The 124,351-nt window shown below is 37.5% G+C and overlaps 2 protein-coding genes and 1 non-coding gene across 7 annotated transcripts; 1 reads left to right on the plus strand and 2 right to left on the minus strand.

Moving 5' to 3' along the window:
* Positions 1-5,387: 5,387 nt before the first annotated feature.
* On the minus strand, positions 5,388-59,119 carry LOC105466970 (NHL repeat containing 2). 4 transcript variants are annotated; one of them, XM_011716223.3, is made up of 11 exons: positions 58,739-59,118; positions 55,038-55,190; positions 37,015-37,470; positions 34,269-34,390; positions 29,594-29,723; positions 16,226-16,325; positions 12,529-12,760; positions 11,836-11,958; positions 10,702-10,911; positions 9,411-9,630; positions 5,388-6,543 (listed from the first exon to the last, which is right to left on the minus strand). In XM_011716223.3, the coding sequence occupies exons 1-11, from the start codon at positions 58,914-58,916 to the stop codon at positions 6,287-6,289; spliced, it is 2,181 nt and encodes a 726-aa protein (XP_011714525.1). In that variant the 5' UTR covers positions 58,917-59,118; the 3' UTR covers positions 5,388-6,286. The 4 variants fall into 4 exon arrangements, with proteins under 4 accessions (XP_011714525.1, XP_011714553.1, XP_011714532.1 ...); XM_011716251.3 differs by lacking the exon at positions 58,739-59,118 and adding an exon at positions 53,927-54,057 and having other exon boundaries at positions 55,038-55,173; XM_011716230.3 differs by lacking the exon at positions 55,038-55,190 and having other exon boundaries at positions 58,739-59,119.
* Positions 59,120-59,143: 24 nt separating this feature from the next.
* Positions 59,144-78,729, plus strand: LOC105466985 (DNA cross-link repair 1A). Of its 2 annotated transcripts, XM_011716270.2 has the most exons (10): positions 59,144-59,436; positions 59,936-61,066; positions 62,853-64,511; positions 66,143-66,276; positions 67,680-67,798; positions 69,244-69,384; positions 70,953-71,098; positions 71,879-72,033; positions 76,221-76,362; positions 78,146-78,729. In XM_011716270.2, exons 2-10 carry the CDS (start codon positions 60,607-60,609, stop codon positions 78,304-78,306), a joined length of 3,117 nt encoding a protein of 1,038 aa, XP_011714572.2. In that variant the 5' UTR covers positions 59,144-59,436; positions 59,936-60,606; the 3' UTR covers positions 78,307-78,729. The 2 variants fall into 2 exon arrangements, with proteins under 2 accessions (XP_011714572.2, XP_070925194.1); XM_071069093.1 differs by lacking the exon at positions 59,144-59,436 and having other exon boundaries at positions 59,611-61,066.
* Positions 78,730-93,484: 14,755 nt separating this feature from the next.
* Positions 93,485-93,607, minus strand: LOC112424334 (small nucleolar RNA SNORA17). Its single transcript, XR_003015071.2, has one exon. It is a non-coding gene; the product is annotated as a small nucleolar RNA SNORA17 (small nucleolar RNA).
* Positions 93,608-124,351: the final 30,744 nt, after the last annotated feature.

Here is a 124,351-nt window from a genome sequence, read left to right on the forward strand (position 1 = left end):
CTTTTAATACTATTGCTTATATTACCCTATTGCAAAGACATGGGAAAAAAGCAAACTCTTAATTATTCAGGACAAAATAGTGACATGATTATTGCTAATACTTCATTTAAATAAACTGTGCCACAGGGGGAAGAAAAGGTAATCTGGGTGATTAACAGTGGATTCTACTTTTAAAATATGACACTATTATCACTTTCTTATTATCACATTTCCTTATGGATTTCAGGAGAGGGAGTTTATAAGAAAATTAACAAATTCCTTACTGCACCATACTACTACTTAATTAGCACAGTGAGAATGAAAAGGTAAGTCTGCATTCTGTGTTTACGTGATCATGAATCATAATCATTGGTACATAGCATTTTGCTTAATTTCTTTTAATAGTACTTAGTGCGCTGGGCAAAGTGGCTCATGCCTGTAATCCCAGCACTTTGGGAGGCCAAGGCAGGCAGATCACCTGAGGTCAAGAGTTCGAGACCAGCCTGGCCAGCACGGCAAAACCCCCACATCCACTAAAAATACAAAAGATTAGCTAAGCGTGGTGGCAGGCGCCTGTAATCCCAGCCACTCAGGAGGCTGAGGCAGGAGAATTGCTTGAATACAGGAAGTGGAGGCTGCAGTTAGCTGAGATTGCACCATGGCACTCCAGCCTGGGCAACAAGAGCAAAACTCCACCTCAAAGAAAACCAAAAACAAAACAAAACAAAAAAATAGCAAGTAATGCTAGGCTGGCTATGGTGGCTCAGGCCTGTAATCCCAGCACTTTGGGAGGCCAAGGCAGGTGCATCACATAAGGTCAGGAGTTCGAGACCAGCCTGGCCAACATGGTGAAACCCTGTTTCTACTAAAAATACAAAAATTAGCCGGGCATTGTGGTGGGTACCAGCAGTGCTGAGCGCCAGCTACTTGGGAGGCTGAGGCAGGAGGATCACTTGAACCCAGGAGGCGGAGCTTGCAGTGAGCTGAGATTGCACAACTGCACTCCAGCTTGGGTGACAGAGTAAGAGTCCATTTCAAAAACAAACAAACAACAACAAAAAGTACCTAATGCTGGAATAAGTTGACCATGGTAAAAACTTTACTATAACAGAATTGCATATCTTAATATTTGAGTCATGGGGAGGGGTCTACATACCAGTGTTATTTATGAAACAAGAAAGCAGAAGACTATATTTCTAGAGCTCACTTGGACTAATATTTAATACAACAAAATTTTCTTAAATATGAATAACCTCCTTAGGGTTTGAGATAGTCCTGTGCAAAAGGCTCTTTATGATAAGGTCTTAATTACCTTTTGAGGACCAACCGTTAGAACTTTTGAAACAATTTTTGAAACAGCTAACATGGGAAAGCTATTTTTTTAATACATCTATCTGCCAAGAAAAACTCTGGATAGTATCTGAAATTAAGAAAAATTGGTACATAAAATCTTTTGACAAACAACAATTATAGACTGTTCCAAGGTCTGAATAACAGTATATAATGCATAGTTGCTTAATTAAATAGATTTAAATTGCAGAAACAATCATTGCTAGTACTTTTGGGGTTCTTTGGATTAAGTTACTATAAATATATAAAGTTATGAAAGATTTATGTTTTAAGAATACCCACTTTGAGAGGCAATATAGCAGAGAGTTGAGCAGACTCCCAACAGGCCCTGCCACTCCCTAACTGTGTGATTTTGGTTATGCTGGTGTATTTGATTATGCTTACCCTCTCTGTGTGTTTCTTCACCAATTAAATAAGGAAAAACGGTATTTCTCACGTAAGGTCACTCATCACTAATAGATGAGTGCTGGCAAATAGAACTCAATAAATATCTACTCAATAAATATCTATTATTCTGTTTATTTGAAGGCTTAAGAAAACGTCCACGGAAGAACTCTTAATTGAGCAGTTTGTTTTCCCCCTGCATCTTAAGAGTTAGGAACGAGGAGACCTGTGTCTGAATAAAGGCTCCACCACTCACTATTTCCCCTTGTTTGACAGAACTGAACATCTGCTGGCACCAGGCACCACTTTAGGCATCGAGCGCTATTCTGGGAGTTTTCTATTCTTCAGCTATGTCACCACTATCGCAAAGCTGTCTCCTCCTCTGTAAACTAACATCTACCTGACTGATTTATAAGGTTATTTGAAGCTCAAATGAGGCAATATATGTGAAAGCACTTTCAAGATTTTGTGAAGCACCACTGGAGTGAAACTTTTTGGTTAAGATATAAGTACTCTGGTGCAAGCTGTTGGGCATAAGTTGTAGGAATGTGGTTTAGGATGAGTATGTCTGGACCCTCTCAAAGCAAGTTCATTACCTATAGCTCCAGAAAGTGTTTAAAAAAATTTTAATGACACTATAGGCATGCTTCTTTATAACTACAATGTTGTTTATAAAACAGTTATATGCTTCATTATAAAACATTTCTCTTCTTGAACCCAACTCTATGAAGAATATTAACATAACCAATAGTTAGTGGGAGATTTTCCTTTACAAATTGCAGTTGCAAAGAAAATGTAGGGTGATATGTGTTTATGGTCCCAAATTAGGATTATAGTAACTAAGCCAATAATTAACAGTTTCATTAATTACTAAGCACTTTACACACAATATTTCATTGAATATGAGGCAGGTACATTAGCCCCATTTTAAAGGATCAGAATCCAAGTTACTGCAAAATCCAAGTTCTTAACCACTATGCTACGTTACACAATAAAAATACCAGAACAAAAGAAGCTATAACCATTGCTATCTTTACAAAATCACATACTTAAGAGAACCGGTAGATCAAAAGATTCCAGACAATGTTCTGAGCTTTGGTAATAAAAATGACTTTAAAAAAGTTATTATATAAGTGCTTATGATTCAGTTAACTTTAACTCTTTAAACTTTATGGGTTTCCCTCCACCGTGATTTTAAAAATAACACATTGCTCACTGAAAAGAAAAAAAAAATACAAACAGCAAAGTAGAATTAAAATAAAAACATCCATAATTCCATCATTCACAAGAACCACTGACATTTTCCCGCTGTATATATTCTTATGTAACTGTCAACTATAGAATTTAAGTAGATTTTAATGACTGTGGTTAAATGTGATGCCAAATGTAACTACTGTATTTGTAATTGGTAGACATAAATTATAGTAAACTTTGTGCAGGCAGAAAAGTATTATAGAGATATGTATTTTCAATATCTTCCTAAATTTTCCAATTACAGAAAAACAAGCAAAGAATAATTTATCTCAGTTGTATAAGCTCAAAAGTATATATTGGCCATAAAAGAATCACAAATAATTCTTAATCTTTGTGTATGTACACACACACCTATATAAATATACACATACTAAATTTTTTTTTTTCTGGCTGTGTTAGGATTTATAGCTTTCTGAAGGTTTGATAACACTATAAATATTATTAGAACAGTTAAGAAAAAAATTATTTTTCATAGTCATTGAATTTTGCTAGAGTTACACTTATGCGTGATTGAACTACAAAGTTTTCCCTTGTTAAATATTTGCTTAAGACAGAATGTTCAAGATAAGCTAAACTCTTTACAGGAATCATATCGAGAAATTCTACCATTTGTGAAATAATAAAGAGAAGAGGAAAAAAACAGTGACAAACTAGCAGAATAATTTAGGGCAAAGATTCAGGTATTATATAAAATGTATGTAATGCCACATTACTGGCATTTCAATTGAGGTGACTTACACTAAAATCTTGTTCTTTTTAAACTATCACTGGACATAATAATTTATGCAACAAGAAGAGCAAAAGATAAAAAATATGCAGAAGTCCTTACAGGATATGGATCGAGTTTCAAAAATAAACTTTCTAGTGCTTCTTCTTATGTGAGAGGTTTATCCTCGTCATAAACTCTAGGAACCTATTTATATTGCTTAAGTGTGATTTATTCAAAATCATATTAATCTATATAAATAATACTTTTAATGTCAAAAACAATGCAGACTGGCAGTGGGTAAGAATAAGAATGTTCAATAAAACTGTATTTTGAAAGTCAAGAAAAGTATAAGCTAAGGCTAACCTAAAACTGTCTAGACAAATGAAGGGGAATAGATTCTAAAAAATGCCTTTGCATTTTCACTGTACATGAACATGTGTAACAAACATTGTGTTTGTATATTATATTGAAAAATAAATTGTCAGATATTTCTAAATTAGCAAATTAAAATTGTATATACTTCTTAAGTGTGAAATGGCTTATGTCCTTAAACAGAAAATGATTGGGCCAAAATATTCTCATCCTGTCCATCTAGAAATGAGAAATATAGTAAGTCAAATGAGATTAAAAAATAACTAAGGCCGGCTGGCAGGGCACGGTGACTCACGCCTGTAATCCCAGCACTCTGGGAGATAGAGGCGGGCGGATCACCTGAGGCCAGGAATTTGGGACCAGCCTGACAAACATGGTGAAACCCTGTCTCTACTAAAAATACAAAAAAATTAGCTGGACATGGTGGCGTGTGCCTGTAATCCAAGCTACTCGGGAGGCTGAGGCAGGAGAATCTCTTGAACCCGGGATGCAGAGGTTGCAGCGAGCCTAGATCGCGCCACTGCACTCCCAGCCTGGGCCACAGAGCCAGGCTACGTCTCAAAAATAAAGTAAAATAAAATAAAATAACTAGGGACTATTCTCCATAAAAGAGAGTATGTTACACACCCTTTTATTACAGAACATTTCATTTTTTTGATTGCTTGTGGAGAGAAAAGGTTCATGAGGTAATTACATATAATTTTAAACAGGATTCCTTTTAATTTTATATCTATATTTCTCTGTAAAAGTAGTTTCAGCAGATGACTGATTAAATCAATGTCATGATTTATATACATCCTTACTTCAGAGATTCAGCTAACCTTTGAATAAAACAAACTAGTACTACATTTCAAAAAAAAAATTCAAAATAGATAATGATGCTTAAAAAAGATTACACTTCAAATTTAGCACTGTTTTTACAGGGAAGGGAAGCATATTATGCCATAATGTCTATAAATATTTATTGAATAAATAAACATGGTTTACCTGATGTGTTTAAAATCTTGTAAGCTGATTAAATCACAAACATGTTGAAAAGGTCTTAAGAAAAACAAGATGAGGCTTTTAAGTAGTTATAAACTATAACAATAGAAAAAAACCTTTTCAGTATCTTTTTTAAGGGTTAAAAACCAAAAATTTAAAAAGAGTATCATTAAATCACTGTTTCGGCCTTCATATTTTGAAGAGCAATATATTAGGATATACTGTATCTATTAACAGCATTAAAGCACCTCACACTGAAAATTTCGCTTTGAAGGCTTAAAAGTGATTTTTTAAAACATCACAATAAATGACCATAATTTAAATTCTGACTAGGGGAACAAAAAACCTCAAAACCTAAACCCAACAAATCTGCATTTAATGCTTACAAGTGAAATGTACATTTCCAAAACAAGATACATAACCATCAAATTTAGCTGTCAAAATAAATTATTTATCACAGACAATAAGTAATGTGTCCTGAAGTCCCTTTTTCCTTGAAAATCATAATACTTCTGGGATTATCTGGTAATACAGTCACTCAAAAACAGCTAAAGGAGTCGGTGCTTAGAGATTCTATGTCCAACTTTATCTGTACAGTTTTAAGGCATTCATAATGGTATGTTAAACAACGAATAATTTATAATAAAAATAGATAAAAACTCTCTTTTAAAAATATCTCAACTGAGAAAACCACAGAAGAGAATAAAGATCGTATTTACCACTGATGGACTCCTTAAGCTTCTATAGCGATGAAAAGACTTTTTTTTGGCTTACAACAGACTTTATGCCTTGAATACTTGGTGTTCTTATACAAATGTGGACCGGAGCTTAAGTTCTGCCTAAAGTTACTGTGAAATTTACACATTCAAGTGTGCTGATTGTTATTAATAAAGGTAGAAAAAGTTAGTTAAAATATCTGGTATTATTATTATCAGTATTCATTGCAAATTATCTTATAGTATTCTCTACTGTAGTGTGAACTTCAGTCTTATGCCAAATAGCAACACAGATTACAGCATCATAGTTCCCATGATGATCAATGACTCAGCTAGTATTAGCCAGAGCAAAGGAGTTTGTTTATAATAAAAAAAGTAAGTAAGAAGCATAGCTTTATTTTAATATCAGTTATTAGAACTGAGCAATGGGCACCTTGTTATCCAGAGGCAGAACTGAAGTTTTCTTTCCTTAAATTACAGAAACAGTCAGGATGGGGGACAGCAGGTGGTGGCAATGGGTTGCTAGCTAGCTGGCTGGCTAAAATACATACCTGAGCTCTACTGGAGCTATGCAACCTTGCTGTGTATCCGTTATTTGTAAAGGCTGACTGAACAAAATTGCCTTCATCATGCAAGCACTGCTGTCTGCACTACAGTAATAAAGAAACACGCTGACAGATACAATGGCTTCAAGTGATAAGCAATCATCAGGAATTTGTAGTGAAATTGTTGGTTGACTGGAAATGTTCTCTATATCTCCAGATGGCATCTGTCCTTGAAGCAGCCATTCATTGCCTAAAAATTAAAAAGGAAATTATTAAGACTGTATAAGACAAGTAGAAAACTGAGACTATCTTATGAAGACTAGATAAACTCAATCAACAAATATTTATTAAAAATCTCTAACTGCCAGGCACTGTGGTCTGTGGGAAGGACATAAATATAAATAATATACACTGACCACTCATTAGAAGTTCCCAGTCTGATGATCATTATATCTAATTATTATAGTTCTTCCTTTGTTTGGATACGATAAATTACATATTTATTCCTGTTAAAATCAAGCTGAATGTAGAAAATATGGCTATAAAGCCTTAATCTCTAAAGTTAAAAACAAATCCTATTAAATTTTAGAAATAAACATACGACACATGATAAAATGGATCATTTTTACCAAATAGATAAAAGTCTTCGGGGATATAAAAACTACAAAATAAAATTTTATCTAGGGAATACAAATGTATGTGCAACTCTATAGTGACTTTCTGCTTAATAATGAATTATTAAATATCTAAAAATAATTTAAAAGTACACACACTTATTTATTTAGAAACAGGTACCACTGCATATCTATTCTCTGTGGGCTTAAGTAATGTGAAAACCAAGGGATTTTGTATATCTCATTTTAACACGTAAAACTCTTCCTAGAAATAAACAGATTATCTGTAACAAAAATAGAATAAACCACTAACAAATTTTAAGCCCTCAAGAATTAAAATCATCTTTAAATGTCTTTATTCATCTCGACCTTCTCTTAGAAGGAATACACGTGTCACAGTGGGGAAGCACAGACACATACAGACATTCAGCCTCAGAGGGTGGCAGCGTCAAGAGTCAGCATTTGGCAAATATATGAAATGCTTTCCCACCATGTAAATGGAGAACACTGAACATTTTCTAATCACTTATCAATTACTTGGGGCATCTGTACAAAAACTGGACCATCTACTGAGTGTGATGAAATGCTGTCTACTTTTTAGCTTTTCTGTCTCTTTCTTTTGTTCTCAGGATGAGTCAGCCAACTCAGGGTACCTGCCTTTATCAGTCCTCTTGATGTCTCTTTTAATTTATTGCTTTAGTTTACTGAAAAATCAAATTCGGCCAGGCGCGGTGGCTCAAGCCTGTAATCCCAGCACTTTGGGAGGCCGAGACGGGTGGATCATGAGGTCAGGAGATCGAGACCATCCTGGCTAATATGGTGAAACCCCGTCTCTACTAAAAAATACAAAAAACTAGCCGGGCGAGGTGGCGGGTGCCTGTAGTCCCAGCTACTCGGGAGGCTGAGGCAGGAGAATGGCGTAAACCCGGGAGTCAGAGCTTGCAGTGAGCTGAGATCCGGCCTAGGCGACAGAGCGAGACTCTGTCTCAAAAAAAAAAAAAAAAAAACTTGCATATATTCTAACTTCTTTAAGATTATACAGACCAAAATTTGGCTAAAAATAAGTGTTTCTGAAAAACAAGCCAGAAGAGAAAATGTCCTTTAAATATAAGTGTACAAATGTACTCTATAATATTCAAAAACTTTAAATTATTAGGATTATTGCCTGAAAATTATCTGCTCCTATATAACAAAAATGGGGCCAATATCTTAGACAAATAATAAAGTCTCTATAGACTACTTTACTTGAATATTATCTGTATTTTATATCCCAATGACTCAATATTAATTAGTGTGTCTGACAATGCAGACAAATGTTAATTTGTCAATATCCTATTTTAAAAATTAATATACTGTTCCCACAGTGACACCATTTAATATACTACTCTTACAGTGACTGCTCTTACAGTTACACTGAGAAAAATTAAATTAATGATCTCCAACTGATGTAATACTTCCAGACTTAAACTGGCAGTCTAGGACTTGCTCCGAACCCACAGATAGCTATGGAGTGGCCAGGGTTTGAGTATTCTTCTGTCTCAAAGCAAGCTCCAAAGGTCCTACTACTACATGGTTAGCCTTCTCCCTTGTGGGGAGTGACAAGTAGTGGTTTCCCTACAGACTCAATCACCCTAGAATCAGCCTCCCAAACACTAACCAGCAGTTCCTCCCAGCTAGTCTACCAAGATATCATTATCCTCTTGGTTTAGACACTAAGTTGATATTATAATTGCGGGCCAGTAGCTGCTGCCCTGAGAAAGTCGAAGGTAAGAAGGCATGAATTACCCAGGATTTGGGTAATATACAAAAGTGTGTGAGAGGGTATGAAGGACGAGGAGTTGGGAAGGAAATGGAAAATTGAGTGAGAAAGTGTGAAAGAGCGTGGGAGACCAGGACAGAGGAACATCATTAGAGACAAGTTGTAATTTAGAAGTTCTGAACCACTAAAATTTCACTTTAAAATTTTTGTCCACCAGGTTACAGATGTTGGAAAGCACTACTGCAAGGCAAGCAGTATACTGATTCCTTACCATAGACAAATGAAGTAAGGAGTTAGCTCACACTGTGATTCACAAATAGAAGAAAAGGAGGAATGCGTAACAGTGACTGAAAGGAAGAGTTACAAAAAAAGATGTTAAATAAGGAGGCTCCACTTTATTTTTCTATTTCAGACTTTTTAAGATTCTTTTTGGAACAAGAATAGAATGAAGAATAGGATCAGAATAAGTGATGAGGTATAGGAAAGCCCATATTCCAAGCAATCATGCTAACAACTGACTCGTAACTTTTGGTGAGTTACACTATTCTTTAATAAAAGGGAGGAAAGACTCTTGAAGACTAAAGCAAATGGCCAATGTGGGGTTGGATCTGGATTCGTTTGTTCACATCATCTCCTTCAAATCTTGCCCATACAGAGTAAAAATATCTCCTAACAAATAAAAAATAACTAGATTAAACATCAAGAATGTACGATGTATTAGTATTTGCAAGCTTACACTTATACCTTCAGCTCTTAGAAACCAGCAACTGGGTACTCCTTCCGTTAGCTTTGATCCTGATGGGAGGTCCAATCTGAGTTGGAACTGAAGAGTCTGGCCAGCACACACAGTCACAGGGGAAAGCCTAATGCTTGGAGCAGATTTAGGTAGTTTGGGTAATGTCTTCTGTTTTTCTACCAGGAATGGGCCATCTACTACAGCATTTTCAGATCTGAAGATGGGGAGCTAGGAAGTAAGAAAAATCTATTAAAACATAAGAACTTTATATTAATTATAGAATGAGAAAGCATATTTTTAGACTTTAGTAGAATAATGAAGTTCTATGTCAATGAAACTAATTGCTATTCTAGTTTGAATTAGAATGTGTTAGTTAGAGGCGCTCAAGATTTTTGTAGACACAGAAGTAGTTTATCTTAGCAACAACAACAAAACCCAACACTTATGAATGAGACAGAATAAAAGTAACTGTCCACTATATATAGATGGCAGGAGATTAGCAAAAGTTTATAAATTTAAACACAGTAGATACACATTTTCTTATAATTTTCATTGTCAACTATAAGATGTTACTCATCTTATATCAGAGATCTATGTGAAGAGAAATGACACTTACATTGCAACAGTAATCTGTGTTTTTTATTTTAAAAATATACCATGTAAATTACCAGACTTTCAGAAAAAAACTGTTGCATTTTTTTCAGGTACATGTCATACAACAAGAATTAGTTTATAACAGATATTTCTCCTTGAAAATTCTATAAGAAACCATGTCCATATCTTTAAAAATTGGCTATAACTCATTTAAATAAGTTTTTTCCACATTCTTATTTTCAATGTCTTGAGAAATGTGGCTTCTAAAGCTTTTGTTAGATGATTATTTGGTAATGGATTCATCACAGGGAAACAAAGGCTACACGCTGATCTAAAGATCACTGAAAAAAACAAAAAGCTAAATAACCCAACCCACAGAGCAGGTGTATGTACTGTATGTCAGTATGTCTGTACACTTAAAAACAGATCTGAGTCCTCTCCTTTTTTTTTTTCTTGAAGGTTCATTAGATTCTCTCCAATTTCCAGTATTTTTTTCAAACTCTCAGCACAGATGGAACTTTTATTTTAAGAATAGAAGGATATCCTTAAAGCAGTCCTGCTGGTCTCTTTGTCAAAGAACACAACAGAAGTATCCACTTACTACTCTCCGGAGACAGCCTAACCGAAAATGCCTGTCAGTGCTGTGAGGATCTTAGTATCATTCTTAAAACCATATCCTTTAACTTATATTTTAAAATTACTTACCACAGATACCATTTTTGTTTCTAAATCCATTATTTTAATTTGATGATTATTGGTGTCTGCCACATACAATAATTGTCCATTCTCTCCAATACACAAGCCTCCTGGTTCATTAAAAGTTGACTCGGTAAAACTGGAACTGGTAACATTATTTGTGTCTCCAGTTCCTGCTAATGTTGTACAGTTTTTTGTTTTTGGATCCACAACTTTAATCTAAAAAACAAAGAACAAAAAAGATCAATCTCATTTTTGCAGTATTGCAGAATATAGTATCAAGCAAGCTAATTTCTGACTGCCATTAATATTCTCAATAAATCTCACAAAAGGAATAGTTATTTCCATATTTTCTTGAAAAGCCAAACATTCAAATTACAGTCTAAGGGGAGATATTCTATTCTAAGAACTAAAAACTACGTAAAATCCCTAGCTCCATCTTGTCTTCTGGAAGCAATCTTTGATGAAATCATTTCTGGAATTAAAAAAAAATTTTTTTAATTGAATTGTGTTTCTTCACAATGGGACACACTTTCACAACTGAACTGACTTTGTCTTCCTGAGCATCCAGCATTGCCTGAGGATTTGCTACCTTTGTTAAACTTAATGATTGCCAGTTATGTCTCAATTACATTAAATTTATGGTCTCACATCATGAAGTACTGTATGAATATTTATTATCCAGTGATTTTTTGTAAAAAGTAAAAGTGCAATAAAACTTAAAACAATTTAATAGACAAAAATGGAAATGCTGCTGAAAACAAAATTATTTACTAACAGGCATTGTAACTATGCAACAGCTCAAAAACGTTCATTTGTTAGTTGACATATTAATTTCCCTGCTACTTGCCTTCTCTTGATATACTGAATATGTTACTAAGCAGCTTTGATGGGTTACAATTCACAACTATTGGCTATTGCCATTGGAACTGGTTCAGTGCTTTCCCTAGTTCAGAATACCATCACAACCTCTTGGCAAAGAAAGGACCAAGAAAAGAGCAGAACAGGCTGGGTTATAGTTGTCAAATACTGTTACTCCTTTCTATATTTTAGAGTGGCAGTTGTAGGAGGCTCACAGATCTTTCAGCATTTTAAACGCCACACACAAAAAGCAAGATATTATATAATTCTGTCACGACTCACCTTGTGATTGTAGGAGTCTGCCACATAAAGTAAATTCCTTTTTTTGTCCCATGTTACTCCAAGGGGGTGCTGAAGCTTTGCATTGATTCCTACTCCATCAACATCACCAAAAGCAAATAAATTCTTCAATTTTTTTTAAAAAGAAAAGAAACAGCAGTTATTATAACTTGTACAGTGTTTTGCTAGGATATGAAGTGAAAATTCAAATAGCTATAAATGGTATTTAAGTTAAAAGGGAAAATGCTGATTTTCATATAAATAGGGTTGGATACTTCATTCAGATTAGAAAAAAATGACAGTATTTTCAACCCGTATTAATCTGTGGTGCTTAGTAGTTTTACTCACAATACTACATCTGATTAGGAATAGGTCAAATCCACTAGTCTGGTGCTGTTTCCACCCCACTGCCCAACATCTAATTTACATTTTTTTTCTTTTCTCCAATAATCAATGCTTCATCCTTTCTTTCTCCCGGAAACCTTAACATTTATACATAATAGAGTCAGTTCACTTTTCTTAGATGGAGTGTTCCTCATGTTGCTTTATAGTCACATTTCCTTTGGTTTGACTTTCATTTTGATTCGCAGATAGGCCAAGGATGATCTCTTTTAAATCTTATTAATTTTCTATAATTCACAAAATTGACAGCTTGCTCAGTGTCTGACTGCACTGTGCAAGAGTGACCGTCCTTACCATGGGGTCTCTTTCTCCTCCTACGAGGTGCTTCACTGCTCCATCTTTCAGAGAAATGGTTCTCACTGTACTGCTCTCACTATCTGCTACAAACAAGCAGCTCCAGGGATCTTCAGAGGCCAAGGAAAGGCCTGAAGGTTGGGCAAAACCTGCCTTGTGAGGATAGGCGTTGTTTCGATTCTCTTCATTTCCACTTCCAGCAAACCTAAGGCAGGTTCCTTTTGTTAACTCACTGAAAAAGACAAGTTCATAGGTGGAGTTAACATGTGGTATATTGTGTGCAATTTAGTTCTTAAATAAATGAATGTAAATAATCAAATCAATAGTGATAAGCCTCATAAAAAATAAACTAGTGATCTTGGCCTACTTAAATTGTTCAAGTCAGCTTTCACTGTCATTTTTCCAACCATTAACTTATTTACTCACTGTGTAGGGAACTTCTTACTTTACTTTGACATACACAAAACTGAAATCACTTTCAAATGTTAAACAAGTAATCCCTGATAGAGTTAGAATTATAAGATAAAAATAATGATCAGATTATTGATGAGATAGGTTGGTTTTACTACCTTAAATTCTTAACTTCTTAGTTTCATGCAATATGAGGTTCTTGAAAGGGAACTAAAAAGACTATCTAGCTCTTGATAGTTAAAAGCTTCAATTTGCATTAAAAACATTTTGTGATCTTGTATATAAATAGAGACTAGCAAAAGGAATTAAAGAATAGTTTTTGAAAGATAGCCAGGTCAGACATTACTATTATATGAAAAATGATATAATTGTACATAATTATCTTACAATTGCATGGGATAATTACTTACAATTATATCAATTGTACAAATCAATTTCTTATATACATTAGGGAAATTTCTATTTAAAGTACTATTGCAATGATTCCTTTTGTAATGCAGAGAAAGTTTTAGACCCTGGCTTTTAAGTTTATGCCAGAGAGATTGTAAGGAAGACATGGTAGTGTGTTGTGTTGAGGGAAGAGAAGCAGTTGACTCAGGACACAAAATGAGAGCCTGTGTAAATCATTTCTGAATATGCAAAAGCCTGAATTCACCATCACTTACTGGCTGATATGTTCCCGTAATAAGTTAGGTAAGGAGCAGGGGACAGAGGCAAAGGGATTTAGCATGCACAAAATATGGCCACTTATTCAAGAAATGTATAAACATAGCAAGTACCATGTATGTAATAACTAATATGCTAAACAAATTAATTGAAAGGAGTCTACAAGGAGTCTTAATACTTTAAAAAAGAGTTTTCTTAATTAAATAAAAAAAAGAGTAGGGAGAAACAATAACTCTTAAAATGCTAAGGGTCATTACTACTTGAAGATCGGTAGTAAAGATAATACATCCTTAAAACTAAAATACAGGTCAGTGTAGTCCTAGTGCCAATTTCCTATTATGAAGGAGAATGACAACTCTACTTATGAGGAAATTTAGGCAGCTCTGGACCATCTCTCTCTAAAACAGCCATCACCCAGAAGAGCATATTCTGGCAACTTCTGTTACTTCTGTTTGCTGTTTACAATTATGCCTCATGTAAAATCTTATTGGTAATCTCACTGTTCAGGCTACTATCATCTCCTGCCTCAATAACCGAAATAGGCTCCTCAGTGGTATCTCTTATCTCTGCCTCTAGTCTTGTTCCACTCTGAGTGCTGCTAGTGTTCTTTCAAAAACACAAATCTAATCGTGTCACTTCCCAGCTTAAACCTTTCTAGAAAGGCTTGTAGAATATCCAAATCCCTTAAAAGTACTCACAAGGCATGGTGTGATCTGGCTTCTACTGACATCACTAGTGCCAATTCTTGCCTGGAAAACTTCCCACTCTCCCTAACTCCTACTACTCTATCAGGTCTCTGTTTAGTTGCCTCTTCCAAGAAGCCCTCCTTGACAACCAAATCTTACTGATGTTGTGTCTTCCGCTTACTTATATAAGGAACAATTTCAATTTTTTTTTTTTTTAAACAGAGTCTCGCTCTGTCGCCCTGGCTGGAGTGCAGTGGCACAATCTCCGCTCACTGCAACCTTCCGCCTCCTGCGTTCAAGCGATTCTCCTGCCACAGCCTCCTGAGTACTGGGATTACAGGCGCGCACCACCACGCCCAGCTAACTTTTTGTATTTTTAGTAGAGACGGGGTTTCACCATGTTGGTCAATCTGGTCTCGAACAACTGACCTTGTGATCTGCCTGCCTCGGCCTCCCAAAGTGCTGGGATTGCAGGCGTGACCCACCGCGCCTGGCCGAACAATTTCAATTTGCAGTGATTCCTTTTGCACACACTAATTTTTAATTGTTTGCTGATCTGATTCTTCCTCTGTAAGTTCGCTGATGACAGCAACCACATCTTTTCATTTTATCCTTAACATAGTGAGCATATTATTTCATCCCTATTGCCTAGCATATAGTATGTTTCATAAATATTTACTAAACGATTAAATGTCGTAACACATTATATAAATGTGTCCAAAGCAACATGCACAAACATAACACACTATTTGGAATATCTGCTATTTTGAATGATCTATATAAATCATGCTTTCTATTAATGGTAACTTGAGATGATCATCTTCCATGGCTATTTGACAGCCTTTCTGGTTAATGGCTTTTACTCATTTATTCTCAAACCCTTACTGAGCTCCTCTTAGGTACCAAATACTGTGCTAGGTACAAGGGACACAAAAATGAATGGGAGAGGATTCTTTCCTTTAAGAGACAGTTTAGTAGGAGGAAATGGCTAAAAATAGGAACAGTCAAAAGAGAGAAGAGAAAGAGGAAGGGGCAGCGGGTTGGGGCAGGAAAACTTAGTGCAGTGATGTAACTACATACCAGGTACGGTGAGGTCACAGAGAAGAGTATGGCCCGTTCTGCCTGGGGTAGTGGGGGAAGAGGAAAGGCTCTATGGAAAAAATATGAGAAACTTGGCAGACACGACCCTTGCATCCTTATATCCTTGTGACAGCAAAGCCACCTATGTTTACTGTACATGTTAGGCACCACGCCAAGCTCTCCACATGTATTATTAATCCTCAAAGCAAGCCTATGAGGTAATATCAAGAAGGAAACTGAAGCTTCGGAAGTTCAAGTGGCTCTCCTAAACTCACACAGATAATAAATGGCAGAGCCAGGATTCAATCTCAGGCCTGACTACAAAAACTGAGTTATTAAGCACTCTGCTATGTGGTATTCAACTATTTGAATGAATGATTAGAAATAGTCCAACTATGTCTTAAAAGATAAGGGCCCACTGAATATTCTTAGTTCTCTTCCTAGACATTAAGGCGAATGATTCTTTGCAGGTTCCCTGAAGTGAAGTGTGGCCCTAAGACTTACTCTGGCTGATAAAATGAGAGTAGAAGTGATGTGTGTCAGAGTAGAAATTTTAAGAGTCAGTGAGTAACTTACCACCTCTTTCTCTCTCCCTGTGCCAGGATGACTGGCAAAGCTCCCCACAGCTCCAGGCTGTTTCGTCAGCCTGGGCAACAGAGTAGTGGTCCCAGTGAACCCATGCGAGTGAGCAAGAAACACACCTTGCTTTAAGCCACTGAGAATCTGCATTGTGTGCTATGGCAGTATAACCTAGCACATCCTGACTGGTACAGTGAGGATGGTGATTTTGAAAAAAGAAACTCTATGAACACCAAAATAGTACAGTCTACTCAAAGAGAGAGGCTGTCACTTACTTTTTCTTTGGCAGTTTGCCAGAGTCCAGTAGGAGTGCCCATATCTGATGAGTCCCTGCCATGGCTATCCACAAAATGTCACCTCTTTGGACCTCTGAACCTTTATAAGAATAAATCATTATAATTATATACATATCTGGTTAATACAAACACTCCAATGGTTTTAAAATGTTAAATTTATGGAGGATAACAACATGTTTATGAATCATCTGATAAATAAAAATATTTCCAATGTTTCAAGTTATCTTTGAAAATTTTGTTTTCTGGTGAAAGGTTTACTTTTTTAGACTTGTAATTTTACCCACAACAATTTCACAGGAATCCAAAGTATTCTCACTAGGAACACGTCCTCTGCATCTCTGCATCTGAACTCTGCCTCAGCAGTTTGTTAATTTTACAGTGAGCATTAACAACATTTTTAAACATTTGATTTCTTATTTTACATGACACAAACTATTAGAAGTGACACTGGCACACATATATTCTGGGGACTGTCTCTGCTTAATCACCTTAAAACTACATCAAAAGCTTTCCACAATTAATTTTTAGTATACCACAGTGTTTCAGCTATTCTAAAGCCACAACCTGGGACTACTAAAATGAACAGGAAACATAAGCTAATAAAATATTCCGTTATTTTAGATATACTGACATTCAAATAAAAGGCTCAAAGCATGTGATGCACTCAGAGTAATGCTTAGAGGCAACAACACTCAAATGTTAGCCATGATCATTTAGTGAATCTGGACCTTAATTTTACAGTATTTGTACTAGGAAAATATAAATACTTTTACAAACTGAACAGCCCTTCAATAGACACCATAGAGGGTAAAAAGTATAATACAACCTCTTCCGCTTAAGAAGTTTGTTAATTTTACAGTATTAACAATGAATGTATTACCAACAGATGATATTTGGTACCTAAGAAAGCATTCAGTTTAAAATTGCTTATTTCTGTTAAACCTACCATAAATCTAAGATAATAAATTTTTTAGTATTAAACAATGAAAATGAATGAGTTTTATGTTCATGCATAGTCATTGGTATTATCAACTATGGAAATGACCAAGTAAAACAAAAACTTTTAGGAGGTAATAGGAATAAAAACATGGAAAGCCCACGAAAATGAACAATCTTACTCATTCTAACTTAATTTGGAATGTTTTCCACTCACAATATTTCAAAGCCTTTACTGGTTCAAATATTGCTTTTTTCTTTTTTTTTGAGACAGAGTCTCACTCTGTCCCCCCAGGCTGGAGTGCAGTGGCATGATCTTGGCTCACTGCAAGCTCCGCCTCCTGGGTTTATGCCATTTTCCTGCCTCAGCCTCCAGAGTAGCTGGGACTACAGGCGTCCGACACCACGCCTGGCTAATTTTTTGTATTTTTAGTAGAGATGGAGTTTCACCATGTTAGTCAGATGGTCTCAGTCTCCTGACCTCGTGATCTGCCCTCCTCGGCCCCACAAAGTGCTGGGATTACAGGCGTGAGCCAACGTGCCTGGCTGGTTCAAATACTTTTAAAATGCTACATGAAAAAATGTAAATGATTATGTTTTCAAGTCCTCTACCCAGTTCTCTCATTTCTCTGAATGAAATGTAATTACTCTTGTGGCAATGTGACAGACCACTAAAAGAAGAGGGCTCCTGAAAGCATTCCTTCACCAATTCCTTAGCTTTGGAACCAGGTGGGTCTGGATTTGAATTGTAGTAGCTACATCACTTTCTAATGTGTGTGCCTCAATTTCCTCATCTGTAAATTGAGCACACCATCACTCTCTACATAAGATTCCTGGAAGGAATAAAACAGTGTAAGCAAAGCACCTAACATGATGCCTGGCACCATGTTAGGTGCTAAACAATTTGCTGTCTTTCAACTTCTATGCCTCCTCCTTTCCCAACCTAGAAAGCTTACATCCAGATATGAACATTCAGATCTCTGCTCAAGCTTCTTCCCTACTCCCTCGCCCCCACCCCACACACACCCATCATTCTTAGCTCCTTACCTTGCCTATTTTTCACTGTAGCGTTTATCACTATCTTACACGTTACATATTTATTAATTTACTGCCTTTCTCTTCTACTGAGCATAAGGTCTAAGAGACTAGCAGCTTTGTTTTATTCACAGTTTTATTAGCAACCCATAGAATAGTGCTTGGCACATGCCAAATACTCAGTAGGTATTTATTTGTTGAATGAGTAAACTTTCCCCTAGAAACAACAAAAACGAAAAAAAGCCTTAAAACTATCCTAATGATGGCTGGTATTTCCTAATAGTACTACTGATTCATCTCTAATCCCAGAAGTCTGCTATACATGTAAACCTGTGCTATTATCCTCTCAAACAATGATGCTGAATGGGAGTGGCGGCCCACCCTAAAAAATGCTGTGGATATTTGATGGGTAATATATTATATGATAATACAGTCATGCCAGATCATTTACATGATGACTACACTATTTTATTATAAATTACCCTTATTTCTTCTCTATTTTTTATATATATATAAAAAATACATAGCACAGGTGGATTATATTACCTATGAATTTCACTTTAGGTATGGTAAAGGAGGCTTTTCTTAAAATGTATCATAGGAAGGGGATTTGGGATCTGATAGGGCTGAGAACTCCAAAGCCACCCATAACAATAAAGCCTTTCAATATCTCTAACAAGCTTCCATTCATGATAAAAACTCTTAGCAAACTAGGATCAGAAAGCAATTTATTTAATCTTATAAAGAACATTTTTAAGAGAGTCACAGCAAACATCCTACTTAAGAATAAAATACTACAAACATCCCCCGAGAATAAAAATGAGACAAAGATACCCACTATCAACACTTCTATTTAACACCTTATGGAGGTCCTAGTTTGTGCAATAAAGAAGGAAAAAGAAGCAAAGTACAAAAAGATTAGAAATAAAACTGTAGTTATTAGCAGATTGCATAATTATGTACACAGAAAATCTTTACAATTTTATAGAGGAATTTAGCAATGTTGTTGGGTATAGGGTCAATTAGCAAGGATAAATTCTTTTATCGGTTTACAGCAGCAAACAAATATAAAAGAAAACTTGTAACGCCATTGAAAAACATCAAACACCTAAGGGTAAATCTAGCAAGATTTATAGCCTTCTACACTGAGAATCATTATTGAGGGAAATACAGACAGATATTTTTATACAACTTATCTTGATTGAAAAGTCAGCTCCAGCCAATGTTAGGACCTTTTGGGTAACATGACTGCAAGCAAGGTTGACCAAGTAAAGGAAAATAAAAACACTCCGTCCTTTCAGCTTCTCAGGTCATAAGCTTTGGAGTCACCTTTAATTCCTCCTTTCTCTCACATGTCACGCATGATCCATCAGCAAATTATGTAGGCTCCTTATTCAAAATATATCCAAAATCTGACCACTTCTCACTACCCCCACCTTGACCTAAGCCACCATTAGGGATTACTGCAAGAATTCCTTCCGAACTGGTTAGTCATCCTGTTCCCACCTTGAAAACTGCCTCTTTCTTTCTCTTTCACATCAATGTCCCACTCCAAGAAAATCTCAGAAGGGTGAGTTAGGCAAATTTAGCTCTAAGCTTTAGGAACAAAAACATTTGCTTTTCTTAGCTTGCTTTTAGAGCCTCTGTCTTGGCAAAGGAGAGCTATGTTGGTGCAGAGCTGAGTGAAAGATCAAATTTAACTCCATTATCTAGTTCTCCAAACAGGTCGGTCTAGCTCAGCTGGGGCTTACTGTAATAAGGCAAAAGCTTTCCAGTGATAGATAAAGTATGGGCATTGGTTTAGTTTTGGTCTCTGTGTATTTATTTCCTTCAGATGCCCGAGGAATGAGAAAAAGTAGAGAAGCAGTGGCAGTGTCAGGTCAGGGTTCAGGTGTTTGGAATTCTACATATCAACTTATGAGGATAATGACTATCATCACCCAGGTCACTTTCTGTGTTGATGGTACCGAGCTAATCATTTTACATGGATTATTTCCTTCAATTTAACAATCTTAAGAAGTCTTATTATCATCATCTTCATTTTATAAAAAGCCAGCTTCAAAGAGGCTAAATAATTTGCTGAAATTCACCCAGCTAAACTTGGAAAATGAATTCATTAGTGAATCTGACTCTAGATTATGAGTGTTCTGATGAGAATGAAGGAACTATGGAAGCGAGCTTGTGCTCTTTGGTTCAGTTCTCTGCTTGCCCCCTTTTCGCCCTCCCTTCTGCCTCTGACCCATGGACTTAGCTCTGGTAACAAGCACCCAAGTGCATTTCTGTCTGTGATCAGAAACAGGGATCTGATTAAATGTACCCATAGCCTTCTACTCCGGGATGCATAGTGAGGTTTACCCCTCTGCCTTTCTCTCCCTGTACCCCTGGGAATGGTCTATGGTTGGATAATGTGTTTAAAGTTTATTTTCTAGTCCCTTGCCTTCCCATTTTTGGTTTGGTTCAGACCATCAGCATCTGTTTGTGACACTTTATGACAAAATTCTTATCTTATAGAAAACAGTGACAACAGCAAACAAACACGAATATTATATTACGCTTTCTATGCACTAGACACTGTTCTAAGTGCTTTACATATATTAATTCTTATCCTCATGATAAGCCTTTCAGGTAGGTACTATTTGTATCGTCAATTTAGATAGGGAAGTTGAGGTATAAAGAGGCTATGAAACTTGTCCAAAGTCACACAACTACTAAGATGTGGACCTGCAAACCTAGCTGGTCTGGCTCCAGAGTCCCTGCTCACAGCCACCGTGCTAGAACTGAAGAGTTTGTTTTTGTAAACAAAAAAAGTTAAAAAAAAAAAAAGTGGGCTGGCATTTATGTCTATCAAAGTAACAAGAGTCATATTAACAATTTACAACTGTTCATCCTGGAGTGTGGACTCCAAAGCACATAGTTCCATCACTGAGTACGGATATTAGTTTTGTTCCCTCTAACAAGAATGTGGTAATCATGAACATTTCCATTTTAAATTAAGAGTATACTTAGACCTACACAACAAACCTGCACACATACCCCCAAATCTAAAATAGAAGGTAAAATTACAAAAAAGAAAGTTAATATTACTAACTTTCAACAGTCACAAATTAAAACTTTTTTAAAAGGACAATAACAGAGGCTGAAAAGGTTTTAAGAATATTTTTAAAGGCAAAACTCACTCATAATTATCAGTAGACATCAGAGAAATATTATTAGAAAACAGAAATAAAATCAACAAAAGAAATATGAACATGAAAATTACCTGAAATCCAGCTTTTAAAAAATTCTGTCATTTTAAGCACCTATGACTAGAATCCTCCTAAGAGCATCTGTGAAATTCTCCATCAGTGCTTCTATACAGATTTGCTTCTACAAAGTCTCTAAACCTCTTATGAATCAAAGTCTTAAGCCACTAGGGAAAGGCAGCAAAGCTGGTCATTTTACAGAGAGCACAGGAAAACACCATTTACAGCTGTGGGAAAAGGAGATGAAAAAATGCTCTACTGCCACCAAGCAGAGTTCTCATTCTGCTAGGGGAGAAGCAGGAGGCTCCCCAAACCAATCACAGACACCAGACAGAGTTTAGCTGCCAGAAAGAGGAATAGCAACAATGAAAAAGCTCCCTGCATCCTTTCCTCAAGGCCTAGGCACTCAGGGCCTTCCCAAGACTGAGGCTGAACAACAGAGAACACCCCTATCCACAACACAAGCCTGGGGCAGAATAACAACCAGTAGCAGTCTATCCCTGGGACGGCTGCAAGAATGGAGAGAGGGAACCACCACGTGGCTTCGTTGTACAGGGATGACTGAAAGCTGAGAAACACTGAGAAAACCCTCCATCTAATCTAGGCCCATGTACTGAAGCAAAATCAGAAGGCAACAGCTGCCCAACTAGAGGAATTTTTAAAATATGGTGCACTGACATAGCAATAATAAAACCAAGGCCCAGCTCAGCTCCTGACCAAATTGACTCAATCTTTCATAAGTACTATTTATCTCAGCCTCTATTGTTTTATACAAGATGACTGACATATAATAAATAATGAGAAGACACACATAAAAGCAAAAAAATTATCCACTTCCAAGTAACAAAGGAATGATCAGAAACAGACTTGAGGATAGTCCCCAAATTTGGAACTATCTAATACAGACTTTGAAATAACTATGCATAGAATGTTAAAGAACCTAGAGAAAAAGGTGGCCAACACACCTAAATAGATAAGGAATTTCAGCAGAGATGAATCTGTAAGAAATGCAAATGTTATATTAAAAAGGCATAATATTAGAGATGAAAAATTCCTTCTACAAACGATATGGTTTGGCCATGTCCCCACCCAAATCTCATCTCCAATTGTAATCTGAATCGTAATCCCCACATGTCGAGGGAGCGACCTGGTGGAAACTGATTGAATCACGGGGTTAGTTTCCCTCATGCTGTTCTCATGAGAGTGAATGAGTTCTTACGAGATCTGCTTGCTTGGTAAGTGTCTGGCACTTCCCCTTTGGTACTCTCTCGGCTGCCTGCTAAGTAAGATGTGCCTTGTTTCCTCCTCACCTTCTGCCATGATTTTAAGTTTCCTGAGGCCTCCCCAGCCATGCGGAACTGTGAGTTAATTAAACCTCCTTTCTTTATAAACTATAGTCTCTATAGCAGTATGAGAATGGACTAATACAACAGGCTCATCAGTTGACTAGACACAGCTGAAGAAAGAATTAGTGACTCTGAAGATAAATTGGTAGAAATTACCAATACAAAAAGAAAAAAAAGAAGAGTGACTAAAAAGAACGCCATATGCAAGAGTTATTGAATATAATATTAAGAGGAAATCTAAATATGAGTAACTGAAGTCCCAGAAAGAGAAAGGAAGGGGCAGAAAAAAATATCTGAAGTGAGAATTTCTTGAAAATAATGAACATCAAACCACAGATTCAAGAACTCCAAGCAGGATAATTCTTAGATATATCAAACTGCTGAAAACCAAAGATAAAATCTTAAAAGCAACCAGAGAAAAAAAATACACTTTACATATAAAGAAAAGAGATAATATTAAAACAGATGTCTTGTGGAAAACTATGTAAGTCAAAAGACAATGGAGTTTTATCTTTAAAATATTAAAAGAAAAAAATGTTAATCTAGATTCACATATGGAGTAAAAATAACTTTCAAAAATGAAAGCTAGATACTTTTTCAGACCAGAATAAAGGCAAGAGAAGTCACTGCCAGCAGACCTGTGTCATAAGAAGTTCTTCAGACAGAAGCAATGACTCCCAACAGACATTTGGGACTTTAGGAAAACAGCCACTGTGGAAAACAGTCTGGCAGTTTCTTGTACACATTCACTTACCATATGACCCAGTAAGCTCATTCCTAGGCATTTGCCCAAGAGAAGTGAATGCACATTACCACAAAACAAGAACTGTGCACATATGTTTATGGAGGTTTTTTATAGCCACTGAAAACTAGAAATACCTTCAAATGTCTATCAACTGGTGAATGAATAAACAAACTGTGGTAGAGCCATACAATGAACTACTACTCAGTGAAAAAAGAGAACAAATTACTGATACATGGAACCACAGGGATGAATCTCAAAAGCATTATGCTAAATGGAAGAAGCCAGACATGAAAGATGACAGAGAATAGGAAAGAGATCACTGCTGCCAGTTGTTGGGGTCAGTGTGGTGATGGTGGGGGGAGACTCAACAACAGGCTATGAAATAACTTTCTGGGATGAAAATATTCTGTATCTTGACTGTGGTAAAAGTTACAAGACTGCACATATTTGTCAAATTTCACAGAATTATATACCTAATAAGGGTAAATTTTACTTTATATAAATTATACCTAATTAACCTAAAAAAACTTAATACCAAGTCAATGTGATAAGGCAGTGTAAGAATCTTCTCTCAAATTTTAGACATAAAGATATAACTTCTTAACAAAACAAAAATGTATTAGTCATACCGCATCAAATTTATTCCTTCAAAACTTCCTGTGTCATCTGATTTTTTTAAAGCAAAAATATTTTTTTCTTGGTATTTTATATCATATTAATAATGGGAGTCAGAGAAGCATATTATTGAAGCACATAAATACCAACACTGTAGATTATCAGACTAGCATACTAAATAGTTGGATTTCAACCATTAAAGGTTGTAGAAGAATGGCTAAATTTCTATCTAGGGAAATTGTTGATTAAAGGGCCAAGAAAGGTTAATGGGATTCTGGCACATTATCCTTTCTATAAATGACTCAAAATCAGGTAAAGTCTTAAAGTACTTAGATACTGATAGGGGTTTTGGCTGGGCGCAGTCGCTCACACCTGTAATCCCAGCACTTTGGGAGGCCAAGGTGGGCGGATCACTCAAGGTCAGCAGTTAGAGACCAGCCTGGCCAACATGGTGAAACCCCATCTCTACTAAAAATACAAACATTAGCTAGGCATGGTGGTGCACACCTGTAATCTCAGCTACTCGGGAGGCTGAGGCAGGAGCATCGCTTGAACCCGGGAGGGAGAGGTTGCAGTGAGCTGAGATCACGCCACTGCACTCCAGCCTAGGTGATAGGGTGAGACTCAGTCTCAAAAAAAAAAAAAAAAAAAAAAAAAGAGAGATGCTGATAGAGGTTTCAACCTTAGTGTCTTTCAGGTTGCTGTCTGGTATGAATGGAGTCAACAGAGACCTGATACACATTTTAGAAACATTACAACGTACCTGCTGAAAAAAATGAACTTACTGTAGTAATTATTTTTGGTGCATGATGTTCTGACCATATTAAGAATGACAATTAAAAAATGAACACAGATAAAACGTAATTTTGTAAAAGTCACTTTATACTAATTATTTTATGACTGTACAGTATAGTTAGGTTAAATATTCAGATACTATTTAAAATACATAAACACATGCATTTACATATTACATGTAGATTTAAAATAATGAGATATTTCTAGTCTCTTTCCTACATCTCTTTTTTCAAATTTTTAATTGACCAATAATAATTGTGTACATTCGTGGGGTACGTGATGTTTTGATCTATGTGTACACTGTAGAAAGATTCACTCAAGCTAAATAACATATCTATGACCTTACCAACATTTTTTTCTCTGGTGCAAATGTTAAATATTCTTTTAGCAGCTGTGAAATAATAACTACAGGTCAGTCACCATGCAGTGCACAATTATCTCTAAAACTTATTCCTCCAACTGAAACTTTGTACCCTTTGATCAACCTCTTCTCTTTCCCCATACCTTTCCCTTATTCCTAGCGTCTAGCAACCCCTTTTCTACATTCCTTTTCTGAGATTTTCTTACAATTTTTTTAAATTTATTTTTTATTTTAAAATTTCTTTTGTAGAAATAGTGTCTCGCTATGTTGACCAAACTGATCTCAAACTCCTGGCCTTAAGAATTCCTCTCACCTTAGCTTCCCAAAGTGCTGAGATTACAGGCATGAGTCATCATGCCCAGCCTAAGACTGATGTTTTCAGATTCCACAAGTAAGATCATACAGTATCTGTCTGTGTTTGGCTTATTTTCACTTAGCATAATGTCCTCTGCTTCCATCCATGTTGCCATGAATGACAGTATTTAAAGCTGTATAGTACTCCAGTGTGTAGATACACATTTTCTTTTCGTTGTTTTAGACACGGAGTCGTCCTCTGTTGCCCAGGCTGGAGTGCAGTGGCGTGATCTCGGCTCACTGCAACCTCTGCCTCCCAGGTTCAACTGATTCTCCCACCTCAACCTCCCAAGTGGCTAGGATTACAGGCACCTACTATCATGCCCGACTAATTTTTGTATTCTTGTAGAGACGGGGCTTCACCATGTTGGCCAGGCTGGTCTTGAACTCCTGACTTCAGGTGATCTGCCCACCTCGGCCTCCCAAAGTGCTGAAATTACAGGCATGAGCCACCAGGCCCAGCCTTAGATATACATTTTCTTTATCCATTCATCCACTGATGGACACTTGGGTTGCCTCCATATCTTAGCAATTGTGAATAATGCTGAAATAAATATAGGAGTGCAAATATCTCTATGACATAGCAATTTTAATGCCTTTGTTAAGTTGGACTGCTGGATCACATAAATATTCTATTTTTAGTTTTTTGAGGCACCTCCATACTATTTTCCAAAAGGTCTGTATTAATTTACAATCCCAACAGTGTACAAAGGTTCTCTTTTTTCCACATCCTCATCAACATTTATCATTTGTCTTTTTGATAAAGTCATTCTAACAGGTGTAAGGTAATACCGCATATTGCTTTCGTTCTCATTTCCTTGATGATTAGAGATGATCAATATTTTCTCATATATCTGCTTGCCATTCATATCTCTTTTGAGAAATGTTTGTTGATACCCTTTCCCTATATTTTAGTCAGGTTGCTTTCTTGATATTGAGTTGTTTGAGTTCCTTACATATTTTGGATATTAGCCCCTTATCGGTTACATGGTTTGCAGATATTTTCTCCCAACCCATAGGTTGTCTCTTAATTCTGTTAATTGTTTTCTTTGCTGTATAGAGCGTTTTAGTTTGATGCAATCCCATTGGTCTATTTTTGCTTCTGTTGCCTGTGTTTTTGGAGTCCTATCCAAGAAATCATTCATTGCCCAGATCAATGTTGTAGAGTAGAGCTTTTCCTGTTTTCTTCTTGTGACTTTACCATTTCAGGACTTATAAGTCTTTAATCTATTTTGAATTGGTTTTTGTATATGATAGGGTCCAATTTCATTCTTCTGCATGTGGATATCCAATTTTCCCAACACCATTTGTAGGAGGAATCGTCCTTTCCACATTGTGTGTTCTTGGCACTTGTGTTGAAAATCATTTAACTGTAAATACTTGGGTTTATTTCTGGGTTTTCTATCCTGTTATATTGGTTGATATGTGTGTTTTTATAACAGTACCATGCTATTTTGATTACAACAGCTTCATAGTTTGAAATCAGGAAGTGTGATGCCTCCAGCTTTGTTCTTTCTGCTCAATAATACTTTGGCTATTCAGGATCTCTTCTAGTTCCATATACATTTTAAGATAGTTTTTTTCTATTTCTAAGAAAAACGACAACACAGTTTTGATAGAAATTACACTGAATCTGTAGAATGCTTTGGGTAGTATGAACATTTTAACAATATTAATTCTTCCAATCCATGAACATGGGATATCTCTCCATTTATTTGTCTTCTTCAAATTATTTCATCAATGTTTTATAGTTTTCTGTGTACAGATCTTTCCACCTCCTTGGTTAAATTAACTCTTAACTATTTTATTTTTTTAAATGCTACTGTCAATGAAATTGCTTTCATAATTTCCTTTTTGGATAGTCCACTCACTGTTAATATATAGAAACACTATTAATTTTTGTATGTTGATTTTTTTTTTTTTTTTTTTTTGAGACTGAGTCTGGCTCTGTCGCCCAGGCTGGAGTGCAGTGGCCGGATCTCAGCTCACTGCAAGCTCCGCCTCCCGGGTTCACGCCATTCTCCTGCCTCAGCCTCCCGAGTAGCTGGGACCACAGGCGCCCGCCACTTCGCCCGGCTAGTTTTTTGTATTTTTTAGTAGAGATGGGGTTTCACCGTGTTAGCCAGGATAGTCTCGATCTCCTGACCTCGTGATCCGCCCGTCTCGGCCTCCCAAAGTGCTGGGATTACAGGCTTGAGCCACTGCGCCCGGCTGTATGTTGATTTTCTTATCTTTAACTTTACAAAATTTATCAGCTCTAATAGTCTTTTGGTGTAGTCATAAGGATTTTCTACATATAAGATCATGTCCATCAGCAAACAGAGACAATTTCACTTTTCTTTTCCCATATGGATGCCTTTTATTTCTTTTTCTTACCTAATTGCTCCTCCTCCCATAAGGAACCACTAGTATAAAAATGTACATTTATCATTCTTCTTACTTTTTAACTTTATTATGTCTGAATGGATCTCCCAGTGCTTGTATTAAATGCTATTGTACTTGCTATAAAAGAAATCACATTGTAGATTTCTACAAATAAATTATATTGTACATATTCTGTAACTTTCTTTTATCACTCAAAATATCCCTTGTTATATTTGTCCATGCTGCTAAATGTAGCTGTAGTTTGTTTACTTGCACTATAGAACAGCTCATGTAATAAATAACATCACACTAAATACAATTTAGTAAAAATAATCATAAGTAAAGCAAATAAGGCAGGGAGGTAAAAGTGAAAAGTACTGGTGAAGATTTAGCCCTGGAATTATTTAGAATTGCTAGTGCATGGTAATAAAATGGAGACTGAGTTTTAGTTCACTGTATATTTCAAAATTCTCTACATATGAAGTATCCCTTTAGTCGGATGCACTGCTCCTACTATACCATCCCCCTTGGTGAGCTACAAAACAAATTATAAATGTTTATAACACACAATTCCACAAATAGAATTCTCAAAAATAACCTATACAAAATACTTAAGTGTTAAGTGCAGGTAGTACTAGAAGTTCACTCATTTATTTTATGAATTTTTAAGTGCTTTATAAAAGTTAATAACAAAAAAAGTAGGGTCTTTGAATCATAATTAAATTGGCATCATAAAAGAAAATTATCTCAAATGTACAGGCTTTCAACTAAGCAGGTACTTATATACTCTTCAAATATATGAAGACAACACCAACCATTTAGTCCAAAATTCCATTTTCGATGTATTCTAACTTTGTTTACTAATCAATCCAATTTTAGACATGTAAATGACCATCTCAGTATCACTGACAGCCAATAAAAAATAAGAATACTAATAAGAGTACTCCTGGATTTCTTTTAGTCAATTAATATAAATAATAAAGGTAACATTACGTTTCATTCATTATCAATGTCTACACAATTCAGTAGGGTAAAAGTTCAATTGTTCAAAAGAAGCTATCATACTTTAATATAAATTTTTTAAATCTAAAGCAAAAGCAGCTGCCTCTTTTTCTTTTCCAAACTAGAGTATATAATGACACTGTAAGTTCCTTATTTATGAATAAATAAATTTATTTTTATTATTACTGATTACTGTTTATGAATAATCTTTTGAAGTTCTGAAACTATAATCCTTTCAATATAAGAAATTCAGAACTACATTAATTGGAGGGTGCATCTAATACATAATTCTTCAGAGTAACACATAGTCTATCTTACAGATAAAATAAAATAGGTAGTATTATATATAATACATACTCTAGTATATATAATATATACCTATATTACTGCTAGCTTTGTTTTTACACAATTAACAAACTCTGAGGCATAGGTATAAAAGTATAAAATAAAGCAATTAGCAATAGAATTAATCCAAATGACCATCTCAAGAATATTTTTAGAACTTATATGAAGCAAAATTTACTTTTACATTTAATGTCAAAGTTCACATACCTGATGTTCCAAAAACTACATCCCAAGGGGAACTAATGGGTTGTTGTTCTCCTTTTGCTCCACCTTCTTTATCTGTACCTTGAATTCCAATGCCAGCTACAGTACTCACCCTCTCAGCCTCTAGGTCAATCTACAGAAATTGAAAGGATGGTTTTATGCAAGGAAAGTTACTTTTGCTTTTGTCTTTTGCTGTGTAAAGATTTTCAATAGAACATTTAGAGTATATGTGCAATATAAAGTTTTATTTTAAAAAAGGCCAATCAATTACAGCATTAACTTCTTATTCAAAAGCACATAATCAGTCCCTTTCATTTCCCCACCTGTCCATTCTTCCACTTTTCCCCTCTTATCCCCGTCTCCCATCATGCCTCCAGATCTGGCATTGACCTCATCTTAACTAAACAAAAATTTTTAAATGAAATTTTAAAACACAATGTAGCAAAATACATGTTTCTACAAATTAAATGCACATATTTCAATTGTGCTCAGTTAGTGATTGACACATACTAAAACTTGTATGTGCCAAGCACCGATCCAACAGTGAGGAAGCCAACCAGCCATCCAGCCATACTCATAACTATATGACGATTTTAATATTTTAGAGAAAACTAAAACACAGATCGTTAGGTAACTTTTTCAACATCCCACAGTTGGTAAGTCAAGAATCTGGGACCTGAACCCAGGTAGTTCCATGACACTATATCGACTTCACTTCATAAACTGAAAACTAACATATTCTACTGGGAAAATATGTTCTGCTTTCATCTCCTGATACCCTCTCCCCAACATTGTATTGGGAAAATTTTCAAACACACAGGAAAGTTAAAAGATTTTTGTAACAAACATCCATATACCTACCACTTAGATTCTATTCAATATTTCACTTAATTGCTTTATTATATATTTTATCCAGCTATCAACAGAAAGAAATTTTCCTTACTTCACAGATACCTTATTCCTCAAAGTTACACCAAATATTACACTTTTAGGTAAAATTTACATGTATTCCCTTTAAGATTATGAGCATCACAAGATACCCACCATCAATGCTAATGCTTAAAAGCAAGAGAGGTACTGGTCAGCAATATAATAAAAGGCAACAGGAAGTTTAATATCAGAAGGGAACTTGTTTTTGCAGACAATTTGTTTACATAAGAAACAAAAGATTTTGGCAGAAATGGATAAGCTGGTCTTAAAATTCTTATCAAATTGCAAGGGACCTAGGATAGCCAAAACCATCTTGAAAAAGAAGAAAGTGGGAGGACTTATACTTCCCAATTTCAAACCTTATTAAAAGCTATAGCAATCAAAACAGTAAGGTACTGGCATAAAGACAGAGAGATCAATGGAATAGACCTGTCCATACATCTATGATCAACTAATTTTTAACAAGGCTGCTACGGCTATTCAATGGAGAAAGAATAGTCTCTTGGATAAATCTTTCTGGGGTAACTGTATATCCGCATGTAAAAGAATGAAGTTGAACCCTTACTTCACACCATATACAAAAATCAACTCAAAATGGATCAAAGACCTAATTATAAGAGCCATAACTAAAAGACTTTTAGAATAAAACACAAGGGTAAATAATTGTGACCTTGGATTTAGTAATGGATTCTTACGACAACAAAAACATAAGCAACAAAAGGAAAAAATGGACAAATTAGTCATCATCAAAATTCAAAACTTCTATGCATCAAAGAACATGATTAACTAAGTATAAATGCAAGCAGAAAAATGTGAAAAATCATTTGCAAATCATATATCTGATAAAGAACTTGTACCTAGAATATATAAAGGATTCTTACAGAAAAGACAACCCAGTTAAAAATTTGGCTAAGAATCTTAACAGACACTTCTCAAAGATATAAAAATGGCCCATAAGCACAGGAAAAGGTGCTTGACATCATTAGTCATGAGGGAAATGCATATCAAAACCACAATGAGATGCCACTTCATATCTAGTAGGATGGCTAGAATTTTTTAAAACTGAAAAATAACAAGTGACAGTGAACACGTAGAAAATTGGAACCCACATATATTTCGAGTGGGAAGGTAAGATGGTGCAATTGCTATGGAAAATAATTCAGCAGCTCTCAAAAAATTAAATACAAAACATGTAACTCCTCAATACCAGTTCTAGGTATCTACCCGTGACAAATGAAAATGCATGTCCATGTAAAACTTATATATCAATGCTCACAGCAAGATTATTCATAACAGCCCAAAATAACAAAATATACAAAATAGCCAAAAAACAATCTAAATATCAATGGTGAATTGGTAGATAAAATGTCATATTCACACAACAGAATACTATCCAGCAATACAAAGGAATGAACTACTGACGTGCCACTTCACACATGAACTTTTCATTATGCGAAATGAAAGAAGCCAAATACAAGAAAACATATATAATTCTATTTAAACAAAATGTTTGGAAAAGGCAAATTTACAGAGACAGAAAGTAAATTAACAGTTGCCTAGGGATGGGAGGGGATAAGGACTATCTGTAAGTGGTCATGTGGGTTCTTACTTGGGGGATGAAATGTTTTAAAAACCACATATGGTTACAGTTGCAAAACCTGTTAAATTTACTAAAAACTAATGAATTGTAGATTTGAAATGGGTGAACTTTATGATATGTAAAATATAGCACAATAAAGTAATTAAAAATATAAACAAAACACTTTGTTTACAAGATCACGTACAAATAAAAAGTAAGCATTAAAAATATCACAATGGGTATGTTAATGTAAGGGGAGTGACAGTGGGGGGTATGGGCAAGTAGGAGAATTTATAATTTAAATAAATTATTCTAAATGAGAAGGGTCTGCATGAAACTATGTTTGTGAACCGTGAATGGAGAAGTGTAATCAACTCAATCCTCTGCAAATGAGGTCTTAAACAAAAATAAAACACAACAAATATTCTTGTATTTTTAAATGGAAAAAATTCTACTTTCCATTTCTGCAGACACCATATTAAGTCATATAATAGAGAACAATTTCAGGTAACCTAAATTTGTTGTGATTACGCTACTTAAATGCATAAATATTTGAAATGCAACACATGGTCAATACTCCAAAACCCATTAAGTTGTAAAGCAAGAGAAATGACATACAATTAGAAAAGAAGGACAAGTACTCCCTGAATGTTGCAGGCTGGCTATTTTACCAATTCAATACACCATTAGAGGTCTAGCCCCTCTGATGAATTATAAAAGCATACAACCCCAAAAAGATAATGATAAAGAAATACTAATCATTAAAAATTCAGTAATAAAAAACCCCACTTTTCCATAAAATATACACAATGGAAACATTAGTCCTATGAACAGCTCTGCCTATAAAGGGATCTCTGGTCAAATAAGTTTAGAAATGCTGCACAAATATCTCCCTATTAATGCACTCAACAACACATTAGCATATTTAAGTCTGGAAGAAGAAAGTCTCCAAGACTTTAAAAAACACGTCTGCTTTAATGTATTAACCCACAAAATCTGTTTTTCATGTAACACTTTTATATTAAGAGGAATACACACTTTCGAAAGTGCTTCATGAAACAGTATTATTTGCTCACAAATTCATCCAACAAATATCTGTTGAACACCTACCATAGGCCAGGTCTTTTCTAGATGCCAGTATTTAGTAGTAGACAAAACATATTTCTAGCCCTCAGGAGGACTTACAGTACAGTCGCTATTATTATATATGTATTTTTTTCTACTATGTGTATATAGGTGATAATATTGTCAAATAAATGAGGATAAATGTCAATACTGAAAGAAACAGTGAGAAAAACAAGGAAGTATCTGAAACAATGTATTTAGACAGGATGAGTATGACGAACTTATTTTCCAAACACATAGCAACTTAAAGACCAATGGTTTAGCCAAAACAGCCATAGGTAGGAAATACTTGAAATAACTGAGTACATCTACAATGAAATGTGATATAGTCATATCATTCAGGTGACTAATATGCAAAAAAATAAAGTTAGAAAAACCTACAAAACATTATGTATGCATAGTATCGTTACCTTTGTTTAAAAAAATTCTCTACAAATAGGCTTTTTAATATCAATTTATTTTTATAAGAGTAGAACATTTCCAAAAAGACACACACTTTAACAGTGGATAGTTACCTCTGGGAAACTGGAATTGATGGTCGGGGACTTTCTTTTTAGCTTTATGTATTAGCTGACTTTTTAGAAATAAGAACACATATTACTTTTATAATAAGATAAAACAAGTTTTAAGACGAATTGGCTAATCAGTATTTCCAGCCAAAGCATAAGAGTTGAAGAGAAGCAGGAGTGATATGATTTTTTTTCTAGTTTGAGAAAATTTAACTGAAAAAGGACAAAGGATCATTGTAAACTAGTAGTTAGGAAAATACTTCAAAATGAGGAGCTTTTGAGTGGTTAGGGACACAGCTTTGAAACAAAGGGTTAAAAAAAGAACTCAGTGGGGTTTTCTTTTGTGGTAACGACATACTGACACAAATAGCAACAGGATACTTGAGAATAAAACTAAAGTAAGTACCTCAAAAAAAGCAGAACAAGGACATTGACATACATAAGCATCACCCTTTAACTTCAAATATTTAATGTAGCAAATACAATTCACTTTTTCTGATTATAAGTATTAAAACAAATTTAAAATGAAAATTACCTTTCTTATAAGGTGGTTTTCAGTGTCTGCCACATATATGATATTATTCATTATGGCTACACCCTGTGGAGAATTGAAAGTTGATTCTGAAAATATTCCATCTTTTCTTCCAGGGTTGGGTCCTAAAATGAGATAAAATTTCCCACTTAAGAAGTGATCTCAAGGTAAAACAAAACAAAACAAACTTGTATTTAATGCTGGGATTTTAATATTTAATATAAAAACATGGTATGTCCATATAAAAACTAAAATGTTCCTCAAGGACCATTTTTCTTAAGAGTGAGTTTTGCTAATGACAGGGCTCATAGTGTAATTACTAGTGTACTTAAGCATAGTAGCATATAGTGAAGAAAATAATTTTAAAAGCATTCTAATTATCCATTACCTAGACTACAAAGATTTAAAAATAACTCCAATTATTCAACAGATGAACAATTTTTAACATTTTTGAAAGATATGCTCCTTGGATAATACAAGCCCTTTCCCTAGAAAAATACACATGGCTAAATTGTTGCAAACAATCCTAGATCCTGAGGACCACTGAAGCCTTTCCTTTAGGAGCCCAAGGACCCCAGATGAAGAATCCTTATCTACTATTTCACTTTGTCACAAAGTCCTACGATATATCGTACACACTATGAGAGAGAGTGATTCTAGTACACTTCTCAGTTTTAACAATTCATGTAGAGTTTCAAGGGTGGAGAGCATAACACAATAAAATGTAATTGTTACTCCCCTGGCCAGCAAACAAGCCATTCAAGGCCTCTAAATCAGCAGTTCAAACTGCTTTGTGGAACTCCATCGTCCGAGGCAGCCATAAAAAGGTAGTGTAATGGAGTGGCTAGAAAACAAACTCAAGGCCTGGTACAGTGGCTCACACCTGTAATCTCAGCATTTTGGGAGGCCGAAGCAGGCAGATCACTTGAGGTCAAGAGTTCGAGACCAGCCTAGCTAAAACAATGAAATCCCATCTCTACTAAAAATACAAAAAATTGGCCAGGTATAGTGGCAGGTACCTGTAATCCCAGCTACTTGGAAGGCTGGGGCAGGAGAATTGCTTGAACCTGGGAGATGGAGGTTGCAGTGAGCCGAGATCATGCCACTCCACTCCAGCTTGGGTGACAGAGTGAGACTCTGTCTCAAAAAAAAAGAAAACGAACTCAAGAGCCCAATAGACCCTGTCTAAATCCCAGGTCTGTCTCTTTCTAGCTGGTGGTTTGGGCTAGTTCTTTGTGTCTCAGTTTTTCTTCTGTAAAATGGAACTAATTACCTAACTCATAGCATTGTGCAGGCAAAAATGAGTTCATACAAGTAAAATGTTTCGAATAATGCCAGACATATAGTGTCTGCTGTAATTATAATTGTTAATAATACTATTATTATTGTTGATATTGATAAGAGTTCCCTGAAAAAAAAGGGAGAGTTCTGTGGTTATGCGAGATTGGAAAAGATTGCGTACTATACCCCCTCATGAGGAAAATTAGCAGAGTAAAAAATTCAAGAAATATTATACCATCACCAACAAAAATCTGTTAGATAACATTAAAGTAGTGTTTCCTGAGTGTATCTGACCAAATAATTCTTTTTTTAAAATTAAAGAATAACTATATCAAAAGGTAACAGTATTTCTAGAAATATGTTTGGGTAGTATAGCTTGCTTGGTTTCTCTTTTAACAAAGAAATATGTTTGGGCAGTGTAGCTTGGTTTCTCTTTTAACGAAGAATATTCACCTACACTATTTTGAAAATCACAGAATCTATTAAACACTTTAAAACCACTTAAGTTCAAGCTGCTAAAAAAGACACTTTTTGAGTAACAATTCAATTCTCATAACTGCCTGTCATAAATCAAAATACCAAGTAGCCAAAACAAAACAAACACCACAAAACACAACACCTACTGTATCTTGGCACATTAAGAATAACATCAGGGCATAGGACTACAACTAGCTTTTTTATATTAGGAACTGAGACATTCCTACTTTATGTACTAATGCTGCATATATTACTAAAACAGGACTGACTGCAAAGAGATGAATTACTTTTGTCTTTGACTAACATGTTGTCAGATGTCAGTTTGGATAAGTAAGATTAATAAGAATGTACTCCGTAGAGTTTATTAATTATGTACATGTAACCAAGAGGTAGTTTTAGATCTAAGACCAGGGAGATATAGAATAAAATGATCCATGCTTGCATGATACTTATACTCTGCTACACCTATTTCTATTCTGGAAATAGATCCAGACACATGTTCAAGTTCTTATGGAAACAAAGAGAGAAAAGTAAAATTATGCATAAATTCTAGCTTAATTATTTTATAAACTACTTCTCAAGTTCATGGGGCACTGACATGATCTTTAAAAAGATATGGCTACATTTTGTTGGAAAGTGAAACATAATACTTCTACTTAAAATGTCTGAAATCCAAAATGTATGTTTTCATCAGTAAGTACAGCAGTTAAAAAAAAAAAAAGATAGAATATACAAATGTATCTAAAAGCTGAACTATTTCCTCTTTTTCACCTGGAGCTTTTTCAGTGTTTCTGTTTGTTTTATGAGGGAGGGAGAAGAGGTTAATTCAGACATCATGCATTAACTAACAAAAAATTTTTGTTAGGAAGTTAAATCAATGTATATCACTTTTCTATAATTAGTTTTCATTTAGACATTTCAGCTTTTATATTTACCTGAGCTATTTTTTTTTACTGTAAAACATATTATATATCATAATCAGAAGCTTTACCTCCAATGCTATATTGAATTTGTCCATTCTTCCAAACGACCAAAATTCTATGATGTCCAGTGTCTGCTATTACCAATCTATTAGTAACTTGGTCTACTGTTACTTTGCCAGGAAACAGCAATGGTGAAGGTGGCAAAGAATCTTTATAGAGTTTTATTCCAATTTTATCATCTCTGATCTGCCCCCTGTCTTTGTAATACTTTAAGGCAATTGAAGTATATAAAAATAATTTATCTTTGTGTCCCTCTCCAATCAAAGAAAACAACATGTTTCCGCGAGGTCCAAGTATGACTAGAGTTGGCCAGCAGGAAACTTCTAGTTCTTGCCAAAGGCTGGCATCTGCATCATTAACCACAGGGTGGGTGATGTTGTATCGAAGAACAGCACTCTTAATGTTATCCAGGACTTTTTCATTTGGAAACTTAGCTGAGTGAACACCAATAATGAGAAGACCATCTGAAAGGAAAACATTATATGTTAAACATTATTAAATATTTATGTTTGAATATCATCATCCACACATTAGGTTTTGGGTCACTAATAAATATTAAAAGTCCATAGATCAAAAAAAACAAAAAGTAGAACTACGCTGGGATCTTCAACTGCATTTTAACACACATACAAAAAACTTACAAATTTAAATCTCGTAACAATCTTGATTATTACATAAAAACACATATCAAATTCATATGGTTATTGAAGGATTAAAACTCCTTTTTTCTTTTAGTTAGATAACGCTATAAAAATAATCTTTATTTTCTTATTAAATGTGGAAATTTTTTCCACCTATAATAAGCCCCTTTGAAATTCAGTTGCTTATGTCTGCTTTTGGGAGGTATTTATTGTTATATCACTCTCTTATATTTTTTGATCTAACTTTACATTACAGATTAACAGAATAAATATAAGCAAGATGTTTCCATAATACAAAGCTTTTGATTTATTTAAAATTCCTATTGTATGGTTCTTAGAACAAGCCTTTCTGTAGACATAACTGCTGAAAACAACATACGTCTCTTATCTAATCAACACATTATTTCAAGAAGTTAGTGACAAAAAAAAAACAGTGTTAGGCTGGATTCAGTGAAAAATTTCAATATTTACTACCAAACTAGTAGAGATAATAACAGCTAAGTACATTCAAATCTCCCAACACACCCATCAAAAACTACTCAAACCTGCAAGATGAACAAATAAAACCACACAAATCAGGAGGTATAATTTCCCAGAAGCTCATGCTTTTATTACAACTATTAATTCCAAATCAAAACACAAACATGCATGCTTGAAGACACACCCTGCTTGAAGACAGAGAAAAGTAAACAAAACCAGGTAGATTGTACAGGAGGGTCAAAACTCAGAAAAGCAAGTGACAGAAGAGTGAACTGCCAATTTTATTTTCTTTTTCCATCCTTTTCCTAGCTTTGCCCTGAGAGTGGGTTCCAGTTTTGGAGCTGTATGGGGAGCCAAAACTCCCAATAGAAACCTGGCTGCAACTCTGGCCCAAGAAACCACGTAACCTGGACAATGTGGGAGAAACCCTGAGGAGAAGAGTTGGGGAAAGCAACTCCTTATCTCTGAGTATGAACACTCACAAGTCTTAGTTTAACCTCTAAACTACAGTACATGGAACAGACTCAAAAAAGTGTAGCAAATGCTTGGGGAGCTGAGAACTGAATAACTGGGTTTACAGAAGGAGAGGGAGCTGATGGAAGATGAGACAGAAGTTATAATTTGAATTAAGAGGGTTGAATGCCTACTAAAATAAAGCTACCAATATTCCCTACAGGACTACAACAGAACCCAGAGTTCACATATCATCACATTCCAACGTCCAGGATACAATCCAAAATTACCTGACATTCAAAGAAAAGAACAAGGAAATATGGTCAACTATCAAGGGGGGAAAAAAATCAAGAGATATCGATGCCAAAATAAAGCAGATGTTCGACTTACCAAAGACTTTCAAGCAACTAGACAACTATGCTCCATGAGGTAAAGAAAAACACATATGAAGTAAGTAAAAAGACGGAAACATAAACAGAGAAATGGAAATTATAAAAAATAACTAAAAATTTTAGAACTGAAAAATACCACAAGTTCACTGGATGATCTCATGGGCAAAAAGGACATGACAAAGAAAAGGTTAATGAACCTGAAGACAGCTCAACAGAAATTATCCAATCTAAAGAACACAAAGAGAGAAAGAAGATTGAAACAAAAATAAACAGAACCTAGGGGCCTGTGGAACAGTTTCAAAATATCTAAGTAAGTATAACTGGAATCCCAGAAAAAGTGAATAGATTGGGGCAGAAAAAAATAACTGAATAATGCCCAAACTTTCAAAATTTGATTAAATATACAAATTTAGAGAATTCAAGCTCAGCACACACAAATTAAAACCATGTCTAGACACATCATAAACAAACTGCTGAAAACCAAAGGCTGAACACACACACATACACACACACACCTTGAAAGCAGCTGGGGAAAAAAGATGCAGTGAGGAATGGTTGCCTGGGGAATGTGGGTAAAGGTGGTGGGGCAGTGTGGGAAGGACTGCACACCTGTTACCTTGGGCAAGTTACTTAACTGTTCATCTGTTTTCTCATTTGCAAAATGAGGAAAATAATAGTAAATGCCTTGTAAGTCAGGTGGATTAAAAGAGATATCTGTGTAAGGCATTTAGCATAGTACCTAGTGTAAAGTAAAATTTCAACAAATTTTGCTATTATTATTTTTTAAAGTTGTAAGCACAAAGATTAACAAAAGATAAATGTAAACATTTATAAATATCAGAAGAGATTAGGAAAATAAAACAGCAAAGAAAGTGCATCATGTTGATAAACACAACAGATATAACCAAATACACATAATATTTGTACATTACCAGTCATACGAATAAATACCAATGGGCTTAACTCATTATTAAAAGAAAAAGATTTGAGGCCGGGCGCGGTGGCTCACGCCTGTAATCCCAGCACTTTGGGAGGCCGAGGCGGGCGGATCACAAGGTCAGGAGATCGAGACCACGGTGAAACCCCGTCTCTACTAAAAATACAAAAAATTAGCCGGGCGCGGTTGTGGGCGCCTGTAGTCCCAGCTACTCGGGAGGCTGAGGCAGGAGAATGGCGTGAACCCGGGAGGCGGAGCTTGCAGTGAGCCGAGATCGCGCCACTGCACTCCAGCCTGGGCTGGGCGACAGAGCGAGACTCCGTCTCAAAAAAAAAAAAAAAAAAAAAAAAAAAGAAAAAGATTTGGATAAGTTCTTTATATAAAAGATACATCTAAGAAAATGTGAATCAGAAAGGCTAAAAATAAAGGGGTAAAAAAAAGATATGAGAGGCAAATGAAAGCAGTAATATCAGGGTTGTAGATCTTCTCCTTCCGCATCTCCAATTTCTGGGCCAGATGAGTGTTTTGCTCCACTTCATTATCTAAACTGAAGTTTACATAGGTTTCAGTTTATCCTTGTGAGTTCTAGCTCATGTTTGCACGTGCTTTCTGGTTTGCCCTTGTTCTCTGCTACTTTATATCCATCTTTCCTTCTCAACCGCCTGACCTGCCATCAGGAGATATAATTTGCCAACAATTACACTTTAATTCCAAACCAAAGCACAAGAACATATACACACATATCTCTGCTTGAAGACCCTGAAAAGTTAGCAAACTCAGGTAGGTTGCAGGAGCACACAGAAGCAACAGCCTCACATATACTGGTTAGCCATGTAACTCCAGTAACATAAGGTCAACTACCTAAAATGAATCCCCTATTAGTTCTCTCATTATTATCCCCAGTTGTTGTGCTTCTCTGATCAAACTATGACTAATATACCAAAACTGTAATTCCTAGTTTTGGTGTTAGCTCTACATGTGTAAAATCTCCATCCATCCATTAGCAGTTTCCCTACTCACCTATGGTTCCCTTGATCTCCCTATAGTAGATTCACCAGAAAGGGCACATGTGCACAGTACTCTCTGAGTTTTTGGACATTCAAACTGTTTTTCTTTAACCTTGATTGATTCTTAAAGGACAAATGGTTGGATATAATCTTTTTGGTTTATTATTTATACTCATTAAGATTTCTGAAATGTCACTGTACTGTTGCCTTGCTTTGTAAGTTATTTGTGAAAAGCATGGTCAAACTTAAATGTCTTTGTAAACTACCTTTTCTGTTTTTCAATGTTTAAAATATAATAATTTTACTAGGATACTTCTTGGACTGTTCTGGGTCAATTTTCCCTGGTACCTAGTAGGCCCTTTCAATATGTAGATTCAAGGTTTCTTTTCTTTCCAGAAAGTTTTCTTGATTCTAATTTAGATATTTGCTCCAGTCAGCTGTTCTGATTTTCTTGAGGGTCTCCAAGTAGTCTTATGTTGGACCTCCTCTGCCTGTTTTCCAATTCAATCATTTTTTTCTTTAAACCTTTTAACTTTTTTGTTTAAGCTCATTTTCATTATTTAGGGATCCCCCCTGCTTTTAATGCCCCTTAATAAATTTTTATACAAATTTATTGTCCCTTGGACAAACTTAGTTTTCTTTGTAATACAATTTTGAATTTGTCTTCTCTTTTCTGGATTCAGTTAACACTCCTTTCCTTTTTTCTTTTTTGTCCATTTCTTAGTTTTCTAATTTGTGATTCAAACTGTTTTTTTCATTACTCCTAAATGCTGACTGAGGATATTTAATCCAGTATGAAGGAAGGTGTTACAGTTTTGTCAATTTTGTGATTGTTAGAGAATCTGTATCAACATTTTAACTCTGAATTGCACTTTCAGCATTTTTTGCAGTAGTTTTTATATAGGTGTGATCTGCTTTTTTCTATTCCTCTTCATTTTGTGAACAGGGTTCCTAGTTTGACAGCGCCCTCTTCTGACAGTTTCCTTTTTCTGGGCAGTTTCATTTATGAATAGCATTGGTGGAAGGAGGGGTTGGTATATCATCTTTCTCTTTTGTTTCCATTAGAACCTTAGCTTTTCCCTCGTATTTCCTTCTTTCCCTTCAGTGGTCTGTCTCTAAGGGAAACCACATCTTTCCTAGATAGCTGATTATCTCCCAGGAGCAATACTTCTCTGAGGCTTCCCTAGTCCTGCACTTTTAAGAGCTGGTGATACGGTCTAGTATATCCAAACCTGTGTTCAGTATTTTATACTTTGTATTGGAGCTTCTCTTTCTGGGGGTAAGGAGACTATTCTGTTTGTGCTTTGTCTAAGTACTCTGAACCACTCTACTTATTCTCATGGAGTCTTTTAAGTCTCTCCTATACTTGTTCTTGGCATCCACAGACTTACAGCAATAGAACCTTTATGGGAATTTAGTTTATTTCTGAACTTACATGTAATGTGAAGCCATGATATTCTCTGTCTCCTAGTATCGTGAAATGCAGGGCCAAGTGTGGTTTTACTTGCTCTCCCCTTTTTTATTGTTTGGAACAGAGGGGAGGGACAGTGGGGAGATTCAACATCAGGTGGCCACCATCCTCCTCCAAACCCAGAAGTAGCAGAGATAGATTCTTTTTAATAATCAGGTTTATTGACACATAATTATTTACATTAATCTTTCATACTTTAGATTAAATTTAATTGAGTATAAAACCAGAAACTGGTATAAAAATAGGAGTATAGTATAAAATAGAAGTATTTCCAATAGTATAAAAACAGAAGTACTTCCAATATGATAAAGAATAAGGAAAAAATGCCTACTATCTTTACTATTGTTTAACAATAAATTGGGGTGGTGTGTGGGGGATTAGCCAACATAATTAGACAAGTGAAATCAATTAGAGGCATAAGACTGAAAAATTTCTATGTGGAGATATAACAGTACATCAAGAAAAGTCCAGAGACTCAATTATAAAACTAAGTCAAATAATAAAAGATTCAGGGCTAGGTGCAGTGGCTCACGCCTGTAATCCCAACACTTTGGGAGGCTGAGGCCGGCAGATCACCTGAGGTCGGGAATTTGAGACCAGCCTGACCAACATGGATAAACTCCGTCTCTACTAAAAATACAAACTTAACCAAGCGCCATGTAATCCCAGCTACTTGGGAGGCTGAGGCAGAAGAATTGCTTGAACTTGGGAAGCGGACGTTGCAGTGAGCCGAGATTGTGCCACTGCACTCCAGCCTGGGCAATAAGAGCAAAACTCCGTCTCAAAAAAAAAGAAGATTCAGGAAGATAGAATACATAATTAACACATGGAAATCGATAGCCTTTATATACTCAAACAATAACCAGTTAGGGGATATAATGGCAGACAAAACTCCATGTACAATAAACAGCCATATAAACATAAGATTAACTCAACTCAAAAATGCATCTTAAAATTATACCAAGATACCATTTCCTACCTATTAGATTGGTAAAAATTAAAAAGTATGTCAAAACATTTTATTGAAGCAGCACCTAAGAAAGAGGTACACTCACACACTGCTAGTAGAAATACAAACTGGTACAACTTTCCTGATGGAGAATTAGGCAATACCTAACGAAACTACATATTTACTTAACTTTGACCCAGCAATGCCACATCTAGGAATTTATCCTTAGGCGATTCCACCAGCAAGACAAAAGCATACCCACAAGATTATTTATTGCTTATAATTGCTAAATATGGAATGATCTAAGAGCAAACACACAGGATAGGAGAGTGGCTGAAAGAGGTATGGCACACACACAGTGGAGTACTATGCAGTTATTTTTAAAAGTCAAGAAGTTCTCTATGAACTGTTATGAAGTGACTCCTGGGATAAATTTTTACATGAAAAAAGCGAATGTATAAAAATGTCTGCAGAATGTCATGTTTTGTTTAAAAAAAAAAGAAATTTTTAAAAATATGGGACAGAAATGGGAAGGCAGGAACAGTTAGAAGGGATGGGTGGATAGAATAAGTATCTGTTTCATCCTCACTATGAAGACCATATTGTCTTACACACTGAAAAACAAAGTCAACAAAGATAGGGAGGAGGACTTAAAATGAAATACAAATAGAAAAAAATAAATCTAACTATACTTCAAATGAATAACATAATCTAATGGGGGAAGCTGAGAAGTGGGATGGAATAGCCTAAGTAATTTCCGAATTATCTGAGAGACTAGAAGCAAAAACACCATAGTAGCAATGAGCACATCTAGTTCCCAGACCTTGGTTTCTCAACACCATTCCCTACTAAAAGGAATCAAAGCTCCTTAGAGAAATAGCTGACTCCGGGTTGGACTGGAAAAACATTAGATACATCTGGAAATATTTTGGTGTGATTAGTAAGGAAGGGCTCAAAAAAGGACAAAGAAATGCCAAAAGAACACAGAACACAGCCTGAAGGAGATCCTATTAGTCAAATCTTGGACAATTTGAACACGAAAATAAATTATCACAGTAATGATTTATAACCCAGTGTATTTTAAATAAGAATCCATGAGTTAAATCCATATACATTTTATGTACATTATATATATGTAATATTTATCATAAAATGTTATCATGTATCACACATATTTTCCTTCTGATGAATATATCCCAACATTTCCTTGAAGAAGTGATGACTGAAGTGAGATGTGAATGATGAGGTGTTAGGTGCAGAGAACACTGAAGGAGATTCCAGGGAAAGACAACAGCACCTACAAAGACGAAGCATGAAAGATAGAAGAAACTTACGAAGGTAAGCGACTAGGCACAGAGAACAAGGGAGAACGTGGGACAAAATGAGAATAAACATACAGATGGGATCAGTCTCATAAGTCATGGTAAAGATTTATATCTTTATCCTAAGAAAAATGGGAAGTCCTATGGAGAATGAAGTGCAACGTTCAAAGATATTTCAAACTAAAATCACAACCTTCCCCTCCAAATATGACCTTTTCAGTGTTTCCTGTCACTGAATGGCACCATCATCCATCCAATTATACAAGCAAAAAAACAATATAGGACATCTCTGTAATAACCAATCAGCCCTCTCTCATCATCCATACTTAATCCACAATCAAGTCCTATTGCTCTTATCAGCTATGACTGGTTTCAAGTTGTTATCTGATCTCACAGAGAGCACAATAGCCTTGTCACAGATTTCCCACATACATGCTTGTCCACCAAGGAGTTATCCACCCTGAAGTCACTGATCTTTTAAAAACACAAATCTGATCATGTCACCTTGTTGCAGAAAATCCTTCATTGGCTTTCAATTGTTTCCAGTATAACAAATCTCATCTCTCCAGCATCTTCTCCACACCCTTTTCCTCCTGCAGTATATTCTAGGACTTCCCTTGGTTCCTCAATAATATCATTACTCCTTTTGCTTTACAGGGTTGACATACAGTGTTCCCTCTGACTGGAATGTTCTCATCTGTTTTCACCTACTAAAGGCACATTGTCTTTTAGAACTAAAGTTCAATTTTTACTTTCATAAGAAAGATTTCTTCCAGATTAAACTCTATGTCATCATAGCAGCCTACAATTTTTTCTATAGATCACTAATCAGAAATTATAAAAATATGTATGTGATTATTTAATTATATGCCTTCTCGTTAGATTATAATGCCTACTAATTACATAGTGCCCATGCATGTTTTATTATTCTCCAGTACAGTGCCTAGTACATAAACGAATGATTTCACAGGACATAAATACTGAAGGAATTTATAAATCTGTATAATAAACCATATCATATTGTCTAAATAGGAGATCTATATTGATGTACATAGAAACACAATTGCCAAATATCCACTCCCATTTTTTTCTGTAAGAACCTCAATATTCAGGTTTTTCTTAAATTATTTTGCTTTTTCTGTTAATCATGCATAGTAAAAAGCGGGTGTAAAAGATTCTTCCATTAATGAATCCTTTGCCAATACAGGGATCAAAATTACTCCATTTAAGAGAAAATACAGAAGGAAAGGAAAGGAGAGGGAGACAGGAAAGAGGGAGAGAAGAGGGCAAGGAGGAATGGAATGAGGAAAGGAGAAACTATATCAGAAATTATAACTTCCTTCTTTTCAGTGAAGTAAAACAAACAACAACAAAAACCACACACACATGGTGGCTCAGGCTATTTGTAATACCAGCACTTTGGGAGGCTGAGGCGGGCAGATCACTTGAGCCCAGGAGTTTGTGGCTGCCGTGAGCTGTGACTGCACCAGTGAACTCCAGCCCGGGCAACAGAGTGAGATCTTGTCTCTGACTAACAAACAAAAAACATGATAAATATATAACTGCTTCTAAAATATTAGTAATAAAACCACTTTTTAAAATACATATTTTTAAAGCTTCAAAGGTCTTATTGAGAGATGTATACTTCTAAGTGCACTCAATTACAATTGTATATACTATAGTAGAACGTGTAGTTTAATCACAAGCAATGTAAAAACCTAGTTAAATGCAAGGACTGAGAATATTTGAGGCATTTTTGAAAGACGTTTAAAAAGAAAAAAACACCTGTAATGGTGACATTCTGAGATCCAGAAGACAACCATGGCTTCACTAGACAAAAAGGATGAGACAATGATTCCAGGCAGAGGGAACACTGTGTCAAGGTGTTAAAGCAAGAGGAATGATGATACTTAGGAATTGAAGGAAAGCCAGGGAGGCTAGAACAGCCTTGAGGAAGGATGAGAAGGGTGTGGAAAAGATGCTGGAGAGGCAAAATTTTCGTTTTTATACTAAGAACAATGGAAACAGGAAAATGAAAGGATCAAAATCGCTGAACACTAAACTGGGAAAGAAATAAGAAGCAAATTTGAAAGCAAATCAAACACTGATGTCAGGCTGTTGTCCACACTAAACATCTGAAAATGTGCCATAAATTGGTAATATTTTCATAGTACTTTAAGAACACAGAACAATACATAGACGAACTACTGAATAAAGAAAATATAATGTGTGTGCAGAAAGAGTTAACATAGTAACCCTGGCTGCTATCCTTTAAAAGGTGTGCAAACAAGATTGGCTCTTGCCTGGCTTCTGGGAGCTTAGATTTCAAGAGGGTTTTCACCATTCCTAGAACTGATAAGAGTGGCTCACTATGCCTAAAATGTTTGTACAAACAACACAGTTTATACTGAATACCTGCTTTCCTTCTGAAAGTCTGGACTTTTGAAACAAGACAGCAAGCAGAAGCTGCCTACATGACCAGCCCCCAAGAAAAGCCTTGGTTATTTCTGAGCCTCTCTGGTTGGCAACATCCCAAATGTGCTGTCACAACACATTACTGAGGAAATTAAGAGCATCTTGGGTTGACTCCACTGAAAGAAGACTCTAGAATCTTGTATCTGGTCTCCCTTCAACTAGCCCCATGCATCTTTTCCCTTTCCTGATTCTGCTTGGTATCTTTTTGCTATAATATAGCCATGAGTACAACTCTATCTTTTGAGTAGTTGATTCAGTACAACTGAATCTTGTGAGTGAGTACTCCTAATGAAAACTATCAAACCTGGTGGAGGAGCTGGGGGGGGGGTGGCGAGGTTTGAGAACCATGACACAAAGTGAAATTACAGACAGACTTATTTAAAGGCTTAGTTTTACTCTAAAATTAAAAGTGCATTCTTCTAATTTTTAATAAAGTACAAAACAGAAAAAAGCATATACTACATGACAATACTAGCATTTACTCAACAGTAATATGAAATTCAGATTTTTAGAAAGTCTGATTTAGTTATACATTAACATAATATACACCCAGCAATCACATGAAAATACACAAGGTTTTCCTAATAGATGCTTTCCTGTAAAACAAAAGTGCTTTTCCTTAGATAATAGCCATTATGTTCAATTTCAGTACCATATAATAACATACCATTAATGTACACACCATAAATAAAAAACTTAGAAGCTCTCAAGTAGAAAAGGGTTACAGTTTAACATAAATATGTACTAAGTTATTATTAATTAATAACAATCTTAGGGCATAGTTACTTCTTTTAAAATGTTTAAACATCAGAACAATTCATTACTATTAAATACGTTTTGCTTTTTGCTTTCAAACTTTTTGGCACTTGCGATTTCTCATTCACTACTGTGAAAGTGGCACTGCCCCCTATTACAAACCCGTGTTTAAAAGCTGATTTAGAGGAAGCAAGTTGATTATGAAATTGGACCTCTTTCAAGGTGTTCTGAATTAATAAACACTTCCTTATTCAGTGGAGCATTTTTGGCTTTATGGTAAAATGAGCGGAACATTTCATGGAATTTTAAATATGCTGCCAAATGTCACTTCGAGAACATAAATAGCACTGCTGCAGATACATTCAGAAGTACATCAAATAGTAATGGGAGAAGACATTTAACTACAAAAAAAGCAAATTTAATTTAGTGACTTAGTGACAGCTTACTGAGCTGTCATGTGATCATTTCTGGGTATGTCCGCTTTTATGAATATGAACTGAACTTATCTTCTAATCAATATAAAAATATTTTATTAAGTTATCAGGATTTTCATATAGCAGCATATTACAGAAGTAATGTTTCTTTGAAATACAATGTTGAGACTACTTACAAAATATTTTTAATGGTTAAAAATTTATTCCACTATGTAACAAACCTGTACGTTCAGCACATGTATCCCAGAACTTAAAGTAAAAAAAAAAAAAAAAATCCATGATATATTTAAAAAAAAGAAAGAAAAAGAAAGTCTCTGTGAACACGCATCACAATGGCATTCTCAACTATTTCTCATGCTTTTCCTTTTTTCCAATATTCTTCACAAGCCTGCGGCAAATTAAAGTTCTACGGTAATCTCAAAAAAATATATTTTCCACAAACAATATTCTAACAACCAAATATAGAAAAACACTAGTCAGTATTCTCTACCACACTAACAAGTAGTTATTGGGCCAGCAAATCATACCCAGTAATATGCTAATAAACCAGCTCTTTTATATGGTGAGAGGAATGGGGGATGAATAGCGATTTTTAAAACCTCTGATCTGTAGCATTTGTTGATTTCCATGGTCTAAATACTCCCACTATGGCTGATTTCAAGATTACCACTGGCTCATAAAATTTCTTACATACTTAACAAATGGCTCTCACCAGCCTACAGGAGCCAGCTCCAACACACCACTGACTATTCCCTTCCCAGTGGTGCACAATTCTGACCTTGTAAGGTTCATTTTTAAAATAGTTGTTAAAACTTGTTAAATCTTGGCTCACTGCAACCTCTGCCTCCTGAGTTCAAGCGATTCTCCTGCCTCAGCCTCCCTAGCAGTTGGGATAACAGGTGCACGCCACCATGCCCAGCTAATTTTTGTATTTTTAGTAGAGACGGGGTTTCACCATGTTGGCCAGGATGGTCTCCATCTCTTGACCTCATGATCCACCTGCCTTGGCCTCCCAAAGTGCTGGGATTATAGGTGTGAGCCACCGCGCCCGGCCGATTTTTGTGTTCTTATGGTTTCTTCCATAAAATTTATTATTTTAACCATTTGCAAGTGTACAGTTCAGGGTGTTTACTACATTCCTATTGCTGTGCAACCATTGCCATCCTCCATCTCCAGAACTCATTTCATGTTGCAAAACTAAAAATGTTCCCATTATACAATAGCTCCACATTCTCCCCTCTAACTAGTCACTAGCAACTACCATTTTACTTTCTGTCTCTATGATTCAGACTACTCTAAGTACCCTGTGTAAGTGAAATTACACAGTATTTGAATTTTTATGTGTGGCAAAAATTGTGAATTTTTTTCACCTAGCATAATGTCCTCAAAGTTCATCCATGTTGTTAGAATTTCCTTCCAAGGTTGAATAATATTCCATTATACGCATACACCACATTTTCCTTACCTATGATCCATCAATGGACACTTAGGCTGTTTCTAAATCTTGGCTATTGAGAATAATGCTACTAGATATAGGTCTATTCAGGTTTTCTATTTCTTCATAGTTTCGTCTTAGTAGGTGTTGTTTTCAGAAATTCATCTACTTCATCTAGGTTATCCAATTTGTTGGTGTACAATTGCTCATAGTACTCATAATCCTTTTTACTTCTGCAGAATTGGTAGTAATGTTCCCATTTTCATTCCTGATTTTAAAAATTTGAGTCTTCTTTTTTCTTAGTCTAGCTAGCTAAAGGTCTAGGAATTTTTCTGGTACTTTCAGAGAATCAACTTTTGGTTGGTTGTACCCAAATTGATCTTTTCTATTATCTATTTTGTTTCTCCCTGCTTGAATCTTTATTTTCCTTCCTTCAGTTAGCTTTGGGTTTAGTTTGTTTTTCTTTTTCTAGATACTTAAGGTGTAAAATTTGATTAAGATATTTGTTTTTTAATATAAGCATTTATAACCATAAATTCTTCCTTAGCCCTGTTTTCACCATGTGCCATAAGTTTTGTCACATTTTGTTTTCATTTTTCTCTAAGTATTTTCTAATAATTACCTATGTGTTTTCTTCTTTGGTCCACTGGTTATTTAAGAGTGTGCTCTTTGATTTCCACACTTTGTGAATTTTCCAGTTTTCCTTTGGTTATTGTTTTCTAACTTCATTTGTGATCAGAAAAGATACTTTATCTTTTAAAAAAATCTACTGAAATTAACTTGTGGCATTAACTTATGGTCTATCCTGGAAAATGTCCCATATGCAATCCTGTTGTTGGGTAGTGTTCTCTTGTTGGGGAGAGTGTCCTGTATATATTAGGTGTAATTCTCCAACTACTATTATAGAATTGTCTATTTCTCCCCTCAATTCTGTCAATTTTTGCTTCATATATTTTGTCTGTTATTAAGTGCCTAAGTGTTTATAACCATTGTATCATCTACATATTAATTTTTTTATTTTTTAATAAATGAGGTATTGCTATGTTACTCAGGCTGGTCTCCTACTCCTGGCCTCAAGTGATCTTCCTGCCTCAGCCTCCTGAGTAGCTGGGATTACAGGTGCAATCTGTGCTCGGCCTGGGCTTTTTATTAGTATATAATGCCCTTCTTTGTCTCTTGTAACCTTTTTAGATTTAAAGTCCATTTTGTCTGATACTAACATAGCCATCCTAGCTCTCTTTTAGTTACTATTTGCATAGAATATCCTTTTCCATCCTTTCTATTTTAATCTGTTTGTATCTTTGGCTCTAAAGTGAGTCTCTTGAAGAGAACATACAGTTGGAATATGTTATATATTCATTCTGCCAATTTCCACCTTTCAATTAGAGGGCGTAATCCATTTACATTTAAAGTCATTATTGACCAAGAGGGACTTATCTGTCATTTGGCTATTTGTTTTCTACATGCTTTAGAGCTTTTTTGTCCCTCATTTCCTACAGTACTCTTTTTTGTTTGGTTGACTTTTATTTTGTAGTGAAACATTTAAATTCTTTTATTTCATTTTGTGTATGCTCTTTAGTTTTTTTTTTTTTTTTTTTTTTGTAACCAGGGGAATTACATTTAACATCTTAAAGTGATTACACTCTAATTTGAATTTATGCCAGCTTCAATAACATACAAAAACTCTGCTCCTTTAACACCTCCACCCCATCCCTTTCAGTTGTTGATAGCCCCAAATTATATCTTTGTACCTTGTATCTCCAAATATATAAACTAATAATTACTTCAATGCATTAGTTTCTTAAATTACATAGAAAACAGGCCAGGCGCAGTGGCTCATGCCTTTAATTCCAGCCAGCAGTTTGAGAGGCCGAGGTGGGCGGATCACCTGGGGTCAGGAGTTCAAGACCAGCCTGGCCAACATGGCAAACCTGTCTCTACTAAAAAAAATACAAAAACTAATTGGGCATGGTGGCAGGCGTCTGTAATCCCAGCTACTTGGGAGGCTGAGGCAGAAGAATTGCTTGAGCATGGGAGGCAGAGGTTGCAGTGGGCTGAGATTGTGCCACTGTACTCCAGCCTGGGGAATAGAGCAAGACTGTCTCAAAAAAAAAAAAATTACATAGAAAACAAAATGTGATGTTACAATAACATTAGCTTTTAGAATAATTTTAAAAATCTAGTAGTCTCTTAAATCATGTAGAAAACAAAAAGTGGAGTTAAACTCCATTGTTACAGTAACACTAGTTTTTATACTTGCCCACGTATTTACTTTTACTGAGATCTTTATTTCTTCACAGGCTTCAAATTATTGTCTAGTGTCCTTTCATTTCAACCTGAAGAGCTCCTTTAGCATTTCTTTCAGGGCAGGTCTATTAGTGAACTCCCTTAGCTTTTATTTATCTGGAAATGTCTTACTTTCTCTCTCACTTTTGAAGGACAGTTTGCCAGGCATAGAATTCTTGGTTGACAGTTTTGTTCCTTTTTAGTACTTTGAATATATTGGCCCACTGCCTTCCGGCCTCCAAAGTTTCTGATGAGACATGAGCTGATTATTGAAGATTTCTTGTATGTGATGAGTTGCTTCTCTCTTGCTGCTTTCAAGATTTTCTCTTTGATTTTAGGCAGTTTGATAATAATGTGTCTTGGCGTGGTTCTCTTTGAGTTCATCCTACTTGGACTTCACTAAACTTCTTAGATGTTTGTGTTCATGTTTTTCATCAAATTTGGGATGTTTTCAACCATTATTTCTTCAAATATTCTCTGCCAAAATGCATATGCTGGTCTGATTGATGGCGTTCCAAGGTCCTTTAGGCTCTGTTTTCTCTTCTTCAATCTCTGTTCTGTTTGTTCCTCAATCATTTCCATTGCCTTATCTTCAAGTTCACTGATTCTTCTTCCTGCCTACTCAAATCTATCTTCGAATCTCTCCATGGCCTCTGACCTATGAGGGTTTGACTTATGATTTTTCAACTTTATGATGAGTTTATCTGGACATAATCCCACTGTAAGTCAAAGAGCTCCTTATGATTTAGGAAGTTATGATTTCTACTGAGTATCACCTTTCCACCATCAAGTCAAAATATTTTAAGTTGAATCATCGTAAGTCAGAGACCATCTGCTGTGCTACCAAGCATTAAACATACTTTCTCAACTTAATATTTTCAACTTACCATGGGTTTATCAAGCTTCACTATAATCAAGGAGCCTCTGTAGTGAGTTTCTCCTCTCCGTTAGTCCCCACTTTTCAATTTCAGAATTTCTTTCTAGCTTCTATTTAGGTTTTCTCTTTATTGTTATTTCCATTTTCTTCACACTTTTTTTAAACTTTTTCCACATTTTCCTTTAGTTATCTGGGTATCTTTAAGACAGTGTTTTAAAGTTTTTGTCTCATAGATAGGCTATCAAGTATTTTTCAGAGACAATTTCTATCGGTTTACTTTTTTTCCTTTGAATGGGCCACACTTCCCTGTTCTTTGTGTATGCTTTGTGATTCTTTGTTGAAACTGAGAGTGAATTCTTGCTCCACTTACAAAGTATTTTACTTTTCAGAAGTGTATTTGTATATAAAGATATTTTTAATTTTTTGTCACAATAGGCTATAAAAACAATGTTTCCAGTAAAGTGGTAGGCGATTATAAGGATCCATTCTAGGAAGTCACTGAATCTGCTTAAGGTATGGGGTTAACCATACGCTCACCAAATAGTCTTTTAGGGGTGATCTTAGGTATGGAACTGGTAAACTTTGAGATTCTTAACTTCATGTGTAATGCCATTCTAAAACACAAATGTCATCTGTCTACTAAAAAACAAATCAAAAACAAACTTCAATATCTCTGTATCCTCAACAGAAGGAAAAGTCTAAACTATTAAGAACGCTATACAATGCATTTCACAAGGTGGTCCTAACCTAACCTACCTTTGTCTCCTTTTACTTTTACCATGAACCCTTACAATCTTGCCACACTAAATTATTTACCTGTTCTTGGAGCAAGAATCCTACTCCTCTGTGCTTCCATGCTTGTTTACCTGACGCTTCCTCAGCCAGGATTGTCCCTTCTGCCCCATTTTCATTTTCAGCTGCACTCCTGCTCATTTTTCAAGTTCTAGCTCAATTGTTTCCTTCTCTGAGAAATCTTTTCCAATGTTTCTAGGCAAAGTGACTTACTCCTTTCCTCAGGTTCCATATGCTTTTTATTCAATTTTGTTACATATTTCCTCAGCAGTTAGCAGAGTACCCTGCACATAACATGTTCAATAAATGTGATGTCTTGAACAAGAAACACTGGCATCCAAAACCTAGGAGATAAGATATCCACATTTCTTAAATCCATACAGATATATTTTTAATAACAGGATTTAGCTAGTAGAAATATTTGAGTTCTTGATAAATCATTTGACTGGTAATTTTAATATACAATCTATTACAATTCAGAAGCATCTGAAGTTTAAGTTGCACTGAAGATTTCTCTATCACTTCCTCTTTAAAGTTTAGTTTCAGAATATCTTTTACTTTTGTACATATATCGTCTATTCTCATCTTTACTATCACAGGATTAGTGACCCCATCTCTTTTTTTTAATCCACTCTAAGATTAGTGCTTCAATTCATTTAAACCTAACTAAATGGTACCTTTAATTAATTTCATTTACTCCCATGCTCTTTTTTTAGAAAGTAAACAAAAAAAAATTAATTTTTCAAACTTCTAAAGCCAATAAGTGTAATCTACATCTTTAGAATCTGTAATACCATAAAAATGGATTTCCTAGTGTGCTTTGAAAAACATTAGCTGTAATAAATCATTTTTTAATGAAGCAGGGTCAATGAAAGGGTATCTGTTATATTTGGCATTCCACTGCAGTTAATGTCATTCAATATTAATGAAAGCCTAGTCACATTTCCTAATAAGAACTTTAAACCTTTATATCACAGTGAAAAGACTATAAAATTAAGGTCATATATTTTATTTTTTTAATAGAAAAAATTTAAGTAAACCTCAACATACAAAGACCTTTTAAAATACCTGATCATGAAAAAAGCAAATTATGCCCTTAGCCTCAGAGAAAAAAACCATATACTAAATGCTGGTTCTTTAGATAGGCAGACCACTATCACTAAGCTTAACCCTTTATGAAAAGGTACATGTCATAGATTAGAGATTACTTTTAGAATCACTGAAGTCTTGCCAAATGTTCATTCTCCTATGAGCTAATGAGTCAGCCACTCTTCCAGTGACTATGCCAGAACAGTCTGTTAGAAACTAATTAAAGAGCAGATACCTTTATCAGAGTATGTGTGCTCTAATGCATGGAGATCAGGCAATAGGTGAATACAGTTTATGCAGCAGTAGGTGAAGAAATCAAGGATGACTATTTTTCCACATAGATCCTTGTAGACAGAAATAGGCTCTTCTGTGTTCAGCCATTCTAATCCTGAAATTTACATAAAATAAATTACAATGATTAAAGGGAAAAGGAATTTACCTGAAACTTTCCATTAAAATGTGATCTTTTTTTTTTTTTTTTTTAAAGACTAATGTGAATAGTCAAACACTTTAAGAGAAAGTAGCACCATTTAAAGGCTGTGGCAGTTGCATGCTATTTACTATTGTTTACTATGAACCATAATTTTCTATCAACAAAAGAAATAAAAGACATATCTGTATGACTGTGACTAAACAGATTATTTGTGGTTTGGAAGAAAAGACCAAGAAGGCAAATCAATGGAGATTAAAAGCCCAAAAAGGGAAGAAAGAAAAGGAAGGGATGGGGGTACGGGTTGGGGAGCAGGAGGAATAGAGGATGGGAAAGCTGGCTATTATAATGCCGTCCGCAAATAAAGCAAGAAAAAGCTACTAAATTCTTTCAGAAAGAGTGTAATAGTCTGTGAAAAGGAGTAAGGGCAACACACTTAGGCAAAAAAAAAAAAAAAGGAAGAAATATCAAATAGTAAATCAACCTAATTATATAAACAATTAGATATAAATGGGCTACCCAGAATAAAGGTCAAGCTTAAGAATAGTAAGACATAACTAAACATCAAAAAGGAGTGAAATGTGTGTAAGGATAAACATACAAAATGCCTAAGCCAGTTTCCTAAAGGAGAAGAAACTGAAATATTCTGGATTTGAATGAGACCGTAAATACAAAATATGTTAAATGTAAAGTTAAGCAAAATACACTTATTGTTGTTATAGATTTCATTGAGGTAACATTAATATTGATGAAAAACGTGTTCCCTTTCCTCCAAAAAAAGTAAACTCTGTACTATGAAGAAAGATTTTGTTAACTAATAATAAAGTACAGCATCTCTATTTAATCAATTTAAGAAAACAAAGTTTACTGCTTATAAATAACTTAATGCAGCTGTTACAACTATTAATTATACCTTGAAGCAGGTATTTATAATAGCAGCAACTGAAAGCCAAAGTTAAGAGGAATAAGTAAACAGTAACAACTAATGACTAACAACAATAACTGTAGCTACTCAATCGTAACAAAATTCTAGAAAAAAAAAATCTGCAGATCAAACTAGTATTTGGGTCAATTAGTCCAAACTAATGAGGTTTCAGTATACAGTGACCTCAATTATCCATTTTGCTAAAGTATTAATTATATACCAGATCAAGTGATCATACAAAACTTCACACTAATTAATGTATATTTCATATCCTACTTGCAAAATATTTATGAATCTGACTTCTATGATTTTTCTGTAAACAGTCAAGAGTGGCTTAGATCTGGGGGTATAGAAAGAATTATTACATCTCAGTTACTGTGCTAGATACTTACCAGACTTAATAATAATGTATTTTATAAAAACAATAATTACAATGAATACAATAAAAAGGTGCTAACATTTAGTAAGCTTTCCTGTAAATTAAGAATTTTACATATATTACTTTCTAAACAAATAATAATCCTGAAAGGTAAATAATAGTTCAATTTTGCAAGTGAGAAATATAAGCCTTGGAGGTCAAGTAACTGGCTCAAAATCACACAACAACAAAATGGAAATAACAAGGATCTAATTCCAGGTCTGTGTGAATCTACCCATTACACTGCACTGTCACCCATAAACACGTAAGTCTTCTAAGAAATAAAGCATACAGTGTTTTAGATAAAGTTATGTGTATGACTTCTTGATTATAGTTTACCGCTAAAGAAACCAAGAAAATAGTCATTTCCAGCATTCTGTCCTCAATAATCGGGTCCAGGAGAAAATGATACTATGTTAAACACAAACCCTGAATATTTTACTGTGTTTTTTTACTTATGAGTCACAGAAGTCAAATCTCATGGGAATAAAATACACTCCCTGTAAATACAAACAAGACTAGAAAATAAAAAACATTCCCCAAATCCCAGTTGATGGCCTGCTTGTTTATAACAGTGTACTTAACTGTATAACTACCTTCTGTACCAAAATTTTTTTAAATCATCTATTTGTATAGATGTAAACAATATTTTAAAGTTTATTTGATTTGATAAGCTTTCATGTACCCAATTCTTTTGTAATAATTCCACAATATTTCAAATCCAGTATAAGATTAATAGTAGGAAAAATAAGCACTTCTCAAGGTGGGTAGTGCAAAAGGCTTGGAAAGACACCAAATACTCTAGAGGCTGGTTCCGGTATACCTCCCATGAGATAACTGAACTCTGCCACATCCAACCAATTAACTATACATGTGGTTTCAGTGTCACGCCAGGACACATGCCAGAACCACCAGGCAAAGCAAAGCTACTCCCATCCAAAGAAGGTAAAATACGTTTTCATTTATCATGGCAAGATGTGCTTCACAAACATCCCTGCTGGGAATATCTATTCCTTCATGCTCCAAAAGCTCACATAGCCAGGATTTAAACCCTGGAAATAGGCTATAATTGATTCTAATTTTTAAAAGTATTAGTTTCACGACTTTGAACGGAGAAGCACAGCACAGCTAAGAAACCAGCAAATCTAGGGTCTGTATAATCCAACTGGGGCAGTTATCAGCTGTGAGGCCCTGGGCATGTTATTTAACCTCTCTGTGCTTCCATTTCCTCAACTGTAAAAGAGAAATGATACGAGCACCTCACTGGGCTATAGAGGTGAATGAATGTTTAGGACTGTGTGTGGCAAGCAGGGCGCAGTGGCTCAAGCCTGTACTCCCAGCACTTTGGGAAACGGAGGCGGGAGGGTCACTTGAGGTCAAGAGGTCGAGACCAGCCTGGCCAACATGGTGGAACGCCGTCTCTACTAAACACACACACACACACACACACACACACACACACACACAACTAGCCAGGCGTGGTGGCGCGGACCTGTAGTCCCTCTACTAAACACACACACACACACACACACACACACACAAACTAGCCAGGCGTGGTGGCGCGGACCTGTAGTCCCTCTACTAAAAACACACACACACACACACACACACAAACTAGCCAGGCGTGGTGGCGCGGACCTGTAGTCCCAGCTACTCAGGAGGCTGAGACAGAGGTCGCAGTGAGCCAAGATCACGCCACTGTACTCCAGCCTGGGAGACACGGCGAAACACCGTATAAAAAAAAAAAAAAAAAAAAAAAGGAAGTGTGTTATACATGAAAAAGTGATCAATAAGTGTCAAGATGATGCCGAAAGATGAGACGACACTGGGGAACCACACTGAATGGATAGAATGGTGTGGACGTTGCAATCATTGCCACCGGGGACACTTAACATTCACGGAGTGTCTACTTATCAGGCGCGGGCAGGACTCAGGATACACAGGCGAGTATCCACCCCGTGCCAGGGAAACCCCCAGTCGGTGGCCGCCTGGGGACCCCTGGGAATTGCAGAGTACGCGAGCAGCGGCCCAAGTTAGGCGAAGGGCCACTCCCTGGGGCGCCAGCGACACATACCCGCTTAGCCCCCCGCTTCGGGCGAGGGCGCCGTCCCCGAGGAAGGGGAGGTGCCGGGAGGGGCCCCCACCCCGACGCCAGCCCCTCACCTTCCGGAAACTCGGGTACTGACAAGTCCTGCTCCCAGCCGTCCACCTTCTGCAGATACTGGTAGACCAGGCTGTCCTTCTCCTGCTGCGTAACGGCGTCGAGCAGGGCGTACTCTAGCGAGGTCTGCGCGGGGAGCAGGCCGGAGAGGCTGCGGCCACGGGATCCGGGCGCCGCCATGTTTCCGCCGGGCTCCCGAGGCGGCCGCCGTGCTCGCGGGAGAGTCTCGCTGGGAAAGACAAAACGTTCACTGTCCTGTGGTTTCCAAACGGCGCATTCACTTCACCCTCCACTAGTCCCACTCCACGCCAATGACACTTTTTTCTTTTTAAAGCATACGTCCAAGTGCCAAAAGTCCAAATCGGCGCAGTTCCCGGGCACGCAATTAAACTGCCGTCCCGACCCACCCCGCCCCTTCTCGGTCCCCACGCCGCAGCCGAGCCTGGACATTGAGAGCGCCAGATTCAACATGGAATGAGGCCTCAGGAACAGCTTCCCAGAGGCCCAAAGGGAACCATCCCCCACCCTTCACATTGGGAATTAGCAGGCTTCCGAACAAAAATAAAATACAATAAATCCGTAGGACTTAAAAGAGCAACCTATTTTTTTAAAGTATTTTTAAAGTCTCTCTCTTTGACCAGCATCCGCCGATTCGACACGGCAATGACAGCGGGAAGTTGTTCCCGCCAAGACGCTAAAGGTAAAGGGGGTAGGGATAACCTCCAGAGAGAAGGTTTTGTAAGCTGGGAGTGACTGGCGCGAATGGCATTCACTTACAAATACAGCGTTTTGTCATCTGGGAGTGCTGAAAGTGCGGGTGCGAACAGATTTTTAGGTGGGGGTGCGGAGGGGAGCGGATGCAGCTGGAGCGGCTCCCTTGGGGCGCCGAGTGGCAGGTGGGCGGCGGCGAGGGTCCTTGAGGGCAGACCTCAGAGTCTTCAAAAGGGGAGGACGCTGAGGGCTTTTTTGGAGCTGGCTGTGCTTCCTGGAGAGGGTTAAGGCCCCGCTTCCTGGCCTTGCAGCCTCTAATGCCAGAAGATAAGGGAGAGGCTGGCGTGTGACCCCGTTTTGAGGTGGACAGAGGGCTGGCCACCTTCGGAACCATGGGTGCAATACGGAGTCAGACGTCAATACAAGCCCACCGTTTCACATATTTGAACTTTTTTCACATATCTGAACTTTTCTTGTTCACTGTGCAGGGATTGTTCATTGCTGCTGGAGGAAGATCATGGACTGTCCCGGGAAACTGAAGTGGTTGAGTATCCACTAGTCGTGGATAATGGCAGTGACTTCGCAGTTTTTTGCTAATTACACATCTCTTTGATTATGTTGTGACTAGTTTTGTTGGTAAACTGAGATAGCCATTTAGTGTTTAGGATACCTGTTGATCCACTTGTCCAGGGAGTGTGGTTGGATTTATGAATTATTTGGACGGTTGTCCACTTGAGAGAACAACAGTAGCTTCATAACAATGTTACAAAGCTCATTCTAAGATTAAGCTGTTGAACCTATATTTCCCATTAGTGCTTAATTTTCGAAGTATTATTCTTATTTTTATGAATCAAGTCCTGGAAAAGGACAAGATATTTGAACGAAATAGCACCCATAATGGAGAACTCCACAGTTGCTGCTCCTGTGATAGGTTTATCTTAGTTTTATTGTGGTATGTATGGAACAGCAGGTGTTGTCAGATACAAGGTTTGTAGCTTGCCAATATGTGCATTACCAACATTCCAGATTCCCATTGAGTTGGTGGGGGTTTTGTTACCTTTGTTTTCCCAGCAAAATAATTCTATAACTTCTTGTGACAAGAAATGGACTCTCAATTTACTTAAGATTAATACTTCTTGAATGATAAAATCATTTTGCCATGTTAGAAGACATTTCCGAAGAAGACATTTGGGAATACAAATCTAAAAGAAAACCAAAACGAGTTGATCCAGATAATGGCTCTAAAAATATTCCAAAATCTGTTGAAAAAGGAACAGATGGAAAACACCAGTCAAAACAGAATAGAAACAGAAAAAGAGCCACAGAAGCTAAAGAGGTGAAGGACCATGAAATGCCCCTTGAAAATGCAGATTGTCAGACTTCTGTAGCTTCTAGTCAGAATTCAAGTTGTGGAGATAGTATTCAGCACACCCAAGACAAGGAGACTACTCCAGGAAAGCTCTGTAGAACTCACAGAAGCCAACGCGTGTCCCCAAAGATACGTCCAGTTTATGATGGATACTGTCCAAATTGCCAGATGCCTTTTTCCTCATTGATAGGGCAGACACCTCGATGGCATGTTTTTGAATGTTTGGATTCTCCACCACGCTCTGAAACAGGTAAGACTGCAGAAAAGCTAGCAGTTTCTAAATCATCTAAAAAGTCTTCATTAGGTCAGACATACCAATTCAGTGAAACAAGGAAGGCAAGCAGTAAACTAAAAGAGAGATGGGACACTGGGAGACACCCCCCATACTTGTCAACGGTATAATTGTAAAGAAAATGGCAGACTAGAAAACAGTTTAAATACGTTGGGTTGTTTCATAAAAGTTCCTAAGTATCTGGATTATTTTCCATAAATGTTAATTGAATCCTTACTATGCTTGGTACTTTCACACTGTTTACTTACCCGACTTTCACAACCACCTTATAAGGTAGGTAGTATTGACATTTTATAGATGAAAGTTCTTAAAAGTCAAGTAACTTGCCCAGTTGGTTATTTTTATGGAACTCCTTAGAAAACTATAAATAGGCTGGGCACAGTGGCTCATGCCAGTAATCCCAGTACTTTGGGAAGTCGAGGCAGGCGGATCACTTGAGCCTAGGAGTTCACGACCAGCCTGTGCGACATGGTGAAACCCCGTCTTTACAAAAAAAAAAAAAAAAATACCAGAAATTAGCCACGTGTGGTGGGCTACTTGGAAGGCTGAGGTGGGAGGATCACCTGAGCCCGGGAGGTGGAGGCTATGGGGCGCTGTGATCATGCCACTGCACTCCAGCCTGGCGGGGGCGACAGAGTGAGAACTTGTCTGAAAAAAAAAAAAAAAAGCATAGATATAGTATGGTTTCTAAATATGGTTATGTTTTAGTCATCATGCTAATGTATACAGGAAGAGGAACTGTGAGGGAGTCTTAGGTGATTAAGATTCTAACAATAAATGTGTCAAATGATAATAAAAGTATGCTTTTTTTAATCTTCTAAAATATGTAATAAGTATTTAACGTAGAAAATCCTACTTGGAATATATATGGACAACGGGTTGTTGTGATTATTTTTATATTTTAAAATCATTTATATTCCATATATAGATTGTTTCATCTAAAAAAGTTAAATTCAGTAAAATAAAAAAATACTCAATATGGCTTTCATGTTAGCTATGATTCAGAATAAATTTTATTGTTAACCTGTAGTTATTTTAAAGTACTGCATGAAGACACACACAAAAAAACCCTCTTCTTTAAATTTGGCATTAGCCTTTCCCATAAAAGGATAGCAAGTGAAAACCTCATAAATTTGCTAGTAATTTGCTTTCATGTAACTTGAAAATCAAGAATGGAAATTGGAGTCCGTGATTGAAGACCTTAGGATGAAATGTCTTATGGATGAAGCCACCTCAAAAAAATTTTCCTTCGGTTTTTCACTAAACTCCTGTGAATAGACTCTCAGATGGCTCTCTTGAATTAAATTCCATTCTATAACAAATGCTTTTAAGAGACATTTTTAAGTTAGGTTGTAAGCCATGACGTTTTCTAATTTAATATAAGAAATATAACATCTTTTTTGAGGGGAGGGAGGTGTCATTTTTTGATAAACCTGGAAATTAACATATACAGGGATATGCCAAGATGGCTTATAGAAAGTTTCTCAATCATGGTAGTATGACAGGGAATAGTTTCCAAATTAGTAAAGCCTTATCATTAACCAATTTCTCAAATTCTATTCTTAGAATAGAATCTAAAACTTGTTCAGCGTATCAACAATTATAACTACTCTTATTAAAATTGTTACTTTTTATTGTATACAACGTGAATGTTAAATAATGGAACCCAATTTATACTGCTAATGTTGTCAAAGCTTAGTATATTCTTTGATCCTGTAATTTTTTTTCTTTATTAAAATTTCAGAATGTCCTGATGGTCTTCTGTGTACCTCAACCATTCCTTTTCATTACAAGAGATACACTCACTTCCTGCTAGCTCAAAGCAGGGCTGGTGATCATCCTTTTAGCAGCCCATCACCTGCATCAGGTGGCAGTTTCAGTGAGACCAAGTCAGGTGTTCTTTGTAGTCTTGAGGAAAGATGGTCTTCGTATCAGAGCCAAACCGATAACTCGGTTTCAAGTGATCCCTTACTGATGACACAGTATTTAAAAAAGTCTCCATCTCCAACCAAAGCCAGTGAAAAGATTTCTGCTAATATCCAAACGTCCCAACAAGCTCTACAATTTACAGAATTTGTTGAGAATGACAAACTGGTAGGAGTTGCTTTGCGTCTTGCAAACAACTCAGAACACATAAATTTACCATTGCCAGAAAATGACTTTAGCGACTGTGGAATCTCCTATTCTCCACTTCAAAGTGATGAAGACACTCACGATAGCGATGAAAAACTGGATGATTCACAACAACAACTATTTTTTACCGAAAGCTCTAAAGATGGCAGCCTCGAAGAAGATGATGACAGCTGTGCTTTTTTTAAAAAACGACATGGTCCCTTACTGAAGGACCAGGATGAGAGCTGCCGCGAAACGAACAGCTTCTTAACTCAGGAGAAGTATGATGAAGGATTGTATAGATTCAATAGTCTAAATGATTTGTCTCAACCTATTTCCCAAAATAATGAGAGTCCTTTGCCTTATGATCTGGCATGTACTGGTGGTGATTTTGTGTTGTTTCCACCTGCATTGGCAGGAAAGCTCGCTGCTTCTGTTCATCAGGTAGCTAAAGCAAAGCAAGACGAGCCAGAATTTCACTCAGCTCAATCAAATAAACAGAAACAGGTAATTGAAGAATCAGCTGTTTACAATCAGGTTTCTCTTCCGTTAATTAAGAGTTCAATGTTGAAACCTTTTGAAAGTCAGGGAGAAGGGTATCTTTCTTCCCAACCAACCCAAAGTAAAATTAGAACGTTATCAAGTGAGAACTTGAATGCTAAGAATAATACTAACTCAGCATGTTGCTGCAGAAAGGCTTTAGATGGTGTGCCCGTTGGTAAAGCTACAATTTTAAATACAGAAAACTTTTCTAGTACACCTGCTCCTAAGCATTTGAAAATATTGCCTTCTGGTCTTGAGTGTAATGCAAGACATCCTTCTACCAAGGGAATGAAGCAAATGGATATAGGTGTGTATTTTGGACTACCTCCCAAAAGAAAAGAAGAAAAATTGCTAGGGGAAAGTGCATTAGAAGGGATAAACTTAAATCCAGTTCCAAGTCCTAACAAAAAGAGGTCCTCGCAGTGCAAGAGGAAGGCAGAAAAATCTTTAAGTGATTTAGAATTTGATGCAAGTAATTTAAATGAGAGTCAGCTTTCTGTGGAACTTTCTAGTGAGAGGTCACAGCGTCAAAAGAGACGTAAAAAAAATTCACTGCAGGAAGGAGTATATCAGAAGAGATCAGATCACCTTATTAATACTGAATCTGAAGCAGTCAATTTAAGTAAAGTCAAAGTGTTCACAAAATCAGCTCATGGTGGGCTGCAAAGGGGGAACAAGAAAATCCCAGAGTCATCTAATGTAGGAGGATCAAGAAAAAAGACATGTCCGTTCTACAAGAAAATACCTGGTAAGTTGAAATATCAATACTCAATGTATCAACAAAGACAACATTTTTGAACTTTGTGTGTGTGTGTGTGAAACAATTTTTCGTATGTGTTTCCTTTGCTTTTGTGATACTTCATGAGCCTCTAACGTAGATTTGGTTTTTGCCTATTTTATTTTTTTTTGCTCCATTCAGTTCATCAAGTTTCTATTAAACATGTCCTCTATGTAAGTGACTATACTAGTTAGGTAGATATTACAGGCTATAGAAAGATTAGTAAGAGAGGAGTAGGGATTCAGCTTAATACAAAAGGAGGAAAGGCATCTCTGTAAATAACTATAATAAAAGGCAGCCTCTAAATGCTTGTGAGAAATGCAAAGTACTAAATAGTTTCAAAGATGGGAAATGTCACAGGTTTTACCTATCATAGTAAATGCCAAAAATTTAAAAACCGTATTAGAACTTAGTTTCTCTGCCCTTTCATATACTTGGTTGCTGCCAGCATATACTTGGTTGCTGAAAGATTTTTAAAGTGCTTTATTGATGTTCTAGATCTATAATTTGTTAATATAGCATTTATATATAGAATAGCATTTATATACTTCATAACACAAGTGGTGTTTTTAATAATTATTTTGATTAATTTTCTGTACTTTATTTTATTTATTTATTTAGAGACAGAGTCTTGCTCTGTCACCCCGGCTGGAGTGCAGTGGTGTGATCTCAGCTTACTGCAAGCTCCGCCTTCCGAGTTCACGCCATTCTCCTGCCTCAGCCTCCCAGGTAACTGGGATTACAGGCACCCATCACCATGCCCAGCTAATTTTTTTTGTATTTTTAGTAGAGACAGGGTTTCACCATGCTAGTCAGGATGGTCTCGATCTCCTGACTTTGTGATCCACCTGCCTCGGCCTCCCAAAGTGCTGGGATTACGGGCGTGAGCCACTGAGCCCGGCCAATTTTCTATACTTTAAATGATCCTAAAACCGTGTGTTGATAAGCCTCAGTAGAATTGAGAAGTTATGCTTATTTATTTGCACATCGCCAGTCAGTACACTTAATTATTTCTTGCATGAGCACATTTTACAACAGTATTTCTCAACCTCTTCTTCATCACTGCTCCTCTAAGGAACCTTTTTAGACATTTTTTTTCTTGTTTCCCACCCCTCTTCTCCAGTTTGACTGTGCAGCGAAATTCAAAGATGATAGATACATTGTTTGTGTCATATGTGAGATTATGTTGGCCCTCAAGCATTTTGGCTTCCTTAGATCAATACTGTCCCCACTGAAAATTCATGTTTTAGAAGAATGTTAGCATTCTCCTTTTGCTGTTTTGCAGAAGTCCAGTGCTAAGTATTATGAAAGTATTAGTTAAAACAAAGAAGTAATTGGTTTGTAACCTAGAATTTTAAAAAATTCTTTGGTGCAGTTATTCACAAATAAAGGTCTCTATACTGAGATACTTGGTAGAAACTTTTAAGACATTCTCATATTTAGTGTTACCTTTTGCTAAATTTATGTGGTATAAGTTTTTAAATATAGTTAAATTGGAAATAAGAGGTAAAGAGGATAGAGGGTTCATTCAGTATTTATCATCAAATTGGGTATCTTTGTTAGCTCTTGCTCAGCCTACTGTGTTGGTATTTTTATTGCAGGAACTGGCTTTACAGTTGATGCCTTTCAGTATGGCATGGTTGAAGGTTGCACAGCCTATTTTCTCACACATTTTCATTCTGATCATTATGCTGGATTGTCTAAACACTTCACATTTCCAGTTTATTGTAGTGAGGTAAGTTTTAGTATTCTAACTTTTGACTTTGTAGAATGCTGTGAATTTCTAAGCAATTTCGTTAAAAAAGAATAATTAAAACAGTCAGATCTTTCATTCTACTAGAAAAAAATATGAGAAAACATATTCCACATAAAAGTTCTAAAGTTAAACGAGTTAACATCGTTTCAGTTTTTAGAAAATATATGTTTCATTACATGGAAACAAAAGATAAACTATTTCACGAAGTACTAAAAACAAGAAGTTGCATTCAGTAAACATTCACTGAAAGCCTAAATGGATTCTAGGCAAAATACAGTCAGCCTGCTGTATCTGTGAGTGCCCTATCCATAGATTCAACCAACTGCAACCGAAAAGATTCAAAAATAAAAAATAATACAACAATGAAAAATAATGCAAATTTTAAAATATAGTATAACAACTATTTACATGGAATTTACATTGTATTAGGTGTTATAATTAATCTAAAGATGATTTAAAGAGGGTATGCATAGGTTATATGCAAATACTGTGCTATTTTATGTAAGGGACTTGAGCATCCTGAGATTTTGGTGTCCTCAGGGGGTCCTGGAACCAGTCCCCTGCAGATACTGAGGGACATGACTGTGTCGAGCTTCAAGGAGCTTATAACCTCCAGAGGAAACATTCATAAATAATGCCACATTGGAATTGGTATTATAATAGAAAAATGAATGGAGTACCTAGGAGTAGGGAGAAGAGAGTGCTTTACCCTGTCCTGGGCTAAGATTAGACACAGTTTTGTGGTAAAAGATAGCTTGAACTAATTATTAAAAAGTGAACACTTTAATGCTCATTACCAAAGGCTTGAACTAGAATTTGATTTAATCCTCACAGCATTCTTGAAGCGTGCTTCAAGAATTCTTTTTATTAATGAAACACCTGAGGTTTGGAGAAGTTAAGTGACATGCCCCAGGTCACAGAGATAGTAATGGCAGAGTCTGAACTTGTATGCAAATCTGTCTGATTCCAGGACCAGGCAGAGGAAAGAGCATTCTAGGTAGAGAATAAAGTTTATGTAAAGGCACAGGCACCTGAGAAATATGCCCATTCCAGGCACTTCAGATAATTCAAAATGGCTAGAACGCAAGGTAGGGAATAATAGGAGACAAATCCACAGGAATGGGCTGGAACCAGATCAGTCAGGCTTTTGTATGTCATAGTGAGGATTGACTCTTCACAGATGAGGTGAAGTCAGTGACGATGTTCAAGCAGAGTAGTGGCACAGCCATTACAGGAAATTCTTTCTGGCGTTGTGGAGTGTTTACTTAAATATGAGCAGGAAAAGGGATGTTATTAAGATGCTATGGTTCTAAACTAGATACGAAATAAAATACTTATTTAATGTTTTACTGCATCAGCAATAAGCACGTCCTGTTTTGCAGATAACTGGCAATTTGTTGAAGAACAAACTTCATGTGCAAGAACAATATATTCATACATTGCCACTGGACACTGAATGTGTCGTGAATGGTGTCAAAGTTGTTCTGCTTGATGCCAATCAGTAAGTATTAAAGTCATCTTAATAGCACATTTTTTAAATGTTCAAAAGGACAACACATTGGCATGATTATTTAATAACTTTTTCCATTATAATTAATATGCTTGATATTTCTTAAAACTTGAGTAAGATGTTTCTCCTTTTGAAAAATAATGTGCCCAATTATAGAAGCAGAGATTAAAATTAAAGGGATCCTCTAAATGTTATCTAACCCATTTTTTTATCCGGTTTAAATTACTACACTTGACATCTGAGATTCCATCTTATTTTTTAAAATACCTTAACGTATTGTTGCTGCTGTTCTTTGCAAGATAACATTTTGCCATTTTCTTTAGTATCATATAGATAAATTAACAGCTTGTACTCCATTCGGATACTAGAGGGTCAGTTTTATCTCCTCCTACCCCTCTTTAAGAAATCATTCAGGCTTTAGATATTAGAGATTTGGAAGATTTTTGTTTCTTGGAAATAGCCTCTATTTTTCCCTCTTTTTTTCTTTTAATATGAAGTACTATCAGCATTCATGTTGTCTAAACACATTCATGTTATCAACTCTGCCGCTTTCTGCTTTCCATAGAATGTTAGCCCTCTGTACCATAGAGGTCATAGATGAAGAGAAAGAAGACTAAATACAGGTTTCCTAAAATCCAGGCCAAGCTATTACATTAGGTTGCCTTTAAGTTTTTGTCTGCTAATTTTGCTGCTGTTTTTTTTTTTTTAATTGCCAGTTTGAGTTCTGATTTTTTTTTTTTTGAGACAGAGTTTTGCTCTTTTTGCCTAGGTTGGGGTACAATGGCACAGTCTCAGCTTGCTGCAACCTCTGCCTCCCAGGTTCAAGCGATTCTCCTGCCTCAGCCTCCCAAGTAGCTGGGATTACAGGCACGCACCACCACACCCAGCTAATTTTTGTATTTTTAGTAGAGATGGGGTTTTGCTGTGTTGGCCAGGCTGTTTTTGAACTCCTAACCTCAGGTGATCTGCCCACTTCGGCCTCCCAAAATGCTGAGATTACAGGCATGAGCCACTATGGGTGGCCAAGTTCTGATTTTTAAAGTCAACTTTATGGGGTTTTCACCATAGATCACAAAGTTAGCATCAAGCTAGTATCACATAGTTCGATGTCTCAGGCGTACAAAACAGTCTTACCAGGCATAATATTCCTAGGATTCAGAGTTCATTTCCCAGGAGCCAGCCAAGGGCCAATCCTGAAGACATGCTTTTCTTGGGAATGTGTGGAGGTTGAGCAACCTGGGTCTGCCTTTCCTGCACATCAGTTCTTTTTATGATGTAAATTGCCTTGAGTTGAAGTGCTGCATTTCCTCTGTAGTGCAGTGCTATGTCATTGTGGTCAGCTAGTAAAGTGTGCTAACTTGGTGATAATTGAAATAGATACTGTTCCTTGAGGTGCTTGCCTGTGTTAAGAACACTCCTTTGAAATTTGTGTTCAGCTGTCCAGGTGCTGTCATGATCCTCTTTTATCTTCCTAATGGTACTGTCATATTACACACGGGAGACTTCAGAGCAGATCCCAGCATGGAACATTCTCTTCTTGAGGACCAGAAAGTCCATATGCTGTACCTAGATACCACGTAAGAGAGGTTTTTTTTGTGTGCTTCCTTTTCCCACTGACAGCCTTTGCTCTCTGTATTATGGTTATCAAAATGACGGCTTATTGCCAATCATTATTTTAAGGCTCTTTATCAGAGGGCTGCTGTTTGAAAAATACATATATACTTGGTTAAGGGCAAATTTGAGATTGCATGTGTTAACTGACTACAGCTCATTTTTTTTGCAATTTATTTTTGAAAACATGTTATATGAGAATCCTGTTAAACAAGGAAGAAAAACTTAGGAGCAAACTTTAGGAAGACACCCTTTTAAGAGTAACTGTGTAGCTACTAATTGTGAAGAGAAGACAGAGGCCAAAATGTGATTCTGTTTTTGGGTATCCAGAGTTACTGTTGTTCTTTTCTTAAAAGATAATTTATAAGTGACAGTTTTGAATTCCTGAGTACTATAAATATAATGGCATAAGCCATTACATTTTAACTGTGTGTGTATTTCTCCCTAGCTTTATTAAGTAAATAAAAATTGTGTATATTTCTGGTATATGACGTGATTTTATATATTAAAATATCTCACCAACTTGTTAGAAATTATCTTAACCATTTCAACCTGTTTCAAGGAGAAGTACGTTTGGGTACGATATTTTAGTAAAAGATGGTCTTTCCGCATCCAGTTTTCTCACATTGTAACTGATTTTTCCACTCTTCTATATGAGTTTTAAGCACTGGATAAATTAAGAAAATAAGTTTTTTTAAAAAAAACCCTTTTTTGTTACCTAGTTCTATTCTGATATGATTCTGAATTTCCTCATGGGTTTTTAATGAGAAAGTTTTTCTTCCTCTTCTCTAATGGTTGACTAGCAAAAACAATTCCAAAAACTGGGAAAAATGTTTGTTTTTTGTGGCTTATTACATTTTTAGTGAAAAAGTGCTTGCTTTTCATCTCAAATATAGATAGATAGATAGTAGCTTAGAGTTAATTTTTCACTGGGTTATACTGTATGGAGATAGAATCAACTGGATCTGTTGTATTTGTGTGTGTGTATGTGTGTGTGTGTACGTATACGTATATATACACATAGTATATATATTCTGTGTCTGTAAAGAATGATATTAATATCAACCATGTCAATATTAACTGATTTAAAACTGTTTCACTAAATTCATGTTTAGTTTAATTACTTTAATCATTTTTTATTAAGTCAATCTTTAGTCCAGATATAATCCTTATCAATATGATTTTTTGATAGTGTTTGGAGTTAAATAAAAGATACTGAGTTTTATAATTTATAACTAAAATAGCTGGCTTGCTAGAAATATTCTTGGGGAAAAAAGTCTTCAAAAAGACAATTTTTTGAGAGTGATAAAAGAAATATAATGAAAAAGATATATTGAAAACTTACAATTTGATCATAAGTTAGTAGTAACTGGTAAATAATTCTAACTACAGGCAGTGAGATAACTTGTGGTGTTAATATATTATACTGCTGTTGTATGTAAGTTGCTAATGCTTGTTTTCTAAAATAGCATCCAGCTTAAGGTGATGGCTTTTTTGTTGTTCTTTTAGTAAGTACCATGATTCCATGTTACAGATATTGTAGCCCAGAATACACCTTTCCATCTCAGCAAGAGGTTATCCAGTTTGCCATCAACACTGCCTTTGAGGCTCTAACTCTAAACCCACATACTCTTGTTGTCTGTGGCACTTACTCTATTGGAAAAGAGAAAGTCTTCCTAGGTAAGTGATAGGTGTATCTAATTTACATTAATATGTTATAAAGATCAGATTCTTTTTGCATAAAACCCTTTAAGTTTCTACTCTTGCATTTGATAATTATTTCCTGTAATGATTCAATATTACCTTTGAAGTTGAAGGAAAATTTGATAGTTTGAAACATTTAATCTTTGAAAGGTTTGACTTTAGGGAAACATTTGATAAGTGTGTTTAATTTAGGCTTTCTAGATATAAGAAATTTATAGAGCAACTGCCCGTGCTACATTATTATTTAGTAAACTTTGAAAGATGATTAATGCATAGTTGTATCGCTGCATTCTTTGAGGATAATAATTATGTTAGCAGTTTTAATTTTTGTTCCTAAATGATTTCTGGATGTATAACTTAGTTTGTCCAGGTAGTATTGTACTAATTTGCAAAATACTTTCTATTTCATCTTAAGTATGGCCACATTATATCAAACATTAAAGATGATAAAGCCGGGGCTTTTAACTTCTTCAAATTTAGTTCCTTCCCTTCCTCTATCCACTTTCTATACACTTTTGCAGTTTTTAAATAGTAAATAGTAAGCCTTTAAAACTAAATTATTTGGTTTTCTCACAATTTATTCCACACAGTAAACTAACAAAATGTTTCTGTCTTTTTGAGATATCATGGTAAAAGTGTGAATGTTTTGAATTTCCTTTTATTTGGTAAATTCTTACCTTAAAATTTGCTTAAGCTGTAACTATTTTTTTCACAAGCTGTAAGTTTACTATTTTTAACCTTTTCTTTTGCCCATAGCCATTGCTGATGTTTTAGGTTCAAAAGTGGGCATGTCCCAGGAAAAATATAAAACTCTACGGTGCCTCAATATACCAGAAATTAATTCACTCATCACTACCGACATGTGCAGTTCATTGGTTCACCTTCTCCCAATGATGCAAATTAATTTTAAGGTAAGCATTCAAGAGATATGTCTTTTAGGGTGAACTAAAAAAGGTAATCTTATGATTTTAAACTACATTTAACTTACAGGAATTCAATTATAATAGAGTCACCCATAGTAAAATTTGCCCTAGACGATCTTTTAAGGGGAATTTTAAATGTTCATAGTTTTTCCAGATGTGCAACTCTGTAGAGTAATTCATATACCCACCAGAAGTTTAGGAACGAGAGAACTAACATATAGGAAGGAACAAAAATGGAAAGGTATGCAGCTATCTGGTCATTAAAACCTTCAATTTTTAAGATAATTTTCCAGTTCTTTCTGGGTGAGTGCAGAAATGAGTGGAGAATCTAAGAGGTTCTTACTTTACTTCAGGTCTATTCTATTCTGTATTAATATTAAGCCTTTCTAGATTGATAAATATTGAAAATTTACTTGTTATGACAATTAAATGAAATAGTGGAAGTGTATCCTAAGAGGAAGTTTGAACATTAGTTCTAAAGTGTAAGTTAAGACATATGGTATGACCTTGCTGGGATTTGGGGGCTTATTTGTCAGATTTATTCGTATACTAACTAAAGTTTCTTCCATATACTAACATTTTGACACCTGGCAATTGAATACATCAAACCTGTATATTAAAACAAATTCAGAACATAATGCATGAAACAATGTATTTTCACATTTGTTATTGTGTTTATGAAATAAAAAGAATGAATTTTCGGTGAGGCAATGGAGGCAGGAAGACTAGAGCATGGCGTGAAGAGGGGCTGGATACTTTGATGGCCAAAGGGAGGAGGGTTGCTTGTTTGTTGGCCATCAGAGATGAGGATTTTTATGTTGTGAGGGACAGAGAGAATCTAAGATAAGAGAATAATTGATGAAGTAAGGTTTCTGAGCAAGACCTGAAAAGTAGGTAATGAGGTGCATCCACTTTGAACAGGAAGAGGGCCACCTCTTCCTCTCTGACAGTTCTCTCGCAGCCTACCACTCTACAGACTGTGCGTTCTGATGCATATGGCCTTCTTGTAGAGAGCATATATTTACAAATCCCAACTTAAACAAGATTTAGATTTTCACTACTACTCAAGCGTAATTTTTTTTTTTTTTTGAGCAGTCTCACCCTGTTGCCCAGGCTGGAGTGCAGTGGTGCAACCTTGGCTCACTGCAACCTCTGCCTCCCAAGTTCAAGCCATTGTCATGCTTCAGCCTCCTAAGTGGCCGGAATTACAGGCATGTGCCACCATGCCCAGTTAATTTTTGTATTTTTAGTAGAGATGGGGTTTTGCCATGTTGGCCAGGCTGATCTCAAACTCTTGAGCTCAAGTGATCCGCCTGCCTCAGCCTCCCAATGTGCTCATATTACAGGTGTGAGCCACCACGTCTGGCCTAAGCATAACTTGTTAATACAGGAATTCAAGTTGGTTTTAATAACTCAGAAATGTTGATTCTGAATGATTTTTTGAGGCTAGTGTCCTTGGAGGAGTGATCTGGAGTCATTAAATCTATATTTTTGATAGTCAAGTCTGTAAGTTTCCACATCTAGGATTTTATAATAAAACACAAGTTCTTTGTGAAAAGGTCAATCTGTAAGGCTCCTAGGTGCTGATGGTATAATACATGATGAGAGATAGAAAAAGCTGAGAAAGAGCAGGTGGTTTCCATTAGGAGGTGGGGTTTACTGACCTCCTGCCCACTAGGCTGTAAGCTTGCAGAAAGTGAAATCTGTATCCTCTTTTCCTCCACACTGACCCTAGCAACTGTGTAACACCAGAATGGATATTTACTGGTATTGCCTTCAATCGTCCCTCCCCTTCCTCCATTAAAGTGACTGGGTATTGATTTTTTGAAGATTTCTTTTTTTTCTTTTAATATTTGTTTATTAAACATTCCAGCAATGATAATGGAAATACATATTTAAAATGTTTTTAAATAGGTGATACATTCACAATGGTAAAAGCAAAAATATAAAACGGCGTATTGTGAAAAGCTTTTTTTCCTCCCCTGTCCCTCGTTTACCTACATATTTTTGGAAGATTTCTTTTTTTTTTTTTTTTTTTTTTTTTTTTTTTTTTTTTTTTTTGAGACGGAGTCTCGCTCTGTCGCCCAGGCTGGAGTGCAGTGGCTTGGTCTTGGCTCACTGCAAGCTCCGCCTCCCGGGTTCACGCCATTCTGCCTCAGCCTCTCGAGTAGCTGGGAATACAGGCGTCCGCCACCACGCCCGGCTAATATTTTGTATTTTTAGTAGAGATGGGGTTTCACCGTGTTAGCTAGGATAGTCTCCATCTCCTGACCTCGTGATCCTCCTGCCTCGGCCTCCCAGAGTGCTGGGATTACAGGCGTGAGCCACCGTGCCTGGCCTTGGAAGATTTCTTACCTCCAAAACACACATGGAGCAGAAGCTGATGTTTGTAATTAGAGCCAATTTTTTTTTTTTACCAGCCAAAAGTTGTGTTTCATGAGACATAATTACTTTTTGTGAAAAGGTAATCCTAATACAGTTTTCAAGGTGCCCGGGGTATGCCTGAAAGCCTTTGAAAGGCTATAAATAATACCATTCATGCTATCTAGTTCAACATCCCAAGTTCACGTATGTGCTACATAGTTGACTACCAACTGATTTAAACCTGACTGATTGATTGTGGTAAATTGTTGTAACAGTGATGTTATAGATGATTATTTGCATGCTGAAAAAATACTTCTAGTAACATTGCTAAAAGTATTTTTCTCCCAAACTGGTTACAAATAAACTAATAAAGAGAGACAAGTCATAAATCAGGGATTTCATATTGACTAAACTATTCTTAATAAATTTCCTCATGAGAATAGTTCTCAAATTGTGGTTAATGGGCTACTTGTAGCTGCTGGTAGTCTTTTTTTCTGTAGATTTGGCTTATATGATAATACCCGAAGTTTTTGTTTATGGTACAGGTTAATGATGTTTATGTGGTAACTCTAATTTGTCCCACAAAAAGCAAATATTAGTTATCATTTAATTCTTCTGGATGGTTTTACAGAGACAAATAGGAATGGATAGGTTTGATGATGTGTATTGAAAGTTGGACTCAGTTTATGTATTATATGTATAATTACTCTAAACCTCAGTTTCTTATTTTCTTCCTTTGTGAGGACAAGGGCAGAAGGAATAGTGATTAAACAAATAATATTACATTAGCTAGGTCCTAGACTGAGCAAGGCAAAAACTTGCAAATTTGCAGAGCCAAGAATATTGAAATGGAAATTTAGTTACGTATCAATAACTTTAACTTTTTTGGTGTGCATAGTAATTGGTAAGAAATATGGTTGTCTTATGGTAGGTATTTTTATATTCACTTCTAATTAATAAAAGGCTCTTATTTGATACAAAAGAGAGATCAAAGGATTGTTACCAGTTCATCAACAAAATGAATTTTATTATTCATTCTAAGTCTTTGAAACTATGGGTTTTCATCTCCAGACCAAAAGTGTTAGATTTTTTGTATCCCTCATGCCATTATTATTTTAACTGTATTTCTCTTATCTTTCAAAGACTGAACTTCGGTCATTGATTTTCTAAGAGTTTTATCAAACGTCATCATTTATGATTACTTTAGGGAAGTTTTATTTTACTCAAGACTTATAAGGGGAGCATATTACTTTGAACAATAGTGGTATGAAAAGTTTTAAAATAAATCTAGTTCGTGTTTAAAGGGTAAAAGTCTTAAACACCTGAAAAGAATGCTATTAAGCAGCTATAAAATGTATCTCTGTGTTGAGTATAATGCCATTCGCATAAAATTATTTCTATCCACCTAGCTATCCCCTTTTGGTGTATATGCATGGAGATATGTTTGCATTGGTGTTTACCATTGTTGATATTATCTCTGTGGAGTAAGATTTGGAGAGTAGTTTTTTTTTTGTTTTTGGTAGCTATCGGAATTGTAATTTGTTTATACCTATTTGCTTGTGTTTAAAGTTGTCTCATTATACTTTTTTTTTTCCAGACTGTACTTGTTTAACTTCAGATAAGTAAAGGAGAAAATATTTTATATATTTTTTCAGTGATTATTGTTTAGAAGTATGGCACTAGGTTGTTGAAGCTAATGCTTAAAAAGTGAAAACTCCCCACGCCTGCGCCAGTATAACATCTTTAATCAGTCTGTTTTATTCCACATAACCCGTCTCCATTGACCTCAATGTGCTATTTTTATTTAATAGGGCTTACAGAATCATTTGAAGAAGTATGGTGGGAAATACAATCAGATTTTGGCGTTTCGACCTACAGGATGGACACACTCTAACAAGTTCCCTAGAATAGCAGATGTTATTCCCCAGACCAAAGGAAACATTTCAATATATGGTATAGTTATTAAATTTTCTGACTTTTAATGTTTATAATTACTTTACATTTTAAAAAATGTTGTAAAGTTCAAATCCAACAAAAACAGGCACCAAAGAATTTAATAATTCAAGAGTTTTCAAAGCTCTCTACAACTCTAATCCTGTGTCTAGTCCATTGTAAACTGATATAAAGGAGCTTGACTAGTAGATAGACATTAACAAATACAGATCATTTCACTTTGTGATCAGTGATATTGAGAAGAAATTGCAGAATTACTTGAAAGGACTACTGTGGTTACATACTGGAAGTATAGATGACAGTGTGAGATTGGGAGCAGGAAGATGATGGGTTAGATGTGGTGACAGCAGGAGATACAGACTTGCCTGTTTTCATCCTTGGAGGAGGTTTACCACTGCCTTCAGAGTTGGCTTATTGTAGTGACAGCTGATGGAAACACGTTTGACGTGTCACCAGACCAGTGATTTACCCTAAGCCTCTAAAGACCCTAGCATACTGAAAATAGGACCCTTTTCACCTTTCTTTGTGGTACTTGATCTTCAATAAAGAAGATAAAGTGTGTGTGGGGGGGGTTTCCTATTTTTTTTTTTTATGTGTGCAAAGCTTGGGGACAAATCCACTTACCTGCTCTGGAAGTGAGAGTCTCCTGCTTGTTATTCTTCACATTTGACTCATATTTCTTCCATATTTTCCTGAAACCTGTAGCTAAGTGAAGTGTCTAAAGGAAGAATTGTTTAAAAAGAAGAAAATCCTAATTAAATAGGACTCTCTAGAAATGCATGTTATTAAATATACACACAAAAAAGTAATAGATTTTTGAAAGTTCTAAGTTTCATATCTGTATTAGTCCATTCTCACACTGCTTTAAAGAACTATCTGAAACTGGGTAATTTATGAAGAATAGAGGTTTAATTGACTCCACAGGCTTAACAGGAAGCATGACTGGGAGGGCTCAGGAAACTTAAAATCATGACAGAAGGCAAAGGGCAAGCAAGCATGTCTTCCCTTAGTGGAGCAGGAGAGAGAGAGAGAGAGAGAGAGCGCGCAAACAGGGAAATGCCACACACTTTCAAACCATCCGATCTCCTGAGAACCTACTCACTATCTTCTTCTTCTTCTTCTTATTATTATTATTATTTTATTTATTTATTTATTTCTGAGACAAGAACCTTGCTGTGTCGCCAGGCTGGAGTGCAGTGGCAAGAGCTTGCTTGGCTCACTGCAACCTCCATCTACCCGGTTCAAGCAATTCTTCTGCCTCAGTCTCTTGAGTAGCTGGGATTACAGGCATGAGCCACCACGCCTGGCTAATTTTTGTATTTTTAGTGGTGATGGGGTTTCACCACGTTAGCCAGGCTGGCCTCTAACTCCTGACCTCAGGTAATCTGCCTGCCTCGGCCTCCCAAAGTGCTGGGATTACAGGCATGAGCCACCATGCCTGACCAAGAACTCACTCACTATCAGAAGAACAACAAGGGGCAGATCCACCCCCATGATCCAGTCGCCTCCAGCTAGGCCCTTCCCGCAGTACATAGGGATTACAATTTGAGATGAGATTTGGGTGGGGACACAGAGCCAAACCATATCGGCATCATTTTAATGTCTTAATCTTTATTATTCATAAAAGATATCAACAGGTTTTCTTATGAAAACTAAAGCACCAAGGAGTTTTTGACAAAAATACTGTGGATTGCTTTTCTCTTTTGTTTTATTCTATTTTAGGATTGTGTATTTTTAAATTAATTTGATTTTAGTGTACAACTTCGTTTCTTTGGTATTACAGGAATTCCTTACAGTGAACACAGCAGCTACCTAGAAATGAAGCGCTTTGTCCAGTGGCTGAAGCCCCAGAAAATCATACCTACCGTAAATGTTGGCACCTGGAAATCTAGGAACACAATGGAGAAATATTTTAGAGAGTGGAAATTGGAAGCCGGATATTGATGATACCTCCAAGTATTCAGTAGTAGTTGTAGCTTGGATGTAGCTTGTTAGTAGTTAAATCTATAGAGATATGAACTGCACTTTGTGTGGAAAAACCTCAGTGAGATTATTCAGATAGTTTACTTTCTCATTTATGTTTGAACAACATGTTCATGGTGCTGAATGCCTCTCAGTGTCATCAAGGATAACTGAAACTGAGTCTCCCTGGGACCCTTAATTTCTTGTCCCCTGCCCTCCATGGGCAGTTATATTCTGCATCAAGCCTTGGAAGAGGAAGCAGAGGCAGATTCAGAGACCAGGGATTAATGATAATTAATAAACTAGATGGAAGTATTATATATATAAGTAATTATGTATCTTTAAAATTATGAGATGAAACTTTTATATGACATGCATACCTAAATAAAATTAATATAAAATTTGTTCTAGTGTCTTTTGGTTTTTTTGTTTTGTTTTTAGTAGACTTTATTATTTCTTTATCTATTTATTTTTGAGATGGAGCCTCGCACTGTCACCTGGGCTATAGTGCAGTGGCTCACTGCAGCCTCCACCTCCCGGGTTCAGGTGGGTCTCCTGCCTCTGCCTCCCGAATAGCTGGTATTATAGGTGCCCACCACCATGCCTGGCTAATTTTTTTTTTTTTTTTTTTTTTTTTTTTTGAGACGGAGTGTCTGTCACCCAGGCTAGAGTGCAGTGGTGCGATCTCGGCTCACTGCAAACTCTGCCTCCCAAGTTCACCCCATTCTCCAGCCTCAGCCTCCCGAGTAACTGGGACTACAGGTGCCCGCCACCACGCCTGGCTTATTTTTTGCATTTTTAGTAGAGACGAGGTTTCACCGTGTTAGCCAGGATGGTCTTGATCTCCTGACCTTGTGATCCGCCTGCCTCAGCCTCCCAAAGTGCTGGGATTACAGGCGTGAGCCACTGTGCCCAGCCCAAGACTTTATTTTTTAGAGCAGTTTTAGGTTCACAGCAAAGTTGAGTAGAAGGTACAGAGATTTCCCTTATACTTACTACCACCCCCACGTGCTTAGCTCCCCCGTGATCAACATTGCTCACGTGAATGGTACATTTCTCACAATAGATGAACCTATGTTGACACATCATAGTCACTCAAAGTCCACAATTTACATTAGGGTCACTCTTGGTGTTGTACATTCCTTGGTTAGTATAATGTGTAATGACACATCCCCCATTGTAATATCCTGCAAAATTTTTGCTATCCCAAAAATCCTTGTTCTCTGCTTATTCATACTTCCATCCCCCAAAACCCCTGGCAAGCAGTTATCTTTTTGCTGTCTCCATAGTTTTGCTTTTTCCAAAATGTCATGTAGTTGGAATCAGACAGTAGGTATCCTTTTCAGATTGGTTTTTTCACTTTGTAATATACATTTAAGGGTCTTCCACGTCTCTTTGTGGCTTGATAGCTCATTTCTTTTTAGCGCTGAGTACTATTCCTTTGTATGGATGTATCTCAGTTTGTTTATCCATCACCTACCGAAGGAAATCTTGATTGCTTCCAAGTTTTGGCAATGAGGAATAAAGCTGCTATAAACATCCTGATCTAGGTTTTTCTGTGGGCTAAGTTTTCAACACCTTGGGTGAATATCATACTACCCAGCAACCTCAATCCTTGATAAGACTATGTTTGGTTTTATAAGAAAGCGCCAAACTGTCTTCCTAAGTGGCTATACAATTCTGTATTCCCACCCACAACTAATGAGCGTTTCCTGTTGCTCCACAGCTTCACTAGCACTTGGTGTCAGTTTCCTGGATTTTGGTCATTCTCTTAGGTGCATAGCGATATCTCCTTTTTGTTTTCATTTGCATTTCCCTAGTGACATATGATATGGAACATCTTTTCATATGGTTATTTGCCATCTATATATCTTCTCTGATGAAGTGTCTGTTCAGATCGTTGGCTCATTTTTTAATCGGGTTGTTCATTTTCTTATTGTTGAGGTTTTTTAAATTTGTATTTTATTTTTTCTTATTTAAAAAAAAATTACAGTACTTTGAGTTGCTGTTTTACGTTTTTTGTTTTGTTTTGTTTTTTTAACAGATGGGGTCTCACTAGGTTGCCCATGCAGGAGTACAGTGGCTATTCACAGGTGCCATTATAGCACAGTACAGCCTCAAACTCCTAGCCTCAAGCTGTCCTCTTGCCTCAGCCTGGGGAGTAAGTAGGACTCCTGGAGCATGCCACTGTACCTGGTTATTGTTGAGTTTTGAGAGTTATTTGTATATTTTGGATAACAGTCCTTTATCAGATATATCTTTTGCAAATATTTTCTCCCAACTTGTGTCTTGTCTATTCATTCTCTTGGCAGTGTACAATGTCTTTTTTTTTGACTGAGTTTCCCTCTTTGACCCAGGCTGGAGTATAGTGGCATGATCTCAGCTTACTGCAACCTCTGCCTCCCGGGTTCAAGTGATTCTTCTGCCTCAGCCTCCGAAGTAGCTGGAATTATAGGCGCCCACCAACATGCCCAGCTAATTTTTGTATTTTTAGTAGAGATGGGTTTTTGCCATGTTGGCCAGGCTGGTCTCAAACTCCTGACCTCAGGCGATCCTCCTGCCTTGGCCTTCCAAAGTGCTAAGGTTACAGGCATGAGCCACCGTACCTGTCCTACAGTGTACAATGTCTTTTGCAGAGCAGAACTTTTTAATTTTAATGAAGTCTGTCTTATCGATTATTCCTTTCATGGATCATGCCTTTGGTGTTGTATTTAAAAATTCATCTCCATACCCAAGGTCGTCTAGATTTTCTTTTATAATGTCTCCTAGGAGTTTTATTGTTTTGTGTTGTACACTTAGATCTGTGATCCATTCTGAGTTACAGTGTAAGGTCTGTTTCTAAATTTATTATTTGGCATGTGGATGTCCAGTTGTTCCAACACCATTTGTTGAAAAGACTATCTTTTCTCCATTGCATTGCTTTTGTTCCTTTGACGAAGATGAGCTAACTATATTTATGTGGGTCTATTTCTGGACTCTTTAGTCTGTTCCATTGATTTATTTGTTATTTCACCAATACCACACTCTCTTGATTACTATAGCTTTATTGTAAGTCTTAAGTCAGGTAGTGTCAGTTCTCTTTCTTCTCCTTCAGTATTATATTCACTTTTCTTGGTCTTTTGCCTCTCCATATAAACTTTACAATCAGTTTGTCAATATCCTCAAAATAACTTGATGGGAGTTTGATTAAGATTGTACTGAATCTATAGATCAAGTTGGGAAGAACTGACATCTTAACAATATTGAGTCTTCCTACCTATAAACATGGAATGTTTCCATTTATTTAGTTCTTCTTTGATTTATTTCATCAGAGTTTTGTAGTTTTCCTTATACAGATCTTGTGTGCATTTTGCTAGATTTATACCTAAGTATTTCATTTCTTTTCTGCTAATGTAAATTGTATCGTGTTTTAAATTTCAAATTGCACTTCTTCATTGCTGGTATGTAGGAAAGCAACTGGCTTCTGTATATTAACTTGTATTCTTCAACCTTTGTATAATCTTGATTTCCTATATAGACAGTTATGTCATTTGTGAACAAAGATGGTTTTATTTCTTCGTTCTCAATCTGTATACCTTTTACTTCCTTTTCTTGACATTGCATTAGCTAAGACTTCCAGTATAATATTGAAAAAGAGGGATGAGAGGGGACATCTTTGCCTTATTCCTAATATTAGTGGGGAAGCTGCTAGTTTCTCACCATGAAATATGATGTTAACTTTAGGGCTGTTTTTAGATATTCTTTATTAAGTTGAGGAAGTTACCCTCTATTCCTAGTTTACTGAAAGGTTTTATCATGAATGGGTGCTGGATTTTGTAAAATGCTTTTTTTTGCATCTATGATCTTGTGACTTTTCTTCAGTCTTTTGTTGTGATACATTATGTTATTTGATTTCAAACGAGCTTCGCATACCTAGGATAAATCCCACTTGATTATGATTTACAACTCTTTACACATTGTTGGATTTGCTGTAATATTTTGTTAAGGGTTTTTGTATCTATGTTCGTAAGAGATATTGGTTTATAGTTTTCTTATAATCACTTTGTCCAATTTTGGTAATAGGGTAATGCTGGTCTTTTAGAATGAATTAGGGAGTATTCCTCTGCTTCTGTCTTCTGAAAGAGATTGTGAAGAATTTGTGTAATTTCTTCCTTAAATGTTTAGTAGAACTCACCAGTGAACTGATCTGAGCCTGGGACTTTATGTTTTGGAAGGTTGTTCATTATTAATTGAATTTCTTTAATTGATATGGGCCTATTCAGATTGTCTATTTCCTCTTGTGTGAGTTTTGACAGATTGTGTCTTTTAAAGAATTGGCTCATTTCCTTGAGGTTATCGTTTGTTTTGTTTTTGGATTTTAGGATTTATAGCTGTGACATTCATGAAATTTTATAGAATCTCAGTGAAAATAATTCAACTTGTGGCTTTGAACAAGACAATTCAAAAAGCTTAGATAATCACCCAATAGAGGAGGCAGAAAAGTTTGCATGTTTATCTGAACTATTCCACTTAAGACACCAGAAAACTAAAAGTTTAAGTTGCAGTGTTTCATATAAAGTGAGATTATGTAATTTATTTATGTATCCTAATCACTTCAACATAGATTGAATAACTGATCTAAAGTGAAAATTTGGGGCCAATGCATATTAAAGATCTTTTTATATGGTCTAAATAAGACAACAGCTAGTAAAATGCATGTATGCATGTGTGTATTTGTGTATTCTTGCATTAGCTCTAGCAATGAAATTAAAGACTTTAATGTTTTTATAGAAATAGTCATGGAAATTTTTCAATAAAAATCAGAAGGATAGTATTCTCCATGAACTTTATTTCATGGGTTTGGATTTTACTTTGTAGAGGTAAGAGTTATGGGGGATCACATTTAGAAGAACAAAAGCGTTTGGGGGGACACAGTGGTAGTGTTTATGTTCTCAGTTAACTTCAATTACAAATTTAAAATAATTTAGCTTGTTTTGAGGTTTTAAACTTTTTGTAAGCTATTAAGAGTTATCATTAGAAAAACTTTATATTGTCTGTGATTATAGACATTCTTAACATAGGGGAGATAGTCAAGTCGTCTGGGGTTATTTTTATTTATTAATTGAACGATTTTTCCCACTAGAATTGTCATTTTTCATTGGTAAAAAGATTTTTTATGATTTCAAATGTTTTTGAAAATCCAAGCATGTTATTTTAAGAGCAGCCTCAGCCTTTTTATTATTCTGTGCAAAAACATCTTTCTACATGAACTTCATCATTTGTGGCAGCTTGGAATAATGTCCCGCTATTGCTAGAAATGTAAAACCTCATTTAAGGGACATACCAAATAGTATTATAAATAAGTCACAACCACAACTAAACTTTTCTAGGTTCTATTGACAGCATATATTGAAATTCTTAGTTCTGATACAACATTTTGGTAGGTAAAAATTTTCCATTTTTAAGTGAGATGAAAGAAAAAGAAACCTACCACCAACCCAAAATATCTGGCAACTCTTAACATCCTAAAATATGTGAAGAGAAGGGGAAGTAGAATCAAGCCAATGTAGGGGAAATGTTTTGCTTTATATTTACTTGGAACTTTTCAGAAAGTTTTTTTTTTTTTTTTTTTTTTAAATGGAGTCTCGGTCTGTCGCCCAGGCTGGAGTGCGGTGGCGCAATTTCAGCTCACTGCAACCTCTGCCTCCCAGGTTCAAGCAGTTCTCCTGCCTCAGCCTCCCAAGTAGCTAGGACTACAGGCGCACACCGCCAGGCCCAGATAGTCTTTTGTATTTTAGTAGAGTCGGAGTTTCACCATGTTGTCCAGGCTAGTCGTGAACTCCTGAGCTCAGGCAATTCGCCAGCCTTGGCTTCCCAAAGTGCTGGGATTACAGGCGTGAGCCACTGCGCCCGGCCTTCAGAAAGCTTCTTTATAAGCTTATTTGACATTGAACATTGTATTACCAGGTGTAGTAACACTTGAAAGGCTGATTACAAATTCATTTAACTTTTATCTAATGGGAAAACCTCTCCCACTTAATGTCAATGCCTTTTACATTTAAATTATCACTTATTCTGTATTTACTAATGTACCTAAATATGAAATTTCTCTTTTGGAAACACGTTTAATTTTAACTTTAATTTTAAATTTCATTTAAATTTAAAAATTAAATGAGTTGTATTCCTGTGGATCAAGTGCATCCAGAATTTCCTTATTCAGTCTTGAATAACCATCAATAACTGCACTAAGGAATTAAGAAAATACTCTTCAGGTGCTAATCTCTAAAATAATCTGTCTTAAAACAGAGTCGATATTAGTTTGTAACTTATTGTTTTATTTTTATTCATTTAGTTCATTTGGTATTGATCTTAGAAAAATGATACTGTTGGTTGTGTCCCCACCCAAATCTCATCTTGAATTGTAGTTTCCATAATCCCCATGTGTCCTGGGAGGGACCAGGTGAAGATAATTGAATCCTGGGGCTGGTTTCCCCCATCCTGTCCTCATGATAGTGAGTTAGTTCTCACGAGATCTGATGCCTTTATATGGGGCTTCGCCCCTTCACTGGGCACTCATCGTCTTCCCTGCTGCTCTGTAAAGAAGTGCCTTCAGCCATGATTGTAAGTTTCCTGAGGCCTCCCTAACCATGTGGAACCGTGAGTCAATTAAACCTCTTTTCTTTATAAATTACCCACTCTTGGGTATTTTTTCATAACAGCATGAGAATGGATACTTACAGATGCCAATACAAGTTATTTGAAGTTAGCAAAAGCATAAGTTAATGGTTATGAATAGTAGAACAGTTGAGTCATGAGAATTACTTCCAATCTGAACACTTGAAAGCTTTTAACTTGGCAATCATTTTAATGTGCTAATTCTGTTTCATTTATCCTTTTCCCTTAGTATCTACTCCTTCCTCCCAAAAGTAGACAATATTCCCTTTGCATCATTATGCATTCCCTCCATAATTTCACAGTTCCATTTTCTATAAATCAGAAATAATTTATAAAGCATTTGTTATGGAGTATACCAAGTATACGCAACCAGGTATAACACAAAATTACTAATTTCTTAAACATTCATAGCTGGGCCAGAGCTAAGGTAAGGCAGAGGAGGTGGCTAGGGTGATGAATTTAAAGAGGTGCTCCTTTTTAAGGCTGACCCTGTACTTACGGGACCCTGAGAGTGAGTGGCCTCATGAAATTTTGCTCTAGAAAACCTGTCTTTACTCACCCTACTCCTAGCCCTGAGTCATAGCATCTAGTTATGTTCTTTTGCTGTTTGCATGAATAAAAATGGCTTTCTAAGTAAAATATTATTATATCTTTGTTTTTAGTACACATTGAAACATAAACATTTAAATCTGAATGTAAAAGAGTACTTTTTAAAGAACTTCCGAATTCCTTAATATCAAGATAATTAGTATCAGTTTTTCTGAAGCATCAAACCTAGATTCCTTTGAGACCCTTCCCCTAGTATACTGTAAACACTTAAGGTCAGAGCCTGTATCTTATTCATGATTCAGTACCTTTTTCAGTGTCTGCCCAGAGACAGTTCACATAAGTGATAAATACTTGAATGAATCTTGAATAAACAGTGACAAAAATCCATGTATATTATTTTTTATTTTCTTTTTGAGACAGAGTCTCGCTCTGTCGCCCAGGCTGGAGTGCAGTGGCGTGATCTCGGCTCACTGCAAGCTCCGTCCCCTGGGTTCACGCCATTCTCCTGCATCAGCCTCCCGAGTAGCTGGGACTACAGGCGCCCGCCACCATGCCCGGCTAATTTTTTTTGCATTTTTAGTAGAGACAGGGTTTCACCATGTTAACCAGGATGGTCTCGATCTCCTGACCTCGTGATCTGCCCGCCTCAGCCTCCCAAAAATCCATGTACATTCTAAGAATTGACTTCCAAAATTATTTTACGTGTATTCCTGGGATGAAAATAGTTTTATTCCACAAGGAACACTGGAAATAAAAATATACTGAAACTAAACACTCAGCTAATTGTTTTCGTACATTAAAGCATCTGTTACTTAAGCCCAAGTCAGTGTAGGAACAATTTAGAGAATAAACTTTTTTTGGTGATGATCTATCACTTCACTGTCACTAAAATCAGTCATTGAGCATCTGAATCTTTGTCCCAGGAATGTATATTCTATCAAGTAACATTATTTATTGATTAACTGCTATATGCCCCACACCATTCTTGGTGTTTTGGGGAATTCAAGATAAGAATAATTCAATCTAGCAAGCATTTATTTTATTTTACTTTTTTAAAATTTTACTTTAAGTTCTGGGATACATGTACTGATTGTGCAGGTTGGTTACATAGGTATACATGTGCCATGGTCGTTTGCTACACCTATCAACGTGTCATCTCTAGCAAGCATTTATTGAGCGGTTTTTTTTGTAAAGGGTGAAAAGGATACAAGCACAGTGCTTTGGTAGCGGATTCACACATAAACAGTTGCAAACATCAGAGAATTAATACTAGGAGAGAAGGCATGTCCTTAGGCACCATATAAGTCAAGCTGTGATAAGGGGTAGAGTATTAGACAAAGTGCTATGAAGGGATTTAAAAAGGAGAAATTCTGAAAACGAAGGGTCTATACAGAAGATGGCTCTTGACATGGACTTAAAAGTTTAGCAGATTTTTCATAGACTGGATAGCAATCCAAGGGACAGCAGAGGCCTGGAGGTGCAACAGCAGAGGGGTGGAAGAGGAGCTTTACGTAACTGATGTGTTGGCATCTGACGCTCAGGCTAGAAAGGGTAGATGGGGAAGTTGACAAAGAGCTTTGAAATCCATAGGAAGGTGCTTGGGGGTTATTCTGAAGAAAATTGGGAGTTCTTAAAGATTTTGGGGCAGTCAATATATTATGTGTTGGAAATGAAGTATAAAAGAAAAATAGATGGTAGAGGGATAAAGATACATAGCTATAAAATTGATAGACACACACAAATATATACCTTAATAATATATACAGTATAGTATTGTAGCTTGACTGGAGAACTGGCCTACGCCTTAGATCTTGAGAGACACATCTCAATTGTGGGGTCTCTGTGAAGTGTTGAAGCTTAAGACAAGGTCCTTGCCTTTAAGGAATTTAGAGTTTACTTAGCCTGGACGAAACCTAATATATGTAAAATACTTAAGAAATTAATTCTGTGGTTTCATATCTTGAGAATCTTGAGATTTAGGGTAGATTGAAATTGTATGCTCTAGCTGATGAAATAGAACACACAGGAAACTAATTTAGAAACACAAAATAAAAGTGTGTAAAGTCATAAGTGTGTGTAAAGTCATAAGTGATCAATTGGACTGATCTTTAAACAACTTATTTGATTTAAATCAAAATTGGTTTTGCATAAGTGCTACTTCTGTGTTTTAGACTGAATTTGGGTGGGGGATGGTTAAATCCTGGTAGAACTATAGTAGATTACGTAGAGATTTAAAAACACCGCTTTGTCCCAAATATGATAGGCTTTTTTTTTTTCCCAAAGAAAAAGGAAGTTTAGCAAAGTCAAATTTCATTACTGTATAAGCCCTTCTGTTATTTCAATAGGACAGCAAGTGCTTAAGATCATAAAACAGCATCAAAGCAGGGCTTTAATACACCATTAGATAATGTTACTAAACTGTTTTTTAAATTTGTTTGAAAGGACTATTATAAATTTCCTGCTGAAGCCCTGAGCTCTGATTACATAACACATGGGATAAACAGATAAAATTGTAAAATAAACTAAAAGCAACAGTATCTGCAAGCAGGCAAGAAAGCCCAAATATCCTTGTGTGCTAAGTCAGCCAGGTTTTTTTTATTAGTGTCTTTTATCTATGGAGAGTGCTGAACTCTATTATTTATTTATTTATTTATTTATTTATTTATTTATTTATGAGACGGATTCTTGCTCTGTCTCCCAGGCTGGGGTGCAGTGGTGTGATCTTGGCTCACTGCAACCTCCATCTCCTGGGTGCAAGCGATTCCCGTGCCTCAGCCTCCTGAGTAGCTGGGACTACTGGTGCACGTTACCATGCCCGGCTAACTTTTGTATTTTAGTAGAAATGGGGTTTCACCATGTTGGCCAGGCTGGTCTTGAACTCCCGAAGGTGACCTGCCCACCTCAGCCTCTCAAAATGCTGGGATTACAGGCGTGTGCCCGGCTCCCAAACTCTATTTAAAAAATTTGTTTTAAACAGTTTTATTGAGAAATGATTCACATACCATATGATTCACACATTTAAAGTGTACGACTCATTGGTTGTTATTATATTTACAGAGTTGTGCAACCATCACCACAGTCAGTTTTAGAACACTTTTATCATCCACAAAGAATCCCTAGACTGGGCGTGGTGGCTCACACCTGTAATCCCAGCACTTGGGGAGGCTGAGGCGGGTGGATCACAAGGTCAGGGGATCAAGAGCATCCTGGCCAACATGGTGAAACCCCATCTCTACTAAAAATACAAAAATTAGCTGGGTGTGGTGTCACGCCCCTGTAGTCCCAGCTACTCGGGAGGCTGAGTCAGGAGAATCGCTTGAACCCAGGAGGTAGAGGTTGCAGTGAGCCAAGATTGTGCCATTGCACTCCAGCCTGGGTGACAGAGCAAGACTCCATCTCAAAAAAAAAAAAAAAAAAAAAAAAGAATCCCTGGACCCATTAGCAATCATGCCTCAGTGCCCTACTACCTGTCTTCTCTGGTCCTAGGCAACAACTAATTTTCTGTCTGTATAGATTTAACTGTTCCAGACATTTCTTTATAAACAGAGTTATATAACACATGGCTTTTTTCACTTAGCATAATTTTCAAGGTTTGTCCATGTTGTAGCATGTATCAGTATTTCATTCTTTTTCATGGCCAAATAATATTCCATTGCTTGAAAATGCCACATTTTGTTTACCCATTCATCTGTTAGTGGATATGCAGGTTGGTTCCACTTTTTGGCTATTATGAATAATGCTGCTATGAACATTGGTGTGTAAGGTTTTATGTGGATATATATTTCATTTCTCTTGGGTATATACTTAGGAGTAGGATTGCTGGGTCATATGGTCACTGTAAACTTTTTGTGGGACTGCCAGATTGTTTTTCAAAGTGCTGCATCACTTTACATTCCCACCAGCAATGTATGAGAGTTCCATTGTCTCCACATCCTCACCAACACTTGTTATTGTTTTGCTTGTAGCCATCTTGGTGAGTGTGAAGTGGTATCTCATCGTAATTTTAATTTGCATTTTTCTAATGACTACTGATGTTGAGCATCTCTTCACTAACTGTTTTGAAAGGGAGCAATGTACAGAAAGCTCAATTAAATGGGTGTTCTAAAATGTATTATTTAAACCCAAGCAAAATAGTTTTATAGACTTTGGCCTTGAATTGCTAGATGATTATGATGTTTAATCATAAGATTACAATTTTGGTCCAATGAGAATTATTTGAATTAATTATAGGGTAAAGTTAAAATGCACAGCAGCATTCCAGGTGTCATGAAGTGGTTACATGCAGTGCAGGTAGGACAGTTACTGCTCCAGATTGCCAAATGGAATGAAAATGAATTCATAATTATAAGTTGCAGTGGAAAACTTGAGATAGGAGAGTTTTAAATATTAAGGTAGATAACATCAGCTGACCTCAAATAAGCAATGTCATTTTTAAAAAGTGTTGATGTGAATATATGAAATGTAAATCTTTAGTTTTTAAACTTTAAAATTGCAGCAGGCTCTTATAGATCTTCTCTGAAAGTCGGATAATGAAATTGATAAACTATTTGAGTTACTTTTAGCTCCAGAGTCTATAATTATATAATTCCTGGTTAAGATCAAGTTTTTTAAAACATACATAGTAAAAGCATAGAGTTTTAAACAACCCAGCTATTCACATGTCATGAGAATAGACAAGCAGCCAAGAAACTTATCTTCTAGTTTCCAAGGTCTTGACTTTTATTTAAGAACTCTATTCTTATTCCAGGTTGTATCCTAGTACTTTATTCATATTTATTAGAGTTTTTAACAAGTTTTTGACAAAGAGCAGGTAAGATAAGTCAGGAGTCATTAGAAGTTCAGCACAAAGCGTTTTTGGTCAGCATTTGAAATTCCTGGACGAGAGGAAACAGATGGGTTTGGTTACATTATCATTGCTGTGCCAAATAAACAGTTGGGGGAAAACATTAAATATCCTTTTGCTACATATCTGCTTCCAGGCTAGGAATGGTGTTTGATGTTAACAGTGGTAGCCTTTTCATCTAATTTAGTGATAGAAGCTTGAAAATGTTTTTAAATATATAACATAAAAAAACAAAGTTTATATGAATCCTCATCAGGTGACCTAGTTTATTAATTCAGGAAACATTTGTTGAATGGTAATTATGTGTAAGATACTATGATGGACAGAGGACTGGAACTTAGATTCATTCCTTTGGGAAATCTTCAGGGACAAGGTAGCATTTGAGGCGCAATTTCATTTTATTTTATTATTTATTTATTTATTTATTTATTTATTTATTTGAGATGGAGTCTGACTCTGTGGCCCAGGCTGGAGTGCAGTGCCACCATTTTGACTTACTGCAACCTCCACCTCCCAGGGGGTTCAAGCAATTCTCCTGCCTCAGCCTCCCGAGTGGCTGGGACTGCAAATGCACCACCGTACCTAGCTAATTTTGTATTTTTAGTAGAGGTGGGATTTCACCATGTTGGCCAGGCTGGTCTCAAACTCCTGACCTCAAGTAATCTGCCTGCTTCAGCCTCCCAAAGTGCTGGTATTACAGGTGTGAGCCACAGTGCTCGGCCCTGAGGTGGAATTTTAAACAGGAGCACAATTGGGATACTCGTATGTGAGATAAAAGCTAAGAATGGCAATTATATCTTTAAAAAAAATCAAAGATGGTTGTGAGTAAAACCTTCATCTCAGGGAAGAGTTGGACAGAATCCATACATGCAAGAAATATTTAAGTGTTCACTGAAATAGTTCAGGCAATAAGGTGAGCAGCTGAAAAACAACCAAAAAGGCCGGGTGTGGTGGCTCACACCTGTCATCCCAGCACTTTGGGAGCCTGGGGCGGGTGAATCACGAGGTCAGGAGTTCAAGACCAGCCTGGTCAACATGGTGAAACCCTGTCTCTACTAAAAATACAAAAATTAGCCAGGCGCAGTGGTGCATGCCTGTAATCCCAGCTGCTGGGGAGGCTGAGGTGGGAGAATCACTTGAACCCAGAAGAGGGAGGTTGCAGCGAGCCAAGATTGTACCACTCTACCCCCGTCGGGGCCACAGAGACTCCATCTCAAAAAGAAAAACAACCAAAAAGTCAGAGATGCTGGCTTTTAAAGGGCTTGTGGACTATCCAAAGAAGTGAGCAGATCATAATTCGTTGCTGGGGAAGGAGAATGGTGTGGGTAGAGGTGAAGTCAAAGCTGGAAGTTGAATATTAAGGAGAAAGACAGCCCCATTAAAACCAAGCCACCTCATCATCTCCTTCTGTCATTCAGTCATATTCAAAGGAACAACCATTTCACAAAGACATATGGAAACCATTTAAATCTTTTCTGTAGCCTCACAAAAATGTCAAAAGGGAGTCTCATAAGGTATGTTACAAGGTCAACAGTCATTGTTAAATGGGAGAATTCTTAAGCTAAAATATTAATATAATTTCAGTTAAATTGGTACATAGATAATGCTTATTTTCCTCCTCTCATGCCAAGATTCATTAACATGGCAGGGAAGATACTAAAAAGGAATATGTTCACAAGGATAAGATGGTAGAGGAGACATCAATCGATGAGATATTTCAACTAGATTTCAGAAGACAGGAAAAAACTACAGAATAAGTGACGGATAGGTGGCATAATGGACAGTCTGGAGTGAGTTGAAGCTGATATGCACACAAATTCAATTCATTCCCGATTCCCCACCACATCACCTATCAAGTCACTTATCCTGCAGTTTTGTCTGTGTGTGAGAAACAAAGGATATTATTAACTTGAGGCAAGCTAAGAGTTGTATAGAAAAAGAAATGTAATCTCAGCATACTATTTTTTTCCACAATGAACAATATTTATATACTAATGATGAAGTTGTGAAAAGAAAATATCTTGGGCCCCCAAAATCACTAAGCTAAAGGAAAAACTCACACTGGGAGCTGCTTAGGGCACACCTGCCTCCCATTCTATTCAGTCATCCCTCTGCTCACTGAGGTAGATGCATATCTGATTGCCTTCTTTGGAAAGGCTCATCAGAAACTCAAAAGAATACAACCATTTGTCTCTCCCCTATCTGTGACCTGGAAGCCCATTCCCCAATTTGAGTCTTCCTGCCTTTGCTTCAAGTGGTCCCACCTTTCCAGACTGAACCAATGTACTTCTTGTGTATATTGATTAATGTCTCCTGTCTCCCTAAAATGTGTAAAACCAAGCTGTGCCCTGACCACCTTGGGCACACGTTGTCAGGACTTCCTGAGGCTGTGTCATGGGCCCGTGTCCTCAATCGTGGCAAAAAAAAAAAAAAAAAAAAAAAAACCAACCAAAAAAACCCTTTCTGAATTAACTGAGACCCGTCTCAGATGTTCTGGATCCACCATGTAAATAGTGATTAATAATTTAGTCAAAATTAAGGCTGTAATGCTATTAAGAAATGGGAAAGAGGTAGATATGAGAGAGAATGGTTGAATCAGTTCCCCGCTGAAAACTGTCCCATGGAAATTCCTTAGCCTGGTTTTAAAATCTCCACATTGTTCAGTCCTATCCGCTACCTGATCTAAGATTCTCCCACTCTCTGCTTCTTTAACCTCTGTTCAGTGACCTGGCCTTCTCTTTCTCTCTCTCTCTTTTTTTTTTTCCTTAAATAACAAGAATGCTTGGCACAGAATCAAGAACACAATAAAGTGGCTGCCGTTACTGCTATTAACAGAGACACCAGCAAACCCTTCCCCAGTCCTGCCCTTCGTGATCCTGACACAGTGTGCAGCATGGACCAGCACACACCAGACCTGATCGATCCTCTCACAGTCTCTTAAAACTCACTAATGAAGGCTGCTCCTGGTGAAGGCACCCTCTACCTTCCCACTGTCCCTTCAGACCCCTAGTGGCCAGCCCAGCCCAGCGCGAGGGTCAGAAAGCCCACTCACAAGGCCCGCCCTCTCTCCCAGATACCAGTGAAGGAAAACAGATGCCAAGTCCACAAAACAGGAGTGTCAGACTATTAAACATTCGAACATTCACAGGGCAGAACACTGAGCATCGACATAGCCGCTGCCACCTAATGACACAAATGTGACACAGCAGCCACGTCTGCAACGCCTCTAGAGGCAGTTCTTTCTCTTTAACAAGTCAAGTTCTTTCCTTCCTCGGAGCCTTTGCCTTCAATCTTTCCTCTGTATAAAATGTTCTTTTGGCAGAAAATCAGTTGGTTCCCCATCGTGTTCTCCTCCTCTTCCACAGTAACAGAATTTTCGCCTAGCATGTAGCTGCCCAGAATAGAAATTACATTTCAAGTTTCTCTTGTAGCTAGGTGTGCTTATGTGACTAAGGTCTGGCCAAAAAGATGTGAGCAGAAGAGATGGGAAATTACTGAATTGTGTCCTTATAGAGAACTGCCCTTCTCCTTCTTCCTCCAACTTGCTGTTTGGAACATGGAGGTGGTGGAGCCACAGGGCACCTTCCAGATGAAGGACCGAAGGAGCCTGGGTCCCTGGATGGCCTATTCTCAGGCTACTCCATGAGACAAATAATAAACGTACTTGCTTATGCCATTGTTAGAGGGTCTCTGTTACATGTGCTGATGCCTGTCACGGCACTTCCCAGAGAGCTTCACATGGCAGACCCTGCTTATCATTTCGGGGCTCGGCTCTGACATCACCTTAGAGAAATATTTCTGACCACCCTACTGAAAGTCAGGCGGTTAAATCTCTACCACTCTCTTTTATTTTCTTGATAGCACATAGCAGTATATGGAATTGTTTTATTTCATTATTTGCTTTTTACTTGTCTTTCTCCTGGAATTTAAGTTTCATGAATGCAGTGACCTTGTTGTTTTGCTCATTGCTGGAGTCCTAATGCCTGGAACAGTGCCTGGCTCATAGTGGGTGCGCAATATATATTCGCTGCATGATTGACTACATCAAGCAGGGAATTCAGTAGATGGGAGGTCAGCAGATAAATAAATCAGTAAAAAGTGACATACTCATACTGTTCAGACATACAGAGTTACATTAGGAAAAGCAACAGCTAAAATAGTCTTAAGTGGTTGCTTCTGGGGATCAGGGCTGAAGTGAGAACAGGTGAGACAGAGTGCTATTTTTAAAAAATTTTTGATACTATTAGATTTTTAAACTTGTGCATATATTATTTTGGAAAAGACCAAATTTAAGAAATAATTAAGAGGCTGCGCACAGTGGCTTCATGCCTGTAATGGCAGCACTTTGGGAGGCCAAGGTAGGTGCATCTTGAGGTCAGGAGTTCCAGACCAGCCTGGCCAACATGGCAAAACCCCATCTTTACTAAAAATACAAAAATTAGCCAGGCACGGTGGTGTGTACCTTTAATCCCAGCTACTCGGGAGGCTGAGGCAGGAGAATGTCTTGAACCTGGGAGGCGGAGGTTGCAGTGAGCCGAGATTGTGCCACTGCACTCCAGCCTGGGCAACAGAGTGAGACTCCATCTCAAAATAAATAAATAAATAAATACTCTGTAGTCATTAAAATGATGCGGTAGAAGAATGCTTAATGACATGGAACGACATCTATGACAATATATCATATGTAGAGCAAGACTCAATTTTTATACGTGTATGAAGCACACAACTTTAAAAAGATGCTGTTAAGAGTTCATGCACACAGTCAATTCCTAACTTTAGATATAAATGGATATACCATTTTTATTAATAGAACCAGTGTTTCCTGGTTAACAACGTTGAATGAATATCAAAAGACTTCAGGTTTGAAGGGACAACACAGTGTCTTCCTTCCCAGAGCTCCTATGGGCCTTTGTCCAACCTTCTTTTTAGCCACGTACTGAGGAGTTTTGCCCTTATCCTAAGAGCAGCGAGGAGCCAGTGAAGTATGTTTAGCAGCAGTGGTATGATAAGATTGTTTTTAGGCAGATTTGTGGAAATGGCTTTCAAAGGCGAGCTTGGAATCAGAAAAATAATTAGGAGGCTATGAAGTCAATCAAGGCAAGAAATGATGGATACTTAAAACAGGAAAGCAGCAGTCAGGTTAGAGAGAAGAGGACTGTCTGAAGAATAGCGCAGAGGGTTGGCAGTCTTGGCGGGAGTGAAGAAGGCTCCAAGGCTATAAGCTCCATGAGGGCAAGGACTACTTTGACTTTGTTTATTACTCTGTCCTGGGCCTGCCTAGCACAGTGCAGGCACAATATATCCTAGCACATATTACTGACACTCAGGAAATATTTGTGATCTTTTTTTTTTTTTCTTTGAGACGGAGTCTCGCTCTGTCACCCAGGCTGGAGTGCAGTGGCTGGATCTCAGCTCACTGCAAGCTCCGCCTCCCGGGTTTACGCCATTCTCCTGCCTCAGCCTCCCAAGTAGCTGGGACTACAGGCGCCCGCCACCTCGCCCAGCTAGTTTGTATTTTTTAGTACAGACGGGGTTTCACCGCGCTAGCCAGGATGGTCTCGATCTCCTGACCTCGTGATCCGCCCGTCTCGGCCTCCCAAAAGTGCTGGGATTACAGGCTTGAGCCACCACGCCCGGCCATTATTTGTGATCTTAAGAAGAAAAAATGATGAAGGATGCGGCTCAGAAGTATAGCCAGGTTGCCTGGTGAACCACAGGTTGTTCACTGAACATGACAAGAGGACCAGTGTGGGTAGAAGTAGATACTCTGGACCTGCCTGGTGTTCATTCCAGGGAAGGTAATCCGTGAAGAGTTGGCTGCCCAAGTCTAGAAGATCTTGGCAAGCGATAGGCTTAGGGGTCCTCAGCATACAGATGGTACCTTTAGGCAGAGAGTGAATAATACTTTACTAGAAGAGTATATAGGCTACTATAGGCCAGGCATGGAGGCTCACGCCTGTAATCCTAGCACTTTGAGAGGTTGAGTGGGGTGGATCACTTGAGGCCAGGAGTTGCAGACCAGCTTGGCCAACATGGCGAAACCCTGTCTCTACTGAAAATACAAAAATTAGCCAGGTGTGGTGGCAGGCACCTGTAATCCCATCCACTTGGGAGGCTGAGGCAGGAGAATTGCTTGAGCCTGGGAAGTGGAGGTTGCAAGTGAGCCAAGATTGTGCCACTGCACTCCAGCCTGGGTGACAGAGGGAGACTCTGTCTCAAAACAACAACCACAACAATAACAACAACAACAAAAAACAGTATATAGCATTGAGAGATGAGAGATGAGAGATGATAGGACAGAACCTCCAAGCAACTCCAAAATTAAAGGACAGGGGGCCTATGGAGGAGAAGACAAAGGAGCAGCCGAGAGGCAGGAGAGACTATCTACTGTCACAGAAGAAGGGACGATCAGCAGTAAGAAATGCTGCCAATACAGCCTGAAGATGGGCTCTAAACATCGTCTATTGTATTTAGAACTAATACGTTGTTAGTGATGATCACTTGAGGTGCTTTGGAATATATATATATATAAATTAGAGACCGGGAACCATTTTGTTGTGTTAAGAAGGCTGAATGACTAATCTGCCACTTTTTGTTCCTTTTTAACTTTTTTTTCTCCTTGAATTTTAATGAGTCTCTGAACTTGTACCCACCACTAGACTGTCACCTTCTTATCAAAGTTCCAGTGACTAGTTTGGCAGCAGGGAAGTTTTTCCACTGGGTCACATTTTTAATCAGGTCACTATCAGTAAGCTGACAGAGACTTGTGCTGTTCAGAACGTGGGCCCCACAAAAACAGGCCTCCAAATACTTGGCTTTCTTTATGATTGCATTTACAGTTCGTGTGTATCTTTTTCATCTTTCCCAGAACAAAGATACACCCACACCCACACCCACACACACACACACACACACACACTCTCCAGAAAAGGACTGACATGAAAAATTATGGCATGAAAAATTATGCTGCCATTATATTCTTGATTATTGATTGACATGTGGATTGTGTATTTTTCCAAATTTTCTTGGCCAAGAATATTCTCAGCGCATAGTTATTTCCTGAATACAGCTTTTATTCCCCTCTTTTTTCTTCCTTCAATATATTATTTCTATTTTTATCACCACGCCAGAACAGGACATCTTCCTTTACAATTAACCAGCTTGTTTCTTGCTTTCACTTGAACAGCATGAATTCTGTCATCTTTCCCTCTTGTTTCATAATTTTTTCTTTGTAAATAACTTTCTTTGGTGGGGATGGGCAGAGTCTCACTCTGTTGCCCAGGCTGGAGTGCAGTGGCGTGATCTCAGCTCACTGCAACCTCTGTCTCCCAAGTTCAAGCCTCAGCCTCTCAAGTAGCTGGGATTACAGATGTGCACCACCATTCCTGGCTAATTTTTGTATTTTTAGTATAGATGGGGTTTCACCATACGGGCCAACTGGTCTCAGACTTCTGGCCTCAAGTGATCTGCCCGCCTCGGCCTCCCAAAATGCTGAGATTACAGGTGTGAGCCACCGCACCTGGCCCCTTTGTAAATAACTCTTGGAAGCAATAAGTTATTTGGCAAATTGCATAAGAATATTAAGAGCCTGATTGTTTTGTGGTATATTCAAACAATGTTTTTAATTGTATACTACCTGTTTTGTCATAAATTTATTCAAAAACACTTTATTGACACCACTTGGGTGGTAAGTACCCTGTATGTACTGTAGATATCAATAGCAGATACAGGCCCCAGCTCAGTACTTTGCACCTAGTAGCTGTTCAATTAGTCTGTGATAAATGGGAAGCCTCAGGCAGCCATGAATACCATCAGGTTTTGGGGGAGAGGAAGAGATGAGGTTAGACCCCCACCTTTGGAAAGCCCTGGAGATAAAGCCATGACAGCTTTCCTCAAGGACATGGTGGTCTCTGCCAATAGACACTCAGACAGGGGCAGACAAAGTGGTGGATGGTAGGTCCTGGGGACCTTTCAAAGATGTCCATGAGTGGGTAAAGCACTCCCACTGCCCTGCCTGGCTTTTTAGATGACTAAACACTTTTGGTTGAAAAGGCCACCAACCAGAAGAGGAGGAACATTTTGCTGGCTCCAATTAAACAAGGTGAAATTAGCCAAATGAGCTGGGGACGCATCTTTAGTCTGTTTGTGCTGTTATAACAAAATACCTGAGACTAGGTACTTTATAAATAATAGAAATTTATAGAAATAATAGACATTTATAAATAATAGAAATTCCAGTTCGGGAGGCTGGAAAGTCCAGAATTGAGGTGCCAGCAGGTTCAGAGTCTGACGAGGTTCCTGTCTTTGTGTCCACGATGGCACCTGGAAGGCTGTGTTCTCAAATGGTGGAAGGGATAGAAAGGCAAAAAAATGCCAAATTTGTGAGAAGCCCCTTTCCTAGGGCCTTAATCCCATTGACTAGGAAGGAGCTCCCATGACCGAATCACTTCTTAAAGACCCCACCTTTTAACACAATTGCATTGGAGATTACATTTCAACATGAAGTTTTGAGGAGATACAAAATTCAAATCATAACAGGATGTTAGCACCATTTCATGATGATCAGAGGGTTCAGGGGTTAGCTCTGCAAAAAGGCCATCTGTATGATTTATTTTCTAGTTATTATTTTTATTTTTTCTTTATTCTAAAAACCAAAACCAAAACAAAACAACAACAACAAAAACAGGATACATGTGCAGAATGTGCATGTTTGTTACATAGGTATACATGTGCCATGGTGGTTTGCTGTACCTATTGACCTGTTCTCTAAGTTCCCTCCCCTCAACCCCCACTCCCCAAACAGGCCCTGCTGTGTGTTGTTCCCCTCTCTGTGCCCATGTGTTCTCAGTGTTCATCTCCCACTTATGAGTGAGAACATGTGGTGTTTGGTTTTCTCTTCCTGTGTTAGTTTGCTAAGGTTGATGGCTTCCAACTTCATACATGTTCCTGCAAAGGACATGATCTCATTCCTTTTTATGGCTGCATAGTATTCCATGGTGTATATATACCACTTTTTCTTTATCCATTCTATCATTGATGGGCATTTGGGTTGGTTCCATGTCTTTGCTATTGTAAACAGTGGTGCAATAAACATACGTGTGCATGTCTTTATAATGGAATGATTTATATTCCTTTGGGTATATACCCCATAATGGGATTGCTGGATCAAATGGTGTTTCTGGTTCTAGATCCTTGAGGAATAGTCATACTGTCTTCCACAATGGTTGAACTAATTTCATTCCCATCAACAGTGTAAAAGCGTTCCTATTTCTCCACAGCCTTGCCAGCATCTATTGTTTCCTGACTTTTTAATAATTGCCATTCTGACTGGTGTGAGATGCTATCTCATTGTGGTTTTGATTTGCATTTCTCTGATGATAAGTGATGTTGAGCTTTTTTTCATGTTTGTTAGCCATGTAAATATCTTCTTTTGAGAAGTGTCTGTTCAGATGTTTTGTCCACTTTTTGATGGGCTTGTTTTTTTCTTATAAAGTTCCTTGTAAATTCTGGATATTAGACCTTTATCGGATGGGTAGATTGCAAAAATGTTCTCACATTCTATAGGTTGCCTGTTCACTCTGATGATAGTTTCTTTTACTGTGCAGAAGTTCTTCAGTTTAATTAGATCCCATTTATCAATTCTGGCTTTTGTTGCAATTGCTTTTGGCATTTTTGTCATGAAGTCTTTGCCCACACCTATGTCCTGAATGGTATTGCCTAGGTTTTCTTCTAGGGGTTTTGTGGTTTTGGGTTTTACATTTAAGTCTTTAATCCATCTTGAGTTAGTTTTTGTATGAGGTGTTAGGAAGAGATCCAGTTTCAATTTTCTGCATATGGCTAGCTTGTTTTCCCAGCACCATTTACTGAATATAAGATCCCTTCCCCATTGCTTGTTTTTGTCAGGTTTGTCGAAGATCAGATGGTTGTAGATGTGTGGTGTTATTTCTGAGGTCTCTGTTCTGCTCTATTGGTTTATATGTCTATTTTGGTATCAGTACCATGCTGTTTTGGTTACTGTAGTCTTGTAGTATAGTTTGAAGTCAGGTAGCATGATGCCTCCAGCTTTGTTCTTTTTGCTTAGGATTGTCTTGGCTATATTAGGTCTTCTTTGATTCCATATGAAATTTAAAGTAGTTTTTACTAATTCTGTGAAGGTTGTCAATAGTAGTTTGGTGGGAACAGCATTGAATCTATAAATTACTTTTGGGCAGTATGCCATTTTCACAATATTGATTTTTCCTATCCATAAGGATGGAATGTTTTTCCATTTATTTGTGTTCTCTCTTATTTCCTTGAGCAGTGGTTTGTAGTTCTCCTTGAAGAGGTCCTTCACATCCCTTGTTAGCTGTATTCCTAGGTATTTTATTCTCTTTGTAGAGATTGTGAATGGGAGTTGTGTCTATTATTGGTGTATAGGAATGCTTGTGATGTTTGCACATTGATTCTGTATCCTGAGACTTTGCTGAAGTTGCTTATAAGTTCCAAGAAGTTTTGTGGCTGAGATGTTGGAATTTTCTAAATATAAAATCATGTCATCTGCAAACAGAACATGACTTCTTCTCTTCCTATTCAAATACCTTTATTTCTTTCTCTTGCCTGATTGCCTTGGCCAAAACTTCCAATACTATGTTGAATAGGAGTGGTGAGAGAAGGCACCCTTGTCTTGTACCAGTTTTCAAAGGGAATGTTTCCATCTTTTGCCCATTCAATATGATACTGGTTGTGGGTTTGTCATAAATAGCTCTTATGATTTTGAGATATGTTCCATCAATACCTAGTTCATTGGGAGTTTTTAACATGAAGGGATGTTGATTTTTTTCAAAGGCCTTTCCTGCATCTATTGAGATAATCATGTAGTTTTTGTCTTTGGTTCTGTTCATGTGATGGATTACATTTATTGATTTGTGTATGTTGAACCAGATTTGCATCCCAGGGTTGAAGCTGACTTGATTGTGGTGGATAAGTTTTTTGATGTGCTGCTGGATTCAGTTTGCCAGTATTTTATTGAGGATTTTCACTTCAATGTTCATCAGGGATATTGACCTGAAGTTTTCTTGCTTTGCTGTGTCTCTTCCCAGTTTTGGTATCAGGATGATGCTGGCTTCATAAAATGAGGTAGGGAGGAGTCTCTCCTTTATCATTGTTTGAAATAGTTTCAGAAGGAATGGTACCAGCTCCTCTTTGTATTTCTGGTAGAATTCAGCTGTGAATCTATCTGGCCCTGGACTTTTTTGATTGGTAGGCTATTAATTACTGCCTCAATTTCAGAGCTTCTTATTGGTCTATTCAGATATTTGACTTCTTCCTGGTTTAGTCTTGGTAGGGTGTATATGTCCATGAATTTATCAATTTCTTCTAGATTTTCTAGTTTATTTGCATTATAGTATTCTCTGGTGGTAGTTAGTATTTCAGTGGGGTCAGTGGTAATATCCCCTTTATCATTTTTTACTGTGTCTATCTGATTCTTCTCTCTCTTCTTTATTAGTCTAGCTGGTGGTCTATCTATTTTGTTAATTTTTTCAAAAGACAGCTCCTAGATTCATTGATTTTTTTTGGAGGGTTTTCCATGTCTCTATCTCCTTCAGTTATTCTCTGATCTTAGTTATTTCTTGTCTTCTGCTAGCTTTTGGATTAGTTTGCTCTTGCCTTTCTAGCTCTTTTAATTGTGATGTTAGGGTGTCTATTTGAGATATTTCTAACTTTCTAATGTGGGCATTTAGTGCTATAAATTTCCCCCTTAACACTGCTTTAACTGTGTCCCAGAGATTCTGGTATGTTGTCTCTTTGTTCTCATTGATTTCTGCCTTAATTTCATTATTTACCCAAGATTCATTCAGGAGCAGGTTGTTCAATTTCATGAAATTGTGTGGTTTTGAGTGAGTTTCTGAATCCTGAGTTCTAATTTGATTGCACTATGGTCTGAAAGACTGTTATGATTTCAGTTCTTTTGCATTTGCTGAGGAGTGTTTTACTTCCAATTATGTGGTTGGTTTTAGAATAAGTGCCATATGGCCCTGAGAAGAATGTATATTCTGTTGATTTGGGATAGAGAGTTCTGTGGATGTCTACTAGGTCCACTTGATCCAGAGCTGAGTTCAAGTCCTGAATATCCAGTGATGTGGGTTCACAGGTGGGATCTTCTGATCTGTGGGTTGCACAGTTCCATGAGAAAAGCACAGTTTCCTGAGCTGGGTAGTATGCTCGCTCACTACCTTCCTTGGCTGGGAGGAGGAGGTTCCCCTTCCCTGTGTGGCTCTCAGGTGGGCTGCTGCACCACACTGCTCTTCCTTCCCTCTGTGGGTCACGCCAGCTTCTAGTCAATTTTGATGAGAGAACCTGGATACCTTGGTTGTCAGTGAAGGATTCACATGCTTATGATGTTTTTTCCCAATGGGAGCCTGCAAATGCTACTGCTTCTAGTTGACGATCTTGGCCCTGCCCCCGGCCATAGATATGATCACACAACTTCTAATTATTTAGGATTCTTTGAAAAGAGATGTTGCTTAATCAGCCAGTATAGTAATGAAAGCTGTTGACTTAGTGTTCAGAGACTATAATTTAGGTAGACCTGGTTCTGCCACTAACTTTGTGACATTGGGCAACTTAGTTCACTATCCTGCATCTCAGTTTCCTCCACTAGAATGAGAAGTAATCGATCTTAGGTCCTGCCTGGAAGATTATATGAGTCTGTTAGCTTCGTTGCTATTTTTTTTTTTCAAAGTATTGCATGGTTTGCCAGGGCTTGGACATGATCATATTTTTCAAGCTAATTATCACAATAGATGTATGCTATAATATTAAGATATGTCAGGTGAGAAAATATTTTGAGCCAGTGTGTTTATTTTACTTATTATTTAATATGTATTTATCTAATGCTTTTTGATATATAAACAGCAGAACTGGCTGGGCGTGGTGGCTATGAGTTCAAGACTAGCCTGACCAACATGGTGAAACCCCATCTCTACTAAAAATACAAAAATTAGCTGGGTGTGGTGGTGTACACCTGTAGTCCCAGCTACTCAGGAGGCTGAAGCAGGAAGATCACTTGAATCGGGAGGCGGAGGTTGCAGTGAGCCGAGATCATGCCTTTGCTCTCCAGCCTGGGCAACAGAGCAAGACTCTGTCTCAAAAATAAAAAGATAAAAAATAAAACAGCAGAACTTCCTCCAGCTCGGGTTTGGGGCCTTGGAGGTACAACAGTGGAATAATCAATCCCTCATGGTGGTGTAAAGTATAAAATGGTTGTATTAACCATAAAATGAGGCAGTGAGCTGACAGCAACAGAACAGTCCAGCAGTAAGTGAGTGAAAGAGAGAGAGAGCACAGCACACCAGCTCTTCAGCACTCCCAGGGTGAGCGTGCAGGCGCAGAGCACATCTGTAAATACAGATTATTCATTCGGACGAACAATGTGTTGACGCAAATACTTGGCGAAACCTATATATCTTATATCAGTTGCCGAACAACGGCTTATAGTTCAGAACTACAGTTTCCAGATTCGATTTCGTGGTGCAATACACGAACAGGCTTTAGCAGCCTGTGGAACGTTTTTGGTGATTCCCATTGGACAATAAACACACCGCAATATCTCCTGCTCCCCTGCACGTGGAATAAATTGATGGCCCAAGAGACATGAACAGAAAGGATACATTTGAAGCTTTGACATGGCTTTAGGGAGAATCGGAAGTTGAAACCTATAGAAGCTGAGTGACCCTGAGTAAGAACTGCTCATTTCCTACTCACAGGAGAGCCCCCTTTCATGCCATTCTCTGCCATGTACTCCAGATACCCTCTTTAGTCATAGGAGAGCCAGGTTCCCAGATGGAAAATGGGTTAATTCCCTATCTGGCAAGTCCATCCAGGGGTCTGACTCCTAGTGAGGGCACAGAGGACAGAGCTATTCCACCTTTCAAAAAAAAAAAAAAAAAGTAGTTGTTAAAAGTTCTTTCTCTCCCAGGACAGCACCTCTGACTACAAGGAGGTGAGTAGAGACACTGGCGGGATTCAAACCCCACCATTCATTGTTCACCCATGTTTTGCAACTCCTTTCTTCCCTTTCCAACAGCTAAATGGTCAAAAGACAATGAGCACTCCTTCTTCCCACCCACCCATTTATCCCTCAAGGGGTCCATGGAGATACTTTGTCACCATTTCCTGGTTGGATGAAAGAGATGTTGCTAACCATCTGCTCAGATGACAGCGTCAAGACTAACAGGGCAGCAGATTTGCTTCACTGACAAAAGAATGAAGGACCTTGCTTGTAAATAGTTTCATCTGTGTTCACAATCTCTCTCTCCCTCTCTCTCTCTCTCTCTTTTGAGATGGAGTTTCCCTCTTGTTGCCCAGGCTGGAGTGCAGTGGCTCCATCTCAGCTCACTGCAACCTCCACCTCCCGGGTTCAAATGATTCTTCTGCCTCAGCTTCCTGAGGAGCTGGGATTACAGGTGCCCGCCACCACTCCCAGAGTTTTTTAAATTTTTAGTAGAGACAGGGTTTCACCATGTTGGCCAGGCTGGTCTCGAACTCCTGACCTCAAGTGATCCGCCCGCCTCGGCCTCCCAAAGTGCTGGGATTATGGGCATGAGCCACCGTGCCTGGCGCACAGTCTCTTAAATTAGTCTTGCTACCCTCCCATTCCCCAATGGCTCCTTCAAAAGCACTGCTCCCTTCCTAGGCTATGAGTTACTCTGGTGCTAATCCTGATAATCAGTTCCTGGAGGATACTAGTAGGGCTGCCTGAGAATCTTATGGCAGCCTCTTCCTTAGCGCCTGTGTGTGATGGCTTTGAACTTGTTTGAATTTAGTGGTACTCCACAGACTGCCATCTGTTTGCCTGTTCCTGTTGCGGTGTATGGAGTGGAAGGGGGAGAAATACTCCTTTGCTAGATCCAAGCAATGGTGCATTCCTGAATTTCTCCACTATTTTACATCATGCCTATTAGATTCATCTTGAAAAATAAGAAAGGTGATTTATTCCCAGCCAGTTCCAGGACTCTGGAGAGAGTGGTCTCTAGCCTTAAGTTTTGAGTCCTACCTTTAAGTTCTGCTAGCAGTAGAGACGTACCTACTTCATCTTCTTAGAGTTATGTGGCAGACTTCACTTCAGCCTCTGAAAAAAGGAGATTGGATAAGGAGAGGAGAAAATAACATTTGCCCAAATGAACTAAAAGAGGAGAAGGAGGCAGAAAGGAAGAAGAAAGGGAAGAAGAGGAAGAAGAGGGGGGATAAAGAAGACGAGGAAGAGAAGCCAAAAGAAAAGGAGGAAGAGGAAGAGGACAAGAAGAACAAGAAGGCAGAGCGTGAAATAAAGCCACTTGTTTGAAACAAAACATTTGCCTTCCTCTCTTCCCAAGGCATCTAAAACCACTTGTTGTAGAATATTCAGTTCACTCACAGAACGACTTGCGTGGGTTTCTTTCTGAATTCAGACTGAAATTACCCTTGATGGCAGTTGGAATATTAGGTGAAAATACCTCAAACCACTCGTCTTCATTCTAGGGTTTCTCAGAGCATGGTCTGTGAGTCTTTCTCAGAATCAGCTAGGGCCCTAGCTTTAAAAAAAATAGACAAATTCCTGAACCTAAATCAGCATCTCTAGGAGTGGGGCCTGGGAATTTGTAATCTGCAGGACTTTTTTGCTTTTGTTTGAAAGAGATAAGGCCTCCAGATGGTCCTTGATGCCAACAAAAATTTGAGAATCTGCTTTAATCCATAGGTCCCAGAACTCTGTTTTTCTCCCTATAAAAGATAAAATTTAGTTCTGCTTAATTCGGCAAGACTTTTTTAAAAAAAAAGAAAAGAAAAAGAAAAAAACACATAAAATTTAGCAGGTTTTTTTAGCACTTGAATCATCAGGCAAGAAATGTGGGTGTTGCTTAGCTCTAAGCCTCCTGAAATATTAAAGAAATATGTATGTGCAAATAGCGAAAGAGGAAAAAGTTTCTGCATTGCTACGCCACAGACAGCATAAAAGATACCAGCATAACGGGTCTCTAAAGAATAAGATTTGGAAGTCTCATCTGCTGGGAGATTAAGAATATAAGCATGTATAAATAAAAAGATCATGTACCTGAAACAAAGTTTTAATAAGGAAATAGCTTTACTAGGAATATCATAGCACATTGTACGGTAGTGCATTTCTAGCACTAACTGCTTTCTCTCCTCACTGGAAGCTCTCTTACCATCTCATAGAGGGCAAGGAGTTCATTACCCACAGTTTGGATATTGTGGGGCCAGGAAATGCAGCCAACTTTTAATAGTTTTATTTATTTATCTATTTATTTATTTATTTATGAGACAGAGTCTCGCCCTGTTGCCAGGCTGGAGTGCAGTAGTGCGATCTTGGCTCACTGCAACCTCTGCCTCCCGGGTTCAAGTGATCCTCCCACCTCAGCCTCCCGAGTAGCTGGGACTACAGGCATACGCCACCACACCCAGCTAATTTTTGTATTTTTAGTAGAGACGGGGTTTCACCATGTTGGCCAGGATGGTCTCAATCTCTTGACCTCGTGATCCACCCGTCTCAGCCTCCCAAAGTGCTGGGATTATAGGCGTGAGCCACCGCACCTGGCCTATTTATTTATTTTTGAGATGAAGTCTCGCTCTGCTACCCAGATCAGAGTGCAGCGGTGTGATCTCGGCTTACTGCAACCTTATCCTCCCAGGTCAAGCGATTCTTGTGCCTCAATCTCCTGAGTAGCTGGGACTACAGGCGCCACCATGCCTGGCTAATTTTTGTGTTTTTAGTAGAGATGGGGTTTCACCATGTTGGCCAGGCTGGTCTCAAACTCCTGACTTTAAGTGATCTGCCCGCCTCTGCCTCCCAAAGTGCTGGGATTACAGGCCTGAGCCACTGTGTCTCGCCACAGCCAACTTTTAAGAGTATTCATAGTATTATGAGGTGGAAAGACGTTGAGATTTAGTGCCTGGCCAGGTGGCTGGCTTAGCCTCATCATGGAACCCGTGCTGCTGGGTTCTCTCTACTGTGGCTTAATGTGTAGGAGCTCTCAGAAGATGATCATAAATGACCCACCCAGGGGAGGGAAGGGAAGGAAGCATCAGGGGAGAGGACCATCCAGCTAACAATGTGGTGAAAGATAAAATATCACCAAACACACCTGAAAACCTGGCATCTGAGAATAACCCAAGGCAAAAAAGAAACAAACAAAAATATTCTTTTTTTTTTTTTTTGGTATGGGTGGGGGGTCTTGCTATGTTGCCCAGGCTGAAGTTCAGTGGTGCGATGATGGCTCACTGCAGCCCCCAATTCATGGGCTCAAGCCGTCTTCCTGCTTCAGCCTCTTGAGTAGCTGGAACTACAGGCGTGCACCCCCACGCTCAGCTAATTTTTGTATTTTTTGTAGAGATGGGGGTCTTGTGATGTTGCCCAGGCTTGTCTCAAACTTCTGAGCTCAAGTGATCTTTCTGCTTCAGTTTCCCAAAGTGCTGGGATTACAGGCATGAGCTACAGTGCCCAGCCTATTTTACCCTTCTTAATGACCTGTTAGACTTCATTTTTCATGGGTAGGGGTAGAAGACTCCTATTTATTTAAACTTAAACCAAACTACAGTTTATCAAAAATAAGCTGTTTTAAATAAATAATTGAGATGAATGATTAAAAACGTAAAGAAGACAGTTCTCTGCTTTTTATTGATAAAGGTTTATGTTGCTAAACTGTTTTCCATTATTACTCAGTCCTAATAAGTTTTGGGAAATAGTGCTCACCTCTTGGCTCCATACATGTATTTTGTTTTGCATTTTGGTTTTTCTAAAGAGGCGGTAAACAAGAAAGATCTAGCTGGCAAAGGCAGAGGAAGAAAAAGCTGGAAAGGAAGAGGGAACAGCATGTACAAACAGCTTGCTGTGGGGAAAAAAGCTTGAAGCATTTGAGGTACAAATGGAAACCAGTATGGGTGGAGTGTGGGAGCTCTGGAGACAGTGACGGTGCTGGAAGCAATGTTATTTTACAGGACCTGGCTGACTACAGCAAGGAAGTTGGGTTTTATGCTACGGGTGATAGAGTGCTAACAGAGGAGTAACCTGATCCACATATTCAAGATATAAACTTGTTTCTCAAAATTTGCAATAAAGAAAAATAGAATAAGGCCAGGCGCAGTGGCTCACGCCTGTAATCCCAGCACTTTGGGAGGCCGAAATGGGTGGATCACTTGAGCCCAGGAGTTCAAGACCAGCCTGGCCAACATGGTGAAAACCTGTCTCTATAAAAATACAAAAATTAGCCAGGCGTGGTGGCATGTGCCTGTAATCCCAGCTACCTGGGAGGCTGAGGTGGGAGGATCACTTGAACCCAGGAGGCAGAGGTTGCAGTGAGCTTAGGTTGTGCCACCGCACTCCAGCCTGGGTTGACAGAGCAAGACCCCATCTCAAAATAAAATAAAATAAAAAGAATAAGAGAAAAATGTAATAGTCCCTATTGTGGTGTTGTCTTAATTTTTAGGTTGGTTGACTCTTTGTTGCTACTAATTAATTGAGTAGACCTTGTATTATTTTGAAAAAAAATGAATTCTTAAAGCAATGACCACACTTTGGGAATAACTGAAAAGGTAGCCAGCAACTAGCCCAGGACCCCAAGTCATAGGAGACACTTGCTGACTGCTTATGGCTAATGCAGACCATACTTCCATCTGGGAAGGAGACATTCAGATAATAAATGTCAATCAGCAATGTCTGTAAAACATTATCAAAATAAATGCATGAGGAGGAAAATATGACTCCAATGAATGGAAACAACGGAAAATGTTGTCATAAAATAGCTACAGAAGAGCGGGTAACTACATGTTTTTTTTTAATACTCTGCCCAAAATTGTTGATGCTCGGGATCCTAAAGAAAGCTAAGTAAAAATTTTCCAACGAGGCTAACCTCTAAATCCATGCAGTGTAAAAATGACCTTTGATAGTAACACTGAGGGATGTGATGTCAATTTCAACACTGTACATTTCCAAAGGATTAGAGATGTTCCTCTGGCATTCCCCGTGTCCTCAAATAAGCCATTTGGACGCATCATTGACTCAAAAACTTATTTAAAACTTTCTTAAACTCATCTATGTTTTCAATCTGCAGCTCCCCATGGGATGAGGAATTTCTCGATTTTTTTTTTTTAGACATTCAGAAATTTGTTTATCCTAAATTCGTTTCTTTCAAATTATACTTTCAAAATATCACTACTGCTCTACCGTGTCTCCACCCAAACTTAGTGGCTCAGTGTCTTCTCTTCCTGGGGAACGTTGCAAGAAGAAGGGAGAGCCACCCCTTTTGTACCTTTTGAAGAGAAGTTGTTGAGGATGGGAGGAGGGGATGCAGGAGGAGGACAATGACCCAAGCACAAATCAAAAAGGAGCCACTGATTACTAACGGCTGGTTTGGACTCCCTAGAAGAAAAGAAATCAACATTTTATAAAAACCCTAAAGGAAAGCAGTTTAGCGTCATCAGTGACTTGGGACTCAAACAGCCTTTGTTGGAATTCTTGCCCCTTAGTAGAAGGTTATTTAACTTCTCTACACCTTAGTTCCTCCTCTAAAATGAGCTACTAGTCCTCGTTCCATGGAGTTAATTAGTCCTCACTCCATGGAGTGACTACATTGTAAGTGAGAAGATTCTTGTATGCTAGATGTTTAGCACAGAGCAGGTGCAATCAGCACCCTGGAATGTTTGCTCTGACTTTCCCCAGTCGTGCTCCCACTTTACAGAATGTCATGTCAAAGGCCCCTCCAAGCTTTCATCCTGAGGGATCTTGACATGGCAGCCCTCACTCCCAATCCCTTCAGACCCTTCAGAGGCATTCTGACTCCTCTCCAATGAGTTTTGGAATGTGGCAACTGAAATTGTCTCAGAGATTCTAGGTTCACTGCAATTTGCAGAGAGTTTAGCTTGCATATCCCTTTCTGAGGATGCTTTACATTTTGTTGACGTTTGCTTTTAGTTCCAGTACTCTGAGCTCACAGGAAACTCCACAAGGAGAACTCACAGGGATTGCTGAATCCCATAATTATTTAAGTGTGATTTCCTTGTTCTCTTGCTTACCTTGAAATTTTCTGCTTCTATTCTGGCCGCTCTCAGAACTCAGTGAGCTCTTTTGCCATTTATTCTTAGTAGCTTGGCATTCTGCTTCTAGAAAACATATCGTGATGTACAAACTTGGAGATTTCAATTCTGAATTACTTATATAAATTTAAGACTAATTCTAGCACAAATGTCTGGGAGGTCATTAGTATTTGCAGTTTTTCTATTTAAAGAAAAATCATCCATCTATCCCCAGTCTTTGGCTGAGTTCTCAGTTCTTCAGGCCTGGATTCATTTTGTTTCAGGCACTAAATCCCTGTGCCTGAGCTAACCTGCATTTTAACTTTACGTGGTCACTCTATCCATATCTGAGACTTGGCTTTTTGCACGATTAGATTTTGGCTCCTGAGACCCACGACTGGGGATAAGAACAGCCTTCAGTTTAGACCCTCAGGAACACACTCAGCTTAGCTGCTCCTCTAACCATCTTTTTGCCGGGCATTGTGCCAGCACATCCATGCTAGATCTTGCACTAGGGAGGCGTGAATTACAACCCCAATGTTGTTTTCCTGTCTTTACTACCTCAGAGATTTCTTGTCATGAATCAAGCAACAGAGCTGAAATTGATATTTAACTTTGTAAACTTCCCAGTGCCGGAATGCCCCAAATGACTACACTAAACAAGAGCTACTTGCAAAGCTGTTCTTTTGTTTGTATGTTTTGTCAGCCTTTGAAAGATTAACCATGTGTGGATGTGAATCCAATAAGAGATATGTACTTCCTATGTACCGTGGAATGAGGAAGTAGCAAGGGAACTTCACTGATAGCAAGCTGGGTCTTTCTCATGATGAAAATAACAGTGTAGGCCACACGTGGTGGCTCATGCCTGTAATCCTAACGCTTTGGGAGGCCGAGGTGGAGAGATTGCTTGAACCCAGGAGTTTCAGACCAACTGGACAACATAGTAAAATCCCATTTCTAAAACAAACAAACAAACAAAAAATTAGCTGGGTGTGATGGCACGTGCCTGTAGTCCCAGATCCTGGGGAAGCTAAGGCAAGAGGATCTCTTGAGCTGGGAAGATCAAGGCTACAGTGAGCTGTGATCATACCACTCCATTCCAGCCTTCATGACAGAGTGAGACTATGAAAGAAAGAGAGAAAGAGAGAAAGAGAGAAAGAGAGAGAGAGAGAGAGAGAAAGAAAACTAGCAGTGAAGCCATTCTGCATTTTAAAGGCCAAGATTGATTGAATTCTGTAGCATTCTTGGTAGTGTTTTGTTTTGTTCTGACTCCAAATTCCAACAGTACAATGAAAGCCAAGCCTTTTTTGGATTAAAATAAATGACAGACATTAATCTCCCTCTTGCTCATCTACTGCTTTATTATTTACAAAGCCTTGCCCCAGTCATCTCACTTAGCCAAACCCAGACCAACCTGTGCAGCTGTCCTGATAGCCCTTACTCAGAGCTTTGGTAAACCAGTTTGTTCTTTTCTTTCCAGAACCAGGTTTGGACCAGTTAAGAAAGTTCCTAGAAGCAGGCTGGGGTAGAAGAATTCTCCCACTTTCCCCCTATATCCTTCTCTCTTCCAAAATACTCCTACTCTGCTTTTGTTTGTTCTACTCAGACTTGTAGCCTAGTGTCCTTCCATCACAGGGGGCCTGCAGAAAACCAGGAGGGGAAGAAGAAGGACTCCACACCCTTTACTCCTTTTCAGCAGCAGCCTTTGAAACCACCAGATCATCTTCTAGCTTCTCAGTGCTCCCTACTGATTCATACAACAGATTTCGAAGTTAGAAGTCCTCAGTTCAAGTTCTCATTTTACTACTAACTGAGTCAACTTGGGCAAGTCTTTCAACTTCCTGTGCTCCTTAAACCTCATTTTGTAGATGAGAACGTTTGATTGGATGGCCTCCCATACTCCGTCCAATCCCAGTGTGCCATGTATTATAGAAAGGCTTTGAGTGCCTGCTATGAATGAGACAGAGTCTTGGTACCTGCTCCTCAGTAACTAGAGTGCGGTTGGGGAGTGAAGGCGCCACACGCAAGAGTCCAGTGTTACCAGTATAAGGCTATGTGTCATGGAATGCCCAGGCCGCTGACAGCTGAGACTCACAATTTTGACTGGAGCACTTGAAAATAATGCTGAATGCAATTCATAAACAAGTCTGTGAGCTCTTCGGAGGCCAAATATTCTTTTGCAATTTGTTAACATAGGGCCAGATGTTTGCAAATTGTAGATACTTACATAGATGAAATACAACACTCTAAGGGGATTTTATTGGAATGAAAATTCCAGTCACCATATTGTAAATTTAATTCCAACCAGAATCGTTATTAAGCCTTTGGGGCAGGCGGACATGGGGATATAAACATTTTAAAACTCGTCTGCTCTCCAGAAGCCAGCACTTGAAGATGAAGCAGTCTTCTTTCCAGTTGCTGAAAAGTTAATGTCCTATTTTAGTCACATTTAAGTAACTTTAATTGAACCATTAGCTCCTATTAGTTAGTTCTTGAAACACCAAAAAAACGCCAAGGCATGCGCAGGTATTTGGAACAATAGCTATGTTTTCGGTGAGTGTTCTTAGCCACACTTGATAATGCACCAGGGTTCCCATTAAATGACAGCCCTTAGTTTAGGCCTCTCCACATGGAAGACCCTCAAAAAAATTATCATTAGGGGATTTCACTTGAAATTCCAGTATACCTGAAAGCCAACTTGAATTAAAGAAAATAGACCAGGCGCGGTGGCTCACGCCTGTAATCCCAGCACTTTGGGAGACCGAGGCGGGTGGATCATGAGGTCAGGAGTTCAAGACCAGCCTGGCCAAGATAGTGAAACGCTGTCTCTACTAAAAATATGAAAATTAGCCAGGCATGGTGGCGGGTGCCTGTAATCCCAGCTACTTGGGAGGCTGAGGCAGAGAATTGCTCAAACGCAGGAGGTGGAGGTTGCAGTGAGCCAAGATCGTGCCACTGCATTCCAGCCTGGGCAACAGAGCAAGACTCTAAAAAAAAAAAAAAAAAGAAAAGAAAATAATTAACACTGGTACACTTGAACATTATAAAAGTCATTTGCATTTCCATTATTTTCTCATCTAAACCCCATTTTACAAAGGAAAAAACTGAGATTTATAGAGATTAGCCTGCTCAAGATCACATTTTCATGGCACCAAGAGTCCTCTACCTTTAACTTAAAATTCCATGATTCTTTCCGAAGTGCTGATTTCTAACACAGATCAATGAAGACATAAACATAGATAGAGATGTTGATTAAGGGGTACAAAGCTTCAGTTAGGAGGAATAAGTTCTGGAAATCCATTATACTGCATGGTGACTATAATTAATAATAATATAGCGATAGTATACTTGGAAACTGCTACGAGAATAGACTTTAAATGTTCCCATCACAAAAATACTAGGTATGTGAGGTGATGGATACATCAATTAGTTTGATTTAATAATTCTATAATGCATATGTATATCAAAATTACCATATATATCTACATAAACATCACCATATATATAAAATATATAATATCACCATATCTATATTTATCTACATAAATATCTATATTTTATGCATACTATAAGAAGAATAGATAAATAGATAGATGGATGTATTTCTTCTAAAAACTTTGCATTCTTTGGAGGTAAAGAAGTCCTCGAGAGGGCAGTGGCTCACGCCTGTAATCCCAGCACTTTGGGAGACTGAGATGGGTGGATCACCTGAGGTCAAGAGTTCGAGACCAGCCTGGACAACATGGTGAAACCCCGTCTCTACTAAAAATACAAAAATTAGCCGTGTGTGGTGGCAGGTGCCTGTAATCCCAGCTGCTTGGGAGGCTGAGACAGGAGAGTCGCTTGAACCCGGGAAGCAGAGGTTACAGTGAGCTGAGATTGTGCCACTGCACTCCAGCCTGGGTGACAAGAGCGAAATTTTCTCTCAAAACAAACAAAAAACAAACAAACAAACAAACAAAACTCGAGAGAGAGAAGAAATCCTTTATTCAGTGACATTTTTCCTCCCTATACTTTTCCAGGCTTTCACATACCTTGCCTTGGTTGCATGTATTGAACTTCCCAAATATCAGACCCAAGTATGAATTTCAGGAAAAGCCAGAAAACGCCACACCTATGCTTGAGAATAATTTTAAGAAATTCTTCAGTCCTTAAAGATTCCTTTTGGTGTCCGGTGTGCTTCTTAATCAGGACTGGCCTCTGGCCTGTGTTTTTAATTTCCCTCTACTGCCATCTGCTGGTAGTACATCTGCAGTGGCATCTTCCAGAACATAAGCCACAAGATCATGGGCGATCCTGGGGTCAGACTCTCTACAAGACTTAAGCAATTCTCAATTCCAGCTGCATATTAGAATCATATGGGACATTTTCAAAAGTATTGATGCCCAAGTCCCACCCCTAGAGATTCAATTCATTTAATTTGGAAACGATCACCAGTATTTTCTGAAAAGCTTAACAGGGAGTTAATAGGTAATGTGTAGCCAGTGTTGAGACCTACCGGCCTAAACAATCAAGTCTAACTAGTACAGATAATGGGAAGATTAATGTAACCAACGAAAATCTGCATTCAATTTTGTCATATCTAGAGCAGTTCTCCAATTCATTTTATACTGTTAAGACAACTCATTTCAACTCTATGTGCTTTTTATGGATTAAAAAATTGAAATCAATTATTTTATTTGCAGTCTTTCAGGATTTTCCTGATGATTAAATACGAATGCAGCCTAAAGTAAATCAGCTTTATTATTTTTTCCATATTTCATATTATAAGCTATGATATAAACAAATACTAAAAATAAAATGAGTTCTGAAAAAGGTATAATTCAGAAAGAAATAGCTTTTTTTTTTTGAGACAGAATGTCACTCTGTCGCCCAGGCTGGAGTGCAGTGGCGCGATCTCAGCTCACTGCAAGCTCCACCTCCTGGGTTCCCGCCATTCTCCTGCCTCAGCCTCTCGAGTAGCTGGGACTACAGGCGCCCGCTGCCATACCCGGCTAATTTTTTTGTATTTTTAGTAGAGACGGAGTTTCACCATGTTAGCCAGGATGGTCTCGAACTCCTAACCTCGTGATCCACCCGCCTCGGCCTCCCAAAGTGCTGGGATTACAGACGTGAGCCACTGCGCCCAGCCAGCCTTGTATTTTATATTAATGTTCCTATAAATGTTGCATCCCTTTTCCACAAGGGTCTGATGTTAGACTAAGAAATCAGAAGCTTGATTACTTTGTAAGCAGGTAGATTGAAAAGGCAATTTATTTGAGATTGAATTTCTGTCTAATCATGAGGAAAACTGAAAACTTGCAGAAAATAATGTAAGCTTTATACACACACAATGCATTATGTACAGATCCTATGTATTTTTACATATTTCAGATGAGTGGAAAGAAGAGTTTGATTTTCTTGGGAGCGATTTTAACAAATGATCCAAAGAATATCTAATAAAATAAGCAAGCATCAATCCTGTTTTCCCAGGAGGTATTCTGTAGGTCTGAGGGTCAGGAAGCATCCCCAGACCCCAGCTAACCCCAATCTCAAGCAGCCCACATAGAAATGTGGTGTGCTTATTCTAATAGATTCTCATAATTGTTGGAATGCTTTCCATATTGTCAGCAGAGAACGTCAGGTTTTTTAAATCATCGCCTGTACCTCTGACTTGCTGAGCCACCTGGAATTAGAAACACTGAAGCGGTGGCATTTTCTCCTTAACTACGTGAGCTTTCTGGAAAGACAGATCCAAAATCAAAACCGACTAACCAAGCAAACGACAACAACAAAAACCCCACTTAGTACCTTTTGGCTTTTAGACTTTGAGCTTTAAAACTTTTAGGAACACCACACAAAATTCACCGTCTTGTTAAGGAGTGACTTTTCAGTCTGATGAGAGAGACTTGTCACTCTTAGCCCCAATGGCAACTTTCTGGGGAAATAATAGAATGGAACATAAGCAATTCTTGAACAAGATGGATCTGAAATTTTCACTGAACTTAAAAGATTTCCAATAAATACTAACCTTACAACAATTAAGGCAAGGTGAAAGAAAGGCAGAGTAAATTCAGTTGTTTTCAGTCTTTTTGCTTGATTTCAATTTGGTTTAAGTTCTAAAAATATTGTATAATTATTTCCATGGCTGAAGAAATGAGTTACAACACTAGAGAGGTGTGATCTTGAAATAATTGGAAAACAACCCACTAGCCCTTATTTTATCTAGAAGATTAAACGATTGTCCCGGTGAATTTCTCAATATTAAAATGAGAGGTTTAGAACAATGGCTATATCTTTGGTGAGTATTCTTAGCCATACTTGATTAGATTAAGATTATTATTCTGATTATTCACAACAGATCTAGGGGGACAATGTGATTTTTAAAGTTTCTGTTAAAATTATTTTGTACATGGAAGGAAACCATTTCAGCACCCTTTGATACTGAAATGTAAACAGCTAGTTTTAAATTCCTGAGATTAGTGTTGATCTCAACCAAAATGTTATCACTAAAATGAATTGTCATACCTATTTAAACTATTTAAAGCTAAACAGGATTACTCACGGAAATCCAATTTACTGGATTTAAACATCACCAAATTGTTTGGAAGGGAAGTTTCATTATTTGGAGGGCAGACACGTTTAAAATCAAGGTGAGACATAGAGAACTTACAACATATTCAAGGTTGTACAGTGAGTAACTGGGGAGGGCGGGACTAAATTCAGATGTTTTGATGGTCACCAACATCCCATTGCCTCAGGAACCCTGCTGTTGAACTCATGCGTGACAATACTCTCATTTTAGTTCTCTTGATAAATGCAAACCTCTGCAGATTTTAGACCAATTTCTTGCCTTTTTCAAACTGTGCACTCTATCATTTGAATGTTAAATTCCAGAGCTCTTTGTTCCAAACGATGTCACTAGGAAATGTCTGATCCATTCCAACCGCCTTGCAGAAATGCAGCAAAATTATGAAGCAAAAAAATATTTGGAGCCTTTACAAGGGTACTCATGTGGGACTGCTATTTCTCAGGACAAAGACAAGTTCTTCAAAAGATTACATTTGTCAGACAAGAAAGGAGAAAGGCAAGATTATGCTGGCAGCAGAAACCCAATCTATCAAGACTCAAGATTTTAGGAATAATAACACATTCACAAAAGGGTTTTGATGTTATCAGTGTGTTAAATCTATTGAAAATTTTTAGATGATTACTTTAAAATATGTGTATTTAGTCCATAGCATAATTATACCTAATTTTAGCATAAGTACACTATTTTCCTTCCTTCCTTCCCTTCCTTCCTCCCTCCCTCCCTCCCTCCCTTTTCTTCCTTTTCTTCTTTTTCTTCCTTTCTTCTTTTTTGAGACAGGGTTTCCCTCTCATTGCTCAGGCTGGAGTGCAATGGCACAATCTTGGCTTATTGCAACCTCTACCTCCCGGGCTCAAGCAAGTCTCCTGCCTCAGCCTCCAGAGTAGCTAGGACTATAGGTGCATGCCACCGCTTCTGGTTAATTTTTGTATTTTTCATAGAGATTATGTTTTGCCATGTTGGCCAGGCTGGTCTTGAATTCCTGAGCTCAAGTGATCCACCTGCCTCGGCCTCCCAAAGTGCTGGGATTATAGGCGTGAGCCACTGCACGCGGCCTCACTATTAATTTTCAATTCAGATGTCAGTCATTAAAAAGTCCCTAAAAATTGGCAGGAAATATATAGCCTCTAATAACTTTGTGTGGAAAACAGATCTATTATTATAATTTTTATGCTGGAATTGATGATTTTACCAAAATGTAAGCACTTAGTACTAGAGCTTATTCGTATTTTCAGGTGTCATCAATTTGAGATTAAGGAAGGGAATTTGATTTTGACATTGATTTTGTTTTTACCAAATCTTCAACCCATGTATTTGCAGCCATGTGCTCACCTTGACAGTTTGCAATGCCAGAGATGGCAATAGAAAGAGGAGTTATATTTAATGTGTCTTTATGTCTTCAGGGTGTCTTGTGCATAGTGGGTATTCAATGCATAGTTATAGAGTTGTGTTGGAATAGGCAACTTAAGTTTTAAGCATAGCTTTCTATTTTTCTTGGCAAATTTTATTCTGGGAAAGGAACGACATAAGGTCTGAACACATAGACATATTGTTATTCAGTCCTGCCACAATGATTAAGTTTGGTTTTATTTCCAGACCTGAAATGAAAATCAGTTAACATATGGGAAATACTGCACAATTCCTCTCCACCTGCCTGTCATTTTCTAAGGAAGTGCTAGCTGCATACTTTCCCATGTGGTTTTACGTGGATTTATGTTGTATTGAGACACTGTGGTTACTAAGCATTTCGACATGAGGCCCCTTTGAGAGTTAGGTAAGTTGACACTTACTGGCTAAGTTTGCCCTGTGCTGCCCCCACCTAAGCAGGGCTCATGTGACAGAGCTGGGGAGACCTCACGGCTGAATTTTCATAGGATGGCACCAGGGGCCGTTGGGCACTCAAGAAGTGGGTGCGGTGAATGCACTTTCCACCTCCTCACCACACCTTCCCCTGTCCTATCGGTCCACATTCTTTAGTCACTGCAGTGTTTTTGAATGCTAACTTTCAATACACTTTGCTTCCGTTCCAAGTGGCAGTCTTCGTGTCTAGAGCGATGGGATCCAGAATTTTCCCATCTGAAAAAACATGTTTTTCCTAAATATTCATTTAGTCTTTAATAATTGGAATCCCAAGAAAATCAACAGAGTGTTTAACAGTAGCAGCTTCACCTGATGCCTGAGTCTTTAACTGATTCTCTCCTACCATGCACTTGAGACACAAACTCCCACTAACTGCTGGGGACCCTAACTTTTAAGGCACAACATTTATACTGAGAAGCTGGGTGATAAGTAGACTGACTGCCATTATAGATGAACAGAAGCAGGTTTGGATGCTTCAAGCCGTGGTGGTGATCAAAAAAGTAGTTCTTTCTCAACCTAAAAGACAATAACCAATGTTGGCTTACTTTGAAGCCAGATCACTTCCAGAACCCTGAAGTCACACAGTCACAGGATTTGATTGGTTTATTTTGTGAAGGTCAATGAGGGAAGTGACTTTTTCAGATCATGTCATTTCTATATTAGAGGTCTAGCTTTAAATTCTTGAACTGCTTGGAGCACAAGGACTGACAATATGATAGAACCCAAGCTTCTAGCCTAGACGTTCTCTAATACAATATCATGCAGAAAGAGTTGTATTTGTTTAAGGGCTCAAAGAAATGAACAAAGGATTAAAAATCCCTAGAGAAAGACAGAAAGAGACAAATATCAATAGGCACACAAGAGAATGAGTCTAAGATTATAACAATAATCAAATTTGGAACTCTTTTTTAAGCATAATGGGATTAAAAGAAATTTTGACTGTAAAACAAAGACCTCAAAGAACTATCTTCCTCTGAAGAATTTTGGAAATGTGTCTCTGGAAAGTACGTCATGTGGCTGCCATCTGTCAGATGAAATTAAGGAAATAAATCTGCTTATTCGTTGACCAGCCAGCCTGTCATTGTTATTCCCTCAACATGAAATAATAGACAAGTTATTAAGTTTAAAGGTTTTTTTCATATTAACTTTAAAAAGGAGAAGAAAGGTAATTTTCAAAAGGGAACCAAAGTAGTTCCTGGAAACCACCTTGATTTTGTGTTGACATCAAGATACAACAAACAAAACATGACGTCTATTGACATTGGCAAAAATAAAATGCTTCAGTGATGCCCAGAAAAGGTCAAGACAAATGAGTGGGAATTGTTGTTCCATCAAAGGGTTGGACAAGTTTTAGGAATCTGGGTGAGATGTTGCATCAGTTAACATTTTGTGGGGAAAATTAGTTCACATCAATTGATAGTCCCAGTGACTAGAGAAACCATCTGGATTTCCATATTCCTCTCCACAACCTCTCTCAAGCATGTACTGTCTTTCCTAGTTAGACAAGAATGTGGAGTTAGATCTTAGTTCTACAACTTAATAACTGTATGATCTCTCTGATCTTTAGTTTCCGCATCAGTAAAATGGGAATAATCCAACATCTAAGCTTATAAAAATTATTAGGAGGATGAAGTGAAACAACGCTTATAGAGGGCTTGGCTCACTTCCTGCTGTAATCATTCAACAGATGGTAGTTTTCACTATCGTTATGTCCAGTGTCTCTTCACTATTATGTTCATTTGAAGTCATTTTTGTCCCTATGCTCAATCTACTTGTCTTTCCAAATGTCATTCATGCTTTAAGTCCCAATTTAAGCCCTACCTGTTCCAAGGAGACTTGTCTGAGTACAATAGGTTGTATGCATGTTCTCTTTCTCTGAATTCTTGCATCACTTATGGTTTATATGGTGGGTTCAGGCACTTAAATACGTTCTCTCTTCTGTTTCACAATACTTAGTTCATGCTAATTATTCACATTTCCTTGAATGGATTCAGAATGATAGGCCTTAGGGTTTCATGGGTTTCTTAAAAGGTTACATTATCATAATTTGTCAAAAAAATTTCCCATTTTACCGATGCAGTAATTGTGACCCAGAAAGGTGAAGTGAATTTTCCAGGCTAAAGGTCAAACTCAGTGGCACATCAGTAGGACTCTAAAGACTGTGCCTTATACAGTGGTGCGTGGGTCTTGGAGGGAGGCCAACCTGAGTGAGAATCCATCACCTCAACACAGTTATTTAACCTCTCTAACCTGAAAAATGACGTTGACAGTATTTACCTTGCAGAGTTGTTGAGGAGATTAAATGGAATAATGTCCATAAAGTCCCAGTAAGGCACCTCACATTGTTGAGTAGATGTTCAAAAAATCAGATCTCTTTCATTTATTTTGTTTGTTTTCAGACAGAGTCTTGCTCTGCCACCCAGGCTGGAGTACAATGGCATAATCTCGGCTCACTGCAACCTTCAAGTGATCCTCCTGCCTCAGCCTCCTGAGTAGCTGGAACTATAGGCGTGTACCACCAGCCTGGCTAATTTCTGTATTTTTAGTAGAGACAGGGTTTCACCATGTTGGCCAGGCTGGTCTCAAACTCTTGACCTCAAGTAACCCACCCACCCTGAAGTGCTGGGATTACAGATGTGAGCCACCGCGACTGGCCCATTTCTTTCTGCATCTTTAAAGAAGATACCTTTTGTAGCATCTATATTCCAAACCTGTATTAAGCAGCACTGAATAAATTCTTGGTTTAATGACTCAAGGGCAAAGTGGAGGGCTTTTGCTAGTGATAAATGTTAGAACTCTATTATCCCTAGAGTCTCTGAACTAAACAGCTCTAAGAACTCATCTACGTAACCAAAAGCAACAAGAGACTTGGGGTACCTGTGGGCATTGCAGCTGTAATTTGTGGAAGGCTTTGCATTGTGAGATGGTTACCTCATATTTAACTTCAATTTGATATGCAATTGTTATTATTTTAAGCACTCTTTAAGACTCTTTTGTGGTTTTAAAATTTTTTTATTTTTAAAGACTCTTAAATATAAACATGACCAAGGTATGGTTTTGTCCTCAAAGAATCCACGCATTTATGTGGAATAACAGATATATTTACAAATAACCTCAATAGATTTACATGCTGCAGAGGTAATGGATACAAAGTGATGTGGAAATACAGATAGGACAATCAATTAGGCCCAAGAAGGAGAAGCAACGAGAGCTGTTGAGAAGCATGACATTTGAGCTAGATGCTGTGGGTTGAATGTTTACCAAATAAATACAGACTTTATGAAAATCGTTCAGGGCACTGCAAGATGCTTCAAGCTTCTTTTCTCTTCAATTCCTAGATCACAGAGTTAATAAGGTAATCCTGATATTGGTTTAATGATCTGGGTAATCTACACTCTCAAAATCCAGCCAATTGGGAAGGAGGGATAGCAGGGGAAAGGAGGGTTGCAGAGATGAAAATGCTTTGATGATCACGAATAGCGTGCTAATGCCTAACAGCCACCATGAGACCATGTGAAGGGAAGCATCCTTCCTAAATTGATGGCAACACTAGTATCAAGTCTATTTATATAGCTCAATAAATAAAGACTGCATTAAACATGTTCACAGCACTGCCTAATAAATCCACAACCCAGCTCAAGTTTGGCTTATGTAAGCTGGGAGGAATCTTGGCAGAGCCCTTTGCAGTTTCACTCACTTCAAAAGTGTGAGATATTAATTAAGGAAAAGGTGGATTACAGCATCTAGGCTGATTTGTGCTGGCAGCATCTTGCTAGCAATCTGTAATCGCTCAAGACTAATTTCTTCCTAAACATCCCTCTTCTTGAGTTTAAGCCCACGCCTCCTCCGCTTAGCTCTCAGTTAGAGCTTCTCATCTCCTAGGTAGGCCTTATGATTTGGTCATTATTTAGACTTTTGAAGACCTTTTCTCCTACAGTGTTAAATTTTATGTGATTTTGGCTGGCAAGATAATGGGATTGCAAGACCGCCTATGAGAAATCAAGGTTGGATTAGCATATAAGGCAAACACACATACACACGCACCAAGAAACCCCAAAACAAAACATTTGATCAAGGGGTTACCTTTCTTTGGAGCACAGCAAAGTCCTGCCAGTCCCAAATATGTAAAAATAGCAATTATGTTTTCTTAGCAACTTCCAAAAGAAGGCTTTAGGGGAGGAACTGTAATTTCTAGCTACTTTAGCCACTGTCAATAGCTACTTAGCTGTTGATAAGCTGAGAAATATGTCATTTGTCTTGGATGCTTTATTGTTATCTTTCCACTTTCTCTGAAGTCTAGCTCTGTACATCCTGCCCTTCTAGGTACTAAGTGCCCTCTTGTCCTTTCTTGCCATCTTTTTGTTCTGTTAAGACGCATATAGTCATTTACACTTTAGTATAAGTGGATCTTCAAGTGGAACTCCTGATTGTCGGGGTAATCTTATTTTAAGATTTGATAATTATAGTAATTATTACCTATAAAGGAGTTAAAGACTCTCATTAAGCAGGTAGTCAATTGTTTCTTCTGCGGGGAAACTCTTAGGAGATTCACATGAAGTAATGTTCTAGAAAAGCCTGCTTAATCGGTCCACAGGAAAGTGACTCCTGCCTTTTTTCTGTATGAACTATAAATGAAGCCCATTTCCAGCACTGAAGGATGCCTTAATATAAAACTTCCCTACCCCGGTCTAGAGTCTAAGAGGGAAATTTTCTTCTGTATTTTTTATATATACCATATATATTTACATACCATAACATTCACCTTCTTAAAGAGTATAATTCAGTGATTTTTAGTATATTCACATAGTTGTACAATCAACCTCACTATCCAATTTCAGAATTTTTTTTTTTTTTTTTTTTTTTTTTTTTTTTTTTTTTGAGATGGAGTCTAGCTCTGTAGCCCAGACTGGAGTGTAGTGGTGCAATCTCAGCTCGCTGCAACCTCCGCCTCCCAGGTTCAAGCGATTCTCCTGCCTCAACCTCCCAAGTAGCTGGGATTACAGGTGCCCACCACCACACCCAGCTAATTTTTGCATTTTTAGTAGAGATGGAGTTTCACTGTGTTGGCCAGGCTGCTCTCAAACTCCTGACCTCATGATCCCCCCCACCTCAGCCTCCCAAAGTTCTGGGATAAGCGTGAGCCACTGCGCCTGGCCCAATTTCAGAATATTTTAATCACCCCAAAAAGAAACCCATTAACAATCACTTCATTCTCCCTTCCCCTACCCTCTGGCAACCACTAATCTACTTTTTGTCTCTGTGGATTTGTCTATACTAGACATTATATATAAACAGAATAATGCAATATGTGCCTTTTATGTCTGGCTTCTTTCAGTTAGCATGATGTCTTCAAGGTTCGTCCATGTCGTAGCATATATCAGTACTTCATTCTTGTTTTTTTTTGTTGTTTTGTTTTTTGTTTGTTTGTTTTTGAGACAGAGTCTCACTCCGTCACCCAGGTCGGAATGCAGTGGCACTATCTCGGCTCACTGTAACCTCCGCCTCCAAGA

The sequence above is a fragment of the Macaca nemestrina genome, chromosome 9, assembly GCF_043159975.1.
Source record: "Macaca nemestrina isolate mMacNem1 chromosome 9, mMacNem.hap1, whole genome shotgun sequence".
Classification (NCBI taxonomy): Eukaryota; Metazoa; Chordata; class Mammalia; order Primates; family Cercopithecidae; genus Macaca; species Macaca nemestrina.

Bases quoted from the DNA above. Each gene is read 5' to 3' on its own strand.
- LOC105466985 (XM_011716270.2), top strand. From the start codon at position 60,607: ATGTTAGAAGACATTTCCGAAGAAGACATTTGGGAATACAAATCTAAA. The intron at 61,067-62,852 runs GTAAGACTGCAG...TTAAAATTTCAG, and splicing joins TCCACCACGCTCTGAAACAG to AATGTCCTGATGGTCTTCTG. The intron at 72,034-76,220 runs GTAAGCATTCAA...TTTATTTAATAG, and splicing joins TGATGCAAATTAATTTTAAG to GGCTTACAGAATCATTTGAA.
- LOC105466970 (XM_011716223.3), bottom strand. From the start codon at position 58,916: ATGGCGGCGCCCGGATCCCGTGGCCGCAGCCTCTCCGGCCTGCTCCCC. The intron at 11,959-12,528 runs GTAAGGACGGTC...AAAAAATTGAAG, and splicing joins GAGGAGAAAGAGACCCCATG to AATTTATTTGCTTTTGGTGA. The intron at 10,912-11,835 runs GTGAGTCGTGAC...TTTGTTTTTTAG, and splicing joins CAGACTCCTACAATCACAAG to ATTAAAGTTGTGGATCCAAA.